We start from the raw sequence: 144,179 nt of genomic DNA, 5'->3' as shown, positions 1-144,179 counted from the left end.
TGAGAGCAAAATACATAAGCTCTTGACATGCATAGTGATTGGATTTATACATAAAATTTGGAGGTAGTCATTACAATTAAATTTCTTGAACATTCAAAAAAAAAAAAAGGATAAAGAGCCAAAATGGCAAGTCCAATTTAACAAACATAACAAATTATGTTCAACAATAAGTATGGTCACCATGCAACATACACCACCTTTTTAAAGATTTATTTATATATTTCTTTGTGTGTGCACTGCACATGCATGTATGTGTACCTGTATTTGCAGGTACATGCACCTGTGTACACCCATGCAGGCCAGAGGGATTGTCGGGTGACTCCACTATCCTATCCCCACTTATTCCTTCTCTCCCTAAACCTAGGTCTCAAATTTTTTTCTGTAATGATGTAAGCTCAAAACCATAGTCTCCTATCTCCATCCCTCTTGAAATTGAGATTGCAAGCATGCTTGGGATATCTAACTTATTACACTTGGTGCCGGGATTAGAACTTTGGTCCTCACAATTGTGCTTTTAATCACCAGGTCATCTCTCCAGTCCTACTTTTGTTTTGTTTTGTTTGTTTGTTTTGTTAGTTTGTTTGTTGAGTTAATATTTTATGTAACCCAGACTGGTATTGAACTTGTTATGTAACTAACGATGACTTTGAGCTCTTCTACCTCCCCCGGTCTGCAATTAAAGATATACACAACCTTGCCCAGTATATGTGGTGCTGGGGATCAAGCCCAGCTTTGTGCATGCTAGACAAACACTCTACCCACTGAAGCCACAGCCACAGCCCTTTATGGCTTCCTATACAGAGTGTTACTGAATGATACAGGCATGGTGGCAAACACCTGTATTCCTACCACTGGAATGGCAGATCCATGGAAAAGGCTTCATGATGGTCCATACCAGGCCAATGACAGGCTCTGTCTCAAAAACAAACAAGGTGGAGACAAATGAGAACGCTCATCGGATAAAAATAGATTAAATTGCGCTGAACAGATAGATGGCTCAGTGGTTAAGACTGCTTGCTACTCTTTCAGAGGGCCCAAGTGGCTCACTACTGCCTACAACCCCAGCTCCAGAGGATCTGACACCTTCTTTAGGCCTCCCCAGGTACCACATTGCATATGCATGTGTATATCCCCATGCATAAATAAATAATAAAATATGATTTTAAGGTGGGCAGTGCCTGAAGAAGAGCAGCACTTGATGTTGGCTTCAGGCTTGCACGTGCTCACACACACACATACACATGTGTGTGCCCATGTGTACCCCCACACACATATACATAAAAACAAAATAATGAGAAGTCACATGGAAAGACATGAACTTGAAAAAAACACTTTCTCTTATCCAGATGGTAAATGAACATAAAATTTAAAATACAGCAGAGAGTTAATCCCATCATCCATTTTCATACCCTCAGGTCAGGTACCTGCCATGGAAAGGCAAGTGTCAAGATCATTCAGGCCATCAGTCGGCTGCCACAATGATGTCACCTAGAAAACAGATCTCACATGCCAGCACAGCAGTAGTCAACTTCTCCAGTTTTTCTACCAAGTCCCAGTACACTCAGGCCTGTTGAGAACCACTCCTGGACAGTGATAGTTAGAACTAGGGTTGCCCTTTGGCTGAACAGCTTTTGATACATCCAGATTCACATCACGACTACTCGTCAGGGGCATCTTGGATGATGAGTAGCATGATCACTGATAACTTTTCTTCCTAAATCACAACCTTGGAGAAGCTTTCGTACACTCGGTGTTATGCATGGTGTGCTAAAGTACTAGCTGGGGAAACACATTTTGTATCTCAAGCCAAAAAATAAATAACTTTGAAAAACCCCAATATTGACAGCGGATTTATGGAGAAGAATAAGGTTGGCCCTGGAAATAACCCAGAAATCCACAAAGAGCAGACAGACCTACAAATCCAGCTAATGGATAGAAGTCAGTTACCAGCCAGCCAGTGTGTATTCATGGGTACTCTGGACCAGTGGACAGAACACAACACTGGGTCCCAGGCTCCACTCTGCCTAAACACCAGGTCTTAGACAAACCACATAAATTCCTTGAACTTGCACATCCTTTTTCCACAGAAATGAGAAAACATTGTGGGATGCTCCTTTTCACAGAGCCCCAAGGAAGAAAGGAAGTGGCACAAGTGAAAAGCCTTCTGTGTGGCAAAGAAGGTGAAACTAGTCCACTGATGAGTCACACATTAGTCAGGATTCCCAGTTTAAGATAAAATGATTTCTGATCATGAAAACGTGCTTCTGAATTTTACTTTTTAAACTTGTGTTTGACAAAAGCCCACCTCCACAAGCAGTCCGGATAGCCGGGCTGCTAGAAGCCTGTCTGCTGCGTGTGTGTGAACAAAATGCCACCTCCCGAGTGCCGTATCCTGGGCCTGCAGATGTGGATAACTTCGACAGGCTACCTCCATTCTTCCTCCACCTGTCTGTCCATCCTCCTCCCCGACCACAAGCATCCTATTCCAACTCACACTCACCAGAAAGAGTTTCCTGGACAAGAAAAATGCATATAAATTCATTTCTCTTCTTCCTCCTTTTTTTTTCCTCTAAGACACAATCTCATGTAGCCCAAGCTGGCCTGAAAATTGTTATGCAGCCTAAACTCCCTGGTCTTCCTGCTTCTATATTCTGAGTTCTAGGATTATAGGCAAGCACCACCATGCCTGATTCATGCAATGCTGTGGATGGAGGCCAGGGCTGTGCACATGCCAGGCAAGCTCTCTGCCAACTGAGCCACATCCCTGGACCATTAGGTACACATTTTTTAGCACCAAGCATTCTTGCTGTTTCTGTTTAGCAGTTACTACCTTCACATGTATCTTTTCCAAAGCAAAATAGTAAGGTCCCCAATCAATTTTAAGTTAGGAACAAAGAAACTTACTCTAAAATAACCATAAAACTGACCGCTAATAATTGACTTACATGAAACTCTTTAAAACTATATGTGTATCTTCCAAAATGAGAGACAGCTAATCCCTCTCTATCATAACCCTCAGGGTGGTATTTTTTTTAAGCTTAAATTCAACTGTCTGTAAACAAGACTGCAATAAGCATAATTTTTCAAATGTCTATCACAATGTACTAAACACTGAATTATGAGACCTAATACCCACGCATTCAGTTTTCAAGGGCTTTGCATACAATCAACAAAAAATTACCAGCAAGTGATTGATGTTTACTCCTCAGAATTTTATGTAATCATTTCCTAATATATTCCATAAAATGACTAGAAACATCAACTAAAATTTTATCATGAAATAAATTTTAAGGTATGGCCTGTTGAATTACAGTGACTTAGTCTTCACAAAGGGCATAACGCCCATTAAAGGCAAATTATATATTTGATAGGTTGAACTGAGTACCGAGTTTTACCTTTGTATATTAAAAATCCATTCTGAGGAATGTCAACTCTGACTCGAACCATTTGGCTTCCTAAACCCTCCTTGAAATGGCCCTACATGTGTTTTTTGTTTATTTCAAACACTTAGATATCTTGAGCAAGACTAAAAGTGTTCCTTTTAACACTGGTTTTGAAATAAGAATTTCAGATTCCTCCAGAAAACCACCGAACATAAAATGGAATGCTAAAGTTTCTGCTTTAACACTTAGTGACCTTTTACTTTGTTCAGACAGAACGTCTGTTAGAGCAGTGGTTCTCAACCTTCCTAACGCTGTGACCCTGTAACATAGTTCCTCATGTTGTGGGGACCCCAACCATAAAATTATTTTTGTTGCTACTTAGTGACTGCAATTTTGCTACAGTTATGAATCGTAATGTAAATATTTTTGGAGATAAAGGTATGTCATGGGGTGTGAGCCACTCTACAGGCTTTCTTGGAGAAGAAAGTGAGTTAAGCATTTATCACACTCTTTTCATTGTCCCCATATAGCTGCCGTCTAATCTTCCCATTCACTTTTTAAATAACATTTACAGGGAAAGAGAGGAAATATCACCATGAGTGGAATCATTACAGCAGAAACAAAACTTCAAGTGGAAACACTTGAAATAGAACAAAACAAAACTCCTTCCTCTGGAGTGCTGCTTGCTGCGCAAAACACACCTGCCTTCTAAAACGTAAGAATTACCAACAAGCTTCCTTTCTGAACAGAGCTCCACTCAAATTCAAAGTTTTGTTTCTCACACACAAAAACAATATTCACTTGACCCAATTTTCTGCTTCCACTGTGAAACAGTTATCACAGGTAATCGTGAAGAAGCAACAGTTAGATTCCTCTCCAGCAAATAAGAGAGATCAGATTTAACGTATCTGAGACTACCCAGAAAGAAAAGATAAATCTATTTCTGACATGACTAAGGACTACCATGACCAAGCCGTGATCACCGGCCTGAAATAGGCACATCTTCCCTGGTCCACGATACTCAGGCAAAAAGCTTCATCATTTCATCCACCACCAGGAATCCACGGAAGAAAACCACGGGAATTTTCTTTTTTTTTTTCCAAAAAAAAAAAAAAAACAGTTATATTCACACAACCAACCCAAAAGTCAGCAAAATTTCTGTTTCCAGTGGTGTCCAAGCAGTTGCATCCATCCTTCTGCCCCTTTATTGTTCTAAATATTGCTGGCTTCCCATTGCAGGAATCCACACAAAGTCAATGAAACCACACTCTGAGCCAAAGGGCACTTACCTGGCATTCTCTAAAAGCAGACACGTGCTTTCCTTGGTCCCCACGCAGAACTCACAGCAGCCGTTCAGCCCAGCTGGAACTGCCAGACTCTACTCAGACCGGGTGCCAAGGATGCCAGTCGCAGCACAAGCAGCTCCCTCCCGGCCAGGCTCCCCTCGCCCGCCCCCCTCTACTCCCGGGAAGTTTCAAGGGGTGGTTCTAGAAGCCTAGCAAGAGACAGGGACCTGGGAGTTGGTTTCAAAAAGGCCAGCAGCTGGAGAGGCTGCAAAGATTACCCGCGACTAACGGCGTTAGTGAGTCTTCCTTTTAAAGACGGTGAAGAGGGGGTGGGTGGTTAGCTGAAGAGCCCACGTGACCGCGAACCCGGAGCTGGAGATCTCCGGCACTCCGGCGCTGCGCCTCCACATCCACTGGATGTCCACTTCCAGCCATCTCACAGCCACCCACTAGGGACGCCCCCTCCCTGCCCAAGAGACTGACAATGGAGGACCGAGAGAATGGGCATTTCTGACCAGGTCCCCAGGGATTCTGAAGTTGACAGTGCGGGTCCACACTTGATCCTGTCTCCAGTCTTTGACCCAAGCGGATGTCATTAAACGCTTAAGTCTGACAACTATCCTTGAGAAGCGTGGACCAGGCCCTGGGTTCGGGTAATAGCATCGAAAGGGGCAGTAATAACGGAGTCATGAAGCCAGATAGGTCCCTTGCAGGGAGCGTTAGCTTGATCCCCAGAAAGGCAAAGCCACCGGCTGAAGGTGGAAGCGTGGATACTCATCTCTCAGAGTCTGACGGCGGGGGTGAGGAGAGAGAATGAAGGGGAAAAAAGTCTTGGATTAGGTCCAGGATCTCGGGTGCCTCCTGGAATTCACCTGGAGAAAAGCCCCTTACGCTTTTATAGGGCTCCTCCCACCGTGGCGGCGAGGGTCTCTGGCGCCCCCTGACGGCAGCCCTGATTCTCCCAGCTCTGAAGGTTGTCAACCTTCCCCATTCATCTGGAAGTGGTCCTACTATGCAAAGATTGCGATCATATCTTAGTCTCTGAGAAATAATTGACTGTAAGGCAGCCACTGATGGGAAAAGGTAAAAGGAAACCAAATGACCTGTAGGCTAACGAGGTGTCACATGTGTACCTAATCAGTCATCAAACCATCCACACACTGCGCGGGGGACATGTTTATGAAGGGTTTTAAAGATCTACCTTTTAATCTTTTTAATTATGTGCACGTGGGCATGAGCTCATGCGAGCAGATCCCACAGAGACTATAGGTGTAGGATTCCCTGGAGATGGAGTTATAGGAGGGTGTGAGCCCTGGGGCATGGGTGCTGACAACAGAATTAGACTTTTTTTTTTTTTTTAATGGTTTTCCAAGACAGGGTTTCTCTGTGTAACAGTCCTGGCTTTCCTGGAATTCACTTTGTAGACCAGGCTGACCTAAAACTCACTGAGATCTGCCTGCCTCTACCTCCCAAGTGCTGGGATTTAAGGGTGTGCCTCCACCACCTAGCCAGATTTAGGCTTCTTTTCAAGAGGACTATGCTATCTCAACAGCTGGGGTGTCTCTCCAGACTCAGGACAAGGTTCTTGGTGGGTGGTGGTCTAACAGAGGGAGACCAAGGGGATATTTTGAGGGAAACTTGTACAATGCCAACCTCGACTGTTTGGATGTAACCAACATGTTACACACCCACAATGTATTATTACATACGAACAACAATGTGTTCTTAATTTTAAAAATCACCTGGAATGGAACATCAGTGAAGCACTGTCAATCAAGAGCCAAGAGGCAGGTAAAGGTGGAGTGGGGATAAAGAAAGCATCTATGGAGTATGTATAGCAAGCCAGACTGCACAGCAGCTCATTTAATGTTTATACCAGTTCTGAGAGGCAGGTAATACTGGCCCCACCTTCCCGACAAGGACTGGAGGCTCACAGAGCTTACATCCACAATATGAAGCTACAAGATAAGAATGTACCCAGTGAGGTTGGAGAGGTGGCTCAGAGGTTAAGAGCACTGGCTGCTCTTTCAGAGGTCCTGAGTTCAATTCCCAGCAACCACATGGTGGCTCATGACCATCTGTAATAAGATCTTGTACCCTCTTCTGGCCTGCAGGGATACATGCAGGCAGAATTCTACGTACATAATAAATGAATAAATCTTTAAAAAAGACATAAAAAAAGAACACACCCAGTAGCAACAGTGGTTTTTATACACAGAGATCGCTTACTGGCCATTTAACTACGTGCTACTTTCGGGTGTGTGTGTTTTAACTAGATTTCCATTGCTATGATAAACACCAATACCAAAAGCAACTTAGGGAGGAAAAAGTTTATTTCAGTTTACAGTTATAGTCCATAAAGAGAGGAAGTCAAGTCAGGTCAGGAGCTGATGCAGAGGCCATGGAGGGGTGCTGCTTACAGGCTTGCTCCTTTTAGCTTGCTCCAGGATGCTTTCTTATACAACCCAGTACCACCTGTCCTACAATGGGCTGGGCCCTCCCACATCAACCTCTAGCCATGGAAATAGCCCACAGGCTTACCTACAGCCCAATTTTTTTTTTTTTTTGAGACAGAGTTTCTCTGTGTAGCTTTGGAGCCTATCCTGGCACTTGCTCTGTAGACCAGGCTGGCCTTGAACTCACAGAGATCCTCCTGCCTCTGTCTCCCTAGTGCTGGGATTAAAGGCATGTGCCACTAACGTCTGGCTACAGGCCAGTCTTATGAAGGCATTTTCCCAACAGAAGTCCCCTCTTCTCAGATGACTCTGGCTTGTGTCAAGTTGACAAAAAACTAACCAACACAATGAGAATATAAAATATCCTTCCTTTTCCTTCCTTCCTTCCTGCCTTTCATTTTTATTTTTTATTTTTTTGAGTCTTACTATGTAGCCCAAGTTGCCTCCAAATTCAAACTCGCAATTCTCTTGCCATACCTGCCTATAGAGCAAACCCTATCATTAATTATTCCAATTTTATGAATGGGATAATGGATGTTCATGAAGATTAAGTGACCTTCCTAGGATCACAAGGCTTGTGAGTGACTGAGAAGGACTTGAACATAGGGCAGAGCCTAAAGCCCTGACCTGTGTCCATTTAAACAGCATCTACAATGGATCAGAAATAAGTCGACTTGCAGGTTTATTCTAATGCCTCCTACAGACAAACGCCTTTGCAGCATCTCTTGCCCCCTGTGAAGCCAGTGTCTGCTCGGTCCCAGCAGTAGAGCTCTGGGCTCAATCATGCTTCCTTCAGATAGTGTCCTGCTCATGGGGGCAGCATGTTCTCTCTTTAAAGACCCTCAAACACCCACAGTTTGCCTTTGTTATGCCAGGCATACCATTGCAGGACATCTGAAGCAAAGACAATGAATGGAGGTGAGGAAATTGCCTTTCTGACTCACCCTGTCCACCAAGAAAGATAACCCTGCTCAGACTGCTTGAATGCACAGTAAGAGGGTGGTTACCTCAGTCTACCTGAACCAGGACCAAAATGAAGAAGGGATTCTTGTGACAGTGAATGCCAATGGTTAGACCAAAAAGCACTGTGCAACCTAGGAGTAAGAATGGTGCTTTTGTTATTTCATCCACAAGCTGCCTAGCAAAGCAGTCATGCGGTATGACAAGGAAGTGTCTACCTCTCTCTTACAATACCCTGTATCAGACACTGGATTCCTCACTAGTAAATCATCTTCAGGAATAAGGCACTGGATTGTTGTTGTTGCTGCTGCTGCTGCTGCTGCTGCTGCAAACATGGTTTCTCTGTATAGCTCTGGCTGTCCTAGAACTCACTCTGTAGATCACGCTAGCCTTGAACTCAGAGATCGGCCTGCCTCTGCCTCCCAATGGCTGGGATTAAAGGTGTGCTCCACCCCTACTCAGGTACAATACTGAATTATTAACATTTAGTAATGTTACATATGACAAGCAACATCAATTCACTAGCTTGTTTCCCTGCTGTGTTCAGTGTTAAGGAGGGACCCTGGGGCTCTACAGATGCTATACACCTGCTCTGTCACTGAGCCACACTCCCAGCACATACGCCTCCTTCTAAAGAACTGATTTGTTTTCTATCTAATAGTGCTCATGATGATTCTAGACTAGCTTGAAGCATGATGTGAGCGACATTGGAGAAAGCAAAGAATCCTATTTCAGCCCTGCAAGGAGAGCCGAAAGCAGATCCGCCACTTTCTCATCCTGCCTTTTCTCTGATGATGCCTTGCCTGCTCCACAGCTTAGGGCTGAAAGCCTGAAGAAAAGAAGACAACACTGGCTCCATTCATCCTGCCTTTACCAACCTCAGCCTACGGAATGTGCATCCCGCCTCCATACGGTGCACAGCTCACCTTTGCCATGACTGCAGGGTTCAACCTGTGTCTCTGGCACCCTCCACAATCCCACAGCACCCACTCTATCCATTCAGGCATTCAAAAAAGGCTTCAATTTAGAAGATCAGAGGAAATGGACAGAGGGAGCGTTTCTGTAAGAAATAACAAAGAGGCAAAACAGACAGACTGTTGGAAACGAGAGAAAAAGTGCTCTCTCTCTCTCTCTCTCTCTCTCTCTCTCTCTCTCTCTCTCTCTTACACACACACACACTGAAGAGGATCTCTCTCTCTCTCTCTCTCTCTCTCTCTCTCTCTCTCTCACACACACACACACACACACACACACACACACACACACACACACACACTGAAGAGGATGGGAGACCCTGAAAAATGACTACTAGGCTGGGGCCATGCTAAGGCATGTCTCTGGATTGTTGCTCTTTCTCTTCTGAGTGTAGCTGGAGGGGTCCTGGGATGTTATTCTAAAGCATCTACTCCACATTCTGTGCTTATCACCCAGACTGTTTCAAAAGGATATGAACAGGTAGAAGCCACACCTGTAGAGTTAGACCACTGCAAAGCAATGGCAGCCTAATGCAACATGCCAGGGGTCATCTCCCCAACATGTCAGGGCTCATCTCCACTGCTCAGAAATCAGACCCTGTACAATGCTAAAGGAGGAAACAGAGGTGACAAATTGGTGTTGTAAGAGACTAACCAATAAACTCGCCTAGAAAATATTAAATTACACAAAAGTAAGATTTAGTTAAAGGAGTGCTGCCTCTGCCAGGCAGTTTAGAGAAGACGACCCTGGCAGATGGTGCCTCAGGAAGATTGTAGTTCTGCCAGATGGGGTGACCCTGGTTAACAGTTTCTCTGGAAAAGCAGTTCCGGACTGTCTGGGGATAGCTACGACAATTAAACATGTTTAATTGTTCAAAATATAACTTGGTGCTAAGAAACTATAGAAGCTAATGGGGCGGGGCGTTGTTCATGGCCTGGTGCCCTTTGTGCATTAGGCAGAACTGGTGTGTGCCATTACTAAAATTTTTTTCATCATTGAAGCCCTTGGAGTGCTTCTCAGTGAGAAGACACAGTACTATTATAACAGTGTGACTTAATATTTGGGGGTTGAGCTTGAGGAGAACCCTCATGTCTTTGTGGTAATAAAAATGAAAATGATATTTATTGAACATCTTCCCAGCCTTTTCCACAGATGGGGAAACCGAGGTTCGGAGAGAAAATGCACATGTCTAAACAAACATTCCATCTCAAGTTTATCTATACACTGGCTAAACTTGTCCCTTCGTGTCTATTTGCATATGAGTTTTTTCTTATATGTGCCATAACCTGAAGCAGGTTGTCCTGTAGAACTGGGTAGTGTTGTGTGAAATTTTGTCAAGTTCTGCTCTAGACTTGACCACCTATGATATAACTATATAGCTTAACTCTTTACTGATCTATATTTGATTGGTGCCCCAGGCACCAAGGCATACCCACAATGGAGTCCTAACTTGATATATCAATGTACCCAGGCCACCAAACAAGATTCCTCTAACCTGAAGTTTAAATGACCCACCTGGGCAACCAGCTTCTGCAACCAGGTCTCTGCAAGTCACCCATGCATGGCTCAATCTTAATCTTCAATGTCTGTAAATAAGGGAGCAAAATAATTTTTGTGCAACTCCTTAAAGGTGCTTGAACTCCACCAGAGTCTCTCAAATACCTTGAGTTGCTAATGTTCTAGCCATTTGAAACCAAACAACCTGAAGAATGTAATCCTTGGCCTCGTCCCCAGCTCTGAAGCCATGTTCTCGCAGGATCCAGAAGGAAAACTAGTCCCGGGTGTGACTGTGCACACCACACTTGAGAAGGAAATGCTAAAGAGCCTCCAGAAATGGTGGCAAATTGTAAGATGCAATTTCATAAATGACTCAAAGACAATTCTGGAAATGCAGCGTCCCTGCAGCTTGTGGCTCTGAATAAAACAGTATTAATAACAGGCCAGACAGTCTAACAGTCCCCAGAATGAGGTCAGGAAGGAGAAGGGTTATAGATGGATATGGTTAAGGGGCCACGGACTCTAACAAGACTGTCTGATTCTGTAGTTCAATCTTTTTTTTTTAATTAACCATTTCCCCTACTTCTTATGTATTTAACCATTTTCAAATTTTTCACTCATTAGAGAAAAACATTAGAAATGTCTCATATTGAACCCAAAAGATAGCTTAGTGGATAAAAGCAAATTTACCATCAATAGCCTGAGGTCAGTGCCTGGAACCTACCTAGAAAGGTAAAGGAAAGTGCCAATTCCCACAACTTGTCCTCTTGACCTTCACACCTGCCTATACATGTTGACATCACACACACACACACACACACACACACACACACACACACACACACACCACTAATAATAAATAAATAAATACAAAGGAAATGACTCATATTGTCCCATACCAACAGACTGTAGAGATAAACATTGCATAAGTTGTTCTTTTTTTTAAATGCACATCTTCTGAGATTTATGAAGGGTATAAAATTACAGTTAAAAAGGATGAGTTCTGGCATTCTACAGCACAGTAGGGCAACTATAGCTATCAGCAATTCACTGTGTATTTCAAAGTAGGGAAAGAAGGTGTGGTGCTATATGTTTGTAATGGGAGCACCTGAGAGGTGGAAGGAGGAAGGTCAGGAGCTGAAGATCATATGTGAGGAACTTAAGGCCAACCTGGGCTGCATGAGACCCTGCCCCCACAAAAAGCTGAAAGACACAATTCTGAATCCCCCAACACAAAGAAATGATAACTGATGAAGAGAGTGACTGATCATTACACATTATACACACGTATTCAAATAGTACACTGTACTCCTATGGGTATATGTACAACAAATGCACATCAATTGTTTATGTGTATGCATGCTTTGCCCGAATGCATTTCTGTGCACTGTGTATGCCTGTATGTTCAGAGATCAGAAGAGGGCATCCGATCACCTGGGATTAGAGTTACAGACAGTTGTGAGCCACCATGTGGATGCTAGGAGTCAAACCTGGGTCCTCTGGAAGAGCAGTCAGTACTCTTAACCACTGAGCCATCTCTGCAGCCCCAATTATGTGTCGATTTTTAAAAGAGTAAAAGGTAACATTGCCATGTTTTAAAGAAAACAGATTTACATCTGCAGGAACATGGATGCCTGGCCTTGGATGTTGGTCCATATCCACCTCCTCCTGAGAAATTCCATTATTACGCTGACATCACTGGGGTCTCCAAAGTCTCTTACCAGGGTTACCGTGTCATAGGCTGTCAGTGTGACCCCCACCCTTCCCCTCTCCACACTCCTGCACTCTCCCACCCTCACCTCACTCTAAAATACAATTTAGGAGAGAAAATTCTTGGCAGCTTCTTCGGTTATTTTCATCTTAAAATTTCTCTGACAGCCAATGTTCCATTTTCCTTCCATAAGACACTTGTCTTTGAGGATGCTGTTTGCCTGGTGCATTTATGTCTTGAAGGGTGCCCCTTAATGCTGAAAACCATAATGCTTTAAGTGTCTGAGGCATGAGGGACTAACTATGAGGGTACTTGCTCTCACACAAGAAAGACACACCTACCATTAGCGCCCCGCCTACTTCACTCAGTCTTTGTCTTAGCGGCTTGCATTCTTGGGGCAAAATACCTGAGATCAACTGATACGAGAAGCTGAACTGGTGCATGCCTGTAGCCCCAGCACTTGGGAAGCCATGGCAGAAGGATCCTGGGCTCAAGGCCAGCGTGATCTACATGAGAGTCTAACTCTCCACTATCCTACATCCAAAGTGCTTCTTTGGTTGATGGTTTTGGAGCTCCTGGTTCATGGTTGGTTGTCCCCAATGCTTTGGGCTTATAGCAAGGAAGAGTACATGACCGATAAAGCTCGCCTCCTTATGGCAAGAAGTAAAGGAAAACAAGAGGAGAGGGTGAAGTCCCAGCAGATACATCAGGAACTTCTTCCCAGTGGCCTAATCTGCTCCCGCCAGGCCCCACCTCCTACATCCTCCACTGCCTGCTAGGGGTACCGTGGGGCTGGACTCAGAGCTTTCAATACACAGGCCATTGGAGGATATTCAAGACACAAACTATAGGAATCCTCGTGACAATCAGACTAGACAGGTACTATTTATGTCACCACCTCACAAGTGAAGAGGCCAATACTTGGAGAATATACATAGAGATCACATAGCTAGTGGGTAGCAAAGGGTTCAAACCAGACCCGTTTCATTCCAAAGCCCAGCCTCTCTGCATTGCTATTCTCCCAAGGCTTTGTACAACAAATGTGAGAAGTCAAAACTCCATGAGACCTACTCAGGGTCTGGTAGAAGTGAGAAAGAATTGGGGGAGACAGGGGACTCAGTGAGCTTTCACTGGGGTGAGAAGTCATGTGTGTGTGGTTTTTGTTCTTTGGGTTTTGGGGTTTTTGAGACAGGGTTTCACTGTGTAGCAGCCTGGCTGTCTTAGAACTCGTTCTGTAGACCTGGCTGGTCTCAAATTCACAGAGATCTGTCTGCCTCTGCCTCCCAGGTGCTGGGATTAAAGGCATATTCTACCACTGCCTGACCATGTCTGTGTTTTTAAGTTCCTATTAGAGGGAGATTTATTAAGGGATGATACTAAACGTCAGCTGAACCCAGGCCAGAGCATGCCAGCGAGAGGGCCCCCATGTGCCTTGTCTGTCCCTTCAAGCCCTATCCCGAGTCACCTTGACATCACCTTGCCCATGCCCTGAGCGGTGTAGTCGGATACACCTGTAGCCAGCTTCTAGCAGGTGTGGCTTACAGTGTCCCCTACAGAGATTCATGGTAAATTTCACGAGAATGTTACCTGAGCAGATGCAGTTTCATGATTTCCTCTGCATTCATATCTGAATCCTCCAGCTATCTTAGTTCACTTTATATTGCTATGAAAAAAATGCTGATCAAGCGCAACTTGGGGAGGAAAGGGTTCATTTCCATTTACAACTTATAGGCCATCATTGAGGGGAGTCAGGGCAGGAACCCAAGGCAGGAACCCAGAGGCAGAAACTGAAGCAGAGGGCATGGACGAATACTGTTTGTTGGCTTGTCCAACCAGCTTTCTCATACAACCCATAATGACCTACTCAGGGGTGACACCACCCCCTGTGATCTGGGCCATCCACACCAATCAGCAGTCAAGAAAATGCCTATAAACTTGTCTGCCAATATGATGAAAGTATTTTCTCAATTGAGGTTCCACTTGCCAGATGACTCTAACCTGGGTCAAGCTGACAAAAAACAAACCCGGACTCCAGGTGTGAAGCCTTGCAGCCTTCCCTGGCAGTACTTGCCAGTCTTTCTCTTCAGTATTCTAGAAGCTTCTTTCAGGGGGTCTGAAGACTGGAAGGCGCCTCCATTTGCTCTGTGGTCCAACCTCACCTTGTGATGGTGGAGAGGAGCTCTGTGGGTAGGGCAGACAACAAACAGAAGGATACCAGGGTAGACAGATCAGGATGGCCCGCCCATGCAGGAGTGGAATACTGGGCACAGGTGAGGTTTCACCTCAACCACCTCCCAGCTGTGTGCCTGGACACTTATGGCTTTAATCTTTCTCTGTAAAATGAGAAAGATACAGGAGTACACCTCACAGAAGAAATGGGGGATAGAAAATGCTTTGTTTTGTAGAACTAAGGACTGGACCTGTGACCTCACACATGCAAGCAGAGCACTCTACAGTTGAGCTCCGGTCCAGCCTGTTTCTAGATGTTCTCGTTTACATATTGCTGTGACAAAATACTGATGTAACTTGAGGAGGAAGTTTGTGTTTGTGTGTATGCGTTGTATGCACATGAGTCTGGAGGCACACATGTCTGTGCACAAGCATGCAGAGGCTAGAGCAGGATGTCTCGTGTCTTCCTCCATCACTTGAGACAAGGTTTCCCACTGAACCAGGAGCTCACTGGCTAGTCTAGGCTTGCATTCTCAGAATCTTCCTCTCCATGCTAGGATTACAGACACACACATCCATGTCCAGCTTTTTAATGTGGGTTCTGAGGTTTCAAACTCAGGTCCTTGTGCTTGCAGAGCAAGTCTTCTCACCCACCGAGCCATCTCCATGCCATACTTTTTATTGTAATACCAGGTCTTGCTAAGCTGCACAAGGCTGCTCTTGAACGTACCAACCCAGAGCACCCCAAGGCCTTCTTCTGGTTTCCACAGTCACAAGGCATGCAAGTGGTGCACAGACATACATGCAGACAAAACCCCTATGCACATAATAAAGCAATTAAGGTAAAATTAAAACCTTTTTTAGATTCCTTTTTAAAAGAAAGAGATCACTAGCTTCCTGGCACAGCTCATTTACCTCACTGTGAGCAATGGAGCTGGATTTTACCAGCATCCTCACTTCCTAGTTGTATTCTTCTTCCGTGTTTAATATCATTTACCATGCAAGACCTCAAGACCTTCAGAAACTGATTCAGGCCTCACAGTCTACAAAGGACCACTTGCTGTCATATTGACTCAGAAATCCTTAGAACCTCTGCAAGCATTACACAGCAGGCTCATGTCTCCCCCTAGTGGATGGGAAAGAATATGACTAGCTAGATTCCTTTTCTTTCCTTTTAGACAGGGTCTCACAAGGAAGCCCTGGGTAGCCTGAAACTTGCTAGGTAGACCAGGCCAGCCTTGAACTCACCTCCTAAGTGTTGCAATTAAACATGTGTTCCACCATGCCCAGTTTCAAGTAACTATTGGTTTAAATCACTTCGGGATGAGTGTGACCCGTTGAAAATTTTTAAAAATTAGTTACCTTTCCACTAATATCCAAGAGCAGTACAAAAAGAAGGCAAGGTAATTAATTAGGCAGTGTGACTTACACTCAAAACATCCTGGTAATAGCTGAGTTATGGAAGGGTTAGGCAGCTGGCTGCCTGATGACTAAGCAAGCCTTCAGGGCCAGGAATCTCAAAGCCCAGGCAGAGAGCTTTAACACTGGAGGCTGCCCAGGGAGGAAATCTGAAACACTGTAGGCCTAGAGGGCCCTACCACTAGAGGGCACCACTTGTCACTGCTTCTACCTGCCTACTGCCACTGCAGTTGGCAAACACTGGAGGAAAGGAAAGATACAAGAGACTGACCTTTAAAGAGGGTCTCTTTGCTTGCCCGCCATTTCTATGGAGGTAGAGCAAACGAACCCACATTCAGCCTATAAAATATATAACAGTAGGTATAAATATATACCATTTTCAGTTGTAGGTATAGAAAATGTTAAGTCAGGGAATCAACACAAGGAGAATAGAAAGCGAAAGAAAGGCCAACATCTCATTTAGCAACTAGGATGAGGAACCTCTAAATGTGACTACTCCAGAAGCTCATGGTTATCATAAAAATCTGCCCTCCCATCTTTGGCTTGCTGCCTCTGGTATAACCTGATCTGTCCTCATAGCAGCTCATCCAAGAGGGCTATGAATGTGACCATCAAAGGTCACATGCTCAATTAGTGGGGGATGTCCTTCTATATATGTTTCTCTTATTCTCTTATAAAACACTGTTGGCCAATGAGGCAGGAAGATAGGTAGGACAAGGAGACGAGGAGAATTCTGGGAAAGGTAGGCAGAGGAAGACTGAGACACAGACAACATGTGGAAACCGGGAGAATAGGATGCCCCAGGCATTCTCGGTAGGATAAGGTCATGTAGAAATACATAGATTAATAGATATGGGTTAATAATTAAGACAGAGCTAGCCATTAAGAAGCCCTAGACACTGGCCAACAGTTTATAATTAATATAGCATCTGTGTGTTCATTTGGGGCCGAGAAGGGCAGCAGGACAAGAAACCGCCAGCAACACTCAACAGGAAAAACTGAACTCTTTCTTGTGTCTTTGAGGGTGAGGACAGCTTTCCCAGCAGCTCTCCTGGAAAACTTTTATGACTCAGACAAAACTGCCGCAGGCTAAGGGAAGAGGATAGCTTGTCTGACCAGCTCAGAGCACAGGACCACAAAGCAGTGTGGGACTCTAAACAAATGGAACACGGCAGGGAGAAAGGGAGTGGCTGCTGAGAAAGAAACCAAGAGTGTCACTATGGTTAGAATAACTTCCTTGAGGTCCAAGCAGGACTGTCCCTTCAGGCTGCATTTGAAGCTAGGCGTGGTGGCACCAGCCGGTAATCCTATCTGGGCTACCTAACAGAGTTCCAAACCAGCCCATGTTACTGAAAGGGGTAAACTAAACTAAAAGGCCTCACTTCTAGGAATGAAGGGATCAGACGCTCCTCAGCCCCTGCTTTAGCAGCCATGACAGGCTACAGAAAAGTCACATAGGCCTCTGACACAAGGAAACTCCAGATCCTCTGGCCTCCCAGAGCCTAGGGACAAAACTGAACACAAAGAAACTCCAGACCACCACCACCCCCAGCCTCCTAGGTACTTGGTTCCTGGGAACTGTTCAACCACAAAAGAAACTCCAGGGGAGACCAAAACCTCCCCTATAGTCTCCAGGATACAGTTCTAAAAACTATTGGTATCTATGTACAACAGGCCACCTGCAAGTAACAAGACAAAGCCATAGAAGCCACAGAATGTTCCCTCTCAGCACTGACCAATGAGAATACCTGGTACACAAGTACTTCATGCCAAAAGATAACTCAGAAATTTCTTGATTGTTCCCCAAATGTCAACCAATCAGAAACCAACCAGTACCTACTGATGTAATCCTGTAACTTTTGTCTTTAAAACCTAGCAGCAGACAGGAAACTTCACCCCCTCTGGAGGCTGCTGCATCAGCTGGCTAGACGGGGTCCCTCCAGAGGTATAGGATAAACAATTTAATAAACTTCATGCATTTGCATCCATGGTCTGTCTCCCTGGTCTCTGTGGGGATCCTTGTGACTGGGGCACAACAGTTACGTAAGTGAGACTCTGTCACACAAATAAGTCCCCCAAAACTGAGAGTTGTGTCTCACACATGCCTATGAGCCCAGAACTTAAGATGTGGTAACAGGAAGATTCATTCAAGGCTGCCAGGTATGTTCCAGACATGGTGGCACATGCCTTTAATCCCAGCACTTGAAGGCAGAGACAAGAGGATTTCTGCAAGTTCTAGGCCAGCCTTGAAAGGTTCAGGCATTATGCTGGCCTGCCCCTATTACCTGGTGGAATCCACTCAGGCAATACCCTGGTCAGCCCAAGGTTCCATGGGAAAGAAGTCTGCACGCAGGTGCAGAGGACCCCTTTAAAAGATAGGCCCCTGCACCTTTATGCTCTCTGCCCCTTTACTCTCTCTCTCTCTCTCTCTCTCTCTCTCTCTCTCTCTCTGTCTCTCTCTCTCTCTCTCTCTCTCTCTCTCTCTCTCTCTCTCTCTCTCTCTCTCTCTCTGTGTGCTCCCCCGTCTCTCTGTTCCCCGCTCTGTCTCTCTATGGCGACCGGCCATGGCGGTCAGCCATTACCCTGTTCCTCTTCTTAGTCTACCCATTCTACCGGCCCTTATAATAAACTTATAGTCAATATGTCTGTCTCAATATTTCTCTTTTCTTCTTTTTAAACAAAAGAATAACAAGCCTGGTCTACAGGGTGAGTCCCAGGGAGGTCAGGGCAGTTTAGTAAGACCCTGTCTCAAAAGGCGGGGGTGGGGGGTGGGGGGTGGGGGGTGGGGAGACATTCAAGGATAGCCTTGGGCTACAGAATGAGTTCTAGGCCATCTCTAGCTACAAGAGATCCTGTCTCAAATAGCAGAAACAACAAGGTGCTGGAGAGATGACTCAGAGGCTAAGAGCAGATACTGCTTTTGCAGAGGACCTGAGTTTGATTCTCCGCACCCACATCAGGCAGCTCACAAGTGCCTGTAACTCCAGCTTCAGGGGGTCTGGGGATCAGACAACCTCTTCTGGCCCCCAAGGGCACCTACATGCATATGTACATACCCCCCCACAGACATACCCCCCCCACACACACACATAACTAAGAATGAAAACAGAGGCTGAAGAGATGGCTCAGCAGTTAAGAGAGCTTACTGCTCTTTCGGAAGACCCAGATTTGGTCCCTAGCATCCACATAGTAGCACACAACCACCTATCACTCCAGTTCCAGGGCATCCAGTGCCCTCTTCTGACTTCCTCTGGTGCTGCAATCATATCATGCAAATACATAAACTCAGACACATGCATATACACACATAGAGTAAATAAATGTTTTAAGGTAAATTCACACATACACACATACAATAACTGGTGAACTAGAGGCAGGTAGATGGATCTCTGTGAGTTTGAGGCCAGCTGGTCTACCTAGTCAATTCCAGGCCAGCCCAGACTACATAATGAGATCCTGTCTCAAAAACCAAACAAACAAACAAAAACCCACCTGCATTTGAACGAAGCATAATAAAGGATGGGAGTAATCTGACTGCTGTGTGTGTGTGTGTGTGCAGCTGGAAGCTGCTCCAGAGGATCCACTAAAAGTTCAAGACAATAAAGAGCAGAGAGTTAATATACACTTATGAAAAGCCTATTACAAAAGGTAAAATGGTGACCATGGTTTTTCTCACTTGAGAGATTCCAGGGAACTTCAACACCTAATGTCTTCATGTGCCTCAGCAGTGCCCAACACAGCAAGTACCTCTATATCTTTTCATCTTGACCATGAGCTTAAAAGCCCTTAGTAGAAAGCTGGATAGTGGTGGTGCACACCTTTAATCCCAGTACTCAGGAGCCAGAGGCAGGCGGATTTCATTGAGTTTGAGACCAGACTGGTCTACAGAAGGGTTCCAGGACAGCCAGGGATACACAGAGAAACCCTGTCTTGAAAAATAACAAACAAAAAAGTCCATAGTAGATACAAAAAAATGGCATATTCATATCAAATTTTCATCAACAGCACATACAAACTACTTAATTCAATCTGTCTGACTCACATCCTATTCTGATTTTCCTGGTCATTCTCTTGCAAATTCCTCATACACCCTTCCCTGAAAAATGAAGTCCTTTCTTTCCATATTAGATTTTTGCTCATGGCTCTCTAAAACCATGTCTACCAACAGTCATGTTTAGAAGGCATAAGGATGCTAAATTACAGAGAAGGGATACTAACTTGCAGGTTGATTTCAAAATAATCACAGAAACTCATCAGTTTAGGGGGGTTGGTAAATAATACTAATTAAAATTATGTTAAAATGCTGGAGGGGCCAATGGCTGGCTACCAGAATTTATCTCTCAGAACCCACACAATGGAGGGAGAGAAATGACTTCAGCAGTTATCTATCCTCTGACCTCCACATCCTCTGGAGCACTTACCTATTGGCCTGTTAATCTTTCTGCTTGTTTGTGGTTTGTTTTGGTTTTGTTTTGTTCTTGTTTTTAGAGACAGGGTTTCTCTGTGTAGCCTTGGCTGTCCTTGAACTCACTCTGTAGACCACACTGGCCTCAAACTCAGAGATCTACCTGCCTCTGCCTCCCAAGTGCTGGTATTAAAGGCCTGCACCACCATGCCCATCTAGCCTATTTATCTTTAAAAAGAAAAAAGAAGGTCTGGTGAGATGGCTAAGCAGTTGTAACTACTGGCTGCTCTTACAGAGTACTAGGGTTCAGTTCCCAGCACCCACAAAGCAGTTGACAGTTGCTTGTAAGTCCAGGTCGTGGTGATTCAGCACCTTCTTCTGGCCTTCACAGGCACCAGGCACACACATGGTACACATACAAACATACAGACACTCACATATACACAGATAATATAAAATTTTTTAAAGACTTTATTTATTTATTATGTATACAACATTCTGCTTCCATGCATATCTGCACACCAGAAGAGGGCACCAGATCTCATAACGAATGGCTGTGAGCCACCATGTGGTTGCTGGGAATTGAACTCAGGACCTCTGGAAGAGCAGTCAGTGCTCTTAACCTCTGAGCCATCTCTCCAGCCCTATAAATATTTTTTAAAAAGAAAGGAGATGGGCATGGTGGCACAGTCTCTAATACCTTAATACTTGAAATGCAAGCAATCTCTGAGTTTGAAGCCAGCTTCGTCTACATGGTGAGTTCCTGGCCAGCCAGGGCTACATAGTTAGACCCTGGCTCAAAAATCAACAACGGGGGGCGGGGGGGAATTATGAAAAAAGAAACTAGAGGATAACTAATTTACGTGAGAAACTGTGAAAGTACTAAAGCTATGCATTTTAACTCTACAAAGTTGAGTCCAGGTGTAGCTTTAGGGTAAGCTTGCACGCGGAGCATGCGCAGAACTATTGCCAGAACTGCAAAGTTCTGGAAATCCTCCCAGATCGTCGCATTTAGAGCCGGACCCCAATTTTACTGAACCGGTGAGAGACAGTAGGATGTCGCCCCAGCAGCCACCAGCTAGCTTGGGAACAGGCAGCAAAGTCACCCACCTGCCGCTGCAGAGATCAACACACCTCCCAAAGTGTAACTCTGCCCCGCTCCAACCCCGCCCTGATACCACCCCGGCACCTTGATTAGCGTCAGGCCCTCAGCTATGCGCACAAGCGCAGCATGGCCAGCACCAGTACAGGCCTGCTTAATTCAACTGTTGAGAGCTGTAGGACTTCAAGTTTGGTAGCATCCCAAAAGCAAATTCTGGGCAGGAAGGTGCCCCAGGCCGAGGTGGCAACTTCGGTATTCTGAACCAGCAGGCAGGGACTTTGGGTCCCTCCTTGTGGAAGGGAACACTTAAAGAGTTGAAGGCCAGAGTAAGGTGATGGAGGAGAATTTGGGTGATCCCTGAAGCCTCATGACTCCTGCTTTGGCAGCCAAAGAACAGAGCTGAAGTAGAATACATCTTGGGGCTCTGCCCTCTAGCTCAGGTGCTTCTAGTACCATAAACTCCAGTGAGTACAGAAAATGTTTTGTCAGAGTGATTGAAGCTACCCACAACCCCGTCATTAAAACTCAGAGATCCAGGCCACATTTATTGTCTAATTATGAGATAATGTTCAGATTCTAAGTAGCTCCAGCCCTTGACCAGGGTTCCCAAGCTGTTCAGTGGCAGGTGTTCAGCAAGAACCAAACACAACCCATTGAGTTTCTCAACCGTGTTTATCTCCCTACCTTTTTGAAGGAGATCTATTTCCTCAAACCTATGTTGTCTGCCTCTCTGCTTCTGGCCCTAGAGCCACTAGTTTTTACAGTTGGGAAAATTCAGCTTTCTAGTTGACATCTCCCTGTCCATCCCCAAAGGGGAACTGAACCGATGGATCTGGTAGCCATGCTTAGGCTATGGTTGGTCATTTGGATAATATGCACTAGGTACAATTATGAACGACGTCATCATAAAGTCTAACAAATGCGTTTTCATGGAATGTGTACATACATATGTTGCATATGTACGTGTAGAATTGTGGGCCCGTAAATCATATACATGTTCAATTTTAGTTGCATGCTAAATAATGGCTTCAAAATGTCCAATCACTAAAGCTGACTATATGAAGTTCCAAGGCAGAAGACGATTGAGGTTGTTAATCAACTGGCCTTAGATAAGGTAATCAGCCCTAGGGATGTGGTTCATTAGTAGAGCCCTTGCCTAGTATGTATGAGGGCCCTAGGTTTGATTCCCCTGCACTGTAAATACAAGAAGTTAAAAGTAAAAATTGTAGCATAATTCTGGATTGTATACGTGGTCCCAATGTAATGACAAGGGCTCTGATAATGAGAAATTGGAGAAGCACATAAGAGAACCAGAGAAATAGTAGCATAACAAAAGGTGGGTTTTAAAATGAAAGAAGGAGCTAGTCATGGGAGTATTGCAAACTATTTAGGAAAATAAAGAAATACAGGTTAGTAGTTAGTCACCTATAACAATCTAACTTATAGTCATGTTAGGTATGTTTCCAAGGTCATACTGAGATATATACTTTAGGTAGATAGGCTGTCTTCAGACACTTCAAAGACCTACAGAATATGGTATTTAAAATGTTTTAATAACATGAGGCTTTTCACGACAATGAGACATGACCTGGCAGCAACAATCTACTTCAGAGAAGATGATGGGTATTGAAGAACCTCCATGTGAAGTTTGCTTTCTTTGTGGTAAAAGTTAGCCACTGGTCAACAAATTGCCCTTTCCTCAACTGCTGTCCAAATTGGAGAAGCAGGACACAAAAGAAAGTGACTGCCAAACTTTGTTAAGACAAGGTGGGACAGTCCTTCAAAATTCCTCCTTCACAGAAAAGTCTGTCAGATATTCTAGGCCTGTAGGCTTAAAATGGAGGTCCCAACATTAGAGAAGAATTTTGGGTAACTGTCCAGGCAGCTGTTTCTGTCATTTCTATAGTTTTATAAGTTGTTTGCTCTGATCTTCCTGTTTAATCAGATAATATTATATCCTTCCCCCAGGTCTCTGATGGAGTTGAAGACTAGATAGTTATAGATTTCCTTAGTTGTAACAGAAGGTAAATTAAGTACAAAACTTTGGACTCACCAAAATAAGATAAATAATGGAGTATTTTCTTGGAATCTGCCAAGTACAAATAAACTGGATATTATAAATCCTTCCTTGATAATTGTTCTTATTGAATATAGAATTTCTATGTTAGAATTAAAACCTTTTTCCTTTTTATTTAGACAAAAAGGAGGAAACATAGCGGAATATTACTTTACACCCCGGGAAATATGTTACTGTGATTGGTTTAATAAAGAGATCAATGGCCCAATAGTTAGTCAGGATTTCCAGGCACAGAGAATGCTGGGAAGAAGAAGGGCAGAGAAGCCAGCCAGACATGGAATGACTCAATCACACAAAATGGAATAGAGGTAAAAGCCACCTGGTAGAATGTAGATTAATTAAAATATGGGTTAATTTAAGCTATAAAAGCTAGTTAAAAACAAGCCTAAGCTATCAGCAAAGCTTTCATAATTAAGAAGTCTCTGTGTGGTTATTTGGGAGCTGGCTGGTGGGACAGAAAATGTCTGATTACATGGTAGCACATGTCTTTAATCCCAGTGCTCAGGAGGCAGAGGCAGGAAGATCTCTGTGAGTTTGAAGTCACCCTGGTTTACATAGCAAATTTCAGACCAGCCAGGGCTACATCACACTCTCCATAACTCCAGTGTCAGAGAATCTGATGTCTTCTGACCTCCCCAGGCACTGCACACACATACATACATACATGCAGGCAAAACACTCATCAAAGTACAAATAAATCTTAAAAATAATAAAAATGAAGGAAGACCATGAGCCAAGACTATGAGGAAGCTAGGCATAGTGGTACAGTATGTAATCCCAGCACTCAGGATGTATGATCATGGGTGAGCATGAATTTGAGGCCAATCTGAGCTACTTAGCATGTTCCTGTCTCAAGGGGAAAAAATTTTTAAGCCACCTCTAGAAATTAAAAAGGCTGTGAGTGTGAAACCAGCCTGGGCTACAGAATAAGACCCTTTCTCAAAACACAAATGTAAACCAGTGAAGTAACTATTAAGTGGAAAATGGGCCTACACTGGGGAAATTATTAAACACTAGGACAATAAATACAATAGTCTATTTACAAGAATTCTCTTACCCCTCAACCTGTCATATCTGAAATCCATATGCCCAGTTAAGAAAATAAGATAAGACTCAATTAAAAGAATATAACATCGTCTGCTTTTCTAAGGAGGGGTGTTTATCCAATAAATCATTCATTCAAGACATGGGCTGTTGACTAGGATTATAAATTTTTCAGCTAAGAATATCTTTATGATTCATATCCTGCCGAAAATAAAGTCAGTGAAAATAGATAAGTATCATATATCACCACTGACAATAAAGACTGAGCCAGAAATAAAGGTCATCAGAAAGTAAAGGTAAATACCAAACACAGGAGAGAAGAGATTTTAAGTGAAACTTTCCCAAGTGCATTTTATTCACAATAAATATTCCAGATGCTGTAGGAACAGCTGTAACATAAGTTCTTGACAGCAAGTAGAGGAGGAACTTGCTCACTTGTCCTGTCTGGTCTCACAGTGCGAAGTTGCCTTTGATCTGTTGGAGATTTCATAAACTTGGATGACAAGCTTCAGTTGATTAATGGCTTCCTTGTCTGCTGTCTTCATGTTAAATCCCAGCATCTTCATAATGGTTTCTCGAAAGTCTGCAAGCTATAAAGAACCACCAAGAAAATCAATATGTCATTGCCATGAATCACCACTCATTGTGTACAATGAAACTGGTACAGACTGAAATTTAATTTTATGAAACATTTCTTCAATGCAAGACATCTACAGAGCGGGGAGTGGGTTGGGGGGAGGTTAGAGGGTCTTGCTGTGCAGCTAAGCTAGCCTTGAATCTGCCTTCTCCCTCTCCGTCTGCCACATGCTGCAATTACAGTCAGGCTTCACACCATGCCTGGGTGGCGTGGTATTAGCAAGTTAGAAAAATCCATTCTATTGCAAGAATTCTTTAAAATTTCCTGTGCACTTTTATCTCCTTTTCTCATTTTGTACTTTTGTACATTAAACCCAATTTTATTACTACTTATATTTCATTCATAATGTAATTACCTTTTTACATTCATTTATTTATTTGTGCATGCATTTTTCAGAAGTCAGTTCTCCTTCTTCTACCATGTGGGTCCAAGGGATTGAACTCAGATCATCAGGGTTGGCAGCAAGCACCCTTACCCAGTGAGCCATCTCACCAGCTAACTTTTTGTATTTGTTGTGTTACTCAACCTAGCCTTAAAACTCCTGGGTTCAAATGACCTGTGTGCCTCAGTCTCTGAACTGGAGACTCTTAGCATGTGCCACTGGGAGTGACAAACTGCCTTTGGGGCTTCTGATTGCTTAATGATGATAGCAGTCCTCAGTGCACATCTCTCCATCCATCCTCCAAAGGGCAAAGAAATCAACAAGGACAGCAAATAGAAAACACCCACAAAGCCAACTGAAGGAAAATCACAGCTTTCCTTTTGCATGGGAGGGGGACATGAATTTCCCGAGGCAGCAGAGGCAGCTCCAGAGGGCAATGGATTTGATATGGTGTGGTACACAGACACCCTTAATCCCCAGACACAATACTGACAACAAGCCTGAGAGACCTCAGGGAGCAGGACACTAGGCAGTGGGAAATGAAAAGAAAGAGGCTTGGAAGCCTATGAGACCAGAAATGGCAGTTCTAGAAGGCAAGGGCTCTAAGGGAAACTGCAGGGTGTTTGCAAAGGAGAGGTGGATGGAAGAAAAGAGGAACAATGGGCCCAAGGGAGTACACAAAAAAGCGAGTATTGCAGAAGGAGACATCACATAATCCCTCCAGCTTCAAATAAAAGACTTCAAGAAACCACTTGCACCTGTAACACCAGCTGGAGTTCAAGGCCTGACTGGGCTACAGAAGGAGTTCAAGCCCAGCTCAGGCAACTGAATGAGACCCTGCCTCAAAAGGAAGAGTTTAACAGGCTGGGTTTAGAGCTTAGTGGCAGTGTGCTTTTCTAGCATCTGCAAGGCCCTGCATCAGTATCAGTACCAGAAGGAAAGAAGGAAGGGAGGAAGGGAGGGAGAGAAGGAAGGAAGGAAGGGAGAGAGAGAAGGAAGGAAGGAAGGAAGGAAGGAAGGAAGGAAGGAAGGAAGGAAGGAAGGAAGGAAAATTAAAACCTTGCTTTCACAACAGAAGAGGGCAGTGTTCAGCTAAAATAATCATATATTCTAGTAGCAACCTGGTAAGTGCTCTAAAGCAGAAATATGGAAAGACTGGGGCAAATACAAGGATTTTAATGTGAATAGGGAGCTGGAGAGACTACTCAGTGTTAAGAGCACGTATCATTCTTCCAGAGGACCAGAGTTCAAGTCCCAGCATACATGCCAGGTGACTACCAACCATCTACGACTGATCAGTGACTCTGGCCTCTGAAAACACTCCATATACACAGCACATGCTCACACAGACATGCTCGTGATTAAGAATAAAGTAAGCTTTAAAAAATACAGTGAAAAAATAAATGACAAGTTATATGGAATAACCTTAGGACAAAAATGGAAAGACAGTATCGTCTAACTTGTTCAGGCGATAAAATGCACTCCAATACACACACACACACACACACACACACACACACACACACACACACACAAGTACACACAAGCATACATGAATACATACATGTGCACACATGCACACACAAACTCATGTGTGTATGCACGTGCACACACATACATATACACACACCAACACAGCCATAAGATACAGGAGCCATGTTTGGATACAGCACTTTGACAGAAATGAAATTATCAATTAAACAAGAATTTGCAGACATGGGGAGGACCTTTTAAGTCTCAAATGTATTCAGAATAGAATTGACTAATGACTAGGACCAAGGTCATATGACCAAGGAAGATCTGATTGCTAAAATCAAGCAATAGCAGCAGGAAATCACCTCAGAAATGAAAAGTGAAGCCGTGTGCCAGAGGAGAAGACATGTGACTGAAATACAAAAGGGATGCAGAAGAGCGAAAGCAAGCTAGAACAGGGACAGGCAGAAAAGTAGGAAATGGGAAAGAGAAAATGCTCACACAACTTTCTGTCAGTGCAACTTATAATAGTGGTTTGATTTCTAAGCAACTAATATGCAAATATGACTCATAGATTAGAAATTGCCCCCAAACTATCCACCAGACCCTGGGTTCGATCCCCAGTGCCACAGAATTATATATATGTTTATATATATATATATATGTTATATATATATGTATATATATATATATATATGTTTACTGAAGCCCCCAGGGAAAAGTCACACCTGTGTTTTATGCAAGGATGATTAACTTTTCCCATCATATGAACATTATACAAGAATGCTGAACTGTTTAGCACCTAGTGATTGTGGAGACTCAGGATATTGCAGCAGGTCCAGAGCCATATTATCCTGAGCTATCTCATCCTCTTGGATGCCATTTGCTGCCCACCTGTGTGTGTGACTGGACATCCTTGTGGCTACTAGGGAGGTTCTTCTAGGATGTACAAATAGGCTCCTAGTTTCCACTAACACAAAGGCAGCTAAGAATATCCTCAGACAGAACCTGAGACCTAAAGCAGGGTTTCCCACGTCACTGTACAACGCGCCTACATGAAACATGTATGAGTGTATTTTAAAGGGTGGACTGGAGAGATGGCTCAGTGGGCATAGTGCTCTTGCAGAGGACCCACACTTCGTTTCAAGCATCCACATGGAAGCTTACAGCAACCCGTGACTCCAGTTTCAGGGGAGCTGACACCTTCTTCTGGCCTCCTCAGGCACCAGGCACACATGTGGTATGCAGACATATGTGCACACAAAACACCCAATAAATAAAAAGTAAATAAATAGGGAGGCTGAAGAGATGGACCAGTGGTTAAGAGCACTGTCTGTCTGCTCTTCCAGAGGACACAGATTCTTTTCCCAACATCCAGAACTGTCTGGAGCTCCAGTTCCAGAGGATCCAGTACTTGCTTCTGGCCTCCAAAGACAACAGGTACATATAGAGTGCACATACATACATTTAGGCAAACACACACACACACACACACACACACACACACACACACACCCCCACCATATATATATATATATATATATATATATATATATATATATATATTAAAAATAAGAAAATAAAATATAATTTTTAAATGTCTTGTCTGGCTAGTGGCACACACCTTTAATTCCAGCTCTCAGGAGGCAGAGGCAGGAGGATCTCTGTGAGTTCAAGGCCAGTCTGGTCTACAGAGAGTTTCAGGACAGCCAGAGCTACACAGAGAAACCAGATCTGGAAAAACAAACCAAAAAACCAAAACCAAACAAAAAATCTTACATATTTCAACCATCCTAGTTAGTTAGAGGTTGTGTGTACACAAACTGAAGCTAAAATAAGCATATATCCTGCCCCTAGCCTTGTTGAGTTCACAGGTGATCGATTGCACTTGACTGAACCTGACCGAGAAGTACTTCTCTTGGGGTTATCGCTCCTGTTACAGAACCGAAATATAAAACTACATGTTTCTCAGTGGCTATGTTTCCTTTCACATGGGAAACAACTGGTGCTAGGGAAACAGACAGGCTGTCACACAGACACCAAGAAGAGAAGGTGTTAGGTGCTCATCGTGGTGTCTAGAGACACATCTGCCCTTGGAAGAGCCTCAGCAGTTCAAACTGTCTCTGATGCCATTGGCCAAATATCCCTTTTTATCAAAGTCAGCTGACATCTAAGTTGAGGTGAGTGTTGATCACATCAATGAAATTAGTTAAAAACATAGTTGTGAGAGACCTCTTGCTCTCGTCCTGAGACCCCCTTCAGTGTGCTCCTGGTGGTGGAGTGCTCAGGAGGGCCCCGGGCTGGCATCTGGTAGACCCTCTCCTTCTCTGATCTCGCTGCCTGCTCCGCAGAGTCTGATGGGGTTTTCAAGTTGTCTGCTTTGGCAGCTGTCCTCTCGTTCACAGTTTCAACTTTTGTTACAGATTGCCTGAGCCTCTCAATTGTCTTGTCCTGTGTGAAGATAAAAGGGAACGGGAAGGAAAGAGAAAAATGTGCTTAGATCTGGAAATAACAGACTAGATAACTCAACTTTGTTTTGAGGCAGGGTCTCAAGATGTAGCCCTGGTTGGCCTGGAATTTGGTAAGTAGACCAGGCTAGCCTTGAATTTGCAGAGATCTGCCTGCCTCTACCTCCCTAGTGCTGGGATTAAAGGCTTGTGATACCATTCCTGGCTTGCATGCCAAAAAAACAAACAAAAAACAAAATAAAAAAAAACTTCATAAAAATACATGGGAAGCCTATCTTACCAGTTTCTGAATTTAGAGACTATTTTTTCACTTTAATAGTCATTAATAATAACCTACCTTGTCTTAGACATTTTATATACTGGATACATGAAATTTAAAGGGGCTTAACACATACTCTAAGTCCTTAATGATATTATACTCTATGTTAACCAAATATCAAAACAGAAAATAACTGGTTCTGCAGCAGAGAAATATCCTTGATAAACTGCACAGCAGACGATCAATTATTTAATGCATATTTGACTTCAGATACAACTAATTCTTGAAACAGTATAAAAGCCACATGGCCCCAAAATAGCCAAGAAATTAATTAAAAATAAAATAATCCATTAATCCAATAAGGTAAAAAGCTGAGTGTACACACTGTGACTCCAACAATTCACAGGCTGAGGCTGGAAGATCAGAGTTCGAGACCAGCCCAAGCTATTTGGTAAGTAGCAAATTCTGAAAAATCAAGGCCAGCCTGATTTACTTACCAAGTTCTGAACAAACACCACAGTAAAACCAAAAGGTGCTGGACAGATGGCTCAGGCCTTATGAATGCTCACAGCAGACCTGGATTTGGTTTGTATAACCCACATCAGGCCATTCACAACCTCCTGTAACTCTAGTTCCAAGGGATCCAATGCCCTCTTCTGAGCTCAGTGGGCATTTGGGTGCACATAACACACAAACTCATGTAGGTGCATACACGTCAAAATACACATCAATAAAGCTTTAAAAACTAAAACAAAAAGCAAATGCTTTATATTGTGACAGTCTGAATAGTGGCTACTTTTGTGAAGTGGTGAGCTATGCATGGGTTTCAACAGGCTAACAACATTTTGTCTGGTGACTACACAGATGCCCGTTTTATTATCCTATAGCAGTGGTTGCAAACTCTCTGGGGTCCTAAGAGCATCAGAAAACAAGGTATATATGTTACAATCAATAACACTAGCAAAATCACAGTTATGTACTAACAATGAAATAATTTTATAGTCACCACAACATAAAGTGTTAAAAGGTAGAAGCATTAGGAAGATTAAGAGCCACTGAGTTAGAGGCTTCAATATCGTTTTGCATGTATACAAAATCATTGTAATTGTGTGTGTGTGGGTGTGTGTTTGTGTGTGTGTGCATGCGTGCATTCATGCATGCGTTCCTGTCTGTGTGTGTGCACATGTGTGTGTATGCACATGTCACAGACCATAAATGACCTCACAGAAATGAAGCTGTTCTAAGGAGACACTGTGTTTCTCAAACAACGATCCTCAAGAAACCTCATGCTGGAAGAAAGAAGTTACCAGCCAGAGGGGGAAACTTGTCTGCTAGGAGGAAAATTTACAAAATTCTAACAACTTGTCAGACAAATTTATGGGATGAGACTGAGGCCCAGACACTGATGGGGCAGTGGTAGAGAGGATCTCACTTTTATCAGGGACGTTCGAACTAAATGTGTGTATTTAAACTCTATCTAAACTGTGACCTCATTTCAAGACTCCAAAGATGAACTTGGGGGCATTCACTGGATCTCTGTCCTTCTTCACAATGTGACCAAACTGAATAAATCTTTTTTTTTTTTTTGCTTTCCACTATTAATTTGTCTCTTTAAGTATATATACATATATATATATATATATATATATATATATAATTTCACATATATAGGTGTCTTCCCTGCATATATGCCTATGTACCCTGTGTATGCAGTGCCTGAAGAGGTCAGCAGATGGTCAGATTGGATCCCCTGGAACTGGAGTTACAGATGGCTGTTAGCCAACGTATGGGTGCTTGGCGTCGATCCTGAGTCCTCTGGAAGAAAAGCCAGTGTTCTTAACCACTGAGCCATTTCTCCAGTCCCCTAATTTGGCTCTTTCCATTGGCTTATTGAGTGATGGAACATGCCTTGGGCCACTTAGTAAGGAACTAACAAATAAGAAGTATAAAAGTTCACTGGGAGACATGCAACTACTAGAAAGAGCCAAATCATAGGTGAATGTTGGAAAGCCCCCTCCCTTTACTTACCTTAAGGACATTTATTCTTGTCAGTTGAGTTTTCATATTTTTATTTGACAGTTTCAAATCACTAAGCTGCTTCTGGAGTCTCTGAATTTTCTCCTCCATTTTTGGGGTGGCCATCTTCGAATTCTGCTCAAAATCCAATAACATGTCTAACTGTTTGAACTTCCTGTGTTTATCTGTCTGGACAGACCGAGTCCTGTAGTTTTCCTTTGTAGATATTAACTATATTGAAATTAAGAACTGTATTTTAATATGTTCTGGGCGAGGTTTAGTACTAATAGCATAAGTAAACATCTGTCAACATAAATATGAACTAATAAAATCATCAGGAAAATCAAACATGCAAATGAAATGATGACTCAATGCTATGAAAGATATAGTTGAACAATCCATTTTTTAGTAAGTACAATGCATTAGTATAGATTCATCCATATTTCTGAGAATATTTTAAAATGTATTAAGCATTTGGATAAAGATTCACATGCAACATGATGTACAGCATAACAAGTAACAAAAACATGAACACTGCCATGCAATTGTCAAGTCAGAATAGTCAAATTGTGCATGATAAAATATACATCCCCTAGAAGTTATTTCTAAAATATCTAAAAAAAATAGTGATATTATAGATAGAAATATATATATAAAAGGAGCTTCACTTATTTCAATCATGCTAAAATATTCATAGAATGCCAAGTGGTAGTGGCACATGCCTTTAATTCCAGCAGGAGAAAGAGGTAGATGAATCTCTGAGTTCAAGGCCAGCCTGGTCTACAGAGCAAGTTCCGGGTCAGCCAGGGCTACACATACACATTTTTTCATGTATATATTTATATGTCCATAGAAGATAGTCAAGAGAAAATATTCCCATATAGTACTGTTGCTTCAGAGTCTTGGAGTTTATTGATGTTTTGCAGGAGGGTTTGTGAGACAGGTGCTCATGAATCTCTGACTGTTGCCGAGGGTGGCCTTGAACTTCTGATCCTCCAGCCTCTGCCTCCAGAGTCTTGGGAGGCCTGTACCGCCATGCTTGTTTGTATGTTACTGGAGATGGAACCCAGGACGTCCTTTAGGCTAAGCAAGCACATTATCACCTGAGCTTCCCCAGCACACGTGTTTATATCTTTATGAATTATTGACCACCTTACTGGAGTGGTCTGCTTAAGCTCAGTGGTTTTCTTGGGATTCTGAGTATCTTGGGGATTTCAGATCTGACCTTGTCTCATTATGTTTACAACAAATTATTTCTTTTAAATCTCCTCTCCTCCTTCCTGACTCCTCCTCCCCAACCCATCACCCCTCTCCCCATCCCCACTATGAGGGAAATGGAACCAAGGTTTTTAAATATGCTAAGCACAGGCTTTACTGTTGAGTTCCATCAAAAGTCCCTAGATGGCAAAGTATTCTTTTATATTTTCCTTCTCTGTTTATACAAATTGTCTTAGTTACTTTTCTATTGCTGTGAAGGGATGTCATGATCAGGGCAACTTATAAAAGACAGAACTTAGTTGGGGGATTTGCTTACAGTTTCAGAGGGTGAGTTTATGACCGCCATTCTCATTCAAATCATCACACAAGTAACACACATTTTCACCTTCATTTAAAAAAAAAAAAAAAAAAAAAAGCTTGTCTGGGCTGTCTATTTTATCTTTCTAAAGAACAATTTACAAGTTTGTTTTGACATATATGTTATATATAATGAAAACATAATAGACTACAATATAATGTCATTAGGAATTTTTATATGCACTGAGTAACAAACAAACAGAAAATGTCACCAGACTCAATTGGTTGTGATGTTCACTTTATTGCAATGGTAAGGCACCACAGCAATGTCTCTGAAAGATGTGTGCCTAAATAATTGGTTCCTGGAATGACAGAGGCAGAAAGAGGAGTGGGACAGTTATTAGTGTTTTCCTGAGCCCTTTTAAAAGGATGGTAGGACCCCAATAGACCTGAGGCTAGTTCCAGCTTTTGTTGATCCTGTGGCTTTTCTGTCCATCCACCTGGAGTTATGGGTCTTTAACGGATTGTTTGGTTTGGAGAATGACTGTTCAATGGATTGTTTGGTTTGTAGAATGAACTGATGGCAGGCTTCCAGGATACCTACATGGTTTATTTAACAATTAGAAAGGACACAAATGACATGGTCCTGTATATTCAGAAGTGGAAATTTTAAGGACTTTTGCAAAGGTTCTCATTGTGTCTCAGGCTTGCAATCTCTGGATCAAACAAAATCCAGCCAGAGCCTGGCCAGGGGCCTGCAGAGTCCTGTCTGGTGGGCCTCAAGATACTTCATCAAAGGTGGAGGGCTGTCCAGGACCCATTGTTCAGATGACGGGCTTGGCCATGCCTTCAACATGGGGACAGGAGCCTTGCTGGGGAAAAGCTTGCTGGCCTGGAGACTGGGATATCAAGCTGCAGATCTGTTAGTGCCATGACAGGTGGGAAGGGGTGGGGTTTTACCATTGTTCTTAACTGTATCCTGGTTTTCATTATTGCAAGGCTCCGTTCTTAAATGGATTTCCAATGGTTTGGTAATAAATAAAAGGTGCAGCTGGTGGGGAGAAAGGATGGTGGAAATGATGTGCTATTTGTTTTCTTAAAATTTAATCAATTGGGGCTGGAGAGATGGCTCAGAGGTTAAGAGCATAGGCTGCTCTTCCAGAGGTCCTGAGTTCAATTCCCAGCAACCACATGGTGGCTCACAACCATCCGTTATGAGATAATGGTGCCCTCTTCTGGTGTGCAGATATACATGGAAGCAGAATGTTGTATTCATAATAAATAAATGAAAAAAAATTTAATCAATTGTTTTCTTAAAATTTAACCTATTTTTAGATATAAATGATTGTTGTTCAAAAGTGGACACAGAAGGTATGCTCAAGCTTGAATGCTATGAGGCACATTTTTTTTTTACATCATTTCAGAGTGATTCTTGGCATGGTGGCACATGAGGTTAGAAAGGCAGGTAGATCTCTGTGAGTTCAAGGCTGGCCTGGTCTCCCTATCAAGTTACATAGTGAAACCTTGTCTCAAAAGGCAAAAACAAATGTTATTTCAGAATGATGGAGTGTTTTTCTTACATTCATGTATGTGTACCATGGACATGCCTGGTACTTGAGGTCAGAATAAGGCACTGAATCCCCTAGAACTGGAGTTCCAGATGGTGTGAGCCACAATGTGGGCTCTGGGAACCAAAGCCAGGTCCTCTGTAAAAACAAGTGTTAGCTGGACAGTGGTGGCGCACGCCTTTAATCCCAGCACTCGGGAGGCAGAGGCAGAGGCAGATGGATCTCTGTGAGTTCGAGACCACCCTGGTCTGCAAGAGCTAGTTCCAGGACAGTCTCAAAAGCCACAGAGAAATCCTGTCTCAAAAAACAAAAAACAAAAAACAAAAAAACCCATAAGTACACTAAACTGTTGAGGCATCTCTTCAGCCTCAATGACAGAGGTTCTTTTGTTTTTTTTTTCCTAAAAAAACAAACAAACAAAAGAAAGAAAAACTACTCAAAAAAAAAATACTGACTGGTCTCAGCACTTGGGAGGTCAGCCAAGGCCACATGATAAGATTCTGATGTCCAGCAAGTCAGAGGAAACAACACAAACACATACTGGTAGATGAGCAGGCTGGAAGACCAGCTTAGTCTTTGGTGAGTGTGTAAGTGAGATTGCACTTCCAGCCACATCATTCTAGAAGAGTGTGGTGTAGGTTAGGACACGGCACATAATTCTGCGAAGAGGTGCCAAAATGGAAGCACAAAGTCCTGGAAATAAATTGTAGCCATTCCTGTCCTTTTGGTTTGCCTCTTCCCTCATGGAATCAGGAAGAAGAGGTCGATGGCTTACACAAGAATGACTGAGGAATGTTATCAATGACTCCTCACAGATCATGGCATCATGGCATCTGTCACAATACCTTGAATTCCACCACTAGAATTTAAAAGAGCCACTCCTTTAAATACATTTCCTGTTCATCCCATTTAAAAGTGAACTAAGGGGGCTGGAGAGATGGCTCAGTGGTTAAGAGCACTGACTGCTCTTTAAAGGACCTGGGTTCAATTCCCAGCACCCACATGACAGCTCACAATTGTCTGCAATTCCAGTTCCAGGGGACCTGACATCCATGGCAGAACACCAATGCACATAAAATAAAAATAAATTAATTTAAAGAAACTGCAATTTAAAAAATAAAAATAGCCGGGCGTTGGTGGCGCACACCTTTAATCCCAGCACTCTGGAGGCAGAGGCAGGCGGATCTCTGTGAGTTCGAGGCCAGCCTGGTCTCCAGAGGGAGTGCCAGGATAGGCTCCAAAGCTACACAGAGAAACTCTGTCTCAAAAAAACAAAAAATAAAAAATAAAAATAAAGTGAATTAAGATATGTATCAGCCAGAGGAGTTGGTACATGTCTCTTATTTCAGCTAGACTATGGAGACAGAGGCAGAGGAACCATAAATTTAAGGTTAGTCTTGACTACACTGAGAGTTTTAGTCTAGCCTGGACTACATTATATTGTTAAACTAAACCCTGTCCAAAAAACAACCTATTAAAAATAAGAGTCATATTAACAAGTGCCATCATAATACTTATCAAATATATGCACAATAGACAAAAGGAGATAAAGAAAGATGAGAGGCTTCTTTTTTCCTCAAGAAAAGTGTAAGCCAGATGTGGCGCACAGCTGTGATCCTAGACTTGGGAGGCTGAGGTGGGGATGCTGCAAGTTTGAGTACATCCAGGAATACACAGTAAGATGCTAACACACACACACACACACACACACACACACACACACCCCAAAAATAGAAAGATATAAATAGCATAAGCAGGGCTGGAGAGATGGCTCAGCGGTTAAGAGCACTGACTGTTCTTCCAGAGGTCCTGAGTTCAATTCCCAGCAACCACATGGTGGCTCATAACTACCTTGAATGAGATCTGGTGCCCTCTGCTGGCATGCAGGCAGAAGACTGTATACATAATAAATAAATAAAATCTTTAAAAAAAATAGCATAAGAAGCTTTAGTCATGTTAAAGCTATTGATAAAGTAAAACAAAATGTGACCATTCCCAAAGAACCTCATAACCCTCAGGAAACTCCTACTTTCTTCCTGCCCATGTCTAAAAGAATGGAGTTGACAGCAGCCTGTCCTTCCAGATGCTGCAAGGGCCTTTTCTGTCCCGTATAACTTGCTTCAGTATGAGGAGACCTTTCAGCAGCTTCTTCATAAAGGAGGTACAACTGCTCCAGTTTCTTTGTGAGTGTCTGAATTTCCTGCTGCAGGGCTTCAGTTTTCTGCAAGACACAACATTAAATAAACATTCCCAGTGCTCCATGTTCCCCCATGCCATTCCCAACCACATACAAGTTCCATTTCTACAGACACCCAGGTGACACTGAATTACTGGAAAGATGAGTAAATTTGACATGTACTTTTTTGTGGTGTGTATGGGTGTTTTGCCTACATGTAAGTATGTGCATCACACATGTCCAGTGTCCAAGGAGACCAGAGTGGTATCAGATCTCTTGGAACTGGAGTTACAGATGGTTGTGAGCCACCATTGGGTGCTAGGAATTGAACCTAGGTCCTCTGCTAGAGCAGCAAGTACTCCTAGTCTCTGAGTCCTCTCTACACCACCGGTTGTTTGGATTTTTGAGACAGATTCTTATTCTTGTCAACCAGGACAAAATGGAACTCACAGCATTTCTCCTGCCTCAGTGTTCCACATACTAGTATTACAGTTCTAGATCATACATCTGGATATATTTATTGTTTTAAGAAATAAGTAGAAAAACATTGATATACAAAGATAAGATGTATTCATAGTGAGAAATAAAGTTGCATAATGATTTTGTTGCTGTTCTTTGTGACAGGGTCTTGCTATGTAGCCCAGGCTGCCCTGGAACTCACAATATTACCCTCAGTCTCTCAAAACCTGGGATTATAGGCATATGATGTCATGGCCAGCTAATACAGTACTATTAAGTTAATATGTATTGATCTTAGGCTAAACTACTCTAAACATTTATCATCGATTAACTCATTTAATTTTTCCAACCATACTGAAAGTAGGAATGACAGCTCTTCACTTCAATTCACAAATGAAACTAAAACACAGGGAAGATAAGTAACCTGCCCAAGAACACACCGCTGGCAGATGGTGGAGCTTGGGGTCATAGCAGGGCTCTGTGCCCTAACCAAGCTCTAGTGTCTCCAATACAGTTAAGAACAGCTTGTTCTCTTTTTCCACCTAGTAATAAAAATGCAATCAAAATTACAATGACGAGCTGGAGAAATGGCTCAGCACCCAACACCCAGGTCAGGTGTGGGAGGCACAGAGAGGTCCCTGTGCTCACAGATGAGCACTAGGGGAACCAGGAATGTTAAACTCACGGGGTTGTCTCTTCAAAGGGAGGGATGTAGAACCTGTTTTCAGCCCAGAAGCCTGGAGAGGATATGATTAATAGCCTGGTGACCTCTGTGTTATCTATGTAGCCAAGATGACCATACTGGATCCACCCCCAGACCTTTATCATGAGTTTGTCAATCTATAGAACCCATCTTTATGAAAAATGTCACATGTACTCTACAAAGATTTTTGATGGAGTCATTTCTTAAGGTTTATTGTGCACAAGGGATTGAGTTACTTATCACCGGGAAAGTTTTCCTCCAAACTGTGCCGTGCTTAAATATGCTTAAAATAAACTGCTCGGGCCGGGCGTTGGTGGCACACGCCTTTAATCCCAGCACTCTGGAGGCAGAGGCAGGTGGATCTCTGTGAGTTCGAGACCAGCCTGGTCTACAAGAGCTAGTTCCAGGACAGCCTCCAAAACCACAGAGAAACCCTGTCTCGAAAAACCAAAAAATAAAAAATAAAAAAATAAAAAATAAAAAATAAATAAACTGCTTGGGGTCAGACTCTCAGCCAACACTTGCAACCAAGTCATGTTGAACTGAACTACCTTCTTGCTTCCTGAGGATCATAACTCTGCTGGCTGGTGGTTGCAATGAAACCAAAGATCTTACTAATTGGCTAATATCAAAATCTACATATTAAACTAATAAAACTTGGGGAAAGTAAGAGATGGCTCAGATGGTAAAGTGTTTGCAGTACCAGCATGAGGACCCAAGTTTGAATACTCACCACTCATAAAAAGCTTGGTGCACATCTGTAATTCAAGTGGGTTGGGGGAGGGGGAGCAGATCCCTAGAGCCCACTGGCCAGCCAGAGTGGTCAAATCAATGAGCTTCAGTGAACACACCCAGGGTCAACCTCTGACTTCCACAAGCATCGACACACATATGCATGCATATCCTCATGCATAGGTACACACACACACATACACACACACACACACACACACACACACACACACACACACGAATTAAATTGGAAAGAGTAATCTTTTTGACAGTATACTTACAGATTTCCACAACTGTTCATTTGCACCTATCTCCTGGATCCTCTCTTTCACTGCCTCCTCTGTGGCTAGTATAGGGCCAATGCTGTCACTCAATAGAGTAGCCAACTGACCAAGGAAATCCTGGTGACGGGATTGCTCAGTGGTTTCCCAGCTGCAGGAATATGGGGGTCTGTTGAACCCAGATATTAGTTTTTCTTTGTGGATCAAATCTTGTTGACATTTACCACCAATGTTTTGCCCATCAATTGGTCCTTCAGAGTAAACAATGTCTCTCTCAAAGATGGAGGCTTCACCTTTGTCCTAAATGTACCAACACAGGGTTAAAATTCTCATCTGAAACATATATGGACATATCTTTGTCCCTTCCTATGAACTATGAATATAGTAACAATACAAAACCTTAGCGGAAAATACCCTTCATTATAAACATTAAGAGTCATGAGTTTAGCTGGGTGGTGGTAGCACACACCTTTAATTCCAGCTCTTGAGAGGCAGGTGGATCTTTCTGAGTTTGAGGCAGCCAGCCAGGTCTGCAGAGTGAGTTCCAGGACAGCCAGGTCTATTCCACAGAAAAAGCCTGTCTTGAAAAACAAAAACAAAACAAAACAAAACAAAACAAAAAGCCGTGAGTTTGAAGCTAGCCTAGTTAGTCTATATAAAAAAGTTCCAGGAAAACCAGGGCTACAAAAAGAAAAACTGCCTTGGAAAACAAAAAAAAGAGAGAGAGAAAAAAAAAAGAAACATTAGAATCACATAAGAAACAAGGCATAGATTTAAAAGGAGGGATGATAACAGCAAAAAGTAGGAACTGAAACAGCCAGCCCAAAGGCCTTGTTGATAAGGGCAAACTCCACAGTGTATTCCAGCTCAAGCTGCAGAATGAATTTAAAAGTTTTCATCTTATTTTATTAGTTTTGATTATTTTATTTATCATTATGAGAGAGGTGGCATATACCATGGTACTCATATGAAATACCATAGCTCAGCCTTCCCTAGTGCTGGGATTACAGATGCATGCCACCACGACAAAAGAAAATCTTCATTTGTAACTCCTAATGAAATAACTGATTTGGGCAAGGGTCACCAATGAATACTGACGCCATTATGTAAAGAGCTATCAAGGGAGCCGGGTGTTGGTGGTGCACGCCTTTAATCCCAGCACTTGGGAGGCAGAGGCAGAGGATCTGTGAGTTCGAGACCAGCCTGGTCTACAAGAGCGAGTGCCAGGATAGACTCCAAAGCCACAGAGAAACCCTGTCTCGAAAAAATAAAAAACAAACAAACATAAAAAGAGTTATCAAGGGAACAGATGTTTTCATGACCGTTATACTCGAGTGGAGCTGAAAGTATAACTCAGTGGTAGAGTGCTTGCCTAGCATTCTAGAGTCCTAAATTCAATCTCTAATACTGCAAGAAAAAAAAGTCATGCTTATCAATTATAACAATCTTAATAATGTAAATGAAAGAAGTCATAGCTCTTCCTCCTAGACTCCTAGTATTATAATTATGACAAGAAAGAAAGATAACCCTGAGGTGTTTTTTGTTGTTGTTGTTGTTGTTGTTAAAAAATATTCCTTGTTGTATGCATATGGTGTGTGTGTGAGTGCAAACAGCATGCCATGGTGCAAGTATAGAGGCCTTGCTTCTTTCCTTCCACCATTGAGGCTGAGGATTGGACAACAGTTTTTCATTAAGAGATTTTACCAGCTGAGCCATGCCTCCAGCCCTGCTAAGCTCTTCCCATGGGAGAAGCCCACCAGCTGAGTCAGCAAGTTCAGTTGTGGGGGTTTTTGTTGTCTTTAGGTGAAGTTGAGGGACAGGGAAAGCAACATCAAGAATGGAAGTAACGATGAGTTTGTATCACTAAAACCCTGGAGGGAAAAGAGCAGGGAAGAAAAGCCAGAACTTTGTGGGTTCCAATTCTTGGAGGGTTCTTTTGTTTTGTTTTGTTTTTTATTTTTAATTTTTTTCAGAAATGAGAGCTCTGTAACAAAAGCTCAAAGGGAGGAAAGTCGCAAACCCAATTACTTGAGATGCAAATAAAAATTGGAATTATTTTGAAAGTAGTTGCTAAATGTGTGTGTGGCACACTGAAGGGACCAGCTCCCCATTTGGGCAGCCATGACAGTAACCTTGCCTTGGTCACTTAGGGGTCAGACGCCTGCTTCATGACAAGGAACCAATCAGAAGTTAGCTGGTGGCGCTATACTTTACGACCCTGGGTGTACTTTAGGACAAGCACACAGCAATGACATAGCAACCACCCTAGGAGGGCCTATGGGTCATAACAACCAGTTGACCAATCAACACAGGGCAAGCCCTCCAGGCCTGGAGGCACACCAATCGTGAGCCTGTGCGTACCCCTAGACACTCCCCTTACGCTGCCCTACAAGATCTCTCGGGAGGCCCTAGGAGTTGTCTTTTGCAAGCCATCTGCTGAAAGGTTCAGGTATTATGCTGGCCTGCCCCTGTTACCTGGTGGAATCCACTCAGGCAATACCCTGGTCAGCCCAAGGTTCCATGGGAAAGAAGTCGGCACGCAGGTGCAGAGGACCCCTTTAAAAGATAGGCCCCTGCCCCTTTACGCTCTCTCTCTCTGTTCCTCTGTCTCTCTGTTCCCGTTTTCTATCCCCCACCTATGCTCTCGCTCTGCTCTGTCTCTCTATGGCGACCGGCCATGGTGGTCAGCCATTTACCCCTGTAATGGCTTACCTCTTAGTCTCCCCATTCTGCCAGGCCTTATAATAAACTTATAGTCAATATGTCTGTCTCAGCAATTTCTCTTTTCTTCTTTTTAAACAAAACAATAACATTAAGCAGCCTTAAGACATCTTTGTCCCTACTTCCCTAACCTGCCACGCCCAATTCTCCAACTTTTATAATAAACAACAGCCTGGATTGTAAGAACAAAACACCTGGATGACCCTAACCCCGTCCCCTAACAACCGGGCACTCACTCACCCGCCATGCCTTGCGACCTCTGAGGGGCAAAGCCCCACTGCGCATATGCAACCTTCCCTTTAAAAGGTCCTGCCACCCACCCCTCGCTCTCTTCCTTTCAGCTCCTCTTGGGTTGGCTGACTACCCATCCCCCCTTTCCCCTCTTCTGGTAAATAAACTCCACGTGGGTTGTTTATCCGTTGTTCCTTTCTTTATATAGCAGCTGCAGCTTAAACAAAAGAATAACATCCGCCATGGCGAGTGGGTGAAAGACCCGAGCTAACATGGGGTTAGCTCATTAAAAAACAAACAAACAATAAAGCCTCATGCAGTTTGCAGCAAGCTCTCGAATCCACCTGGTGATTGGGGTGACCGTGGTCGTGGCCTGGGACCCAGGATACCTGAGTTTTCCGGGGGTCTAACAACACAAACTGATGATCCAACAACACCCTGGCTTGTGGTAGTGAAAGGCCCAGGCCCTCACCCAGCCCCCTGCTTTGGCAGCCATGACAGTCTGCAGAAAAGACCCAGCAAGACATAGGCTCCTGACTCAGCAACGTGTGCTGAGCCCCCAACCTTGCCTGACCTTGCCCTTATCACTAGGAAGCCAGATACCCTCCATGTGGCAAGGAACCAATCAGAAGTTAGCTGGACAGCTCTGGATGGGCTTTACTGGTAATAGTGGAATGCAGGGCTTAGCAACTGCCCTGGGAGGGCCTCTAGGTACAGCAACCTTTCTGCAGCTGCAGCTGACCCTCAGGACAAGTTGCCCAAGCCTGGAGGTGCACCAATCCTGAGATTGTTGCTATGCAACTAGCAGACCCCCTCCCCCAGACACTCCCCTTGCTCTACCCCAATATATGCCCTGCTGCTCGAGGTCCTCCTGCTCCACCCGCTGTGTCAGACGGATGGGGGGACCAAGTTAACTCCAGTTAACTTGTTAATTAAAAAGACTCTGCTTTTGCATTGGATCTGATCTCTTGGTGGCTTTGGGAGTTCAGAGTCTGGGCACAACAGTACCTGTGCCTGGTCCTCTACATCCAGAGACACAAAGACCAGTGTGTTCAGCCAATAATAAGAAATGGTCAGTTCTGGAATCTCACTTCCTCATCATCCCTACCTTCCCCCACTGCCCCAGTTGTTTCTTGGCTCCCTTCCTCCCCTCCAAATCTTTCTCTGTAACCTCACCTTCCAGTCCTTAGTGTAGTCCCTCCCCCACTGACTTATGGTCTATCATGCTTCTTTGGGTTTTTCATTCACAAGAGAACTGGCACCCACCCAACACTTCCCCTTCTTTCCTGGGGGAACAGTCAAAACTCACCCTCACCTTCACAGGGAAAATATCCAAGGAATTTTCTGGTTCTTTCAGATTCATACAGGGAGAGAATCTGCCGGAGCAGGGCCACCTTTTCTCCAGGTCTGCCTTCCGCCCTGACTTCTCTCTTTCCACCAGATGTTCTCTGCATAGGACACCACCAAATGGTCAACAATGCAATGAAACCAGCTGGACCAGTTTTCAATATGATGACTAAACCATATGCGCACCCACGTGTGTGTGTGTGTGTGTGCTTGAGACAAGGTTTCTCTGTGTAACAGATGTCCCCTTTTCCCAAATTATACCCTTTTATCAAATAGGAGAAAAAAAAAAAACCTAACCAGAACACCCAATCTGATCAGGAACATGGGTTTGTATATGACTTGAAAACATGTGGCAAACAGTGTGTTGGAAAACAGACCAGGAAATCCCTACCTTAGGCGGTTCTCTAGGTCTATAACTCTCTCAGTTAGGTCCCAGCTGCCTCTTCCAAGATTCTGAGAATTTGTGTTTTTCAAAACCTTAATTTTCATCAGAGAAGCAATGAGGTCCTGAAGGTTCTTGATGTCATCTCTCAGGGACATTATCTGTAGCGACTGCTGGGCATTACTTTCTTTGTAACTCTGTAACTCAGTCTTCATTTCTTGCAATGAAGTTTCTTTTATTAAAAGTTTGCTTTGAAGATTTCTCAGCTAGTGAGAAGGGGAAAGGAAGTATTAAAATAACTTCCTGCTTTTAAACATTGGTGATGTTAAGTTACTGTGAATATAAATTACATATAACTAGAGAATAAAATGAAGCCTTTCAAACCTACTCCTTAACAGTGTATCTTAAGGTTTAAAAACCCTTTAAGACAAAATACAATGGCACAGCATTTTGAAATAAATAGTTTATTAACATTAAAACTGCACGAGTCTTTACACTTTTGTAACTACTAAGTACAGGAATAATAGATTGGGGAATTTCCAGAAAGGAGCAATGATTTAGCCTTAGATGTCTTGCTTTCTGGTGTGTGGCTCACTAACCCTGTCTTGTTTCCTGATCTTACTTATGCTGGTGGGAAAATAGAGGGGGAGAATACATAGGAAGAGCAAAGACTAAAAAGACATGTGTCTTTAATCCCAGCCCTCAGAAAGCAGAGGCAGGCCAGTCTTTGTGAGTTCAAGGCCAGCCTGTTCTACATAGTGAGTTCCACAACAGCCAGGACTATGTAGAGAAACTCTGTCTCAAAATAAATAAAAACAAACAAACAAATAAAATGGCTAGCTGTATTTTAAGACAGATAAAACAGAGAGATTGCTTGGTAGTTAAAAGCACTAATTGTACTTCCAGAAGACCCAGATTCAATTCTTAGCATCCAGATGCTGTCTCACGCCATCTTTAGCCCCAGTTAGGGAATTGAGACTCTCTTTCTGGCCTCTATGGGCACCAGGTATACATGTGGTGCACAAACAGGCATGTAGACAAACACATACACATGAAGTAATAAAATTTGAAAATATTTTTAAAAGACAGATAAAGGGAAGAAGAGATCACAACGTTATAAAGAGAAACAAGGGAGATGGCTTGCTGGAGGAAAAGCAAATTCAAGAACAGCAGAGATCAGTGAAGGAGAGCAGTGGGTGGGGGTGGCTCACACCAGCAGGAAGGTCACCAGTGTTCAAGGCCAGCCTGTCTACATACACAGTGAAAGCCTGTCTAAAATCATAATCGTAATCATGATAATAATAACCTGATGGGGGATGTCCTTCTGTATACATGTTCCTGTTATTGGTTGATGAATAAAATACTGTTTGGCCAATAAAGGCAGGAAGATAGGTGGGACTAGGAGACGAGGAGAATTCTGGGAAAGGTAGCAGAGAGAGACACCATGTAGCCAAGGAAGGAGTAACAGGTCTAGACCATTCTCCAGTAAGATAAGACCACATGGAAATATTTAGATTAATAGAAATGGGTTTATATTTATGACAGAGCTAGCCAATAAGAAGCCCTAGCTATTGACCAACAGTTTATAAATTAATATATGTCTCTGTGTGCTTATTTGGGGCTGAAGCGGCAGTGGGACCTGGCGGAACAGAAAACTCCAGCAACAGTAACCAGTAGGTTGTGGTGGCTCACATCAGAAGGAAAGACTGAAGTGTTCAAGGCCAGCCAGGTCTACCTAGTGAAAACCTGTCAATAATAAATAATAATAATAATAATAATAATAATGCAAACAGACAATAAATAGGGCTACAGTGACAGATATAAGCCTGTGCTCAGGTTCCAAATGTTCAATGATATTGACTCATCAGCCACGAGATCTCGGGGTTGAAATCCAGCTGTGTCTAGTTAGTTTTTCCAAACATTTATTTTGCACTTGACTACACTGTTTCAAGGGTCTACATGCTGGAATGACTCTGCCTGCCTGTTTTCAGGGCTCTTCCTCTAACGTACAGCAGCCTTATAGCATGGCACATGCTGTCCTCCAAGGCCTAAGAAGCTCAGCCCACCAGAGCCCAGAACCACAGGCAACCCGGAGGACTGCCACAACACAGGCTGACTACTCACACATCCCTCCTCTCTCCCAGGACAGGAAGGAGATCCACCAGCCAAACCCAGTCAGTGTTCCAGCCCACTTCCTGTAGGCAAGCATGTGAGAAAGAGATCAATGTCATTTCGTTTTCTATTTATTTTCCACATCTACACCTCAGGGCTCCCAGACACCCTGTCACATCTGGATCTGCTTCCTGCTGTATTTGCAGAGACTGGTAATGTGTACTTCATAGTTCCTTGGTGTTTCTCTTCAATAGTTGCTTGGCTGTAGGGGACAAGTTCTATCCTGAGCTACAGAAGTTCTGAGTGAGTGTGCATTGTTTGACAAGAGCCTGCCATGCCAAGGACCAAAGAATCAGACCCATCCCAGGTTCCTCTCCTCCAAGTAGGAGTGTTTATGAACAATTGATCAGTGTGTTGAAAACTAGCAACTGCAGCTTCATCCTTCTGCACATCTACTGCCCGAGAGGCTGCTCCACTACAAAAACCTCCTAAGGGGACCAGCTAAGTCCTCCCCCAATGAGGGCCCATTAGAGCAGGCACAGCCACCTGATCCCAGCTGTTCTGTATGTATGTCTGTGTGTCTGTCACACCTTCATTCCCTCACCACTCCTAGTTGCCGACCCAATTTCATGGGGTTAGAAATGCTTGACCCAACCAACATCTCTGGGTTCTCTAGGAAATAAAGTGCATGCCTCATTTAAGATCAACAGTGCATGCCTATGCAGTCTGTGAAACTTCATGTCTAGGCAGAGCCAGCGTTTGTAGAAGAGCTAGAAGAATGTGCATCCCCTCCAGTCAGTCTGTGGTGGGGTTTCTTATTGCCAGCATGAATGACATTGAACATGGCCTTGCATCCCTTGTGTAGAACACCGGGTTTATGGGGATAATGGGAAAGCAAGTTCTAGATCAACAAGGATTTCACTAGAGTTCCAGGAGAAATCCACCGACATCCTAGATAGTACAGCTAAAAAAGGAGACATGAGGAGGAGAGCGGGTGGCTTTCAGAGACCCAGATGCATTCCTTGCTGCATTCAGCAACTGCAGTGGGCAATTGTGATGAGGTCTTCCTTGGGACAGTCCTGAGGGGCTGACAGCATGAGGATGGGGACACCTAGAACTGTTTCATGGTTAGAGACAGACAGGACATGGCCCACAGGCCTGCCATAGTCTCCTCTTGTTATTCGGCCTTGCCCTCAGTATTATTCAGGAAGTCTTCCTTCTTCCACACAGGGTAAAAGCACCATCTAGTCTTGCAGAAGAGCCAGGTTTGGTTTTCAGCACCCAGCACCACACGACGGCTGCAACCCCAGTTCCAAAGGATCTGACATCCTCTTTTGGCCATATATACACGCAGACAAACACCCATACATATAAAATAAAGAAAAATCTTTAAAACACGTTGAATTTGTATCCAACTTACAATATTCAGTGTTATATGTTACCAGTGACTTCTTAACTCATTACCACTGCAGCCCATCTGTGCAAGAGATTTTTTTCTCAATACTATCTTCCCTAAACTAGTCCACACAATCACCAACTCAACAGGCTCATATTTAGTCCCTTCTATATCTGGCCTCACTCAAATATAGAACTCTTGCACCTGTTTCTTCACTATAGGACAGAAGCACATTGCAATTATTTTTGCAATGTTATACAAAGAGATAAGGTTAATTATAACAAAAAATTGAAAGGCATGCCATGAAAAGGAAAACTGCCTTAGCAAGACAATTGGGTCCCTGTGGGACTAAATGGTAGGTTGCTGAGGAAGGCAAAGATGACTCACGCTGAGGTTCAGGTATCTTGTTGGAATCGTTAAACTTCCTTTTATAACATTAACATATGGATACCATATAATAATAACTGTCAATAAATTTTTATTTGGAGGCAAGGTCTCATTAGGCTATCCAGGCTGATCTTAAACTCAGCATCTTATTTACTCAGCCTCCTGAGTTCTGACTCTATAGGAGGGTGCAGCCATGAGTGGCTTGAATTTTTTTCTTTTTAAAATTGTATTTATTTGTGTGGGGGGTGGGATGGGGCTGGGAGGAACATGCCATGGAACATAAGCAGAGGTCAGAGGTCAACCTGCAGGAGTTGGTTCTCTCTTTCCACCATGCATGTCCTGGGGATTAAACTCAGGTACAACCTGAGTTTGGCAACTGGCACCTTTACCAGGTAAACCATTTCTCTGGCTCTGGCTTTGAATTTTTATTAAATTAGAAAATGCCAATAGGAGTTATGGAATACTTCTGGAGGGCGTAGTTGGAGATCAAACTCAGAGACTTGCATATTGCTAGGCACACTCTTTACTACTGAATTTATCCGTAGTCCCTATGTTGACCAGGCTAGCCTCTGACATAATCCTCCTTATGAAACCTCCTGAGCACTGGCTTACAGATGTACATTACCTCACCTGGCTGGAATACTTTTTATCATATATGGTATCTAAAACAAAAGAACCCTTTAGATGTTTGTATGTCCACAGAGGGTAGTTTCAGAAAACAATACTTTGAAAGCCAGGCATAGTAGTATAATGAGCCAAGCACTGTGGCACATGGCTGTAGTCTGAGCTACTTGGGAACCTAAAGCAGGGAATCAATTGGACTCATAAGTTCAAGGCTAGTCAGGACCCTGTAGTGAGACACCATCTCAAAACAACCAACCAAGGAAAATCTTTGAAATTCTTGAAAATAGTTTACATATTTTCTTTAAAGTACCTGAAACCTTTCTTGGCAGTTTGCTTTAAAAGCTTTTTAAGGGTCAGAAAGATGACTCAGCAGATAAAGGCATTTGCTCTCAAGCTCTACAACGAAGAAACATCCCTAGGACCCACGTGGCAGAAGGAGAGAACAAACTCTCTCAGCACTCAGGAACTTGAGGATTGCAAGTTCAAGGCCAGCTTGAGCTACATAATGAGAATCTATCTTAAACAATAATCATAAACTTCTATATTTATAGAATACAGTCCAGTCAAAATAGAGTGTTTGCCTTACATACACTAGTGGGTGAATACACACACACACCAAACTTACTAGTAGTTGCATCCAAGTCCAACCTATAGAACTGCAAACTTTTCAAGCGATATTATTAAGTCATACTGTAGAGAAGAATGATGCTACGTTCTCACCAGCTCCCTGTTACTGCAGTATGTGCACTTGGGTGGAGAGTAGTCCTGGATCCTGAAGGCAGGTCTTTACAAATGTTCCTTCGTGAAAGCATTCCTTCCTCCTCTCCTCATCGCTCTGCCCTCTTCTCCTCTCCTCTCCTCTCCTCTCTCTCTCTCTCTCTCTCTCTCTCTCTCTCTCTCATCATCTCAAGCCTGTCTTTGCTTTACTTACTTCATTCAGATCAAGAGCAAATGAGGACTCTATCCCGTGCTATAGGAAATCTGATCTCTTGGGAGCCCTTCCTCCTCCTAGCGCTGTATTACGCGTGACAAATAGGGTATATTTTCTTAAGTCTGACTTGCTCTGATGTCTTGACAGCCCATTTGCTGTGTTATTAATTATAATGGTTAATATGAAAAACTTACGTGCCGATTAGCTTTTTTTTTTTTCCCCCGTCAACTTGACAAGAACTAGGGTCACATGGGAAAAGGAAACCTCAACTGAGAAAAATGCCTCCATTAGATTAGGCAAGTGTGGAGGGCATTTTCTTGATGAATAATTGATGTAGGAGAGGGCACAGCTCACTGGGGGCAGTGTCACTGTGGAAGAAAGCAGGCTGAACATGCTGTGCAGAGCAAGTCAGTAAGCTGCAGTCCTCCATTGTCTCTGTTTCAGTCCTTGCCTTCAGATTCCTGCCTTGACTTCCTTTTATGATCTGTAACATGAAATAAAGCCTTTCCTCCCCAAATTGCTTTTGGTCATGATGTTTGTCACAGCAATAGAAAACAAATTAGAGCCAGGCCTGGTGGCACACGCCTTTAATTCCAGCACTCAGGAGGCAGAGTCATCAGATCTCTGAGAGTTCGAGGCCAGCCTGGTCTAAAAGGGGAATAAATTAGGACAATATATATGCTGTTTTTCTTGGGTTTGGGGTGTGTGTGTGTGTGTGTGTGTGTGTGTGTGTGTGTGTGGTGGGCTATGCTTAGTGTGTGTGTTGCAGAGGTCAGAGGTGAATGTCAGCTGTCTTTCTCACCTCAATTGCTCTTCACTTGATGTTTTAAAACTTTATTGTTGCTATTGTTACTTTTGTGTGTGTGTGTGTGTGTGTGTGTGTGTGTGTGTGTGTGTGTGTGTGTGTGTGCTTGTATATGTGCACACGCCATGACACATGCATATGCCGAAGTCAGAGGGCCATTCTGTGAAGTTTGTCCTCTCCACCTTTACATGGTATTGTGATTTGAGTGAGAAATGTCCCCTAAGGCTCACATATCTGAGTACTTGGTCCCCCCATTAGTGGTGCAGTTTGGAGAGGTTTATGGAACCTTTAGGTGGTACAGCCTTGCTGGAGGAAGTACGTCACTAGGAGCAGGATTTGAAACCCTATAGCTTCACCCCACTTCCCCTTTGACACCTGCTTCCCATACACTGTTGAGATGTAACAGCTTTCTGATCCTGCCACAATGCCTTTCCTATCGCTATGTACATCTAATCCTCTGAAACTGCAAACCAAAATAAATTCTTAAGTTGTGTTTGGTCCTGGCATTTTATCACAGCAACAAAAAAGTAACTAATATACATGGATTCTAGAGACCAAACTTAAGTGGTCAGACTGGCATTTTTAGGTGCCTCTACTGGCTAAGCATCCTCACTGGCCCTTCCATGTTAATGGAGTTTTTGTTTTGTTTTGGTTTTGGTTTTTTGGTTTATCGAGACAGGGTTTCTCTGTGCTTTGGAGACTGTCCTGGAACTAGCTCTTGTAGACCAGGCTGGTCTCGAACTCACAGAGATCCACCTGCCTCTGCATCCCGAGTGCTGAGATTAAAGGTGTGCGCCACCAACTCCCAGCTCCATCTTAATGTTTTAAACCAGGTCTCTCACTAAACCTGGATCTCACAGGTTTAGCTAGAAACCTAAGGGTGCCCCTGTCTCTGCCTCTTGGCATGGAGATTACGGGTGCACGCCACACAACCTGTCATTAAAAAAATATTCTATTTATTTATTTATTATCTATTTATTTATTTATGAGTCTGCTATCTGCATGTATGACTTTATGCCAGAAGAGGGCATCAGATTCCACTATAGGTGGTTGTGAGCCACCATGTGGGTGCTGGGAATTGAACTCAAGACCTCTGAAGGAGCAGCCAGTACTCAACCACTGAGCCATCTCTCCTGTCCCAGCACCTGACTTTTTAAAGGGGTTCTAAGGATCCAAACTCAGTTTTTCACACTTGCACGGCAAATACTTGACCATTTAAGCCATCTTCCCAATCCCCAGGCTTGTTTTTGTTTTTTGAGACAAGATCTCATGTAACCCAGGCTGTCCTTAAATTCAATTGTCCTTCTTCAGCCTCTTAATAATGGGGTTATAAGTATTACCATCCCACATAGAGGCAAATATACTTTTAAAATGTAAAATATAAAATAAAGAGAAATACAAAATACACATATAAACATGTACACATATAAATAAATACACACACAGTCGGGCATTGGTGGCACATGCCTTTAATCCCAGCACTTGGGAGGCTGAGGCAAGTGGATCTCTGTGAGTTCGAGACCAGCCTGGTCTACAAGAGCTAGTTCCAGGACAGCCTCTAAAGCCACTGAGAAATCCTGTCTCAAAAAAAAAATAATAATAATAATAATAATAAATAAATAAATAAATAAACACACACTTTTTTTTTTTTTTTTGGTGGGGCTGGGTATCAAATCTAGGCCTTGTACAGGGAAGGCAAGCATTCTACCAGCTGATATACAACCCCAGCCCCTCATATCTATATTTGTATCTTCTTAAGTGAAATTTGGAATGAAGCTATTGGCAGATGAGAGAGCAAAGAAGAACTTTACTAAGAGTAAAGTTTAGTAACTTTACTAAGAGTCTTGGCAGAAAAGGAATAAATGGAGTGCATCGGAAGTTAGTATATTGAAGTTGTAATCCCAAATACCTCATGTTGTGGAATATTATTTTAGCTAAGCAAAGATGTGCTACAATTGTTTATGCTGCAAAATATTACTTTAACTGTGCAAAGGGGTGCTACATTTGTTTGTACTGCATTAGTTTAATTATGTAAAGATGCGTTACATTTACTTCACCTTGCCTGCCAAAGGCACCTGATTGGTCTAATAAAGAGCTGAATGGCCAATAGTAAGGGAGGAGAGAGATAGGTGGACTGGCAGGCAGAGAGAGTAAGTAGGAGCAGAAATCTAGGCTCAAGAGAGAAGAACAAAGAGAATGAGGGAGAAGGAGAGGGACACACCTGGGACCAGAAGTCAGACAGCCAGACATGAGAAGCAGGAAAGTAGGGCATCAGAAAGAAATAAAGAAAAAGAGGAAGAAAGAAAGAGAGAAAGGGAAGAGAAAGAAAGGACAGAAGGAAAAGAGAGAGAGAAAGGTAAAAAGCCTTGAGGCAAAACTAAATGAAGAGAAACAGGATAAATTAAGTTATAAGAGCTAGTGGGACAAGCATAAGATAAGGCTGTAACAAATAAGTCTCCATGTCATGATTTGGGACCTGACTGGTGGCCCAAAAGAAAGTATCTTATACTTCATAATGTGACCATATTTCTAACTTAAGTAATTAAGTTAAAATTTAGCTGGGTGTGGTGGCACAAGCCTTGAATTCCAAGATGCAGAAGCAGGAGGATCTCTGTGTGTTTGAGGCCAACCTGGTCTTCAGAGTGAGTTCCAGGACAGCCAAGGCTATTACATGAAGAAACCTCTCTTGAAAAAAAAAAAAAAAAGCAAACAACAGCAACAAAAAAAAACCAAACAAACAATAAAGGAAACAAACAATAGATTTTTGTTTATCAAGGTAGTCCCTAATCCAGTATGTCTGATGTCCTTCTTTAAAAAAGGTATTATAATAGTTGGGAGGCATGTGGTGGTCAGAAGAAAGCTTGTAGAGTATTTTTTCTTTTCTTCCATTATGTGGGTCTCAGGAATTGAACTAAGGTCATGAGGACTGGAGGCAAGTGCTTTACCCAGTGAACCACCTCACCAGTTCCTTATAAGTGGAGCATACTTGGGGCTGGAGAAAGGACTGTACAGTTAAGACCCCTTACTGCTTTTGGAGAAAACTGGTGTTCGGTTCCCAGCACCCGTATCAGATACCTCACAGTCACCTGTAACTTCAGCCCCAAGAGACCTGTTACCCTCTCCTGACCCTTAGAGGCACCTGTATACATGAATATACAGGTATTCACAGATATATACAAAGATAAACACACATAAATATAAATAAAACTAATCTTTAGAAATGGAAGAGGTAGAGAAATGGGGCTTGAACACAGATGCTGGGGGAGACACCAGGATAAGATCACCATCTACAACCCAAGAGGAAACATCTCGGGAGAAACAAACTCACTGGCACCTTGTCTCATACTTCTAGCCTCTGTGACCACTAGAAAACACTATAGTTTAAGCACTGAAGCCTGATGCCTCGCTATAGTAACTGTAGGAAGCAAGTGAGGCCACAGAGAGATCTCTCTGCTCACCCAACTGGTGGCCCCTGTTTGAAGCATTCTGAGGATTCTACTTGATGGTAACCACAGAGAGGTGGAACAGAAGAAACAGTATAGATCCCTTCACAATGACAAAGACCGGTGAGCTGCCAGCCATGGTTGCTAGAAGGCAGTCTCAGTCAACAGACCCTGAGGATAGTCAGACTCAATTAAAGCATTTCCACAAACACTCCCCAGTCTTCATCACAGGAGTAAAAGTCAAGGCAGTTCCTAAAAATGCAATTCATGCGTTGTCACTCAGATTTTTACCAAGTACTAAATAAAGCTAGTAGATATTTGCCACTTGGGGGGGGGTACTAAAAATAAGAACTCATTGCTTCCACTAAAAATATTTAGGACAGAAAGTGTACCTCAGTGTAGAATATTGTCCTGCATGTGCAAAAAGCCCCAGGTTAGAGCCTCAGCTGTTTCTCTCTCTCTCTCTCTCTCTCTCTCTCTCTCTCTCTCTCTCTCTCTCTATCTCTCTATCTCTATCTCTATCTCTCTTACACACACACACACACACACAAGACAGAGAGAGATGCTTACACATATTTATTAATATTATTATGCCACAAATTTCTATTTACTTTAAATTTTTATTTTATGTCTATGGGTGTTTTGTCTGAATGCATAACTATGCACCTCATGTGTGTCTGGTGCCTGCCTGGTGTCTTGTCCAGAAGTGGGGGTCAGATCCCCTGGGACTGGGGTTACAGATAGCTGAGAGCCACCGTGTGGTGTTGGGAATCAAACCCAGGTCCTCTGGAAGAGCAGTCAATACTCTTAACTTCTGAGCCATCTCTCTAGGCCCTATGTGATAAGTTTGGAACATGGTAGTCCACAAGCAGTATGCTTCATTCCAAAGTTGGCTGTCAGTTCAAAGGCCCTGAATGAGGCACCTTCTTCTGTAGGGGTGGCAAAGGCAGAATGAATCTAAACTGTGTTCTGCAGTGATGAAGGAGTTCAATGTAGAGGGGAAGGAACAAAGCTGGTTTAAGAAAATGCCTTGTGCCATTAGCAGAAATTCCTCTCCTAAACATTCACAGAAGATGTAATTCCCCAGTTTTGTTTTCGGAAGCCATATACCTCAGCTAAAAGAGTCTTGTTTTTCACCAACAAGCCGGCAAGGTCAGGATGGACTGGGTCAGCTCTCTTTTTGTCGTATATGATTGGGTTCCTGGTAGGAAACACTTCAAGAGGTGGATCAAAACAGGCCTATAAAGAGAAATGGCCAGTTAATTAACCAAGTATGTGCCCTGTGGATCAAAACACACAAACCTTCGAGCCCACACAAACTCTTAGACTAAGTAGCAGCAAACGGGCCTCTACTTTAAGATACTTATTCTGAAGTATTGTCCTAACCAACTCAACAGCTTCCTGGAAAAATGGCAACTATCATGACCTGGAGAGATGCTTTACATTCTTCTGAACTTAACACTCACTTGTCAGTCACTTAATGCTCACCTGTAAATCACTTAATACTCACCCGTAGATAATTTAATACTCACCTATCAATCTTACTACCAGCACAAGCAAATGCAGCCTGTCTGAATTGTGTGGCGTGATCTCTGAGAGTGCAGGAATCAAGAAAACACATTAAAAACCCTGGAGACGTTTCCATATGTATATACTAATGCTATAGAGGGCTGGAGAGATGGCTCAGTGGTTAAGAGGGCTTGATGCACAAGCTTGAAGTCAGGAGTTCAGAGTCCTGCACCCGTGTAACAAATCATGGTCCTGAATACACCTGTAGCCTGCACTGGGCAGGCGGGGGTGAAGACGGGAGGATTTCTGAGGCTTGCTGTATGCCAGGCTAGACAAACAAAAAACAAAAAACAGAAAAAAAAAACCCACAAGCTCCAAGTTCAGGAAGTGGCCCTGCCTCAAAGGAACAGAGTAGAGGATAATGAAGGATACCCAACATTCTTTTCTGACCTCCAGGGCATGTGCAGATGCACACATATGTGTACATACACCACACATACATACACACAAATACTGCTGCAAAAATTTAAAAAATAGTTTCTGGAGAGATGTCTCAACAGTTTAGAACACTTGTGACTCTTGCAGAAGACCTAGGTTCAATTCCTAGCACCGACATGGTGACTCACAACCTTCTGGAACTCCTGTTCCAGGGGATCTAATACCCTTTTCTGGCCTCCAAGGGTACCAGGAATACATGTGGTGCAAATAAACACATGAAAGCAAAATATTTATGTAGAGGGGATATTTTTCTATGGCTTCGCCTGGTCCACTGGATCGTTTCTCTCCACCCACTGGGTTCTGGAAGCCACTTACGAAATAACAACTCTGAGGCTTAATATCAGTTACAATTCTTTGGCCAATGGCCTCTTACTGGCTACTCTCTCTTAAAATATTAACCCATTTCTATTAATCTGTGTATCACCATGTTGTTGTAGCTTACCAGTGATGCCCTTGCCTCTTGCTTCCCTGGCAGCTACAGGGCATCTCCTTAACCCTATCTTCCTTCTCTATCTTTGTTTGGAATCCCCTCCTAGGTATATTCTGCCCGACCATTGCCTGTAACAGCTTTATTCATTACCCAATAAAGCAACACATATACACAGCCTACTGAAGAACACCCTATGTCATATTCATGTACATAGAATATATCTAAAGAGAAAAAGGAGAAAGAAGTAGTTCCTAGGGGCTAGAGAGATATTAAAGGTATGCTGCTCTGCCAGAGGATCCAAATTCAGTTCCTAGTACCCAAGTTGGGTGGTTCACAACCAACTGTAATTCTACCCAAGAAATCTGACTTCCTCTTCTGACCTCTGAGGGCACCTATACTCATGTGCAGGCACGCACACACACACACACACACACACACACACACACACACACACACACACTAAATATTTTTTCCTTTTTTAAAAAAAAAAGTAGTTTTGCCTGGGCAGTGGTGGTGCACACCTTTAATCCCAGCACTTGGGAGGCAGAGGCAGGTAGATCTCTCTGAATTTGAAGCCAGCCTGGTCTACAGTTAGGGCTACACAGAGAAACACTGTCTCAAAAAACAAACAAACAAAAAAAGTAGTTTCTAAAGAGGAAAGGTAAGGAAAAAATGTAGTTAATGGTAAACCAGGCATAGTGGCATGCACCTGTTATCCTAGCATTCAGGAGGTGGAGGTAGAAGGATGACAGATGTTCAAGGTCATCCTCATCTCTGTGTTGAGTTTGAGACAGCCTAGACATAAGACAGATAATTATAAACAGCCATCAAAGTGATTTCTCAGAAACTGGGAAACAGCAGAATTGTATCTTTAATGTACTAAGAAAAATGTACCATCTTTCATCCATTCCAAGAAGCACAAATTTTAATATTTTTCTTTTTTTTCTTTTGGTGTGTGTGTGTGTGTGTGTGTGTGTGTGTGTGTGTGTGTTACCTTAGATGCTGTCCACCTTGTTTCTTGAGATGTATCTCACTGGCTTTTGGCTCATCCAGTAGGGATCTGTCTGTGGGTGCCTCTATAGTGCTGGGATTATAGGCACTTTTGGCTGTGCCTATGGGTTTCATGTGGATGCCAGAAACTGATCTGTTTACCATATAAGAAGTTTACCAAGTGAACTATCTCTCCAGTCACACACATTTTCTTATCTTGGCAGTTGGGGTGGCATCTTAAAGTGAAGACAGTTCATATTGTTCATACTTAGCTGGAAACATACTTTCAAATTTACAATAGTGCATAAAATAATAGTGTTTCCTAAAAATTAATGAAATAGTGGAAATGTCATCTAGTATATCATACTGAATTCAATTATGTTTTGGTATTTGTTTATTTGTTTGTTTAACTATACGGCCCAAGCTGGACTCAAACTGTAACCCTCCTGTCTCCCAAGTACTTGGATTACACGCCCAGTTTATGTTTTAAGATTAAGAACAGATGCAGGCGGTGGTGTCCAGTCTATAATGCCAGCACTCATGAGTCAGAGACAGGTGAATCTCTGAGTTTGAGGCCAGCCTGGCTTATGTAGAGAGTTCAAGGACAGCCAGGGCTACACAGAGAAACCCTGTCTCAAAAACAAAAAACAAAACCAAACAAACAAAAAAAAGAATAGAATAAAGATATTTTATACAAACAACCATTGAGTTTACTACAATGTGTCCTTACTTTAAAAAGCTTCTGCTGAGCATGTGTCTTTACTTCTAGCACTCAGGAGGCAGAGGCAGGCAGATCTCTGAGTTCAAGGCCAGCCTGGTCTAACAAGCAAGTCCCAGGACAGCCAAAAACAGCTAAGGCTACATAGAGAAACCCTGCCAAAAAAGAAAAGAAAAAGAACTCAAAAAACTTCTAAAGATGAAAGAAAACAAACTTACCAAGTGTGAAATACAAATAAATAAATAAATACAAAAATAAATAAATAAGTAGGGAGAAGACAGCCTATATTCTATGGCTAGTGCCTATAATCCTATCACATGGAAGGATTACTGTGGAGTCTAAAGTCAACCACAGAATGTTACCAAAAAAGTGGGAAGTACAAAAAGAAAAGGAAAATAACAATAAATGGTGTGAGTGCTCAATTGTAATATATGAGGTAGAAAATAAAGATACTGGACAGAAAACACACCCTAAGACAGACATTGTGGATCCCCCTAGGAAGGGGAAAAGACAAAGCCTTCTGAGTAAATTTGGAGCATGGGGGATGTGGGTGTAGGGGAGAGAGAGAGGGGGAAGGGAAGTGGGGGGAAGTCTATAGCTCAATAAAAATTAAAAAAATAAAAACTCAAATGACTAATAAAGATTTTAGTTAACTATGCTAAGTGTATATATGTTAATATCATAAATGTCTATTTGACAATTTATTTATAATGTGTTTTGCTCAAATCCACCCCAATAGTAAAAGCTTTACAGCTGTGAAAAATATCATGTATGACTTCTAAGCTAATAAAAAAAGGGGAAAGACATGCAAAAAAATAAACATACACACAAAAACAAGCAATCAAATTTTGTCATACTAAAAGGAGGTGGAACAAATACACTATATGTAATTAGATATAAGAAATGTGGCCAAACATTTTTTTAAACAGTCTCATTTCTCTCTGGCTTGTTGTATCATTTTTTTTCTAATACAGTTCTATGTATCAAAGTCAGGGCTCTGTTCATATTAGGCAAGCACTCTACCAACTGAGCTACTCTAAATAACAACATTAAGAAAGGTTCTTCTCTTCTTCCTCACCATCCTCTTATTTCCGTCAGGAATACAACAGATGATGGATGACACCAGTGCAGCAGGAGAGCCCCAAGGACCCAGAGGACCCTGGGGCCCAGGCTTAGGAGACCTTGGCAACTTCCCTTGTTAGATTGGAGGATTCAGCAGTGGTCTTAGGGTCTGTGGTTGTGGTTGAGGCCATGGCCATGGTCAAGGCTGCAGAGCTCGTGGAGGCAAAGCAGAGGACAAGAAGTGGATCCCTGTTACCAAGCTGGGCCACCTGGTCAAGGACATGAAGATCAAGTCCCTGGAGGAGATTGACTTGTTCTCCCTGCCCATTAAGGAATTGGATGTTAATCAAATTTTTCCTGGGAGCATCCCTAAAGGATGTAAGTTTATACCTGTGCAGAAGCAGGCATGGACTGACCAGAGGACCACGTTCAAGACTTTTGTTGCTACTGGGGACTGCAATGGTCATGTTGTTATCCTTGGTGTTAACTGTTCCAAGGAGGTAGCCCCTGCCACCTGTAGTAAAAGGGTTTACTACATACATATAGATGGTTGGGGGAGGGCCAGACATTTTCTTCAGCAGTGTAACTACTGATAAGGTGCCCATGCATCTGTTAACAAACCTAATGAAATTCATTGGATCACACACAGAAAATATATAAAAGTAGAAAGGTGAGGGAGACATGAGAGGGTAAGGGGGGCATGAATATGAGATACATATGTACATGTATGCAATGTTATAATAAAACCTATTATTACATATAATTTATACATATTATAAAATAGTCTTGGAAGTTGAGAACACTTGGGCAGTTGTAGCACACGCCTTTAGTCCCAGAACTCAGGAGGCAGAGGCAGGGGGAGCTCTGTGAGTTAGAGGCCAGTCTGGTCTACAGAGCAGATGCCAGGACTGTTACACTGAGAAACCCTATCTTGATAAACCACACACACACACACACACACACACACACACACACAGTTGAGAACAGCTAACGTCAAGTAGGAATTTAATGGATAAATAATTTATGGTTTTATCCTTTGGAATCAAGCACTAACTGATGGAAGCCATTTAAAATTATACATATATCAGAAACAGATTCCTCACCAAACAAAATAATCAAGTCACAGAAGAATAAAAACAGCTAGGCTTGGTGGTGCATGCCTATAACACTAGCATTTGGGAGACTGGGGCAAGAGACCAGGAATTCAAAGTTATCCTCTGGTAGGCTATTGTGCAGTTTGAGGGCAGTCTTCACCATCACACAAGACTATAATCCCAGGACTTGGGAAGTGGAGGCAGGAGGATCAGAGCTTCAAGGTCACCCTCAGATAAATGGCAAGTTTGAGACCTGGGCTACATGATACCCTAGCTCAAAAAAATTCTAAGTGTGATATGTTATTTGTAGTGGAACTGACACAACAATTATATGCATGGACTACATTTGTAAGATAAAAGTGAGGACCTGAGTTCAAATCCCCAGAACCCACACAAAGCCAGAGGTGGTAGCAGAAGCCTGTACTTCCAGTGCTCCTATGGGAAAATGGGAGGCAGAGACAGGGGAATGCAGGAGGCTTAAGGCACCAGGCCTGGGGGTGTAGCAGGACTGGACAAAAAATAAAAGCCCATTGTCACAGATAAGATGTAAAACAGAGACTGACACCCAAGGGTGTTCTCTGACTTCATAAAAGCACCATAGTAGGTATGTTTACACACACACACACACACACACACACACACACACACACACACACACACACACACGCATACACACACATGCAGAAATAAAAAGAATTCCAGCTGGCTGTGGTGGCATGCACTATAATCCCAGCATTCCTGGAGGCAGAGACAGGAAGATAGCCACAAGTATGAGGCCAGTCTGGTTTACATTGAGAGTTTTATAGGCTAGCCTGGGCTATATCAGTAGGTCACTGCCTTAGAAGGAAAAGAAGTTAAAAGTGGGATTAGTGAGCAACTCAGTGGTGGGGCCCTTCCCCTGGTCTGTGTGAGGTTCCAAGTTTCATTCCCAGAACTGAGGGAAATTTTTAATGTGCAGACATGGCACACAGATCACTGGTAAAGCATTTGACTGGATTCAACTATAGGTTCAGTCCCTAGTGACTCCAAAACCTTAACTATCTATAAGAAATCTATGAGATGACGAAAAGCAATTTTATAGTGCTGTATTATAGTTAAAACCCAAACCAGATCTGAAGTATATTTGCTCCCAAAGATGATGTCCTTTTTCCTTTTATTTTACTTTTGAGACAGAAGCCCACAATTGCCCAGGATGGCCACATATTTGTGGGCTCCAGTGGCCCTCCTGGTGACTCAGCCTCCCAAGTAGCTGGGATGACAAGTACACACCACTATGCTTAGCAGTATGTTGTTTGAAATCTGGGTCTCAAAGTCAGGCATTTTGTGTTATGATTTCATAGTTAAACAAAATTAACTGAAAACAAGATTACAATCACTTTATTAATATGAACTTTATACTGTTTATACCGATTATAAAATACTGAAAATGGCAAAGTCTTGTTTGTTTGTTTTAAGACAAGGTCTTGTGTAACCCAGGCTGACTTCAAACTTACTACATAGCTGAAACTAACTTTGAATTTTTGAGTCTATTGCCTCCATTCCTAAGTGCTAGGATTACAGGCATGGGTACCACACCTGAGGGTCTAAACCCAGGGCTGTCTGCATTCTAGGCAAGCATTCTATCAATTGAGCTGTATCTCCAACCACACCAAGGACTTTTTAAATTCCCAGACATATTCCGGAGCATTGAGATAATCGAAAATAATTCAACTACTAAAGATTAGAGAACAGGGATGGGCAGTGGTGGCACACCTGTAAGTTTGAGTCCAGCCTGGGCTACAGAGGGAGTTTCAGGACTGGCTCCATAACTACTGAGAAACCCTTTTTCAAAAAAAAAAAAAAAAAAAAAAAAGACTGGGGGCTAAAGAGATGGCCCAGAGGTTAAGAGCACTGGCTGCTGGCTAATCTTCCAGAGGTACTGAGTTCAATTCCCAGCAACCACATGGTGGCTCATAACCATCTGTAATGAGATCTGGAGCCCTCTTCTGGCGAGTAGGCATACATGCAGAAAGAACATCATACATACATACATACATACATACATACATACATAAATCTTAAAAAATAAATAAGATAAAGACCGGGTAGACCTTTCTAGTGCTCTTAAAAATGTCAATGGATAGGTTATGTGCTCTGAGAAGATATTCAAATTCCAGAAAAATTCCCATTAAGGTCATGAAACTGGCCTGGAAACCCAGCTGTACTATAGTGCACTAGACAGATAGAATTGGACACAGAATCGGTCCATCTTGGGTTAGTTCTAAATCACTGTGGCTGCTCCTGGGGGGGGGGTCCCTAATGTACAAAATAATGATCAGAGATCCTGCCTCTGCAGGTCTTTCATGTTGACTGGGAGTAATGGGCAGTAGCAAATTGAACTACAAAAAAGGCAAACCCAAAACCTAGTGGATGTTTCATTTTTTCTTGTTCTGGAGTAACACTGAGGAGTCAGCAGGGGGAGGGTGCACCAGGAGGCTCAGCAGGTAAAGTCACTTGCTGCTAAGCCTGAAGACCCAAGTCTGTCCCTGGGACCCCCATGGTGGAGGGAGAGAACTGACTCTCACAGGTTGTCCTCTGACCGCCACACATACACAATAGATATAATTTTAAAAGTGTAAGTGGGAGAGGCCTGGCATGACGGCCTGCCTGTAATTCTAGCACTAGGGAAACAGGCAGGAGGATCGGTGTAAGTGTGAGGATTACCTGACTACTTAGTGTCATGTCCGTCCTATATACAGTCTCAAAAATATCAGAGCTAGGTATGGTGGCTCACACCTACAGTTCTAGCACTTTAGAGGCTGATGCAGGAGGAGACAAATGTGAGGCTAGCCTGGGCTATTTAGTGAGACCACATCTCCAAAAACAGAAATGGGTTGTAGTTTTAAACTTTTTATTTTTTTGAACATTGGTTTGCATGTGTATGATCCAGTGTTTGCCCCAGCTTGCATGTGGTGGTCGGAGGACAACTTTCACTCTCCTTCCACAAGGTGGAAGGAATCAAATGCAGATCACCTTTACCTGCTGAACTCTATCAACAGACCCCTGAATTTATCTTTTGTATCATTTACTAGCAAATGCTAACTGCACCAGCAAATGGACAGCCAGGAGTCAACTTCCCTTCTCTTAGGCTAGCTTTCAACAGTACCCAAATGATATTTTACTTCCTTTTGAAAATGGGACAAAATAGCTGAGTACAACTCACCACTGGGACATTTTCTTGAGCTGACAGATGTGACAGGTGCCCGGCTTCTGACGGCTTCACCTCACAGGCCTCTTGGGTTTGGCTATTAGCAAGCCTCCCTTGATCTGAGTGATTTAAAGACTGGAGTGGCCTTGACATGCTGGAAAGCATGTTACAGATCCACTAATGGTGACCCACGTGCTGCCAAGGGATGTTTCTGTATAGCACTCAGGAAGAGGTGATGGGACCTGTCCAAAGACAACAGCAAAGACTAAAAAAGTTTCCAGTAGCATCTCAGTGCTTAGTCAGGCCTCAGGAGGAGCTGCCTGCTGAACTTGTTTCTTGAAGACAACATGGACCTAGTTTTTAAAGAGAGTGTAGAATACTTAAGTGTCAAATAGTGTCATTTGAACACACACACACACACACACACACACACACACACACACACACACACACCCCACACCACAAGTTGTCCTCTGACCACCACAGGTACATATGGTAAGTACACATGTACACACATTTAATTATTTTCTTTTAAGTGGAATCTGAGTTCTGTCTAAGATTATCTAAGGTTACAGCTTACTCTCTACTTTTTGAAAACCCCACCCTCATACTCTGTGTGTCTTTCTTACACATAATATATAGCTTGCTACGATTCACTCATTAGAAAGAACAAAGCATATTTTTATTTTTATTTTACCATATCACACCTGAGATCAAGAGGAAATCTCAAATCCAAGATCAGTTCCCAGGAGACACCCCAGTGTGTGGGTGTCCTGAGCAATTTGCCAGTAGAATGTTTGCATGTCACGGAAACCGTTGCTAGGGGATCGCATCACAGATGAGCAGGGAAGCAGGGACCCTCTCAGAGAGGCAGTTAGACTGTGGTTATTGTCCTAACTAAGGAAGTAAAAGCACAAAGTCTTTTTCACCAAGTCTTAAGTAACAAAACAAAATAAACAAGCAAACAAAAAACAATGCTTAAGAAAGTGATCCCACCAAAGTGACCAAGCACTCCATCAAATGTGAGCATCCTATTTGGAGGCTTTTGTGAAGTTCTTGAATAGATCAAATAGTGGTTACACTCTGTGTGTGTGTGTGTGTGTGTGTGTGTGTGTGTGTGTGTGTTATGTGTGTACATATATGGTATATGAATATATGTTATATATTGTTATATGTATTATATATAACATCTAATCCCTAAGAGGATAGAAAATTATAATTCCATCTACTATTTCTAAGGAAAAGATGATTTATCTCAAAACTGGAATTTTTATTCTAGGCAAATAATTTCACAGCAAAGGAAGTTTGTCCCTGGCATATGTATATTCTTGATGCCAAAATAGCAGAAAATACACTTCAAATATCAAAGAATACTGATAGCCTGATCTCCTTCCAAGTTCTGAGTCAAGGGTAGAGCCTGGGCATAAATATTTTTGAAGCTATAAGGCCATTGGAATGTAAATTTAGGGCTGAAAATGGCTGCCCATTGACTTTATTTGTGTACAATAAAAATTAAGCAGAGCTTGGTGTGCCTTTAGTCCCAGCACTTGGGAGGCAGAAGCAGGTGGATCTCTGAGTTTGAGGACAGCCTGATCTACAGAGTGAGTTCCAGGACAGCCAGAGATACTAAAAAAAATAATAATAAGCAGAAAGATATTAAGATGCACAAGAATAAAAAAAGCACAAGAATGAGAGTGATAGATAATTAATCAAGGAAAAACAAAATTTTCCTCTATAAAATTCTTAAAATGACACCCTCTGAGGTTTGGTTTTAGCTCAGCGGTAGAAGGGCTTCCAAGGAGTTGAGAGACTCTGTGCTTTCACTGTTGATAAAACCTGACTGCATCCAGAGACCCTGGCTTTCCTGCCTGTTTATTCTTTAAATTGGCAGAGAAAAAGAATCTGCCCTGCAATACTAGATGACATCATCCTGCCAGCATGGATCTGTAACATGCCTGTAATCCTAATAGTAGGAGGTAGAGTCAGGAAGATTATAAGTTGTAGCACTTCAAGGCCAGCCTGAACTACTTAAGACCTTCTCAAACAAACAAACAAAAAACAAAACAAAGAAATATGCAAGTGGCTGGGCCTTGGTGACGAATGCCTTTAATCCCAGCACTTGGGAGGCAGAGGCAGGCGGATCTCTGTGAGTTTGAGGCCAGACTAATTTCCAGAGCGAGTGCCAGGATAGGCTCCAAAGCTACACAGAGAAACCCTGTCTCAAAAAAAAAAAAAAAAGAAAGAAAAAGAAAAAAAGAAAAGAAATAGGCAAGTGGTATATACCTACACAGGAAGATTGGGAATTTGAGGCCAACCTAGACTACACAGTGAGATCGTGTCTCAAAAGACCCATAAGCAATAACAAAAAAACATGGAACATGTGTTATCTGTCTTCACATGTATAGCCACTAATTCTTTATTCTGATTAAGATGTTTTTATACCATCTCTTTCTGTGTAAATATTACTGTAGGATAAATTCTTAGAGCTAGAAAATCAAAGTAATTAGACATTTAGATTCTTTCATTAACAGAATCTATTTAGCCTAGACCAGTCTTGTATCTCCAGTGCTGATTTGATAAGAACATACCATCCCAACCTGGTACAATAAAAAAGTTATATATAATATAATGTGAAATATATATATATATATATATATTATATATATATATATATATGGGTCTCACTTATGTAGCTCTGGCTGGCCTAGAACTCACTATGTAGATCAGTCTGACCTTCAACTCACAGAGATCCTCCTGCCTCTGCCTCCCAGCTGCTGGGATAAAAGGCATGTGCCGCCAAGCCATATTTAAATTTTTGATAGATATTATGTAATTAAAAGTGGAGCCTGGACAAAAATGATATACAGTCGTGACTAATTCTACATATGGATGTAATGTAAAACAGCCCCGGATTTCAGGCAAAAGTTACAAACAAATCCACACACACTAGGGCAGAAAAAAAAATCAAGTTTAGTAAAAGCTCTGCCCTGGCACTGGGAACCTAGCCGCTGGTAGAAGCTCTTGCATAGCATTCAAAACCCTGGGTTAATAATTCCCAGAGCAGAAAGGGCAAGTGCAAGGGCATGCCCTGCCATTGGTTGAAACATGCCACTTTAACAATGGTTGATAATTCAATAGCCATGTGGTAAAGTTCTTAGGATTTCTCTTTAGGATGTGTAGGGAAAACTGAGACAGGATACGAGTGTGGGGGAAAGAGTTCAGCCTAGTTTCAGCACCTTTGGTACCAATTCAACAACTTTGGTACCTTCACACTACCAGGCTCCGAAGGATAACTCATTTCTGCACCCGGGCCAACGGGAGGAGTGTCGGCCAGTAAGCATCTGTCATCTAGCTGATGGACCGTGTGGTCTCTGTCCCAATACTGAGGATCACTCATCCTGACTCAGGCTGCCTCCACATTGCCTGGACCCCAATGCTCCAGAGCTCTGACGCCCTTTCAGCTACCGGGTTCAACCTGCCTCTGAGTTCAGTCCTGAGAGGGCAGCAGGTTCAACCGAGACTTTTAACTCAGTGATAGCGAACTTGTCTTGATATTGTCTATGCCAGGGCTGTGGATTGATCCTCCAAACTGTTGCTGGATTGGAAGAGTCAGACCCTAGACCCTGACAATCCAATAAACTGGGTCGGCCACCATCGCTTTTTTTTTTTTTTTTTTTTTTTTTCCTTTTGGTTTTTCGAGACAGGGTTTCTCTGTATTGCTTTGGAGCCTGTACTGGCACTCGCTCTATAGACCAGGCTGGTCACAAACTCATAGAGATCTGTCTGCCTCTGCCTCTGCCTACCGAGTGCTGGAATTAAAGGCGTGTGCCACCATTCTTAATAAGCCAACTAAACAAGTAATGGTAAAATACAGAAAAAGGAGATGCATTCAATAGAGCCACATTGGGAAGAGGGACAAAGAAAGTTTTATCTTCTGGGTTCTAATATGAAAGTACGGTTTAAGTAGAGGGTCAGACTGTTTTTTTCCTTCTGGTTTTTCGCGACAGGGTTTTCTCTGTGTAGCGTTGGAGCCTGTCCTGGGACTCACTCTGTAGACCAGGCTGGCCTCGAACTCACAGAGATCCTCCTGCCTCTGCCTCCCGAATGCTGGGATTAAAGGCGTGCACTACCACCACCCAACAAAGAGTGAGACTCTTACAGAACTGAACAGTCAAGATCAAGGTTGAGGCCCCATCCATCACTATCCAGGCTTCATCCTTGCGAGGTGATCTGTGTGAAATTTCTTTCCCGGAAACAAGTTTCTACTCTGGCTGACACCACGCCTCTTCTCCCAACATGAGATTCCAGGGGCAAATTCAATTCCCTGGGGTGCTTTTGTTTCTGGGCCGGAGGGTTAAGGGGAGGGACACAATTGCCTCATTCCTGCTAAGAGGGTTACAGAGAGGCAAAGTTACCCCAGCTGCTCCACCACACTCTGGGCTGTGACAAAGGAGAAAGCCGCTTCACCGGCTCCAGGTCCAGCACCCTCAACTCGCCCAAGGCCCGGAGAAGCAAGGACGATGCAAAAATCACGCCGCGAGACACGGCAGCGTACGACTTTTGTCACAGCAACCAAGCAAACTGTCCTGAGCCAGGGGAACTTGCTCAGACAGGCCCATTCTGCTCCGGCTCCGGCCAGGCCCCGCCCCAGCGCCCCGCCCCCTAGATCTGATCTCTGATTGGCTGAAAGCGAGGCGGGAAGCTCCCGGCCCAACAGAGGCGGGTTCTGCACAGGCTCTCCCTACAGCCAGTCACAACTGCCAGCCAGTCCCTGGCGACACTCTTGTTGCTGCCTGGGCTCTCCGGCTCCCGCAGACTCTCCCGGACCTCCGCTGTCAGCGGGCCACCGCGTCATTCCGGGTCGCCTGCGCACCTTCGCGTCTGGGAGCGAGGCGCACGCGCAGTGGCTGCATTTCCCCGGGAGGCTCCTCTGAGCACGTGGGTTGTGCTGTCCGGCGCGCGCGCGGAGGGACTGGAACCTGATTTTTGCTGGTGTTCATCGTGGGCGGCAGACTAGTAAAGGCCATGGCGCCGGCGGAAATCCTGAACGGGAAGGTGGTCTCCGCGTAAGCACCTGACAACTGCTGATAGGGGCGGTGGGCTCAGGGCAGGGCGTGCGGGTCTCCATGCACCCTGGTTCTGCAGTAGAGATGCTTGTGGCACAATCACATGGGTTGGGTGGGAAGGAAGGACATCGACATGGCTTCTAGAATCTGAAGGTCAATTTTCTGAAGCCAGAGAAAAATCCCCGGCCCAGCGTGTGATTTCAATCGGCTGCCTGGTGGCTGCACGCCTGTGTTTTGGCGGCAAGTCCAGGCCTAACCTTGCTCTCAAAAGTGTGACTGCTGGCATCTTTCTGCCCAGACATGGGCTGCTTGGAGAGTCAGAACTCGGAAACCCAGCATAGCCGCTTGCCTTGCTATTTGGTGGTGATTCGATTGTGGCAAGACTTGGTTGGTTGGTGACAGGGGGTCTCTTTCTAAATTTGTTTCGTTTTCCGACACAGGTTCTCTCCACAGAGTCCTGGCTGTCCGAGCTCACTATGTAGACCAGGCTGGCCTTGAATTCATAGAGATCAACCTACCTCTGCCTACCCAGTGCTGGGATTAAATGCTTGTGCTACCACACTCGGCCTAGAGGGTCTCTTCCAATCTGTGGCGTTCCTCACTACACTCGTGTCTGCCTTTTCTTTTCTCTACCTCCCCATAACTCGCCTTCCAAGGTGCGGTACTTGTAAGGCAAGCTCTACACACTGAGTTACAACCCCAGCCCCCTCATGCTCCACGTTTTTTGTCCTGGCACTAAGTTATTTTTTAGTTTGGCTCCTTTTGCTGACTTTGTTCCCCATTACATTTGACCTCACCTGTTCTGGCGCTGCAGATTTGAATGAATGCTGAACTAGTGACAATGTTTGCCAAACGTACTCCCACAAAGTAACTCCCTTTTGCTCTTTTGGGAGAGAGGGTTGGGAATTGAGCCCATTAGTATTAGTAACCACTGCACTAGGCATTTCTTGCTTTTTGTTTAGGAATGAATGTTGGGGAATAAGAGAGTGGAGGGGAGAGAGAAAGGTGTATTTTGTGACCTTATTGAAGGTTGCTCTTAGGACATTAGGTATCACTGGTTATTTAGTAACTGCTGTGGCTAACAGTAATTGTTCAATAAACCCTTGGCTAAGTCACTAGAGACTGATAGTGAAACCCACCCCAGGGCAAAGTGATCCTTTACTGGAGGTTGGGAAGGTGAACCCAGAGGAGAAATATAAATTAGATAGTGAATCTTGCACAAGGTCAAGGAAGAACCCCACATTTTTGAACTAGAAATCTAATATACATATCTGATATATGTACATACTTTTCCTTTCTTTTTTCTTTTTCTTTTTCTTTCTTTTTTTTTTTTTTTTGAGAAAGGGGTTCTGTGTGTAACAGCCGTAGTTGTCCTAGTACTAGCTCTGTAGACCAGGCTGGCCCCAACTCAGAGATCTGCCTGCCTCCTGAGTGCTGGGACTAAAGGCATGTGCCACCACAGCCCAGCTTTACTTTCTCTTTCTTTTTTTTTTTTTTCTCTTGTTTTTTGTTTTGTTTTGTTTTTTGAGACAGGGTTTCTCTGTGCAGCAGCTTTGGCTGTCATGGAGCTCACAGAGATCTGCCTCCTGAATGCTGGGACTAAAGGTGTGCACCACCACCACACAGTTTCCTTTTTTCTTTTTGGTTTTTCGAGACAGGGTTTCTCTGTGTAGCTTTGGAGCCTGTCCTGGCACTCGCTCCGAAGACCAGGCTGGCCTCAAACTCACAGAGATCCACCTGCCTCTGCCTCCCGAGTGCTGGGATTAAAGGCGAGCGCCACCAACACCCGGCTGTCTTTATTATTTTTAAAGACAGGGTCTTATGTAATAGCCCAGGCTTCCCTCAATCTCAAATGTAGCTGAGCCTGGTCTTGAACTTCTGATTCATTGAATCTTCCAAGTGCTAGGATTATAGGTCTGTACCACTACATCAGCCTTTTTTTTTTCTTTCTTAAAATAAACCATACTAGGTGGTGGTGGCACACGCCTTTAGTCCCAGCACTCCAGAGGCAGAGGTAGGCAGATCTCAGTGAGTTCCAGGCCAGCCTGGTCTACAAAGTGAGTTAGTTCCAGGACAGCCAGGACAGCACAGAAACTCTATCTTGAAAAACCATAAAACAAATGAATAAATACAAATAAACCTTAATGTGGGGACCAAAGAGGTGGCTCGGGGTTGGGAGCACTTGTTCTTCCAGAGAACTCAGCTTAGTTCTTAGCATCCTGGTCAGACTACTCACAACTACTGCCTGTAACTCCTGCTCCAGGTATGGCATACACTTATACACACATGTACATAAATAGTAATAATTTACTATTTCAATATGTATATTTGATGTTGGCTTCATGCAGTATGCACACAAGTAACAAATGTATATGTTTGCCAAAGCGAAGTAAATGCATGAGTGGGCGTCTCACGTGGTTACCTCATTTACATGACTTGCTAAAATGACCTTACTCGACACAAAACTGGATACAGTATCCTTTGATTACCCACAGTCCTCAGGTTCTGCCCTGGGGCTCCAGACTTCTTATCTCCTACTTTGTATTCCTTGGAATGCATCTGGTTTGTACCCCAACCCTGTTTTAGTCTCTAGCTGTCTGCATGGATTTAGATCCACTGTGAGACTGTACAGCATTTTTCTTGCAATGTCAGGGTGGTTTCCCTAAGCGTAACACCCTCTATCTAGTTCTGTCCATGCTGTGACAAGATCTCTTAAGTATGGATAATATTCCACAGTATGTCTACAGTCTCTTTATCCCTTTGTTGGGGATGTGCTATTGCGTTCAGTGGGAGAGTGCTTGTCTGGCCTGATGTCCTAAAGCAGCCTTCAAAAGGTCACAAACAATTTAGATTTGTTCCCATATTTTGACTGTTGTAAATAATGCTACAGTTATCATGAGTGTGCAGACTTTTTTTTTGTGGAAAGGAAGTTTATTGGGTGAAGGGAGGGGAGTGAGGAGAAAGAGGAGAGGCAGAGAGACAGAAAGAGACAGAAATGTGAGACTTCTTTATAAGGTTATAATTTGATTTTCTTTGGTTACACATTCAGGAAAGGTGTTGTTAGTTCTGGTAATTTTATTTTGGTTTTGTTTGTTTGTTTGTATCTGTTTTGTTTTTTGGCACAGGGTTTCTCTGTAGCTTTGGAGCCTGTCCTAGAACTTTCTCTGTAGACCAGGCTGGCCTCAAAATCACAGAGATCCTCCTGCCTCTGCTTCCTGAGGGCTGGGATTAAAGGTGTGTGCCACCACCACCTGGCTCTATTTTGTTTTTAATTTTTAAAATTTGATTTGAAGGTGTGGGGGGGGGGTTGGCCTCAGTGATTAAGAGCACTGACTGTTCTTCCAGAGGACCTGGGTTCAATTCCTAACACCCACCCACATGGCAGCTCACAACTGTCTTGTAACTCCAGTTCCAGGTAATCCAGCACTTTCACACAGACATACATGCAGGTAAAACGTCAATGCATATACAATACAATTAAAAAAATAAATAAATAAAAGCTGAATTGACGGTGACAACTGGAGTGTGTAGGCCTGGGCCCCAGGAGCCACCAATGCCACAAAAGGACATATCTGACTTTTTAAAGGCAACTTCATAATGCTTTCTTTAGTGATCATATGAATTCATGTTTCCACCAACATTGCACCAGAATTCCCTTTTATCTGCGCCTCACTCTTTGTCTTCCCCCCACCCTCCCATCCCTCCATTGAGGGATGTATGAAGGAATCAAAGGGGTTGTCAGGCTTATGATGTGAAAATTGTTAATTGCTGAACTGTCTCTTTGGCCTTGCCTTTTTAATAATCTATATCCTAGTGGATATGAAGTACTAGCTCATTGGTTTTAATTTGCATTTCTCTTGGAAGTGGTACTGAGGGGTGTGTGTGTGTGTGCGCGCGTGCGCGCGTGCCTGTTAGCTAGTTTTGTATCTTTTCAACATATACCTACTGAAGGACATTGTTTCTGCTTATGAATATGTATATATACTCACACCTTTTACTATGCTCTTTTCTTGAAGTGTTCCTATTAGAAAGCTTGTGAAGAGCTGGGCAATGGTGGTGCGTGCCATTAATCCCCATACTTGGGAGACAGAGGCAGGGGGGTCTCTGAGTTCAAGGCCAGCCCGGTCTATAGAGTGAGTTCCAGGATAGCCAAAACTACAGAGAAACCCTGTCTCAAAACAAACAAATAAAAAATTGTGGAGAGATAATTTAGGTTTTCATCTTGGCAGGTAACTGGGAATGGGTGGTATGGGTATGTTTTGATTATGGAGAGGAAATTAAATAGTTATAAACTCCATTAAAAAAATAGCTGGAGAGATGGCTCAGTGGTTAAGAACAATGGCTGCTCTTCCAGAAGACATAGGTTCAGTTCCAGGCATCCACATGGAAGCTCATAACCATCTGTAACTCCAGTTCTAGGGGATCTGATAACCTCCCAAACACCCATATACAAAAAAAAATAATAAGGAGCCAGGTGTTGGTGGCGCACGCCTTTAATCCTAGAGTTTGGGAGGCAGAGGCAGATGGATGTCTGAGAGTTCCAGGCCAGCCTGGTCTACAGAGTGAGTTCTAGGACAGCCAAAGCTACACAGTGGAAACAGAGGGGTGGGAGGATAGAATAGAGGGCAACTCCTATAGTAACAGTGTATATATATATATATATGTGTGTGTGTGTGTGTGTGTGTGTGTGTGTGTGTGTCTGTGTGTGATCAGTTTAGATGGGTGTTGTGTTGCCATTATTCCTTGGTTATTTTTGCCAATTACCTCAAAGGGTAAAGGCTCTTGCCACTGAGACTGAGAACCCCAGTTTAATATCTAAGATCCACATGAAGGAAGGAGAGAACTGATCCCTGCAAATTGTCTGAATTACACACACACACACACACACACACACACACACACACACACACTTTTGTTATCCTCTGAATTCCACTCTGAATTCCATATACACACACACTTTTGTTGTCCTCTGAATCACACACACACACACACACACACACACACACACACACACACACACACACACTTTTGTTATCCTCTGAATTCCATATACACACACACTTTTGTTGTCCTCTGAATCACACACACACACACACACACACACACACACACACACATTTTTAATGATATGACCTGGCATGGTGGATTAAGTCTGTAATTCCAGCACTTAAGATGTGGAGGCAGGAGAATCAGAACTCCAGGGCCATCCTCCATCGTACAGTGAATTCATAGCCAGCCTAGCCAGGTAAGACCCTGCTGCAGGAAAAATAAAGTATATACAAAAGTTCACTGTCATCATCACAGGCTTGTGTGTCAATGAATTTCACATAGCTGAATGTGCCTGTAAAGTTAGATCAAGAAATGGTACTGGGCCACAAGGCCTGAGCCCAATAACCTTGACCCGGGGGGCTAAGAGAGAATGATGCCATCTTTGAGACCTTGTGGTACAAGCTTGCAATCCTAGCTACTTACAAAGCTGAGGCTGGGATATGATGAATGCACAGTTTCCTGGATTACAGAATGAGTTGAAGACCACCTTGAGCAACTTGGTGAGGCACTGTCCCAAATTAAAAAAAAAAAAAAAAAAGTGAAAGAGAGCTGAACACTGAACATACCAAGCTGGTCTCAAACTCTCAGGCATCTGCCTGCCTCTGCACCCCAAGTATTGGAGTTAATTATGTAGACTACCATGCCTGGCTGTTCCAGGTATTTGTGTGTGTGTCTTCTGGTAGAACACTCTACCAAAAGGGACCAGGGACTAGGATATAAAAGATCAGAATTTAGCTGGCTAACTTGTTACATTGTTGCACTGAAGAGTAACCTGTTCTTATCAATACAGTTCAACTGAGATGGCTCTGTGGTTAACCTTACTGCTTACAGAGGACCAGGTTTAAGACTAAAGCTCCATTGTGCTTACAAACAACTTTTTTCTTCTTTCTTTTTAAGACAAGATCTTGGGTTGGAGAGATGGCTCAGAGGTTAAGAGCACTGACTGCTCTTCCAGAGGTCCTAAGTTCAATTCCCAGCAACCACAAGGTGGCTCACAACCATCCGTTATGAGATCTGGTGCCCTCTTCTGGTGTGCAACTATACATGGAAACAGAATGTTGTATACATAATAAATAAATAAAATATTAAAAAAAAGACAAGATCTTATATATTCAGGCTGGCCTTGAGCTTACTATGAAATAAGTAAACTTTGGATCCCTGATCCTGCCTTCCATCTCTGGAATGCTGGTAATTGTAAATTTTTATTTTTGTTTGGTGGGTGCTGGGATTCAAGCCTAAGATCTTGTTAGGCAAGTGTTCTGCTATTGAATGACATCAGGCAAGCCTCAGTTTTCTTATTGAATTTATAATTGTGTGTGAGAGAGAATGCTAAAATACTTGGTATAGTTCCCCCATAGAGACCAGGGGACTGCTCTGTAGAGTTGGTTTTTCCCTCCCCTGGGGATTCCAGGTATCAAACTCAGGTCCTCAGGCTTGCCCAGCAAGAGCTTTCACCCATTCATCCACCTCACTGTCACACTAAAGTGTATTCCTTTGGTGGCTGTTTGTCACTTTGACCTTCCTGGAGAGCTTGTCTCTGGGAACAGGTTTGCCTGTTGACACTTCTCAGAGAACAAAAATTCTAGTAGCAGAGATGGACTGCTTGGCTCATTCATTTCAACGCCTGCATGCTTTGGCAAGAGCTGTGGGAATCCTGAACCAGAGGTGTTCTGACAGCTTGGGCAGTCTGAACTGTACATAGAGGCTCTTAGTGGTTAAGTTGCTCCCACTTTTCCTTTTGCTGAGCCAAAGACATCTCCCACCCTCACCCCACCCCTGGTATTAGACACTAAATCTAAGGGCCTAATACTTACCCCTGAACTATGATCTCCTTAATTTTCTTTTTTACTTTTTATTTTGAGATGCTTTCCATTAAAATTGCCCAGGCTGGCTAGCTTTGAACTCATTCTGTAGCCCTTGGCAAGGCTCAATCTCAATATCCTTCTGCTTCAGAATTACAGCACTGTACTAGACTCAGCCTTTTTTTTGTTTGTTTTTGTTTTTGTTTTTTGCGGGAAGGTCTTACTGTATACCCAGTACTATCCTGGAACTTGTGTTGGGGGGTGAGGCCTGGGGATAGAGAGAGACAGTGTGTCCTCTTGGGGTTTTTACTTTCTTACTCAGTGATATCTGTGTGCTTTCTCTATACCAGGATATCTTCAAAGCCCAGTACTTAAATAGTGAATAAAATAAAATAGCCCAAATCTCTCCCCTCCGAGTTTTTTGATGGTTCCATGGACATGATAAATTAGATGTCAGGTGATAAGAGGTGTAAGGGAGAACCAGGGCAGGGAGGAGAGTTCTGCTCTCACAAGGGATTTCTGTGGTATGGGTTCAATGTTAATAAGAATGAAGGTCATATTCTTTATCAAAGTGGCTTGGACTTGGGCTGTGAGCCTATCAGTGTTATGGGAAGAAGGCTCTGAACCAAAATAACCCCGTGCCTTGGACCTTTGACCTCACTAGCTAGTAAATAACCACCTTGGGTCAGCACGGATGGTTCCTGGCAAACTGAGTGCTCCTCTTGAGCGAGTGACAAAGGCTAACTTTGGAGGTGATATTTCTCCCATGCATAGAGTGAGCACTATAAAAGGGCATGGTACAGAGATGGTGTGCCAGGGTCAGAACCACCCTGCTTTGTTTCTTAGCTGAGAGCATCATTCCCCCAGGGGTCTGTTCTGCTTTCCGTGTTCTGTTTGGCTTTCCCTTTTGTTTGCTTGTAATTAAACCTGCACCCTCTGTTAGGGGCACTTCCTTTAACTAGTTTCTCTTTCCAAAAAGACTTCTTAAACTGGGCATGGTGATACGGTCTTGTAAGCCCCGCACTTGGCAGGTAGATGTAGGACCGGAAGTTCAGTGTCATCTTCATCTACAGGGTGGGTTTAAAGCTAGCCTGGGCTATATGAGACACTCTTCAAAAACAAATCCCCCCCCCCCAGAAAGCTGTTTCTGAGTATGTGTCTTTTTAAATAATCTTTTGTTTTAAGTTAAAAAACATTGAAGTGTAGATAAGGAATAAGCAGAGTGAATGTAAATTTATTAAGAAAAAGTGAGCTCCCAAAAGGATGGAAGGGGTTACAGAGGAGGATATCTGGAATCAAACCTTCCTACCCCGTAGGCCAAGCTCCTTTCTCTCCTTGGTGAGTTCTTTGCCACATCTGGGTAGAGAAATACCACTTTGCATTCCTGCTGTCTCGAGAGTCTCAGAATATAGAGGAACATTCGTGTAAAGGATTTTACTGGAGCTGTCGGAAACTAACCTGAGCTGCCTGGCAAGTACCAGGATAAGAGGGTCTTTCATTTGGGTTTTGGAGTTGAATACTAGTCCCTGTTTAAGCAAGCAGCCTAGGACCCAAACTTGCCAAGCATGGTGGTGCACACCTTTAATCCCAGCACTCTGGAGTCAGAGGCAGGTGGATCTCTGTGAATTCTAGGCCAGCCTGGTCCTCAGAGCAAGTTTTTTTAAGATTCATTTTGTTTCTAATTGTGAGTTTGTCTGCCCCTCTGTATATGTATGTGTACATGTGCACCACTGCCCATGGAAGTCAAAAAAGGGCCACAGATCCTCTGGAGTTACAGGAGTCTGCGAGCCATCAGGTGTGGTTGCTAGAGACCAAACATGCTGAGCCATCTCTCCGCCCTCAGCCCTTTCCCTAAGGTTTTTCTTTCATCTTCTCTAAAGCAGAAGCGTGGGTCTTTGTAGGGCTTTTTTGGTGTGCTGGCTCCTGCCCTCTTTTCCTCTTCAAGCAGGTATGTTTTAGACTTCCATGTTCCCCCACTGTGGATGATTTCCAGGCTTACAGGGCACTTGTAGCCATTGCTTGTTGCCATGACAAGCTCTGACAGGCAGATCTACGGTTAGGTAATGGTAGATAGAGAGACTAAATCTGGTGTGAGACCTATGCTGGAAGACCCAAGACATGTCTTTTCCTTGTTGGCACACAGTCGGTCACAGCTTCTTAGTTCTTTGTATGCTGAGCCATCCATCTTGTCTCCTAACTCTGTCTTAAAACAAAACAGTGGCTTAATAAGCCAAGAGTTTTGTTCAACTTGCAGAATTGTTTTTAAAAATTGGATTACATTGCCACACACTCATGTTTGAGATTATATTTAAAAATCTGGATGTCTGACTCTTTGAAAGATATGGAGAGTTTAGCAATGTTGTATTCTGTATTCTTGTAGTACTGGGCATTGAAACTAGGGCTGTGTGTGCCAGCCAACAGCCTGGCCACTGAACTACATTCCCAGCTCATGGTCTGTATGCCTAAGGGCAGGAGCTTGTTGGATCCGAGTAGGTGTTGATCTGCTCCTTCCTGGAATAGGGTAGCAGGAGTCAAGACTTCATTGTTCAGGAATCTTACCAGGATTCTGATGGTGTTTATCTTTGTTACCCTTCTCTAATGAATTTATAACCTACCTATGTATTTATTTGTTTATTTATTTTGAGGTTGGGTCTTTGCTTCCATGTGAGTTCTAGTGATTGAACTTGGGTTGTCAACCTTGGCAGCAAGCTCTTTTATCCACTGAGCTATCTCACTAGCCTAGGATTAGGCTCTTATTCTATAGCCCACACTAACCTAGACTTTATAGCAGTCCTCCTGCCTCAGCTTTCTGAGTGTTAGGATTATAGGCATAAGCCACCACTGCTGGTTTTTAATTTGCCATTTAAAACATTTTATTTTAATTTATTAAGATGTTTTTAGTGAGGCAGTGGACTAAGAACCCTAGCTGCTCTTCCAGAGGACCAGGTGAGGTTCCTAGTTCACAGTAGCTTATGACCATCTATACCTCCAGTTCCAGGGATACGGCCCTATTCTGTCCTCTGCAGGTACCAGACAGACACGTTGCACATACTTACATTCAGGCAAAACACCCATGTACATAAATAAAATCTATAAATCTTTTAAAAGTTAAAATTTTTATTATATTTACTTTGTGTGTGTGTGGCTGCTATTACATTTATTTTTATTTGGTGGAGGCTGGAGGGAAGGAGCTTTGTGTTGTGCTACAGTCTGTGTTTGGAGGTCAGAGGACAACTTGTAGGGAGCCATTTCTCTTCTACCATGTGGGTCCCAGAGATTGAAACTCAGGTCATCTGGCTAGTCAGTAGTGACTTAACCCACTGACCCTTCTCTTCATCCTCATAGCCTACTATGTTTTGTTTTGTTTTGATACAGGGTCTCTCTGTTGTGTAGCTCCAGCTATCCTGGGATTCTATGTAGACCAGGCTGGCCTTGAACTCATAGAGATACACTTCCCTCCTGAGAGTCCTGGGATTAAAGGCATGCACTACCACATCCATATAGTCTACTTTTTAAATAATACATTTTTGAAGCCTCTCAACCCAATATATTTGTTGCACCTCTGACTTCTACCCACTAGATGCCAGTATCATCTTAAAATGTCACTGTGTCTGTGTTTTCACTTCTTGCATCATAGCCACTTGACTGTGATTATTTTACTGGTGTCCATTGGTCAGAACCAAAGAGACGTGAGTGGTACACCGTGGCTTTTGGGTTTCCTTGCACACTTCAGTACTGATGCTCCTACATAGAGACTGACAGGATGTTTTTCCTTTGATTGTGGGTTGTTGATGGAGAATGCCATGAATCTGGCATGAGTAGTTCTATTTGGGGACCAGAGTATTTCCGTTGCTCCTTTTGGCCTCACTTTGCTCTGGGGAAAGCATGGAAGATCTAGCCCAAGGGCAGTGGGGAGCCATGGGAGGCTCCTTAAAAGATCATAAGGATTATGAAGTTGTTCTGCTACAGCACTTGAAGTTTCTGGAAATTACGGTCTATTAAAAATTGAAGGACTTACTGCCGTTTGATTTCCTATAGCTTCATAAAGACAGGAGAGGTGTTATGCTTGTGTTTTGTCTCTGATCCCTTTTTGTAGCTCCTCAGCATCCATTGTTCCAGCTGAAGCAGACTCTTAGCTTTCCTCTTTTTCTTTATTTTAGGGTTCTTAGTAGCCAACCCAGAAAGAAAAAACAGAGTACTGTTTCTTCTTCAAAGCAATAGAAATAGATATGGCTTATTAAGAAAAAGAAGGGGGGGGGCAGTGATGTATTCCAGGCTGGTCTTGAAATCAGAGATTTGCCTACTTCTGCCTCCCTAATACTGGGATTAAGGGTATCTGCCACCGTGCCTGGCTAAGTATTTTTTTTAAGGCCTAGATTCCTGTGCTTCATTGGCTAGTCATCTTAAGTGAGTTCCAAGCCAGTCAAGGGCTTAAAACGACATCCAAGGTTGTCCTCCAACGTCCTCACGTGTGTATATTCTGCATATACTTGCAAATACCTACATGAAATCACATTAATGGAACATACATTCATGAAAGAGAGAGCTGCCTGTTAGGAAAAGTTTAGGAGTCAGTGTAACTAGTTTCCAGCTGAACCCTGCTTTCCCCTTAAAAAGGAAACTTCAAGCATAGGTTATTTTAAATGGTAGCATAGAACTCTGGAACATTCTGTTCATGGTCTTGTCCTACTGAGCAAAGCCAGTGTTTTCCAGTTTACCACCTATGGCACTGAGTTCCCAAGGCTTTGCTGCCTGCTGAGTATTTTTGTTTTTATTTCTCCCCAGACTTCCAACTTTAGGTCTCAAACGCCCACTTACTTTAGAAGATTGGTAAATAGATGGACTGTGTCAGTATGAAATCGGCTCTGGGCTTAGACTACCTCTGTTAGTTGTTTTTCCATTACCGGGGGTCTGCATGTAGCTGTGAAATTTTCTATGTGCTTGGTGCAGATGTATGTGTAGAATCCTATCATTTGTTTAAATTAACCTGTCAGCAGAGATGTAATCCAATCTTGTCTGGATTTCTGCAGTGGCAGTGGTTTCTTTCTAGTACCTTGGATTGTAACACCACCAGTCAGTTTCCAATTCAGCAACCAGAGCAAGCTTCTACCAGTGGACGACTGACCATGTGACCAGCCCTGGGATCCCCTCCTGTCACATCAGAATAAAATAGTCTCTTATGCTTGCCCCTGTTCCCAGTTCCCAGGTGGCTGTCGGTTGCTTACTCCGGGGTCTTGGCACTTGCTCATCTTTTTGTCAGTTGACTCAAGGAAAGTCACTGGCCTGTTGTGAGCCTTGTGTTTCATTTGTGAGTAGCACACAGAGAGCCTTTCCTGCCTTCCTACTTGACAAGGGGGTAATCTCTCAAGTGTCCATTTGTTCCACTATGGTTTCTTTTCTTCTTTTTTTCATGCTCCCTCCCTTTGAGCCATTGTTATGTTTTGGTGGTAATTGTACAGCATAGATTCTGCTTGGGTTGGGATAAGATTCTGCTTGCCTACCACATGCCCCTCTGCCCTCCTACTCCACTTTTTGTTTTTGAGACACATTCTCATGTAGCCTAGGCTAGACTCAAGCTCACCATGCAGCCAAGGATAACCTCAAACTTCTAACCCTCTTGCTGCTGGGATTAAAGGCATGTGCACCAAGTCCAGCTTTCACAATAGAGCGCTGGACACCAGGCACTTTGTGTTCCTTCACTTTGTGTCCTCTGCCCTAAAGTGCTTTGTACTGACAGAGGTTAGAGGGAAGGGAGCTGGAAGAAGAGGCAAGCCTGGGAACTTGGTACCTCCTCAGCTGCCAGACACCGTACTGCACCCTACCCTGTGATTGACAGGGAGCAGCAAAGACTGGGACTGCTAGGAAGTGAGAGCTCGGCAGCTGCGTGATGGCCTGTTCTTGTTTCACGGGAGAGCTGTGTTCATGATCTGGGTCAAATCTGGTTTAAATAAATAAATAAAACAAAACAAAACAAAACGGCGCGTTCCAAGACAGCTGTTACATAGAGAAACCCTGTCTTGGAAAAACAAAAGCAAAACATAAAAAAAGCCCAAATAAACCAAAAAACTATGGTCTATTTTTTTTTTGAACTATATTCTTGTGTTTGTAATGCTTTGGAAAAAAAATAAGGTCACTAAATAGAAATAAAATTTGGAAATTTTGAGTAAAACTTAGTGATCCCCCCCCCCCCCCCCCCGACAAACTTTGCTGTCTACTGGTTTACCTGATACTTCTGTGTAGCTCAAGTACTTTGCTTCAGTCTCCCCTGCACCCAGGTTTTATTTATTTTATTTATCTCTTTATTTATTTTGTTTTTTTTTTTTTGAGACAGGGTTTCTCTGTGTAACAGCCCTGGCTTTCTTGGAACTCACTATGTAGACCAGGCTGGCCTCAAACTTAGAGATCCACCTACCTCTGCCTCTGCCTTCCGAGTGCTGAGATTAAAGGTGTGCACCACTATGCCCGACCATTATATAAAGGCTTAAGAACCCACTGGGGGGCTGGACAGATGGCTCAGAGGTTAAGAGCACTGACTGCTCTTCCAGAGGTCCTGAGTTCAATTCCCAGCAACCACATGGTGGCTCACAACCATCTATAATGAGATCTGGTGTCCTCTTCTGACATGCAGGCAGAACACTGTATACATAATAAATAAATGAATCTTTAAAAAAAAAAAAAAAACACTGGGAGGCAGAGGCAGGCGGACCTCTGTGAGTTCCAGGACAGACAAGGCTACACAGAGAAACCCTGTCTCAAAAAACAAAAAGAACAGCATATAGAGAGTGGAAATGCTGACGCACAGAGCCTTCCCGAAATGTCCAAGTTTTCACTTATTCACTGTGGGATTATGCATGCTATTAGCATCCATGGATTCATTTTGTGTTTAGAGGGTGGAACCCAGGACCTCACACATGCTAGGCATGTGGTCTACCACTGCACCATGCTTCCACCCTAAGACTTCAACATTTGTTGTTGTTGTTGCTTAATTGTGTGTACACACGAGAGTGAGGCAGGATCAAATCCAATCCTCCTCCTCCCCACAGCTGGCGTTACAGACAGTTGTGAGCTGCCTGATGTGGGTGCTCAGAATCCAATTTGGGTCTTACCTCTTAACTACTGAGCTACCTCTTTAGTCCCCAACTGAGGTATTGCGAATCAGCTCTTCCTTTTCTTACCTCTTGTTTTGATCTCTGTCAGTAGTGGTTAGAGAACAATCCAGTGGTATACCAGATAACACCCATCAGTGAAGGAGACTTTAATTTCAAAGAGATGGAGCCAGTGGTCTGTCTCACTTATGCCCATGAAGGAGGTGGTAACTCACACCTTTTCTTTCCCTCTAGGCAAATAAGGGATCGACTGAAGAGCCAGGTTACTCAGATGAAGGGGCAAGTCCCTGGCTTCACACCTGGCCTGGCCATCCTGCAGGTAATGTAACATCATCCTATTCCCTTACCCAGCCTCTCCCCTGTTGTGAACCTCAAGCACACCATGGTTTCTCATTGAGAGCTCCCTTCTGCAACCCAGCTTCCGGATGCTGGTTTATCCTGCTCTTTGCCAGTGTGGGTACCCTTTCTCTTTTTGTTTTGCTTTGAAGGAGGGCCTTGTGTAGCCCAGGCTGGCATCAGAGTTGCTATATAGGCAATGTGGGCCAAAATGATCTTGAAGTCTTAATCTTCCTGCATGCTGAGCTGCAATATTTGTCCTGCCCCTTAGGTCTTCTCAGGGCTCTTTTACTCTTAAAATTTAACGATCTCAAGGGACTTAGCTGCTAATAGTTACTGTATTGGAAATAAAATTCTGGGGTTTTTTGGTGTGTATAGTACATTAACTCTTTTGTTAAGACTTTTTTAGACTGGGTCTCACTGTGTAGCTCTGCTGACCTGAAATTCCCTAAGTTGATCAGGCTTCTAACTCAATGAGCTCTATAGGCCTGCCTCACTTCTTTTGTGCGGGCATTAGAGGTGTGCACCCACCGTGCCCTGCCCTAAAGGATTTGTTTTTAATTACCTGCATAAGTATGTACCCTTGTGTAGGTATGTGCGGATGTGAGTGAGAGTACCTCTGTAGTCCAGGAGGAAGTGTCAGGTCCCCTGGAGCGGGACTTAGTGATGGTTGGGAGGTTCCAACGTGGGTGCTGAGAGCCATGTTCTGTTCCTCTGTAAGAGCAGCGAGTGTGGGACTGGAGGGATGGTTCAGTGGTTAAGAGCACTGACCGCACTGGCTATTGGTGGTGCACACCTTTAATCCCAGCACTCGGGAGGCAGAGGCAGGTGGATCTCTGTGAGTTCGAGACCAGCCTGGTCTACAAGAGCTAGTTCCAGAACAGCCTCCAAAGCTACAGAGAAACCCTGTCTGGGAAAAAAAAAAAAAAAAAAAAAAGAGCACTGACCACTCTTCCAGAGGACTTGGGTTCAATTCCCAGCACCCACATAGCAGCTAACAAACTGCCTGTAACTCCAAGATCTGACACCTTCACATAGACATGCATGCAGGCAAAACACCCATACACATAAGATAAAAATTAAAAAAAAAAAAAGAGCAGCAAATGCTCATGACCATTGAACCAGCCCCCCAAATTAAGTGTTAAATATAATGGCTAATAGGAAACTCTTGATATGTTAGCATAAATAGGCCTTGCTTTGTTTCCCAGGCTGACATTGAACTTCAAATCCTCTTCATACCAACTGTCTTAGTTAGGGTTTCTATTGCTGTGATAGAACATCATGACCTGGGAAGGAAAGAGTTTATTTCAGATTACAGTTTTACATCACCATCAGCATCAAAGGAAGGACTAGAACTGATACAGAGTTCACGGAGGAGTGCTGCTTATGGAGTTGCTCCCCAAGGCTTACTCAGCCTTCTTTCTTATACATCCCCAACCACCTACCCATAGGGTTACACCATCCACCATGAGCTGGGCCCTCCCACACCAGTCACTAATTCAGAAAATAAGCCACAAGCTTACCCACCAAGCAGCCCAGTGGGGCCATTTTCTTAGTTGAAGTTACTTCTTCCCAAATGACTCTAGCTTGTGTCAAGTTGACATACAACTAGCCAGCACACCAAGAGTCGAGAAAATTTTATTTTTGTTTTTTAGTGTTTTTCATTTGTTTTTGAGACAGGATTTAGCACTTTAACTTGCCTGGACTATGTGGCTGTGTTGGCCTTGGCCTTGTGGCCATCCTCTTGCCTCATCCTCTGGAGTGCTGGGATTGCAAATGTGTAGCACCATGCCCAGCTCACTTGCTCATTTTTAGAAAGTGTTTGCAAAATACGCAAGCCTGAGTAATCATTGTTTGTCAGTTCTTTCAAGAAAAGTTGGGGAAATGCATCTGGTTCATCTGGCAAGGCAAAGTAGCACAAACACTTTGCCTGTTAATAGCCACTGAGCTTTCTTCACAGACAGCAGGAGTGCTTTGGGGACTTCCTGATTCTTTACATAGAATTCTGAAAAGACTCCCAGGTTGAGGTTTAATAACATCAATAGTTGGTATTGCTTGTCAAGAGCATTCCTCGGTGAAACTGCCATCTATTTTTTCCTGAGAGACCATGGCTGGGTAGGAGACATGGAAAAGTAGTTGGGTTGGTGTCCTTGGCTTGATTTGTGCTGCCACCAGCAGACTTACCCACTGTTACTTTTACACCACCAGTACAAAAATCAACACACACACACAAAGGCAAATGGCATCATACTATGTAAAGGTTGTCAGGATTTAAAAGGAAATTGCTTGTAACAAACCTTGACAAAGAGGATCACAAAGGGACAATTGTTATGTGTGACTGTTTCATAACTGTGTCATCAAAGTCTCCACCAATATACCCCAGCCTTCCACAAAACCACAACCTTCTACAGAAAACATTTCTTTCTGCAATGCAAGACTATCTACCCAGCAACTAACTGCCAGTCTAACTGTGGTCTGATGTTACCATCCAGGTTGCCCTACCTATGTTGCCCAAGCTTACCTAGAATTCCTGTCCCAGCCTCCATAGTGTTACAGTTATACAGGTATACAACACCAGACATGGCTGCCAACCTTGTTATGGGTCCTTGTAGCCAAGGGCAGTTGTTTCAGAACAACTTAAAGGGCTCTGATTTTACATTTAACGGTCGTGTCTTCTCTCGCCTCCCTGAATTCAGCATGGCAGGTGTATCTCCACTGCAGTATTCGTTTCTCTTTGGAGAATTGTTCTCCATTTGGTATTTAGATTGATGAGGGCTTTTGTTCTTGTTTTATTTTCTCATACAATACACCCCTACCAGCCCCTTCCCACCCCCATCCACTTCTTCATTTTCCTTCAGAGAAGAGCAGGTCTCGAAGGGATGTCAGCCAAACACACAGCGTAACAAGATGCTATAAGACTAGGTACAAACTCTCATGGCAAGGCTGGAAAGAGGAAAGAGGGTCCCACAAGTAGGAAAAAGAATCAGAGACAGCCCCCACTCCCACTGTTAGGAATCCCACCAGAACACCAAGCTACACAACCGTGACATATATGCAGAGGACCTAGACAGACCCATGCCGGCTCTGTGATTGCCACTTCTGTCTCTTTGAGCCCCTATGAGACCTGCTTAGTTGATTCTGTGGGTCATGTTCTCCTGGTGTCAACTCCTCTAGCTCCTACAATTCTTCCTCCGCCTTTTCCATGGGGTTCCCTGAGCTCCAAGGGGAGGGACCTGATGGAGATTTCCAATTTGGGCTCTCTCTTCCTAATGTTTGACTGTGGATCCCTGGATTAATGATTTTGTCTTATTTAAATCAGAAACAATCTTGTTTTACATGTCAATCCCAGTTCCCTCTGGAGGGAACTGCCCCTGTCCCCCACCATCTCCCTCCCATCACCTTTCTGCTCTCCAGGGAGGGTGAGGCTTTCCTTGGGGGATCTTCAAAGTCTGTCTCTAGATTAATGAATTTTATGAAGACACCTTCATAAACACCTAGACTGTTCTTTTAGGTACCTTCATTTTTTAAGAAAGATTATCATTTTTATTCCTTTTAATGTTACCCCACCCTCCACACACACTTTCAGTCAGGTCTCACTAAGTTGACCAGGATCAACTTTAAGTTAGATTGGTCGCCCTGCTTCTACCTCGAAAGCGCTGTTACAAGCATGTATCATCACATTTGTACGTTGACATACACATTAATGTAGCTCAGTGTAATCTCTCTTTCTTGATCGCTTGCTTATATTCATTCTTTCATATTTTCAGACAGAGTCTTACTATGTACCTCTAGCTAGACTGCAACTGACGATGTAGTAGTATAGGCTGGCCTTGAACTCAGGGTAGCCTCATGTCTCCCTATCAAGGGCTGGAATTGTAGTCATATGCTCATCTTTTCCATCCTTTTCTTTCCTTAATCAGCCTACAGCTTCATGAGAGAATACTGCCAAACTCCAGTTTCTCTCTGTCCAGTTTTCTCGCTGATCTCAAGAGTCATCCCACAGGGAGGCAACCATTTGCTCGAGCAGATGTGCAGATGGAGGTCTGAAGGATTGATTGATTCGGGTGGAAGAAACAGCTTTCCTTTGAAACCTCCTTCAGAATCACCATCATCCATGCCTCACATCCTCTGAGTGTCTGCACATACAGCATTTAATTCTTTGCTCAGCCTCTGCCCCTTATAAATCAAGAATTTCTGATTGAGTGGTAGTTAAATGCCGCCTCCCCGGACCCACACTGCTATTTATCTATACAGCCTGAGCAGAGCAGAAATACATGTACAAAAGGCTGTGGTTCTGCCTGGTGTGCTCCGTGCTGTGGAGGCTTTTCCCTGCCTCAAATAACTAAGAACCAAGATCCGTGTAGTGGGTGTATACCTGGTACATTTGGGGACTGGTTACTTCTCAGCTTATTCTTAATTGTTTGCTGTGGGAAGAAATAAATGTCAGAGGCAAGAATTGTGGTGGTGGGTTGGAGGTGTAGCTCAGTGGTAGAGCACTTGCCCAGCATGTGCCAAGCCTTGGGTTTATCCTCAGCACTGCAGAAGAGAGAGACGGGGAGAAAGAAAGAAAATAATTCTGTAAATCATTGGCCTAAGCTACCTTACTGGGTCCAGCAGTTCAATGACAGGTCAAAATGGAGTCAGTCATGAAAATGTTCAGTGCCGCTGAGCTGTTTATCTAACCTGAAAGCAAACTGCCAAATCACCTAGACTGGCCAGTTTCAGTTGTAACCTGACGTTGCCCAATCTTTTCTGTGGTTCTGACTCCCTGCCCCTCACCTTCCAGAGAAAGTGACTTTGAAATGGTGCTTGGACTTTTTTCCTTTTTTTCCTGCTTTCCTTAACCTTTTTGGTCTACAAAACCAGCCTCTGCTTTATGAAGTGAAGTGTGCTTGATTGTAGAATTGCAAAGAAAACAATCTCTATAAATTGTTGTGGTTTCTTCCTTTTTTCTTTCCTTCCTTCCTACTTCAGTGTGTGTTTTGTTTTGAAAGGGTCTTGTTTGTCTCAGACTGGATAGACTTGAACTTCCAGTCCTTCTATTTCTACCTCCCCAGTGCTGAGATTACAACTGCATGCCACAGTACCCAGCTTGACTTTTGCTAGCCAAACCTTTTCTTAGCAATGATGTTCGAGTTTGTTGACTTTATGAGTGTCTACTGTAGTCTAAGTAATTTCTGCTGCATATGTCTTTTAGCAATGAAACAATGGTGTGAATGCCCCAGGCTGGCTTGCTCTTTGGCTACATAAAATGTTGCCATTGCCCCCCCCCCCTTTTAACATCTTCCTACACACTCCTGCCAGAGGTTTAAAGTCATCTCTATTCAAAGCCTATATGGTTCACACCTATGATCCCAGCATGGTCAGAGGACTAGGAGTTCAAGGCCAACCTGTTCCCTGAGAGACCCTGTCTCCAAAACAAAATCTCATTCCCATAGGGCTATTGTCCTGTGGAATCTGCTTTTTGGATCTTGGATTCTGTTCCCTGCTTTAGATCCCTGTCCTTCCCACTCTGGGTCACCCTCATGACTGGTTGCTGGTTTCCTGTTTCTAGTCTAAACATCTTTATCCTTTTTTTTTTTTTTTTTTTTTTTTTTTAAGTGTATGAATGAGCTTACATGTATGGCTTTGTACCACGTGCATACCTGGTACCTATGTAGGCCAGAAGAGACCACTGAATCCCTTGGAGTTTACAGATGATTGTGAGCTGCTGTTTGTGTACTGGGATACAAACCCAGGTCCCAGCAAGTGTTCTCAAGCCACCCCTCCAGCAGGAAGCCCTGATAAAATACAAATCTCATCATAACCTAATTGACTCTCTTTACTGATGAGATGGCAGTATTGCATAGATAGGTGTTTATTGTGATTCAAGGGTTCTCCATATATCTGTGACTGTACTAATTGTTGTATTGCCCCTATACAGTAAAAGCTGTCCTGATAGTAATCAATGCCCCAAACATCTTGGGGGCTTGCCCAAAGCCAGTCAGAAAGGATGAGCTTGGGACCCCAACCAAGCACTGGTTCCAAAATCTGCTTGTTTTTCTCACTTATCACCATACAAATCAACCCTGCTTAAGAAAGTAAGAAAATAGTTTATTCTGAGCCCATTACAAGTGACCGTGAAGGGTCAGGAAATATGGATTCAAATGATCATTCCAGGGATCCAAATGAACTTTTATAGGCACAAAGAAAGCCATCACTGACACATTTACAAAATACACAGATGGGCGATCAGGTGGGTAGGCTACACCAAGGCAATCTATTGAAATACTAGCTTTGTCATTCTTAGTTTTTGGGTTAATAGAAGCTAAATATGTCAAGCTTAGACCTTTCTAGAAGTCACGAGGTGGTCAGATGCGAGGTGAACAATAGATAACACTGTAAAGGTAGCCACAGATCACTTCTGCTCTTAATGCAAAGGTCTCTTCACACAATGTCCTCCTTAGCCCTGCAGCAATCTGCAGGACCTGAAGCTCATTAGCATTCTCTTAAAGGACATCCATGTAGCCAGGGTGCACAGCTGTCATTCAGTCCAGACTCAAAACAAACAGCAGGATGTTCATGGACTGGTCCGAGTATAGACTTGTTGGATTTCCTTCCTTCCTTCCTTCCTTCCTTCCTTCCTTCCTTCCTCTCAAACTTAATTCACTTTCTGGTATAAAAACCCTATGTAGTAGCCACAGCTGAGCCTGGGATCCTCTAAACAGAGACTCTGGTGTGCATTTTCATAGGATGGTCAGTGAATTTCTGATAGGGAGACTTGGTAAACACTCTCTTTCCTGAAGTTTGGGGTCAGGTAGCTATAGGTCTTGGAGATGGCTTTAGAGGTGGCCTTGGTGAAGTTGTCCAGGTGACAATGCAGCCCCTGGCTGATGTGTAGTAATCAATACTGCTATCAGGGCAGCTTCTTGGGTATAGGAATGGAAATCATGCCATTGCCTCCCTCTAAGGATAGGGATGAGACACACCAGCACACAGCCACAGTGGCCTGTCACCTTGCATGGGACTGAGTGGGGCTTGCCAATCTTGTTTCCACAGAGGGACAATGGAAAGCTTGGCCAAGATGATGTATGGCTCCTTGTATGGCAGCAGTTTCCTCCTTGGAACACTTAACACCAAGACCAACATAAGCATTGTAGCCCAAGGTCTTTAGAAAAATGTCATCCTTTTTGCTTGTGAGCCTAGCCTTTAACAGCTGAGCCATTTCTCCAGCCCTACAATGTCATCCTTTAGGGATGTTCCCAAGAAAATGCCAATGATCAGATTCCTTGATAGGCAGGGAGGATAGATAAATCCCACCCAGGGACTTGATCTTCATGCCCTTGACCAGGTGGCCCAGCTTGGTGAGGGTATCTACTCCTTGTCTTCCATTTTACCTCCATGAACCTCTGGGGCCTCACCTGGTCCCTAAGATGGCCTAGACCTCCCAAGCCTGGATCCCCAGTCCTCCTTTTGTACCTGTATCATCTGCAGTTTGGTATATTCCTTTGGAAGAAGCTGCTGGTTTGGGAGGTATTTGCTCTTTGAGACCAGGTTTCATGTAGCAGAAGCTGACATTGAACCTGCTGTGTAGCCAGGACTGGCCTTGGACTCTGCAGCTACCTCAAAAATGCCAGGATTACAACTGTGTACCCAGTGGTGTAGTGGTGCATGCTTTTAATCCCAGTACTAGAGGAGGCAGAGACAGGCAGATATCTGAGTTCAAGGCCAACCTGGTTTACATAAACAAGTTCTTGGCCAGCCAGGATTATACAGTGAGACCCTATCTTAAAGAAAAAAGAAGAAACAAACCCTAGCATACATGCTGTCTGGCCCATTATAAAAAAACATTTGAAAAGGAGCTGAATCAGGGTTTATAATCCCAGTTTTTGGGAGGCAGAGGCAGGAGGATCAGAGCCAGACTTGGCTACATAAAAGATTCTAGTACAGTTTGGGCTACATGAAACCCAGCTTGATCTCAAACTCATCAATCTCTCTCTTGCTTTAGCCTCCTAAGTGCTAGGATGCTACCATACCTAACTTACTTTTGTCTTGTTGGGTTTTTCTGATGGTGTGATACACAACCCCTTTGCAGGAAGGGGTTAGCTAGCACTCAGGATAGAATGCTTAAAGTAACATTCTTAATAAATCATATTGGGATTAAGATGTGTTCTGGGGAACCAGTCTACCACCCACCCACTTGACTGCCAGTCAAGAATTTAATGTTCTTTAAACATTCTTGCATCTAGTCTATCATTGGTTATATAACCAGTTCCTCTGTGAGAGGCTTAGAGCTTGGGGATGTACCGTAAGCTCAGTGCTTGTCTAGCATCTAGAATGCCAGAGGCAGGACTGAAAAACAAAGCTAAACCTCTAAGATTCAGGTTCCCCTATAGGGCTCTGCTAGTTCTTTTGAAGTTAAAATTAGTCAGCAAAGCTGAGAACCAAACAGATTTGGGACAATCAGAGCTGGGAATCTGGTCATATTCCTGAGATCCCAGGGCAGCATCAGACTATCCACATGGAAAGTTCTGGAAATGCTGTTATGAAGGCCAGGCTCCATCAGCCTGGGACTCGTGCTGAGGACTTTACTTAACCACTGCTTTGCCCTCTAAGTGTGGAGAGAGGCAAAACTTACTGGAAAGAAATGTTGACCACCAGAACAAGGGAAAATATTGCAGTAAAGAACTGCAAGAATGGTCAGGATGAAAAACCGATACAGTATAGTGGGGTCAGGGTTCAAAAGTACAACAGCTCCCACACTGACTGCTGTGAGGTGGGTACTGGTTTGCCCTCTTCCCTGGTCCTGTTCTGTATAAGCTAGCTGAGTGTTCTGTCTTAACTGCTTTCACTGCAGTGTGGCTGAATGTGAGCTTTTTCCACTGCTCCCGAGCGTAGGAGGTGGGTAGACGATGCCTTTGGGAACTTCTGCCTCATAATTTCTCAGTTTCAATTACCTGTCCTGTTCTAAGTCATCCTGCATTTCTAGTAGCCTGTAACACTCCTGCCCTGTTTACAGTGCAGGTATGGTACAGTAGCAGGTGCATACAAAAATTTATTTATTATGTATACAGTGCTCTGCCTGCATGTATGCCTGCAGGCCAGAAGAGGGCACCAGATCTCATTACAGATGGTTTTGAGCTACCATGTGGTTGCTGGGAATTGAACTCAGGACCTCTGGAAGAGCAGCCAGTGCTCTTAGCCCCCATCCACTTTCTTTTAAAGATGAGTTATCATTATTGTGCAGGCTGGCCATTGTCTGATGGGTTAAAGCAACTCTTTTGCTTCAGCCTCTTGAGTAGCTTGAAACTACAGGTCCACATCACTTCTTCCAGCTTAACGTGTTTTTCCTTTTGACTTTGTCCATGGAATTGATGAGCCCAGTTAGAGGGTACAGAATCAAGCCACTTGTATTAGCCCCCAGCCTCCTTTGTCTTCCATAAAAGTTCTCTTCATCAAAAGTGCCACGGCTCAAACATTGGTTTTATTTTAATATTCATTTTGTCTTCATTTAACACTAAAATTTCAAAAGTTTCTCTGTACACTTTGCCTCTTCCTAACTGTCTGATTTGCATGTATTTATTATTCCAGGTTGGCGACAGAGATGATTCCAATCTTTATATAAATATGAAGCTGAAAGCTGCTGAAGAGGTAAAGCCGGAACACTCCCTGCCCCGGCACGTTCTGTTGGTTACCCGTCCCCACAAAGTTTCCTGCCACCAGCAGACCCTAATTTAACTGCTGAGCAGGGCAGAATTGGGTGACCTGACACAGCTGGTTCTCCCCTAAGTGCTTCTCATCGGTTTTCTTCCCGGAGAGCCCCAGATGAGTGGATGTGAAATGATGTTGAGTGCCATGGTGACGAGCGGATGGTAGGATGGGATGATTTTTCCCCACACACAGGGCGAAATGATGTCTGGCACTCCTTAGTCTTAGTCATAGTCCTTCAGAGAAACAGGCCAGGTCTCTGGCTCTCTTACCTGTTTCTTTTCTTTTTCTTTTGTTTGTTTTTTTTGAGACGGGGTTTCTCTGTGTAGCTTTGGAGCCGGTCCTGGAACTCGCTCTATAGACCAGGGTGGCCTCCAAGTCACAGAGATCCGACTGCCTCTGCCTCCCAAGTGCTGGATTTAAAAGCCTGTGCCACCATCGCCCAGCTTGTTTACCTGTTTCTTGTGGTTTTTTTTTTTTTTTGCTTTGTTTTTTCTCTGCAGATTGGGATCAAAGCCACTCACATTAAATTACCAAGAACCTCCACTGAGTCTGAGGTAAGTATATGAATGAGCACAGTGAGGTGCCTCCCCATCTGCTTCTTTAGTGGAATTTCAGGGGCTGAGATACACTTTGCAGATGGAAGATCTCCAGGTACTTCTTCCCCACCCACACTTCCCCCTTTTAACATCTATGAGGTAAACAAATTAACTGTGACACTTGTTTTAGGTGTTAAAGTATGTCATCTCCTTGAACGAGGACTCCACTGTGCATGGCTTCATAGTGCAGCTGCCTTTGGATTCAGAGAATCCCATTAACACTGAAGCCGTCATCAACGCTATCACACCCGACAAGGATGTGGATGGGTAAGTGCTACCCATGGGTTTATTTACTACGCCTCTGGAGACACCATTTGTTTCTAAAGAACAGAGCCTGCCTTCTTCCTTATTTTGACAACTTGGTTTTAGGTTGACTAGCATCAGCGCTGGGAAACTTGCCAGAGGTGATCTGAATGACTGCTTCATTCCGTGCACACCCAAAGGATGCTTGGAACTCATCAAAGAGACAGGTAAAAATGAGCAAAGCCAGCAACAGGAGGGCACCATTTCCTAAGAGCTTCTAGATACATGACAATATAGAGTACATATAAGGAAATGGACTTAGTTGACCAAAAAAGAAAAAAAAAAGCTGAGGAAAATGCTCAATTTTCTCCCCAGCTCTGTGGAGTATGCACGCTGTTGTTTAACAGCTAAGGAAACAGGCTTAGATCTAGTGTACTAGCAAAAACATCTGTAATCCCAGTACTTGGAAGGAGGATCATGAGTTTGAGGCCTCCCTGGATACATGAGAACGTCTCTCAAAACCAAGGGCTAAAAGTTCATTCCCTGCAGTGAAAGCAAAAATGAGCAAACAGACAAAAGGCCAGAGAGAGCTTTGTCCAAGAGATAACAGAAGCAAGATTTGAAAGCAGGGTTACGTGCATTCAAAGCAAGTGATTTTGTGTGGGGGTGAGGTGGGGTGGGAACCCCACGGCAGCAGGAATTCACAGAGTGCAGAAGTGTTAAGTTCCCGCCCATGGAGCCAGCACCAAGTCCCTTGCTACTGTAGACAGATGGCCGGAACAGATCTTGTGAACAGTCGCCCCGCATTACTGTATTACATAGCTAGTACCTTCATGTTTTCATTTCATCATGAATACTTTTTGCAGAGTTTATTTTTTGCAAAGAAACGAGTCCTGTGAGAAGGAAGTAGGTTAGAAGTTTCACGTGAGGCGTTTGGCCCGTGTTAGTAACGAAAGCCATCTGCCGTTGGTCAGCAAAGGTCAACCTTGGCCCGGCTCTGACGGTTCAGACCTACAATTTATATTCTTCAGTATGCTTAGCCAATTTATTACAGCTTTATAGAAATTCATCGCATGGGCTACATACAGCAGCTGTGGCTTCCTAGTGTCTCACAAGTAGGTTCAGATCATTGCCGAATCCTCATTGGTACAGTAAGGTGTGATTGACTGATTTGCAGTGGTGAGGATGAAACCCAGGGCTCTAGCATGCTAGTCAGCTATTCTACCGTGGAGCCACACCTCCAACCCACCAGTGTTCTTGTTAGTCATTGCAAACTGAGAGGACTTCAGTTCTAGTGTGGATAGACATGAAGTTAACATTGTCTAAGCGCTGCTGGTCTTTCGGTGAAATTGACTATTTTGTGAGAAGTGTGGTTTAAATCTCAAGCTGCCTCAAGCTTGAGTGTTCATAGCTTTTCAGCCTTCATGAGATAGGATGGCCAGGTGGAGTGTTCCAGAATTCTCTCCTTCCTTCTGTGTGGGAAGCTCATTTTCAGGCCCCTCCTAGTACCACCAGCAAAAACCCCCACCCCCACCCTGAGCGTTCCCATAGTCATGGACTGCATCTCACAGGTCAGAGGGTGGGGTGGAGCATTCATCACTCACCTCTGGGACAGCCAGTATCAGTGCTAAAAAGCTCATTAGCAGGTTGGACCTGGTAATGCATAAGGCAGAGCCATGAGTTCAAGGCCTGTCTGAGCTATAGAGAGAATGTTCAGGGCCAAACCAGGCAACTGAGAGTGTCTCAAAATAAAAACAAACCTCGGAGTAGAGTTCAGTAGAAGAGCCCATGCCTAGCATGTACAAAGCCTTCTTGGGTTTGGTCCCCAGCACTGGGGTGGGAGTGGGAGCTGCCGATGCATCGTCAGAAGCATAAGTGCTGAGTCAGCAAAGATGCTTTCCAGTCACTTACAGTTCCCGTTATCACTTCCCTGCAAATAACCCTGTGCTTCCGGCCCTAAGCCAGACAAATTTTGGATGAGAAACTGTATGAACAAACTCACCAAATTTGGAAAGCCTCACTGATACTAATCTAATCTCTGCCTTTGCTCTGACCCTGTTCCATATACCATAGTTTTCAAGATTATTTTGCCCGTGGAGTTTAATCTGATAACTACTTCCATATGGCTGATAGCTGTGCGTCGAGGTTTCTTTTCTGAGTGTAGGATTTCCTCCCACTCCCTTATGACTCAATGAACAGATCTTGGCCGAAGCTGATCTCCAAGCCTCACTGCAGGAAGGACAGTGTACAAGTCCCAGAGTGTGGCTAGAACTGAGAATGTGATCGCCAAGGGAGCATCTTAGGAAGATTTCTGTCTGATGCAAATAATCTACTCTGTGCACTTAGGCTCTGTGTCCCATTCGGGTGGCGTGTGAAGCTGGGCAGATGCTTCTCCATCTCTGATGTGTGCTGGTTTCTCTTGCAGGGGTGCAGATTGCCGGAAGGCACGCTGTGGTGGTTGGGCGAAGTAAAATAGTTGGTGCCCCCATGCATGACCTGCTCCTGTGGAACAATGCCACAGTGACAACCTGCCACTCCAAGACTGCCGATCTGGACAAGGAGGTAGGGGATCCAGAGTGTCGTAGGCATCCAACATGGATGGGTACATTATCTCACTTAACCCAGGCAACCATGTGCTGTGCTCCTTGTCTCGTTTTATAAGAGGGAGGAACAAATTCAAATCACAAACTTGCCCACATTTTTCTTGTTGTTTTTTGTTTTTTGAGGCAGGGTTTCTCTGTGGTTTTGGAGGCTGTCCTGGAACTAGCTCTTATAGACCAGGCTGATCTCGAACTCACAGAGATCCTCCTGCCTCTGCCTCCCGAATGCTGGGATTAAAGGCGTGCACCACCACATTTATCCAGCTCATTCTGACCGTATACTCTCTACACCAGTCAGCCCCTTGGCAGACAGGGTTTAGAAGTATTATGTGGGGAGTAATGCCCGACAGTGGAATTATGTCATGTACAGATCTCTCAGGCATGGTGTTGTTGGCCGTGGGAATGAAGATGCTCTGGAAGCACATGCGACCGGTGGGCATCTTCCGCTGTTTGTTCTTTGTTGCTTTATTGTTGTTGTTAGGCTGGGTTGAACCCCCTATAGTAGAGCAGTATTTTACCACTGAGTTACATCATTAGCTCCAGCAGCTTGACACTATATTCCTGATCCAAGAATGTTCGCACAGCCGAGTCCTTGTTGGCAGTGTAGTTTTTTATGTGGGCAGAGGACAAGATAGAGGCCTGGCACGCGTCTTTAATGTTCTTAAACTGCTCTGTGGTTATGGAGGTAGTACTCCCATTCCATAAAAGAGGGTGCAGTCTCCAGGGTTACATCCCCAGGAATGTTGTCCTGAGTCTGGCTCCAGACCTGTGCTCACCCAGCCCCCACAAGTTCTCATTGCCTTTCCCAGTAGGGAAAATAACTAGTGAAAGGGGGCTTCTGGGGTTACAGGACTGAGCATGGCATGGGACTGAGCAGGACTGAGCAGAAACTCTGGGGTTTACATTTGAGGCCTTCTCCAGTGTCCTGAAAGTGTTGTTGATAACTAAAAGTTTAATACCACAGCTCAGGATTTTCCTTCCCACTTCTGTGTGTGTGTGTGTGTGTGTGTGTGTGTGTGTGTGTGTGTGTGTGTGTGTGTGTGATTACTTCATCTCTGAAGTCTTGATCACCTCCCCTAGGTAAATAAAGGAGACATTCTGGTGGTTGCAACAGGACAGCCTGAGATGGTGAAAGGGGAATGGATCAAGGCCGGGGCTGTCGTCATAGACTGTGGAATCAACTACATTCCAGGTGAGTAGTTGTCACTTCTGAGCTGTCCTGCCTGGTGTCAAAGGTATGGTTCCCCACTGTTCTATACTAATCCTCAGTTGACTTAGTCCAGAGAGTGTGGAAGAGGAGGCTGGTGTGTTGCTGCTTACTTGTTTGTCTGTTTATCTATCTGTCTGTCTGTCTGTTTATTTATTTAAGATACCATCTCCTCCTATAGCCAAACCTGGCCTTGAATTCATGGTTGTCCTGTGCCTGAACCCTGAATTCTGGGACTATAGGTGTGCTCACCTGGCTTCTAGTCTACCTTCATATAACCATCATCCTTTATTTTAACAGAGGCAATAGATAGACTTAAATAATATACTATAATAGTATTCCCTTCTCGATGATCCTGCTTTCCCTGGTTTCAGTGACTCATGGTCAACTGTAATCCAAAATTATTAAGTGGAGAAGTACTGCTAAACAGTCAATGAGGTTGTTTGTTTTTAAGACAGGGCCTTACTTTGTAGTCTTGGCTGGCCTGGAACTCACTATATAGACTAGGCTGGTCCAGAACTCCCAGAGATCTGCCTGTCTCTGCCTCCAGGGTGCTAGGATTAAAGGCATGAATCACCACAGCATTCATTAACCTCAACAGTCAATGAATTTTATTTTATTTATTTATTATTATTATTATTATTTTGTTGATTTCTCTGTGTAGCCCTGGCTGGAACTCACTATGTAGACAAGGCTGGCCTCTAACTCACAGAGATCCACCTACCTCTGTTTCCCAAGTGCTGAGATTAAAGGTGTGTGCCACTACCACCCAGCTAGTTAATGAATTTTAAATGGTTTGCCATCCTGAGAGGCTTGATGAAATCATGTGCCACCCTTCTCTGTCCTACTTCTTCTAACTTGGGACAGGAACCATGCCTGTGTCACCTGTGTCCATGTTAACTAACTACACTGCTTGCTTGTTAGTCCCTTGGTGACTCCCTCTTATCAGATTTGAACTTCCATCATTAAATTCCGTGGCAACTGCTTTTACTCACTGAACCATCTCCTTTGCATCTCCTGTCTGTGTGGCAAGTTGTTCTTTCAAAAGAAATTTCCAAGAACAGTACAGGAATACCTATACACACACACACACACACACACACACACACACACACACACACACACACACATGCTTGCGTGCTTGATGAAAGGAACAGTTACTAACTCAGTAACTACTGTGCATTGAGCACTATGGAAGGCCTTGGGTTCTGTGAATGACTACGACTCAGTTGTGGAGTCCACTTATGTGTTCGTTTGTTCATTCATTCATTCATTCATTCATTCATTCATTCTGTAGTTGTGGGAATCAAACCCAGGGCCTTGCACATGCTAGTCAAGTGTTCTTCCATTGAACTATACCAGCAATCACCTTTCTCTGTATTTGGGATTTAAATAGCTTCTTCAATTCCTCTCCTCCGTGTCAGTTCTTCCTAAGCCATATTTGATTTCCTGTCACCCAGGGATGATCTTGGACTTCTGAAAATCCTTCTCTCCCTGCTCTGATCACACAGAACTCGGCATTTCTTGTGTGCCTTGTGTTCTTCTGGCCCCACAGTCAAGTAGGAAAGTGACCTCTACTTGTCCTGCATCCTGCCTTCTCACGCTAGCACTCAGATCTTTTGAGTTGTTGAGGCTGAGTTGCAGCAAGGATAATTTTTTTTTTCTTCCTTCCCATCTGAAGTTTAAAATGCAGACACTGAGCTGCCAGGAGCATTAGTCACTGTCAAATTTTCACCGTTTCTAACCTCCCTCCTACTCGGCCTCCTTTTAAGACAGTAGCTCATAATTGATCACTCATTTTCTGGGTGTGATTGTCTAACGGGTGCAGAAGAAGTTGCTCTCCTGATCTCCCCACTGTGAATACTTGAAATGTGACATCTAAGCTCAGTCTGCATACATCCCTGCATCTCTGGATCATAAACTACTATGGGCATTTTTTAAAAAAAAGAGTGGGTGGTGGTGGTGCAAGCCTTTAATCCCAGCATTCGGTGGCGGAGACAGGCGGATCTCTGAGTTTGAGGCCAGCCTGGTCTACAGAGTGATTTCCAGGACAACCAGGCCTACACAAAGAAACCCTGTCTCGAACCCGGACCCCCAAAAAGATGAGACATGAGATAGAAAAGGAAACCTGAGCTGGGGGTGCTGCTCAGTGGTAATTTGCCTAGCTGTGCTACATTCTGGATTATTCAGTCTTTGTTGCTTCAGGAAGAGAGAGATGTTTATATATTTACTTTTTAGAGATTTAGAGATCTAGAATTCTGTTATATATCTGAAACTTTGATTTCTAAACACTGATTTCCCATGTAAATGGTGAAATAGCATAGGTGGCCATCAGTGTTTTCACTAGTCCTGGGCATATGGGCACATAAATATTAGTAAGGCCAGACTGTGTAGTTCCCTGAGAATGTTAAAATCACTGGGTTATAGGTCAGAGATAGGTTTCAAAACCTAAAGACTGTTCTTGCAATATCTTCATTTGATGAAGCAATCTAGTCCACCCCGGCCAATTCTTGCTTCCTATTTTTCAAATTGCTTGAGAATTGAATCTCAGTGGTAGAACAAGAGTTTGGCAAGCACAAGAATCTGAGTTTTAGCTTATTAAAAAAAAAAAAAAAAAGAATTATTTGCATGATCCACTCAAGGATAAAAGGTGAAAATCACAAATTAATGAATTAATGCGTATATTTTTTTAGTTTTTTTTTTTTTAATTTTGATTTGCAGGGTTGGGGAATCAAACTCAGGACTTTGCACATGCAGGGCAAATGCAGTTCTCCAAATGAGGCACGTCTCCAGTCACTTCAAAAGAATATTTTTTAGGAATCCAGGGGAGTGAGGAAAGTATTGGTCAGAACTTGTGAATGTGTCTTTCCTGCTTAGCTTGCTGGTAAAGGTGATTTGAGAAGCGCTAATTTTACAAGGGACAGATTCCCTACCATGCCCAGATATAGTCTTCACTCACCCTGTGTAACAGCTCTGTCCTGGCCTCTATAGTTAGAGGTCTCCAAAATAAATGTCAGGATCAAACTCCATTAAATTCTACGCTTGGAACTTTCCATTGAAAGAGAGAGTCTAGGGCTAGGGATAGATAACCTAAGCGCCTGTAAATGGTCACTTTCCCACTGATCACACAATATCTGTGACACTCTTGTCCCTTCATCAACAGATAATTAAGTCAGCCCTCATAGTGTTTGGTGGTGCATACATGCTGTGGGGCATGTGTGGAAGTCAGGGGAAACCTTTCAGGAATTGGCTCTTGCCTTCGCCTTGGTGAGGTAGTTTTATTTCTGCCATTCTGTATTCCACAGACTAGTTGGCCCACTAGTTTCTTGTCTACCTGGATATTGGAATGACAGGGACATGGCTTTTGCATGGTTTCTGGGGCTCTGACTCAGGTTGTGTCACTCCATGGCCCTGCTTCTGCTCTCTGAACCATCCTTCCCCACCTACTTAGCATTTTGAATGGCTTTGAGGACTACGAGGAGAATCTCGCTTGCCTTAGCATGCTGCTTTAGCCTCTCTAGTAACCTAAAACATTGTGAGCAGGTGTGTTAGGCCTGTGCATTTTTGAACCTCAGGTAAACACGGAGCCTCCAAGGGCAGAGGGCAATCAGTGAAAGGAGTTCTTAGTTTGGGTTTTGTTTTGTTTTTGGCTACATCTAAAAACTTGGCCATAGAGTCACTTCTCAAAGAGAAGTGGCAATGAGGCTAAGATTCTACTGGACCCTCCCTGGGGTTACTGAAGTGTCTAGGCCTATCCCCTGGCAGAGCCCGGAAGTGTACCAGAGCAAAGTGTAGGATGTTCTTTGTGTGAGTGAGCAGAGTGTAGGATGTTCTTTGTGTGAGTGAGCAATGGTGCATCACCCAGCTTGTTCCCTTGAATAGCTATTCTTTGCTGGTGAGATTTGTAGTTCTGGCCCTTTTAAGGGAAGCGCAATTATATTCTTTGCCTTTGAGCAAGCATTTAAGTAACTGCTGTCTTTGGAACTGGATGTTGAATTGTTCCTCCAGCTCCTGCCTGGAGCTCACTAAATGCTGACAGTTGCTGTAGAAACCGTATCTGGCATCTGTGACATAGTTGGAGCTTTGTATACCTAAAAAAAAAAAAAAATCTTTGTAGGCCTTGGCAAATTAACATTTTGAAAGGTCGACAGTTTTAAGAATAAAAAATTACATTTTATTTATCACCAGAGACTACAAAAGGATTCTCTGGGATCTGAAAAAAAAAAAAAACTTCTTTAAAAAGAATTTATTTTTATTTATTTTTAAATTATTTTCATTTTCATTTCTTGCCATTTACACATCTTATGAGTTCTTTCGGGTAATATTTTCTCCCCAGAAGATGGGGAACACCTGCCATCTATCTCACATTTTGCTGGGGATAGAATCCCAATGTTCTACCACTGAACTGCACCCTAGCCCTGTCCAGTGGCTTAATTAAAGTAGACATTTGAGCCTCACAGGACTAATGTATTCTTACATTGTACATAGACCTTTTGTGGGGGTGGGGGGACACACCAAACTGACATAATTAGCCATTAAAGTTGGAGATTAACACCATTATTGTGACTCTGACACTTTGCTTTTTCTTCCCCTCCTCTTCTGAACCAGATGATACAAAACCAAATGGAAGGAAAGTTGTGGGTGATGTGGCGTATGATCAAGCCAAGGAGAGGGCGAGCTTTATCACGCCTGTCCCCGGAGGTGTGGGACCCATGACCGTGGCAATGCTGATGCAGGTACGGTGAAGAAAAGGTCTCATTGTCCTGAAGACCTTTCTACCTAAAGGTCAGAAGTTAGGCACAGAGGGGGTCTGCTGAAGGAAAGCGTGTGAGAGAACAAGGAGATGCTTTCTGTCCCATCAGGAGAGGGAACGGTACCCTTCTTACATACACCTTTGGAATTTAGAACTGACGCAGGAGCATACTGACTGCCTGGCCACCTGCTGATGTGGGTCAGACAAACGCCCAGAGCATGGTGCCTCCTCACCCCTAGTTGAAGTTTTTCACAAGGGTGATCATGAATGGGCTTTGCTGGGGACTGAACTGTAATGGCCTGGGGCTTGGGACTGATTGTGGAGTTAAACTGTTTTTTGTTTTGTTTTGTTTTGTTTTTGTTTTTTTCCATTTCTGTCACTTGGCCCAGAGCACAGTAGAGAGCGCACAGCGTTTCTTGAAGAAATTTAAGCCAGGAAAGTGGACAATTCAGTACAACAAGCTGAGCCTCCAGACACCTGTTCCAAGGTGAGAATGAAATGCTCTTGGTTAAAACTTTGTGGCTGGTGAGGAGGGTGTAACCGCTAAGTTCTGTGGTCCATGGGTGCGTCTGCTGACTGCAGTAGAAGGATAGGGTGGAGGAGGATGTTACTAGTGGTGTTTGTGAAATGCAGTAACTAAAGATTGACACCCATCCTTGTGTTTCTAAAGTGACATTGATATATCACGATCTTGCAAACCAAAGCCCATCTGTAACCTGGCCCGAGAAATTGGGCTGCTCACAGAAGAGGTGGAACCATATGGGGACACAAAGGCCAAAGTCTTGCTGTCCACACTGAAACGCCTGAAGCACCAGCCTGATGGGAAATACGTGGTAGTGGCTGGGTATGTATGTCCTTTGCCGGCACATCTTCTACATGCCGTACATGCCGCCTGTCCATTATCACCAGTGGTGGCATTTGTCCTCAGTACACATGTTTGGAAGAGCTGTTAGCTCAGTCTTATGTTGGTGGTGGTTTTGTTTTTTGTTTTTGTTTTGTTGTCCCCCCGTCCGTCCATCCGTCCCCGTCCCATCCCTTCCCGTCCCCCCATCCCCCATCCCCCCCGTCCCCCCGTCCCCCCGTCCGTTCCCCCCCCCCGCCCCCACCTCCCCGAGACAGGGCTTCTCTGTGTAACAGCCCTGGTTGTCCTAGAACTCTCTGTAGACCAGGCTGGCCTCTCACTCAGAGATCTGCCTCCCCAGTGCTGATATTAAAGGTGTGTACTACTGCTGCCCAGACCTGTTGTTTTAAGGTTTTAGTTCTTTAAGCTATGAGTGTGTGTGTGTGTGTGTGAGAGAGAGAGAAAGAGAGAGACAGAGAATGAGAGAAAGTGGGTGCCCACAGACTCCTAGAGAAGCAATTCCAAGGGATCTGATGGCCTCGTCTAGCTTCTTAGGGCACTAGGCATGTATGCGGTACACTTTCATGCATGCAGACTAAATACTCATATACATAAATAAGAATAAATAAATACATTTTTTAAAGGGGGGGAGGGCTAGAGAGATGGCTCAGTGATTAAGAGCTTTCACAGAGAACCTGGGTTTAGTTCCCATCACCCATATGGCTGCTCACAGAACTGTCGGTAACTCCAGGCTGAGGAATCTGATCCATTCTTCTGGCTTCCACAGGCACTGCAAACGTGATGCACAGACATGGGTGCAAAAAACACCCATACACATAAAATAAAAATGAAAGTAAAGTTTTACAAAAAGAACTTAAAAATCATGGGATAACAGGGTCGTATCAGTTATATTTTATGTCTTATAGTAAATAGAGCCAAAATTCTTTTAAATTGTACTGTCCTGTGCATACATGATATCTGCATGTAGGGTTGGCTGCTTATGTGGAAGTTGAAGGACAGTGTTGTGGGGTTGGCAGATTTCATTCCACCTTTACATGGGTTCCGGATGGAACTCAGGGTAAGGCTTTGAATGTGGTGGGGCCGTATGGTACACCCCGTTTTTTTATTTTTTTAAGTTTTTGAAAATCACAACTAAAACTCTTAGAAAAAGATCTCTCAGGGTTTGGTTTGTTTTTTTTTTTTAACTTTTTTTGTCTATATGTTGTGTGTGAATGTGTGTGCAAGTGCCTGTAGAGGTCAGAAGAGCATGTAGGATTCTCCTGGGGCTAAGTTACAGAGGGCTGCAAGCCTAGGTGTCTTGTTAGGTACATGGGCTCTGGGACCCAAACTCTTGAAGAGCAGCAAGTGCCCTTAACCACTGAGCCATGTCTCTGACCCCTTGTTCTTATTATTTAGGAATTATCTCTAGAGTGTTCAGTGATTTGAGTGACATTAATTCTATGACCTTTTGTTCTCTTCTTGAAGAATAACTCCAACACCTCTGGGAGAAGGGAAAAGTACAACCACAATTGGGCTGGTGCAAGCCCTTGGAGCCCACCTGAATCAGAATGTTTTTGCGTGTGTCCGACAGCCTTCTCAGGGCCCCACCTTTGGAATAAAAGGTACTTGTGGCCAGAGGGACCTTCCTCCCCTGCCTTTCTCTTAGTCCTCCCAGACTGACTTTACCCATGGGTTCTTACAGGGACTTCAACTGGAATATTTGCTTCAGACATTTGTATCGTGATGCCTTTGAGGAAGGTTTTCTCCGATACCCCAAAACTTAGGACTTTTGCTACACACAGGGATCCTTGGGGATGTGTAAAATGGAATTCTAAGGGGTTTTGTTTGACCCTAATATCCACTCTACTGTCACAATAACAAAAAAGGAAATCATGGCTGCTGATCCAGGCTTCCACTGAAACAGACCAGCCCCACAGAATAAGAAAGGTCTGCCACCATCTAGTGTATGCTTTGTACTAGGTATTGCACTAAGCACTTTGTGTATACGTCATTCTCTCTTCCCATATGCTTCACCGCTTTATGATAGCAACAGTGAGACTTTATTAGTAACTTGGTTAGCAGCACCATTTTCCATTTATTTATTTATTTATTTAGTGTGTATGTGTGTTTGTGCCACAGCCTATGTGTGGAGATCAGAGGACAACCTGCTTAATCTGTTCTCTCCTTTCACCACAATGGATCTTAGGGATCAAATTCTGGTTGTCAGGATTGGCAGCAAGCACCTTTATCTTCACTTAGCTGTCGCACCAGCCCCTAAAGCTATGGGATCACATAGCAGATATCTGCATACCAGATATTTACATTACGATTCATAACAGTAGCAGAATTACAGTTGTGAAGTAACAATGAAATAATTTTATGGTTGGGGTCACCACAACACAAAGAATTGTATTAAGGGGTTGCAACATTAGGAAGGTTGAGAACCACTAGAGCTCAGACCACAGCAACTCTTGCCTTGAGTTCTAAGCCACACCACACAAGACTTGATTAGGTGACAATCACCTAATAGATTGGTTACCATATTTAACCTCCTAATTTTGGTCACTGTGGTTTATAATGATCTCTTTTATTTTCTTCTCTTTTCCAGGTTATTTATTAATTTTATTTATCATTTATTTTGCATGCATTGGTTGAGATTAAATTCAGGGCATCACACATGCAAGGCAAACACTGCCACCGAGCTGCACACTCAAACTTGTTTCTGTTTCTGTTTTAGCTTTCTTTGTGCATACTCTTTGTAGTGGTGCTATGCTACATAAGGACACTGACACAAATCCGCAGTGCATACCCCAACACCCCCCCTTTTCTCATTTCTTCCCCCTCCCATTACTCCTCTTTGTTTTCCTAGACAGTTTTTGCTTCTACTTTCAAAACATACTCTTTTAATTGAAACTATTTTTGCTAATTATAATATGTTCTTAGAGGTGGCTTTTTCATTTGCTAGATGACAAGGTATCATGTTCTGCTTGTTCAGGTAATTAATGCAAATGTTCTCAGCAGGCACAGCTCTTCCCTCCTGCCAGGTTTGACTTGTTTGTTAGCTTCATTTTGTCTTTGAGACTAGGTCTTTCCAGGTAGTTGGGGCTGGTCCAGAACTCACTGTGTAACCCAGGCTGACTAACTACTTTGACATCTTTCTGCCTCCTGAGTGCTGGAATTATGTGTATGAGTCCACTGTGCCCTGCCATTGAGCATATAACAATCCCCTTTTGACTCCAGGAGCCTTTTCCCTTCTTCTGATTGGACAACCTAGTGTTCTCATTTCCTCTTAATGAATTTTCTCCTTACATAGTCTCCTCCTCCTCACAAAAATCAAATCAGTTCTTTACACTGACATTTATCTTACCTGATCTTATGGAACCCTGAACATCTTGACAGACCTTTTTTTTTTTTTTTTAAGATTTTATTTATTTATTTTGTATACAGTCTTCTGCCTGCACGACAGCAGAGGGTACCAAATCTCATTCAAGGTGGTTGTGAGCCACCATGTGATTGCAGGGAATTGAACTCTGGAAGAACAGTCATTGCTCTTAACCACTGAGCCATCTCTTCGGCCCTTGACAGGCCTTTTGTTAACTACACAGACCAGCAGAACTCAAGCAGTTCAGCTGTTTTCTAATATATATCTTCTATTCTAGAAGAGCTGGTGTCTCTGTGTTAGGTGTGTACCTTCAGGATTCCTTTTTTGGAAGCTAGAGTAGCTTTGTATGAGTAGGAAATTAAACAGGCTTGCCTTTATGTAACTGTCATCTGGGTTTTTTAATATGTTAGGAATCACAGGGAACCTATTTCTAAAGATAATAAGTAGGTATGTATGTGTGTGTTCAGGGTTTTGTCATTTGCACTCACATTTCAATTGAGAGGCTGTTCAGCGTGAACATGATCAAGTGTTTTAATGCACCGAAGAAAATTAGAAAACACCTGCTCACGTCTGTCCAAATGACTAGACAGTAAACAAACAGTATGCTTAGTAGTTATGAAAATGGGTTTGCTGGTCTTTGGATTCCAAATCAAGGAGGGAGTTAACCTGAGTTCACCCTTGGTCTGTCCCCTAGGTGGCGCTGCAGGAGGCGGCTATTCCCAGGTCATTCCTATGGAAGAGGTAAAGCAGTCCAGGGCTTGACTCAGCCTTGTGATAGACTTGTAACAATAGCTTGGTCTTGGGGGTCTGCCTTTCTCGGTGGGGTTAATCATTTTGAGCAAGTGAACACATGCTGTGTGGACTTTAAGGAACACCAGAGTCCTTGAGACACAAGAATGATGTAGGGACCCAGAGGGGAGCAGCTGTCCCTGCTCCTAGCTGTGCAGCTTCTGTTGACCTCAGTAGTGAGGTGTGTGCTCTGTTCTCTGGATGCTTTTATGGAGAACTTCTTTGGTAAGAGTTGTTTCAAGGGACAGATAGCCAGGCATTTTTTCTTTAAAATAAATAAATTTCCAGTGTTCGATGTGTAGCTCAGGTTGGCCTTGAACGGGCGATAGTCCTCCCTCAGCCTCCCAAGTGCTGGGGTGAAAGGCATGAGATGAGCCACCATGCTTAGTTTCGGGCATTTTCTTTTCAATAGAGAAGCCCACTCCTGAGCCTGTCCACTAGCTGTGCCCAGCCAGCACCTACTGCTGTTACTGCAGCTTAAGTTGGTTGTGGGGGGAGGCAGGGTCCGCTGGAGACTGATATGGCTTCTGCTCTTCTATAGTTTAATCTCCACCTCACTGGTGACATCCACGCCATCACTGCAGCTAATAATCTCGTGGCTGCTGCCATCGATACTCAGATATTTCATGAGCTGACCCAGACAGAAAAGGTAAGATGCAGAGGGTATGTGTGTGGGGGGGTACCTGAATTAGTGTTGGTCCCTTGAGGGCTGGGGTAGGTGACATGAGAGTGGGTCCCTCCTCATCTAAAGGTCTTTTCCTTCCTTTCTCTAAGGCTCTCTTTAATCGCTTGGTACCTTCAAAAGGAAATGGAGTAAGAAAATTCTGTGATATCCAGATCCGAAGGTTACGGGTAAGCTGAGATTGTGAGAAACTGATAAAGACAACAGAGATTAATGGTAGGGGTTTTCTTTATAAATTGTAAGTCCTCGATCCTATAGTAAATAGAGCACTGACAATCTGCCCTCAGTTAACAACAAGAAAAAAAAAAAATGATGTTTTTCAATGGGGAAAGAGTGTGGATGCCATCATGGAGATGTGGGGCTTCTAGAATTTGAATTCCTGCTCTCCCCAGCCCTGAGATCTTGAGCAAACTCTTTGGGGGCTGCTTCTCGGTTTAATAATGCTTGCCCAAGAGAGAGAAAGGACTTTGGGAGAATTAGTGAATGCTGTGCTTTATTTGAATTTCTTTAACATGTAGCCATTTTATTTTTTTATTAATTTATTTATTATGAATACAGTGTTCTGCATGTTGCCTACATGCCAAAAGAGAGCACCAGATCTCATTATAGATGGCTGTGAGCCATCATGTGGTTGCTGGGAATTGAACTCAGGTCCTCTGCAAGAGCAGCCAGTGCTCTTACTTAACCTCTGAGCCCCACATATAGCCATTTAAAAAAAAAAATACTTATTTGTGTATTAAATGTGGGCATGTGTGGGTCATAGCATCATGTAGAGGTCAGGGGACAACTTCTAGGATTCAGTTCTCCTCGTTTGTTGGGGTAGGGTCACTCATTTCTGCTGCTAAGGCAGAGTATGACTCTCCCATCTCGATGTAGGAGTGTTGGGTTAGAGGTGTGCACCACCACATCTGGCTTTACTTGGGTTTGAGGAATTGAACCCAAGGTTCATTTGAGGTCATTGGGCTTTCAAAGCATGTACACTTATGTCCTGAATAATCTACCCAATTCTATATCATCAATAAGCACTTGTTTTATTTCATAACCCAGAAATTCCATTCTTTGATTTTTTAACAAGAAAAATGAAAATTGGTCTGTACACAAAACCCTCTACATGAATGTTTTAATGACTCTATTAATAATCTCCCAAAAGTGAGAAAAATCTTCAGTGTTCTTCAATGGTTGGCTAGTTAAAAAAAATTGAAGGGCATCTGTGCTATAAAAAGACATGGGCTGCTGAAGTGCACAACAATTTGGTTGACTCTCAAAGGCATTATGTTGAATAAAAGAAGCCAGTATCAAAAGTCATAGGCTGTGCCTCTGTTTATGTGGCATCTTCAGTGAGATCCAACTGTAGTAATGGATGTCATACCGCTGGATGCCAAGGATCAAGGATCATGGGAAGGAAGGGATAACTGTAAAGGAATAATATGGAGATACTCATATGTAACTGTGTGTGTGTATGTGTGAGAGAGAGAAAGAGAGAGAGAGAGAGAGAGAGAGAGAGAGAGAGAGAGAGAGAGAGAGAGAGATGGGTCTTACTGTATAGTGCTAGCTGTCCTGGAACTCATTCTGTAGACTAGGCTGGCCACGGACTCAGCGATCTGCCTGCCTCTGCCTCCCAAGCGCCATACCCTGATACATAGTGTTTTCATGGTCTGCCCAGAGTGCTCTGAAGAGAGAAGGCTCTTTTTTGGCTCACAGTTGGCAATTACAGTCCATCATGGTGGGAAAGTCACAGCTGGGGAGCATAAGCCAGCTGGTCACGTAGTATTCTCCTTGAGAAGCTGAGAAGGATGTGGATATTCTCCTGGCTCATAATGCAGGGTTATAACTCAAAGCATGTCACCAACCGTGGGTGGGTGGGTCTTCCCAGCTCCATTAACCTAATCCTGATAATTCCCCGTGCCATCTCCGGTGAGTCTAGACCTCATCAAATTGACAGGTGAGATTGACCATCTCCTCCTATAGCCAGTTGTTAGGCTAACTGAGGAGTTTTGGGTGTCTTTGAACAATACCAAGTTCTAGGCTCGTGGGGCATCTGGCAAGCAATTTCAGGGATATACCTGAAGTTTTCATGTTCTCATATTTAAGAAAGGAACCATGCCCCACAGCCTTAATCACAGCCCTCAGGAGGCAGAAGCAGGTGGATCTCTGTGTCAGAGGCCAGCCCGGTCTACAGAGTGAGTTCTGGGACAGCCAGGGCTACACAGGGAAACCCTGTGTCAAAAAACCAAAATAATAATAATGAAAAAGAAGGAAAGAACAATGGGCAGAGTAGTCTCTCTGGGACTCACTGACTCATGACTGCCATTTGAGAAGAGGGCAATTTTATGAGCAATTTCCATTTTGAGAAGTGACCTGTGTAGACACTGTAAATAAATTTTAAAAGTACCTAAATTCTGTAAGGAAGAAATTTAAAAAGCCCCTTTTTGTGCCTTTTTAGAACAGTAAGAAGTCAGCAAAAGTATTGAGCCATATAAAAATGTATAAAAGTTTTAATTGATTTTTTTTTTATTGATTGCTGCTCATTTTTGCCTTTCCTAAAATTTGACTTCATTGGGTTTCTCAATAGTCTGATTTTTAAAGCTTTTCACGTTGCTTTTCATTTCAATATATTTGATGGATCCAGAAATGCACCGATACTTCTCCATTGGGGCTGGGTTTTTTTGTTGTTGTTGTTTTGTTTTGCGGCAGTGTTGAGGCAAGTCTCTCTGGAGCGGGAGTTTCAGAGGCAGGCACACCACGTGGAGATCGGAAAGACCCTCCAGACTTAGCCAAAGGGTTGCAATTTTCCCTTACGATTTAAGATGCTGCCGTTCCAAGGGAGTGCCACAGACTGGATTCGTGGTCCTCATTTCCTAGTGGAGACCCTATCTCAAGATAAATGCTTCTTTGTTTTGACTTTTTGTTTTGGGGTTTTTTTTTGTTTGTTTGTTTCGTTTTGTCTTTTATAAGGGAGAAAGTATTTATTTTAGCTCACATTTCATTACGGTCCATCGTAGTGGGGAAGCAAGGCAGCGGGCGCTGAAAGCAACTGGTGACATTACATCTGTAATCAGGAAACTGAGGGATGAAGAAATGAAAGCTCTCACCTTGGTTTAGCTTGGTTTTGTTGAGACAGGGTCTAGCTACACAGCCCCAGCTGTCTTACAACATGCTGTGTAGACAAGACTTCCTCAGACTCAGAGATCTGCCTCTCTCTGCCTCCTGAGTGCTGTCTCTTGTCTCATTTTATGTTTTATTTTCCTTTTTTTTTCCCTCAGAGGTTAGGCATTGAAAAGACTGACCCCACCACACTGACGGATGACGAGATAATCAGATTTGTAAGACTGGAAATTGATCCAGAAACCATAACGTGGCAGAGAGGTATGTACCCTGCACAGGCTGCCAGCCTCCTGCGCTATGGTAACCCCACCTCCCACGCCCCCAGGATGCTCCTGGGTTTGGATGCTGTCCAGTGACTACACAGGTCACTTACTTTGCTTGCCGGCCTTAGCCGCTACGTAAATGTCCCTTTGTGGGACTGGTTGAATGTCTTGCTGACTGTTCAGTGTTGATTGAAACGAGGGTTTCAGGGAAGTTTGTGCATAAACCAAAAATAACGTTTTTTAAGTTTCAGTTTTATGCAGAACGTTTTAGTGTCATGAAGTGGGAGAATGATGTCTAATCACTTGAATCATGTGTTCTTTATTGTCAGAACTCTTCTGGCACCAGTGACTTGAGTTTTCATCAGTCTCTTCGGCCTGCTCATCATTTCTTGTTTTATTAACTCCTCTTGTAACACTCGTCAGCCTTCAGCTTTTTAGATGCTTGCCTGACTTCAACATCATATGTTGTTTTTCTCTGTGTACGATTAGCGGGGCTTGGGATTTTATTTTCTACCCATCTCCTTACTGTAGAGAAGAAAGTTTCATCTAGTCATGCAGTATGCACCATCAGGGAACTTACCAATTTCTTTCTTGTTTTTATTGGCACAGTAACTGTTAATGCCCTGTTGACTTTGAGTTTTGGGTGTTTGTTTTGATCATGTGGCTTGGCTGGTCTTGAATCCTCTTTGTAGCTAAGGTTGACTTTAAACTAGCCCTCCTGCATCCATGTCCCTGCTGAGATTACAGGTGTGGACCCTCCTGGCCTAATGGCATTTTTAAAATGACATTCTTCAATTTTTTTTTTTTAATTTTTATGTGTATGAGTGTTTTGCCTTCATCTATGTCTATGCACCACGTGTATGTACTGTCTACAGAGACCAGAAGAGGGCATCAGATGCCCTGGAACTGAAGTTAACAGTTGTGAGCTGCCATGCCTGTTCTGGAACCCTGGAAGAGCAACCAGTGCTCTTAACCTCTCAGCCATCTCTATAGCCCCAAAATGACATTCTTAATAGGAAAAACTACTGGCATTTCTACTCTTGCCTCAATAGCTTTAAGGATATGTTGCAACATTTTAAATTTCTTAAATATATTTATTTATCATATGTCGGGATATTTTGCCTGCATGCATATATGAGCACCATGTCCATGCCTGGTGCCCAAGGATACTGCGAGAAAGCATCAGTTCCCCTGGAACCATAGTTACTATGGATGCTTGTGAGCTGCCATGTGGATGCTAGGAACTCAACCCCAGTCTTCTACAAGAGCAATAAGTGCTCTAAACCACTGGGCCGTCTCTCCAGACCCCACAGCAGTATTTTTAGAAGGAAACAAGCTCACCATATGTTATGAGGATTTAATAAACTGTTTAATCATTTACTTTAGCGTGTGGGGGGAGTGTTATTGCTTTGTAGACAGTCTTACTATGTAGCCCACACTGGCCTTGAACTGATTCTCAGCCTCTCAGGTGCTAGGATTACAGGCATGAGGCACCACACCTGACTACTTTTCTTTTCCTGGTGTTTATTGGTTTGTTACAAAAGAAGCAATTAGGGAAGAGGCAGCTGGATATGTACAAAAGATCCATATACCTCATTTTCTCCTCCTCCTGCTGCTGCTACTGCTGGTGGTGGTGGTTTTTATAGGTCTTCACCCCCAACCCTCAATCTACAGGGCTGAAAGTTCCATCCCTCCCAGCGATTGTCCTTGCTGGTCACCATACCCCTCCTGAGGTTCTCTGTCCCTTTAACATTCTAAGGGCTCTAAGGAACCTTGTGCCACGAACCATGGCAAAGATGAGATATGTTAATTTGGATCCCAAACCTAGGAAAATCAAATGTAGGAGCAAACAGTGAACAGGAGCTAGTCCTGGGAAGTGAGGTTTGGATTGGTTGGTGATTGACCTTTCCAAGTTACCTGAGGTTATACAATTGGGTATATATTCTGTCATCACAAGAGAATGTACTAAGGAGAGGCCAGACCTGTGACTTGGAGTGTTTCACAGGCATTTGCACTTGGTCTGAGTTGATGGCCCTTGTGTGGGTATATGGCCAGTGAATCATACCATAGAACAATACATACCTTAGCCTTTCAAAAACTGGGTTGCTCTGGTTTCTTTTGTTTGTTTTGTTTTTTTCTGCTAATATAGAATGTGCTTTGAAATGGAGTCCAGATTTTATAATTGTTTGAATTCCTTAGAAGGAATGAAGTCAACCACTCCACATTCCTTTGCTTTAAGAGCCATCCTTCCTTGTGTTTTGTTTCCTGTAATGCACATACTACAAAATAAATAAAAGCTTCTTTTAAAAGCTTAAAAAAAAGAAAAAAAGAGCCATCCTTCTACATTTCTGGTGTGTGGCTGTGGCTTTGCTTCCTACACTATGTTTTAGCTTGTTGTCCATTTTGAAATCAAGTATTAATAGATCATCATTGGGTTAGATTTGTTTTAAAACTGTTGCTAAGCTGGCAGTGATGGCGTACACCTTTAATCCCAGCACTCAGGAGGCCGAGGTAGGTGGATCTCTGAGCTTGAGGCCAGACTGGTTTACAGAGTGAATTCCAAGACAGCCAGGGCTACATAATACAGAGGCCGTGTCTCAAAAACAACAACAACAACACACACACACACACACACACACACACACACACACACACTCTGCTGCTCCCTTTAGCTTTATGGTCTCTACGTCTTTGTGGAATTATTTATTTAACTTTGATAGCCCAGAAAGGCCTTAAATTTGAGATTGTCTTGCCACAGCCTTCAGAGTATTGGCATTACAGGCATGTGCTATCTTCCCTAGTTTTGTGTTTCTTCTTTTTTTCTTTCTTTCTTCCTTTTTTTTTGGAGGTGGGTGGGGGAGCAATCTAGGGTTAATGCTAGACTGCACTACCATTGCACTGGGTCTCCATTCCTTAATTTCCGTACCTTTTCCTAACCATTCCTTGCCCTCCCTTTCCACTATAGTGCTGGACACCAATGATAGATTCCTGAGGAAGATCACTATTGGACAGTCTCCAACAGAGAAAGGCCACACACGCACGGTAACTGTTTGCTCATCTCCAGTAATTGCTTCGTGGGAATTAGCTTTTGCAGCTTCCAACCTCCTCCATCCCCTCCTTTGCGACCACACCAGCAGGTGTTGTTCTGCCTTCTCCCTTTTAAAATGGAAGTGAGTGGGTGTGGCACCGTGCGCTCCTGACAGCCTTTGCAGTAAATCCATGTGTCACCTGTGTGGTTTTCCCCCAGCACTCTTTCCTGAAGGTGGAGAAGTCTTGCATGTAAATTAGTTAAAATTGCTCCTCTTCTGTGGTCGTTTGGCTTTTTCTATCTTCAGTATAAGAGTAACTGTATTGTTCCTTTTATGTTAGGGAAACTGTAGCCAATATGTAGCCAACTGTATCCAAGGTGCTTTCACCGGGATAAAATAATAGCTTATTGGTTGTGCTACAATTTGGGGGTGGAGGGAGTAGTGGGAGTCCAGGAAGTCTCAAATTTATTATAGCTGAGAATGACTTTGAACTCTGATCCTCCAGTCTTCACCTCCCAAGTTCTGGGATTACAGGCTTGTACTACCACCTTTTTATGAGGTGCTGGAGATCAAACCCAGGGCTTTTGTGCATGCTAGGCAAGTTCTCTTCCCCAGTGCTACAACCCCTACAACACTGATTTTTAAAGAATGATTACTCAAGGCATCTGAACAATTAGAAATTTTGACTGTTTGGGAAGTGATTTAGATATCTCTATTCCATCCTGGTTAACTTCTGTTTTGACACAGAGGGTCTGTCTGCCTTTGTCTCTTTGTCTGCCCACAGGCTCAGTTTGATATCTCTGTGGCCAGTGAAATTATGGCTGTTCTGGCCCTCACTACTTCTCTGAAAGATATGATAGAGAGAGTGGGCAAAATGGTGGTGGCATCCAGTAAGAAAGGCGAACCCATCACTGTTGATGATCTGGTAAGTGCCAGGCTTGTTAATATGGCATTCTGGGGTCTCCCAGTGATTATTTGAAACAGAATTTACACTCTTCTTAAAATGTGATTAACTCATTGAGTTTACTCATTATAAAAATTATGAAATTTACATAGTTTTAAAAATTTCCTCATAGAGAGTAATGGTATTGGGACTGGGCTCTTGTAAATGCTGGGTGGTGTGAACGATGCCTTCATCCTTCTAGAGTCTTCCTGAGCAAGCTACCACTAGAGTTTGTGTGGTATGATGTCACCCTCGGTGCCTTCCCATGATACTTGGCTTGGAAGGACTTATTGACCAGTTTGGCTGATTCTCTTCTGGTTGGGTCTTCTGCTGTTTTGTTTTATTGTTTGTTCGGGTTTTGGGTGGGTGTTTTGTTTTTTGTTGTTACTTTTTCTTTAGACAGGGTCTCTCTATGTATCTCTTGACTGTCCTGGAACTCAGTGTAGACTAGGCTGGCCTTGCACTCACAGAAATCCTCCTGTCTCTGCTTCCCAAGTGCTGAGATGAAAGGTGTGTGCCACTATGCCCAGCTTTCTATGTACATGATATAAAATTTGAAATAAAAATTCTTAAAGAGGGCTGGAGAGATGGCTCAGAGGTTAAGAGCACTGACTGCTCTTCCAGAGGTCCTGAGTTCAATTCCCAGCAACCACATGGTGGCTAACAACCATCTGTTATGAGATCTGGTGCCCTCTTCTGGTGTGCAGATATACATGGAAGCAGAATGTTGTATACATAATAAATAAATAAAATCTTAAAAAAAAAAAAAATTCTTAAAGAAAATCTTTTTTTCCAGACAAGGTCTCAACCTGACCCAAGCTTGCTTGGAACTCATCATGTAGCCCAGACCATTCTCCAACAGATAGCAATCCTCCTAGGTTAGCCCTCTACCATAACATTGTTTTTGTTGCTACTTCATAACTGTAATTTTGCTATCATAAATATTTTTGGAGATAGATGTATGCCAAAGGAATCACGACCCTCGGGTTGAGAACTGCTGGATTATAAGCATGAGCCAACACACCGGCTTTAGATCAAAAATGTAAAGGCCTGTTTATATCAACACACACCAGTATAGCCAGTGTTTTGGCAGATGAGTTTATAAAAGGGAGAAAAATATTAACTTTGTTCTCACGGTTATAATGTGTTTTAACACCCAAACTTTAAATTTAGAAACACATTAATGTTGGATATAAATGAGAACCACTGCTTGATTTTTCCTTTGCCATTGGTTTGCTCAGGGATGATTGAATCCCTTTAAAAAGGGAGCTGGATTTAGGAATTGGAATTAGGCTTCTGGCTAGTATTTTTGCTTCAGCTTTGAGAAACATACATTGAGTTCGATTCACACCTATTTCTGCTCAGATACCAAAGTTATAAATAACTCATTGCTGTCGGAACTAACATATCTACAGTGGTCTAAATGGATTCCCACGTCAGCCAGCCGCAGGGCTTGATTAAGGCACTTGTTTCCAGCGCCACATGCATTTGAGAAATTGTACTTGAAGGCCATTTTCATTCTGCTTCCTCTCCCTGCCAAGATAACCGGTGGCTTCCTAGTACAGCCCGGAAAAATAAGCACTAAAGATGAATGGCTGAGATTAGGTGTAAGCGCTAATTGCTCCAAGATGGTTAAAATGAATGAGAAGCCCCGGAGTGCTGCGTTTTGCTTTCAAGAGATTGGACTTCTGGCACGGGTTGAGGATTCATGGGCTTGTCTTGCAGGGCGTGAGTGGAGCAGTGGCGGTGCTGTTGAAGGATGCAATCAAACCCAATCTCATGCAGACCTTAGAGGTGAGCTGGGTAACTCTGGGGTCCAGAATTCACTTCCTCTGTTCAGAGCCAAGAGACTAGAAAGCAGTTTCCTTGCAGAACCAGACACCTTTCTGAAAGATTTTTAAACGTTTGTTTGTTGTGGGGGTGTTTTGTGTACCATAGCATGCACATGGAAGTAAGGGGCCGGCTTTGAGGGGAGGATAGCTGTGTGGAGGCAGTCCTCTCCTGGCATTTGTACTTGGGCTCCTGGATTTGAACTCAGGTCTCCAGGCTTGTGAGGCAATCAATCACCTTTACCCAGTGAGGCATCTTGCGTCCATCTCTTTCCTTTCTTTTTTATAGTTGTGGGGAGGGGTCTAAAATGATATAAAGGAAATGGCTTTGGACTGGAGGTGTGTGTCAGTGGCAGAGCATTTACCTGATATGACTAAGAGGCCCTGAGTTTGGTTTCCAGCACTGCCCCAGAAAAAGTGTATAGCAGGCTTTATTCAGTCACCAGTCCCCAATCATAACACAGAGACTTATAATTCATTTTGACTGAACAGCCTTAGCTTAGGCTTGTTTCTAGCTAGCTCTTTTTTAAACTTAAATTAACCCATTTCTATTAATCTATGTGTTTCCCTGAGGCTTGTTTACCTCATCTATATACTGTTCATCCTGCTTTCCTGGCTGGCTGGCTGGGCCCCTGCTGGCTGGGCTCCGGTTGGCTGGGCTCTGGCTACCTTGGCTGGCTCACCTTTTCTCTCTGCCTGCCAGCCCCATCTATCCCTCCTTTGCCTAACTATTGGCCATTTGGTTTTTTATTAAACCAATCAGGTGTAGGCAAGGTGAAACAGCAACACATCTTTACATAGTTGAACAAACACTCTATTCCACAACAAAGGGGTGGCTTGGCGTTTCGTCTCCTGGAAGTCTTTTCTCAAATTCCAGCTAAATCCTAATGTGACACCACTGTGAAGCCAAGTTGGCATTTGCTCATGGTGTCATGGTTTCCACAGGGCACACCGGTGTTTGTCCACGCTGGGCCCTTTGCCAACATTGCACATGGGAATTCCTCCATCATTGCAGACCGGATTGCACTCAAGCTTGTTGGCCCTGAGGGCTTCGTAGGTGAGTCCTGTGCATCCTTTGTGGATGGACTTGTGTTTCACTTAAAGTCACAGCGGTGGTGGTAATTTCACACTTGCTCATCTTCCTTGTAGTGACTGAAGCGGGATTCGGAGCAGACATAGGAATGGAAAAGTTCTTCAACATCAAGTGCCGATATTCTGGGCTCCAGCCACACGTGGTGGTTCTCGTTGCCACTGTCAGAGCTCTTAAAATGCATGGCGGCGGCCCCACGGTGAGGACCAAGGACTGAGAGAGTGGTTATCAGGAATGTTCTACAGGCTTAGGGGAAATTGCATGACTCATCCCAGGGTTGGCATTCTATTGCTCTTATTTATTCTCTTGATGGATAGAGAGCCAGAGCCAGGGATGTCCAGATAACTCACGTACAGGCCACCTCGCTCTCAGGGACGGATTCCCTTGCAGCATCTTAAGGGGGCCCAAACTGGTTTTGTCACCTACCTAACCTACCTATCTAAATCCCTTCAAGGGCTTGTGCTTGGCCTTACCGACAGAAAACTCCATGTCAACCTGTTCTTTATAAATCTGCATCTCATTTTCCTTCTTGATATCGACACTGGCAGCCAGCCAGAAAACGCTGCAGAAGCAGAAGTCAGCTATGAGCAGCAGTTCTTGCTGACAGGGCGCTGAGAGCCTTCAGTGAGCTGGTGGGGCTTCCTGAGGCAGGTAGCTCGGGACCAGTGGCTAGTAGAGGCCATGGGTGGGCTCACTCAGGACCAGCTATGTCCTGGATTTGATGTGTTTTTCTAGGCTCCTATTGCTTAGAAACTATACTTCTTATTCTAGGATTTTCACATCTCTTCTTCATTTGCTTGCTTGCTTTTTGAGGCAGGGTCTCACACTGTAGTCTGGTGGTCCTAGAACTCCCTCTGAAGACCAGGCTGGCCTCAAACTTACAGAGACCCTCCTGCCTCTGCCTCCCGAGTGCTGGGAGTATATGTAGCAACACACCTGGCTTCACATCTTCTCTTCGGACTAAAATGTCAAGCTGGTTATACTGCTCAGCAGTCGTTGTTGTATGAAGTTCCTGTTCTTTTTTGGACATAGGTATTGTAACTTAGGGAACAAGATCTTGAATCTGTTTCTTGGTGCAGTGACACCCATTTGTCCTAATAGAGCATGTGTGTGTTTTCAGGATGAGGATACACTGAGGATTGAATCCAGAGCTTTGCACGTGCCTGACAGTGTTTGATTACCAGGCTTCTTTGTATACTTATAAATTGCTGAAGGCCTAAAAACGCTCTTATTTATATGAGTTATAGCTATTAATATTTAATATATTTGAAATTAGAGCTGAGTTGCACAGTAGCAAAAATAGCTTTTTTAAAGGAAAAGCAACTATATTTTCCGAAATGAAATATAGGCACTATTTTCCCCTCTCTTCTGTGTCTGGTTCAATAGAGACATTAGATTGATTGATTCTCTTCTATACATGACCTTGTGATGTCTCAGGACAGGTAACCTTTGGAGAGATCATTGTCCACTCAATGAGAGAGTGAAGGCTCCATCAGGGAAATCATTTTGGCCTTGGGTCCTCCCTGGGAGGTTAGGTCCCAACTGCTCTGTGAAAGCACTTTGCTAACTCACACAGCCTCTCAACCCATGGTCTAGTGCTCCTGAGATATGAAAGACTCCCCAACCTCTCTGTCAGGAATGCTAGATAGGCTGTCTGCAGATTCTAGCCAGCATTCCCATCTCTCACACACTCCAGTCACCATCCTCACACCATAGCATGACCACCTTGCCTATGGCCAGTGGTAGCTGGGAATAAAGCCCCACGAAGCCTTAAATGTACTAAAAATATTGAGGATTTTTGAAGGGAGGGGTGGATTAGTTTTCCATTTTGTAACTGGCTTATGCAGTTCTTAAGTATGAGCTTTGTAGGTGACATTATGTTGCAATGTCCAAAGGTTGGATGGGCCTGGGCCCCCACCCTGGCTGTCCTGAGGGGAGGCTTTTTGCCTGTACAGTTCTGTCCAGGAGCCAGACCTGCGGGAAGCTATGCAGAAGGTCACTGCTTCCTGTTAATATTGCACGTGGCCTCTCTAGGATCAGAGCACCATAGACTGGACACACAGACCTCAATTCTTCCTGAAGAGTAGGAGACCCAGCTAGAGGCTTTTTAATCACTGTTGCCTACAGTGCCAAGTGCATCAGCCCTGAGCCCTTTGTAAGTGCTGTGCAGCATGGCTGACCCAGCTTCTAGATCAGGAGCCAGGCCCAGGCTGACACAGTGAGCTAACTCCTGACACAGTGAGCTAACTGCTTTAGAGTTCATGTACCTCTTACAGGCCCTCCCTTGTCACCCTCTCCCCCCTTTTTTCCCTCTTGAGAGAAGGTCACATATATAGCCCAACCACTATGTTGATGAGGACGAGAAGTGATTCTCCTGCCTTCATTTTCCAAGTACTAGGGATTGCAGGCACACACTGGCTGTTGCTTCTCTCTTATTTGTTGTTCAGTCATCCTGGGTCAACCCACACCCACCCCTCCTGCCGAGTGGTGAGCTGCAGTTGCTCTTCACAGACCTGACATTAGGCATCCATAGTGACCTTTGCAGGACTGGAGGCTGTCTTTCCACTGGTGTGTGCTTTATTCAGTGTGATCACTGTCCTGCCACAAGCATATTCTTGTCCACCGTGCGTGGCCTTCATCCATAGTCCCTCCTCATCTCAATTCACAAAGGACCACCCATCCTCCCTCCCAGCAGTCATCGTTCTGTGCTTTATGGTCTCACGCTCCAAGTCCTTCGGGCAGGAAACAGCTTCATTCTCTGAAGCGTGCAGCCGCTTGCCTGTCACAGTGGAAGCCACCTGACTTTGTCTCCTTTCTTCCAGGTCACTGCTGGACTGCCCCTTCCCGAGGCTTACACCAAAGAGGTAACTACAGTTATTTCTGATCCTGGTCCTAGGAAATCACACCTCAAATCAGCATGTCTTAATCTGGCCATGGAAAACAAAGCAGGAGTCACTCTGACCCTGGGCTGTTCCTTGGGGTTGCGGGTGGGGATGACAAAGAAACAAAACAAAACAAAACTGTGGTGTATTGGAAATCATATTAAAGAAGTAGCTGTGAATAGAATTGGCAGGAAACCATTGTCCTAGACCGGTGACTGGTTCTCACAGTTTTACTCCCAGGGAACATTTGGCTGTATCTGGAAGCTTCTTGTTGCTGTTTGTTAGAGATAGGGTCTTGTTATATAGGCCAGGCTGGCCTTAAACTCCAGCCGCATAAGTGTTGATATTAGAGACATGCACCCAGCTAGAGAGAATATAACTACGAAGTTGTTACTGGCATCTGATGTATAGAAGCCAGGGATTGTGGTTAACAGCCCAGAGTGTAGGGCGCCCCTACCTGCTGAACCCCATGCCCCAATAATCAAAATGACAATAGTGCCAGAGTTAAGCCATGCCCTAGACTACACTTTTCTTTCCTTCATTGTCTTTCCTGCACTGAATAAGTCCTAAATGCCATTTAAATCAAGCAAGGAGAGACCTCTACAAACCCAAACCTGAGTTATAGAGCCACTAAATGCCCTGGTTGATTTTGCAGGCACATCTTCTGTAATCTGATTGGTCTATTGGGCAGGAACTCAAAGAACAGTTCTAAGCTCTTTTTTTTGTTGTTGTTGTTTCCATATTGATATCATTTACCATCAAAGAAACATCCCCAAGGCCACTGTGAGTGGTTCCATGGATAAGATGCAGGGTCAGCCGCTGTTACTGTTAATTCAGTTTCTCTGTCCTTTGGAGGCTTTTACATTTCCAGGCAGTACAGGGTCAGTTGTACAGTCCCCAGATGAAGTTTGCAAAACTGACTAAGAAAAAAGATGGTTGGTGCCTTGAATCTGCCTGTCTTCTGAGCTGTGATTTGCCTTTTATGGTCATCTGTGTGACTCACGCGTAGGAGGGGAATTCACAGTTCTGGCCCTCATGCCACCCCACAGCCTTTCCTGTATCTAATTGCAGTGACTGCCCCTAACTGGCCCAGCTGGTGTCTTTTTTATTTAAGAGATTCAACTTGTTTAGAACTGTTCTCAGTTGGTCTTGTGTATGAATTGTTTTTTATGTGGCTAAAGGTAAAAACAGAGTGCTCTTTAGACCATCAGATAACCCTGATGTCAGATTACAATTAAAGGGGGTAAAGGGGAGTTGGGGGGGAGGGGGGCCTTTAGTCTTCCTACTTTTCCTGCTTCTTTAGGTATCTAAAACCAAGAAATAGAGAGAGGGGATGGGAGAAGAGGAGGCAGGGGAATCTCCAGTTGGGATGTAAAATAAATAAATACATTTAATTAAAAAAACAAGAAGTAATATTGCTAGGTTTTCCTAGTGATCTAGCATGTTTTTATGAAGACAATCACATCTTATTTATTTGCTTATTTATTTGTTGCTTTTTCTTGGTTTTACTTTATAGCTCTGACTAACCTGGAATTCAGTTTGCAAGCAGGCTGCCTTGAACCCACAGATATATGCTGGGATTAAAGGTGTATGCTGTTACACCTGGGCATATGTTTTATTTTTTCTAATATTTTGAGGTTACAGTTATTTTACTGTGGCTCCATCCTGGGTCAGACCCAGGATCTCACATAGGCTGTTCTGCAGTCTTCCCCCTTAGTGCATTTTAAAGGGTTTGCCCTTACCTTACAAAAATGAAGTTAGGCACTATAAGGATGTAAAAAAAAAATTGGGGCAAGAGAGATGGCTCAGGAGTCAAGAGCACTGACCTGGATTCAATTCCCAGCACCCACACAGCAGCTCACAACTGTGTGTAACTCCAGGATCCAACACTCTCACACAAGACAGACAGGCAGGCAAAACACCAATGCACATAAAAATTAATACATTTTTTAAAAAGTAAAATAAAGAACTATTGACCCCACCCCCATCCCGCCTCAAAAAATTAGCTGGATGGTGGTGGCACAGTCCTTTAATCCCAGCATTCAAGAGGCAGAGGCAGGAGGATCTCTTGGAGCTTAAGGATAGTCTGGTTTACAGATCAAGTTCCAGGACTGTAACACAGAGAAACCCTGTCTCCTTGGGAAAAGAGAAAAAAAAATGTAAGAACGTTGAAATTCCTTTAACAGTTGGTACGTATTCTTGTGACTGGGGAAGTAGCTTAGTTGGTAGTGTGGTTGCCAAGCCAACACAAAGCTTTGGATTTAATCCCTGCTACTGCACAAGGCTGGGCATACCATTGCACTCCTACAATCCCAGCACTTGCTAAGTGGAAGTAGGAGAGTAATCAGAGATTCAATGTCATCCTTGACTATATAGCAAGTTTGAGGCAAACCTGGGCAACATGAGACCCCTAAATCCATCTATCTATATATAGATAGTTTTAAATTGTTGGGATACAACTGGTAGAAGACGAGAACTGACCCCTGAAAGTTGGCCTTTGACCTCCAAACTCATACCATGGCACAGGCAAGGGGACACACACGCACACGCACACGCACACACACACACACAAATGTAATTTGGTGCCAGTGGGGAGGGGCAGGGGGTGATTGGCTGGACTTGATGGCACATGCCTTTAATCCCAGTATTTGGGAGGCAGAAGAAGGCAGATCTCTGTGAGATCAAGTCCAGCCTAGTCTACATAGTAAGTTCAAGTTCCAGGCCAGCTGGGGATGTATAGTGAGACCCTGTTTCAAAATACAAGAGAAAAAAGTTTTTAAGAGAGTTGATTAAGCTCTCTGTAACTTTGCCTACTACAGTGTACCTTAGGCAGGCTCCATGGGTATTGGTTTTCATAATATATGGACATTTATTGAGTGTGTGTGTGTGTGTGTGTGTGTGTATGTGTGTGTGTGTGTTCAGCCTCCTTGGCCAAATCTCTTATTGAAGAATATAATGTTTACAATTTTTTTAATGCTTTAAGCAATGATGCAGCAAACTTATTTAAAGGTATATTTCAAGCCAAGAACAGTAGCGCACTTCTGTAATCTCCACATTCAAGAGGATGACGCAGGAGGATCACAAGAGTTCATGAAATGTTATAAGATTTTGTCAATAAATAAGTAAATAAGGGGCCGGAGCAGTGGCTCAGTAGTTAAGATCATTGGCTCCTCCTCAAGAGGACTTGGGTTTAATTCCAGGTACCCACATAGTGGGTCACAACCATGTTTAAATCCAGTCCCAGAGATGATCCTCTGGCTTCCAGGGACACTGCATACATATGGTGCACAGACTTGCAAGCAAAACTCCCATACACACAAAGTAATAAAATAAAATTTTTGAAGGATTAAATAAATAATATTTCCACAAGTTTCTTTCATTACTTCCCCTTAGGTTTTAGATGTTATAGTATGTTGGGAAACGGGGATATGGGAATACATCAGTACACCACCCAGAACAACTCTCTTATTTTTAAGATTAATTTATTTTAGGTATAGGAATGTTTTCCCTGCTTCTGTATCTTTTGGTCCTCCTTAGCTTCATGTCCTCAAGTGCTAGGATCATGGCCATGTGCCAGGACAGCTGGTTCCTGTGGTGCTGAGGGTCAAACCTAGGGCTTCATACATGCTAGGCAAGCACTCTGCTCGTTGAACTGTAGCCTCAAACATATAATGTTTTATGTGGTTCCATAATGTTTATGTCGTTGTTTATTTGTCTTTGATCGGTCTGTTTTTTTTTTTGTTTTTGTTTTTTTTTTTTTTTTTTTTTTTACATGTGTGTGGGAGTGCTTACATGTATTTATGTGCACTGCATTCGTGTCTAGCTCCCCCGGAATTGGAGTTACAGGTGGTTGTTAGGACCCTCTGCAAGAACAGCCAGTGCTCTTAACTGCTGAACCATCAGACCCAGCCCTGGTTTTTCTTTTATCTGCTTACTTTAATCATGTGTCTCTGTGCATGCATGGGGAGAGGGAGCACTGAGGAGACCAGAAAAGGGTGTTCCTTAAAGCTGGACTTATAGGCTGTTATGAGCCTGACTGAGATGCTGGATCCAAACTTACTTCCTGTGGATGCACAGGAAGTGTAGTACTCTTTATTTTTGTGGGGTTTTGTTTGTTTTGAGATAGGGTTTCTCTGTGTAGCCCTGGCTGTCCTGGAAGTCTGTAGAACAGGCTGCCCTCGGGCTCAGAGATCTGCCTGCCTCTGCCTCCTGAGTGCTGGGATTAAATGCGTGGACCACCACCCCTGGCTAGTAGTAGTAGTCTAAACCACTGGGCTATCTATCTGTCCAGTCCAGTACTTAGGTTTTCCAAATAGCATTTGCCTTATTTTATTAGCCTTGGGAAGGCTCAAAGTTGAATTCATTGAGTCCTCTGAAACTTCACTGACAGGACGGTATTTATGGCCATCGGGTATTAAATGCCTTTAGGGTCGAGCCCTGTGCTGGGTGGGCCATCTTATGAGAAGAGTCGCATTGTTCTGTTGTACTACAGGAGTTAATCTGATGTGTCAACACACAAGTTATACAAGTGTCATTTAAGTAGAGGTATCAAACTCATCTTCAACAAAGAGGACATTACTATGTTGCATAATGATACCTGATACCCCAGCTGTCATATTTTCAAGGTGCAGGGAGACGGCAGCACAGCTTCCCTCCAGTGCTAGAGACAGGAGTGATTCTCCTTCCTCCTGGCTCTCCTTTGCCACACCTCCATGCCCTCACACTTTCATTGTTTATTTTTATTTTATCTATTCATTTGAGATGAGGATTCACTGGTTACCCAGGCTGATCTCAACTTCTCTCTCCTCCAGCCTCTGCCTCCTGAGTGCTGGGATTACAGGTGTGCCCTGCGATTCCCCTGGGGACAGTTTCTGTCTTCAAAAGAAGCAACAGCTGTCTTCATGTCTGCTTGCTTCGACCTTAATGGACCTTTTATATTGTTTTACAGAACCTGGACCTGGTTGAAAAGGGCTTCAGTAACTTGAGGAAACAAATAGAAAATGCTAGGATGTTTGGAGTGCCCGTGGTCGTGGCCATGAATGCATTCAAGTACGTGTGAAATATAGAGAAAGGAGGAGCGTGGAAAATGCCAGAAAACACCAAGTAGTACAATGCCGCTTCTGGCTTCATTTTGTTCATCGCTTACTGCTGTTGGTTATGGCTTGTGGTTTAGCCTGTGATGTGACAGGCACCATATGTGTCACAGCAGACTTGCTACCTCACCACTGAGGTCCGGAAATCATAATTGCTCCCGAGGGCCCTCTTCTCTGCTGAGCAATGGGGAGAACAGACAAGCTTGACAAGAAATGTTCTTTTTGGTCGTTCCAAGGCCTTTTGTCCTAACAGAAGAGCATTGCCCGCAGCATGTCTTTATTTCACTGCGTCAGGTGGGATGTTATGTTGAGAGAGTGGAACGTATTGAGCTAGAAGTGTTCATGCAAGAGCTGTGTGGGTTGCTTGGCACTTTAACACTGTTTAGGGTTTCAAAATAATGCCCTCGCTGCAGCGCAATGGGAAGAAGCAATTTGTAAAGCTGGTATTTACTGATTCCCAGTGGCGCCCTGGGAATGTTCCAGATACTCCACATGTATTGCTGTCTAACCCTCATGATATCCCGGGGCAGCCCCACTTTGATTCTTTCCAGTGTTTCCTTGTGGGAGCCAAATAAATACAGATGAAATAGCTGGCCAGAAGTCCCCCCCAGCCCATTGGCTATAGAGCTGATCTTGAGAGGAGTCTGGATTGAGTAATGTCCGTTTTCCAGGCGGCAAGTTGTGTGGGGTTTAATAGCATATGCAAAATCTACTCTCCCTTCCCCACCACCTCCTATTCTTTAACATGAAGCCCTCCTATACAGGACAGATACAGACGCTGAGCTGGACCTCATCGCCCGCCTCTCCAGAGAACACGGGGCTTTTGATGCTGTCAAATGCACCCACTGGGCAGAAGGGGGGCGGGGAGCCTTAGCCCTGGCTCAGGCCGTCCAGAGAGCATCACAGGCCCCCAGCAACTTCCGGCTCCTCTATGACCTCAAGGTGGGTTACTTGCTTATGTAAACAGAACCAAAACAGAAAATTGAGTGTGTGTGAAAATACCTCAGTGTGGAACCTGTGTGTAGTTAGCTGCATCTACCTGTTGGTCTGATTCCCTTGTGGGTAAGTCACCCCAACCACAGCCTGGACTCTCGCAGATGATTGGCTTGTTTGCAAAGAGTAATACCTGGAGAGCTTAGCTCACACCCTGGCTTTTTGAAGTTTACAATATAGATAGATAGATAGATAGATAGATAGATAGATAGATAGATAGATAGATAGATATGCCCTTTTGTGGGCGGAGCCAAGTACGTAACTCATTGCATTGCAGGCTTTCACCATGGCCTGGGCCATGTAGTAACAAAGCAGCTATATCTGGCTCTGGAAATTTTTCTGACCAGTTCTCAGTAATAGAGCAAAAAAAAGTGTTCCCAAGCCCACTTCCTGGTGTAGTGTCACCCCAAGTTCAGAGAAGCCTTCCGAGCCCAAACCAAAGCTCCTCCACAGGCTTCTTTGTCCTGTTCTCCATCACTGGGTCAAGGTAATGTTGCAGTTACCTTGAAGAATGCTGTTCCTAGGGTTGTATGTCAGGGTGTGATTAGGTGTTAGTCTGTCAATAGTAATTAGAAACTTGGTTGGGAACTTGGTGTGCTTCATTCTGCTTGTATTCTTCACACTACTTTTGCTTGGTTTTTCAAAGATGATCAGAGACTTTGGAGTGGAGCCTGGATTAGATGGCTCAGTCAGTAAAGTGTCTGCCATGAGGACCCAAGTTCGGGTCCCCAGCACCATGTAAAAGCCAGATGTGGAAGTGCATGTCTGCAACCCCAGTGCTGGAGACGTGTGTATCTCTAGATTTTTCAGCTGGTGTAGCCCAATCAATGAGAGACCCTGACCAAAAATAAGGGGACACACACACACACACACACACACACACACACACACACACACACACACTGGAAAGAAGAAACCATTATTCTTGAGTTTTAACTTAAAACATTTCTGTCTTTTCTCTTTGCACTGTGCAGATGTAATACATGGAGAGTTAATTAGTATTCTCCTGTTGAGCTTTGGTTGTGTAAATGGGGCTGAAAATCTGTTCGAACAATCACCGTTCTAGAAAAAGCCATAAACATAAATGCACACAAACGAAAAGCATTTATAGGGCCCTTCTCCAAGCTGCTGTCCACGGTGCCTGAGTCAGGAACCCTAGATCTGGAGTGAGAGAACAGGAGCTTCATACCCTTTTCTTGTGGGAGCTCGCTCCTCTCTGTGCTGGCAAACAGGAGGCTGCCACTTTTTGTATTCAGCATCTGTGCATCTTAAATCACCCCTCAACCAAGTGTTTTTGCTTCTGAAGTTCTAAATGTGCCTTGGCATTTAACAAGCTCCAATTAGAAGATGCATATGAGCGTCATCCACAGCTTTCAAACACCGCTACTGAGAGCGCACTTTTCAGGGCCGTTTTAGAAAGCGCCCTGGGAAGTGGTCACTATTCAGTAAAAAGTAAAGTCTGTGTTTTTATAGGTAGATTGTTGCTCTTTTTAAAATCTGCCTGGTATATTCATTTAGCCTTAGTTGCCAAGGAGGAGAGAACCCCGTAAGTGTAGTGTTGATGTGTGTGTACAAATCTACATATCTATATGCATATAGAGACAGTGACTTTGTATCTGTGAGATATTTTCCACTTAATCAAATCTGGAACTTTGTATAAAAATGGTTCTGGACTGGCAAGGTAGCTCAGTGTGTAAAGGCATTTGTGTCCCCCTGAGTTCCCTCCTCAGAACCCACATTGTTGAAGGACATAACTGACTCCCATAAGTTGTCCTTTGGTTCCCACACAGGAGCAATGGGAAATACATGCCCATATGCTAAACACATACAATAAATAAAGAAGGGTCTTAAGTATAAGAAAATGTTTCTAACCCAGGCCTGGAGATGTAGCTTAGGGGTAGAGTGTTTGCCTAGAACAGTTGCTCTCAACCTGTGCATTGTGACTCCTTTGGGGACTGAATGACCCTTTAAGAGGGATCACTTAAAACCATCAGAAAAAAACATATATTTATATTAATATTAATAACAATAGCAAAATTACAATTATGAGGTAGCAATGAAAATAATTTTATGGTCGGGGGTCACTACTATAACATGAGAAACTGTATTAAAGGGTTGCAGCATTAGGAAGGTTGAGAGCCACTGGTCTAGAAGATACAAGACACTAGGTTTTATCCTCATTACCTCCAATAATCAAATTAGCTAAATGTTTGTGACAAAAAGCAATCTCAAGTTATTTGCATGCCTGCAGTATATAAATTGCAATTTGTATTCCCTTTGGGGACACTGACCTGTAATGTCCTTACTAAGAATCCTCATGTGTGTGCAGTCACAGTTCCCTTCTCTATTGTATATCAGTTCCCAGTTGAGGATAAAATCAGGACCATTGCACAGATGGTCTGGAATGTCCTTGTTAAGAACCCTCACATGTGTCCCGTCACAGTCCCCTTCTCTCTTGTACATCAATGTGTGTCCAGTCAAGCCGCCTTCTCTTTTGTGTATCAGCTCTCCATTGAGGATAAAATCAGGATCATCGCACAGAAGATCTATGGGGCAGATGACATCGAGTTGCTCCCCGAAGCACAGAAGAAAGCAGAAGTCTACACAAAGCAGGTAGGTGTTCGGAGTCTAAACCCTGAGCTTTCTTTCCCAGCCTTGTGACCTCCTACACTCCACTCCTCCAGATAGCAGCCTCCTCTCCCAAAATACTGGTCTTGGCTGAAAAGTTCCAGCCCTGAATTCTGTGTTTACCTGTAAGTAGGTGAACATCTAGGAAAGCCAGGAGGAAATATGGAATGTTTTGATGAGATGCTGAGGTACTGCTGTAGTGCTCTCATCTCTGCTCCAGAAACTGTGTTTTATTGCTTATAAGGATGGAAGTCAAATCATCATTTGTAGACTATAGTTAAGTGCTTTCCTCCATCCCTTACAGGAATTCTTTTTTGTTTTGATCTATGATAACTAAGCGGAAGAGTGATAGGTAGAGGTGAGTATGCAGGGGGCTAGCTATCTTAAAGTCTCATGACAGTATCCAGACGTTCTTCATTGCATAATCAGTATTTCTCATGACAGTATCCAGACGTTCTTCATTGCTTAGTCAGTGTTTCCTTTGTCACCGCCCTATTATTCCCTTTTTCCCCCCAGGGTTTCGGGAATCTACCTATCTGCATGGCCAAAACACACCTGTCTTTGTCTCACAACCCAGAGCAAAAAGGTGCACCTACTGGCTTCATTCTGCCCATCCGTGACATCCGTGCCAGCGTTGGTGCTGGTTTTCTGTACCCTTTAGTTGGAACGGTAAGTGGAACCTGTTACAGTGCCTCTCCTCTGAAATGTGTCACTTAGGGTGTCAGAAGTGCCAGCTTGCCATAGTCTAGCAGAAAGTTGTAATTAGGCCTATCCATGTTAGGCCTGGCCTTGATAAGGACCATGTAGTACCCATTCAAGTATAACACTGCACCCACCTCTATTGAATAAAATTGTTTCCCAGGGGCAGTTTGCTCTTGTTTGAACCCAGAACGGGTCTAATTGGGCTCAGATGATGCCAATATCCAGTCTGCTCTCTGTGTACATGATTTCAGCATCCACTGATTCAATTGTCTGTGGATTGACAATAGTAGTTGGGTGTGGTGGCACATACCTGTAATCCCAGCACTTGAGATGATGTCTGTTGCAAGTTTGAGGCCAACCTGGTCTACATAGTAGGTTGTAGTTCATCCAGGGCTACGTGGTGAGACCCTTGAAGAGCCAGTACCCACTGGATGTCTTACTTGCTGCTACTCTTTGAGTAGTCCATAATCCATGTGCCTTTCTCTCATTTTAGCATCTCCTTTTCCTTTTAATCTTCTTGCTTAGGCCTATTTTAAAATATCCTTCATAAAATCTCTAACTCAGCTTTCAAAGCAAAATTGCTAGAGGAAAAAAGGTATCTGTATTGAGTGGATATAGATTTCTTATCAGTTTTTAAATAGTGTTGTGTAACAGCTGTTTATCTAGCTTTTAAATTGTGTTTGGTGTTAAAGGTTGTCTAGAGGTGATTCAGTATACACAAGGGAGCATGCAAAGGTTATGTGCCATATTAGACCATCTTAAAAAGGACTGAGTATCCAGGTTTGGAGATCCATGGCATTACAGAAAGCAACCCCCATGGGGAGAAGCAGTTCTGTTCACTGAGCGTGTTGTGCAAATTAACCCAGTCCTCCCTGCAGCTCCAATGACAGAGGCTCTCCCATCCAGTGTCTCAGACAGACTTAGAGCTCCTCTACGTATGTGTGGTTATTTTGCCTGCAGGTATGTCTGTGCATCATTTGTGTGTGTGCCTGATGCCCAAGAAGGTCAGTATGTTGGATCCCTTGGAACTGGAGTTACACACAGTTATGAGCCATCATGTGGGTGCTAGGAATTGAACCTAGGTACTCTGAAAGAGCAGCCAATGCTCTTACCCACAGAGCCTCCTCTCCTTCCCATTAGTGCTTATTCTTGAAATTCTGGTAGCTTACTGTCCTTGAAATCAATTAAATACCAATAGATAAAGCTAGGAGTGGTGTTAAACTGTTGTAATCCCAGCACTTGGAAGGTGGAAGCAGGAGAGTCAAGGTTTCACTGTAGCCTAGACTGGCACCAAACTTGCTATCCTCCTGCTTCAAGGGCTAGCATTGCAGATACATGCCAACATGTCTGGCTGCCTTAAATTTCTTTTAAGCAAAAGTTTATTATGGGGCTGGAGAAATGGCTCAGAGGAGCAATGGCTGCTCTTCCAGATGTCCCGAGTTCAATTCCCAGCAACTACATAGTGGCTCACAACCATCCGTTATGAGATCTGGTTCCCTCTTCTAGTGTGCAGATATACATGGAAGCAGAATGTCGTATACATAATAAATAAATAAATAAATAAATAAATAAATAAATAAATATTTTAAAGAAGTTTATTAAAGAAAATGATATATTATAAATTTAAAAGTGAACATTAAGAGAAAGAAGGAAGCCAGGTGGTAATGGTGCATGCCGTTCTTTAATCGAAGCACTTGGAAGGCAGAGGCAGGCAGATGTCTCTGAGTTTGAGGCTAGTCTAGTCTACAGAGCTAGGACACACAGAGAAACCCTGTCTGCAAGGGGGTAGGGGAGGGGGAGGGGGAGAATAAAAAAGGGACACTATTATGCACATTCCAAAGTAGGCAGGTTTTTTTCAAGAAAATCACCTTAATGATTCTTAATGATTGTATTCTAATACTTCCTAGTGTCTGGGTGTAACTCAATAGCTGAGCAATTGCCTAGCGTGCCCAAGGGCCTGGGTTCAATCCCAGCACAGCATAAAACAACAACCAAATCCAAACCACCTTAGCAACACCTGATTGCTATAGGAATTTCAGCAGCGTTCAGAGAGTGTGTGCATCCATGCATGCATGTGTGGTATGTGTGTGGGGTGAGCGTTCTCACTTTTGTGCATGTTGGGGGTATGCAAGCATTTGTGCATGCTTGTGGGGGGTGTGTGTGGTGCTTCAGGGTGACTGGCATTTCAGAGTTTTGCATCTAGGTTTACATGTAAGTGTGCATGCCATTGCTTGTTTTGTTTGTTTGTTTTTCTGATTATCAGTGACCAGTGTTTACAGGGGCAGATCTTCCTCTGAAAAAGACTAAAAGTACTGAAAATTCTAGCCATTACTGCTCTAGGAGCCATCTCTAGAATTTTCTGCCAGCACACACATGCATGTCTGGGCTGGTGTCGTCCATCCTTTGCCTTTCTAATGCCGTCTCCTGGGTTGTTCTGGGTCTGAAGACGGTATCTGTCCTTTTCCCCCCTTGTCCCCACACCCACCCCTTTCTTCTTACAGAATGCATTGACAGAAGCCAGTTGTCGGGTCCCTATTGCTTACCTTGGAGACTGATTGGTGCTCAGATGTCAGCATTAGGTTTTCCTCGAATATTGATGTTTTGTGTTACAGAAAATGACTCATCTAGTTTATGACATTTTTATGGTGAAGTTTTAGAACTGTATATTCATTATACAAGCAGTATGACGGGGAAAAAAAAAAAAAAACACATTTTCAGTTACAAGCCATACGAATTTGTAGAAAAGAAGCAAGCACAAATATAGTGTCGAAGGTTCCAAGTTTAGCTTTAGAAAGCATGAGGATCTGTAAGAATAGAGGCCCTAAAGCCATCCAGGCTATATACAGAAATGAAATGTCTTGGCCCAAGTTAAAAGATGTGGCTCGTGATGTCATGTCACTGCAATGACAGAAATCACATGGCCTTCTATGCGAGATTCGCTGAAAGAACATTGCAAAACAGACACCTCCTTTTGGCTGCTTTGTTTAGCTGTCTTGAGAGATGGTTTTGCTAGGCAGTCCTGGTTTGTATAGAACTCACTGTGTACCCCAGACCAGTCTGAAACTTTTGACAATCAATCCTACTTCAGCCTCCCCAGTGCTGGGATTATAGGGTGTCCCACCTTCCTGTGGTCTTGTGAAGCATGTTGCTCACTGCCTCAGCCATGGGCTGCTCAGCTTCTCCAGCCCCTGCCAGTGCAGGTTAGGGACCGAACCATGCTTCCCCTGCCACTTCAGCTACAACTGTCCTGCGCAAGAGCAGAGTGAGACTGGCCTTTGGCTTGCAGAGGGACATGAGGGTTTCTAGTTGTTGATACCAGGATCAATGACTGGGTTTTTAGTATGTAACAAGAAGAGCACCCCTTGGTTGATAACTTAAAAGGTGTGTCCAGTTCTGTGGCTGCTGCAAGGCACAAAGGGGAAGGTAAATCATTAAGTAGCCTGTGTCACGGTAATCTGTGCTGTTCAAAGGATGACTTCTGCCCTGTGAGTCCTGGGGATCAAATCAGGTCATCAGCTGGCAGCAAGCACATCACCCACTGAGCCATCTTGCTGGCCCCTTAAGTTCATTTGTACTGCTGTTTTACCTTTCAGATGAGCACAATGCCTGGACTCCCTACCCGGCCCTGTTTTTATGATATTGATTTGGACCCTGAAACTGAACAAGTGATTGGATTGTTTTAAACAGGTGAGCTATTACTGGGCAAGCGTTTTCTTGTTTGCTTTTATTTTAAAATTACATTTATTTATTTGTTTACTTCATGGGAGCAGGGAGGGATGTGTGCATATTGAATATTGGGGTCAGAGGGGTCAGTATTCTTCCACCATGTGGATCCTGGGTTTTCAGGTTTGGTAGCAAGTGCCTTTACCAGTTGAACTGTCTCTCCTGCCCTGCAAAAAAAAAAAAAAAAAAAAAAAAAAAAAAAAAAAAAAAAAAATTGTTTTTCACTTTGAGATTATTCATGAATTCTAAGGCCCAAACCAAGTCTACAAACACTCAAATTCTAGCGATTTCCAAATATTTCTTTCCATATTATTTCACTGAGAGAAGGTAGTCAGGAAAGAGAATTAACAATAATCAATGGATGAACTATTCATATCTCAATCTGGAAGAATCCTAGTCACCATGGAGACCTGTAGGGGATGTTAATGTCCCTCTGAAGGTCCCCCAGGAGGCTTGGGGTTCAAAGTAGGGGCAGGAGCAGCCCCAGATCCATCTGTATACCTTGAAAAGACAGGTGCCAGGCAGTGGTGGCTCACACCTTTAATCTCAGTACTCAGGAGGCAGAGACAGGAGGATCTCTAAATTCAAGGTGAGCCTGGTCTACAGAGTGAGTTCCAGGACAGCCAGGGCTACACAGAGAAACCCTGTCTTGATAAAAGGAAAAAGAAAGAAAGAAAGAAAGAAAGAAAGAAAGAAAGAAAGAAAGAAAGAAAGGAGAAAAAAGAAAGACAGAAGGCAAGCATTGGGCTGGGGTGTGTAGCTGATGGCAGAGCCATTGCTAAGCCTGTGTGAGAGCCATGTTCCGTCTCCAGGAAAGCACACACATACACTCACAGAGACATTAGTCAGGTAGTCATCCAGAAAGCAGAGAAGGAAGCAGAACCACTTCTGGAGTTCTTGGGCCATATGTTAACAGGGCCCCAGGTACTCACCTGAGTGACACATTCAGTTCAGATCTCAAAAATGTCAAGCAGGAAAATTGTCCCTCTCCAAGGGATTAAAAAACAGCCTGCCTGTGAAAGAATGAGCTGTGGAATGCCTGTCTGGTGCAGCCAGGGCCACAGAATGGGAGAACAGAATGCCTGTCTTATCAGCAATAAGGAGCTTTTAGGTGGCAGAAGAATGTCCCCAGGTATGTGAGGGGAAGATAAGTTTTCATCCTGTATTTACCCCTGGCCAAATCCGCCAAGGTATTTTCAGACAGGCAGAGGGTTGCCACCCCCACTTCTGCTAGGAAGTTATTTAACAATGTAGTATATATACTCCAGCAAAATGAGGAACTGAACCAGGGAAGGGAAAGATGTGCGTGTTAGGGAACTGGATTTGGACAGTAGTGACGGAGGTTCTCACAAGGGCACAAGACACAACTGTGGGTTTCAGCTCTAGTTCAAAACATGGGGGAAGGCTGCAAAGAGCTGGGAGACGGGGGTTACAAGGTAATAGAAAAGCAAGCTGGCTTCCTGCCGTGTCAATGGTCTTCATTCTGGCCGTGGTAAGGAGTGTGAGTTTGGTCTAAGGAAGCACTTGCTGCCGAGGGCAAATGTGCTATGGGACTTGTCCTAGCTGCTTGCTCGATCTGGCATGGTGTTCACACAACCATCATGCTATGGGTTGATTTTCAAGTTCATATATGGAAAGACCCTAGAATACTCACCCAGAGGAAAGGGTATAAGTGTGAACAATTTTGGAGATACAACTAGAGAATGATGAAATGTGGAAGAAAAGATGAAAACCCGGTACTTAGAGAAAACCATTCATTCATTCATTCATTCATTCATTCATTCATTCATCTTGCTTTTGTTTCCAGATCTTCTGTCTCCAAGAGGCTACTTTGTCTGGCCAAGTGTCTGTTCAGACCCACAGAGGAAGTGTGCAAAAAGAAGTCCAAGAAGTCAGTCCCTGCCCCAAAGAGCTTCAGAAATAGTGGGAGTTTCCGTGAAGCTTTTCACAGCCTTAATTCACACCATCATGTATAAATTAACATAAATCATATCTATTTACTTAGTGAAAGTCCACACAATAAATGGAATAATTTTGCAACCTTGGTGTTGAAACATAAATTGTGACATTGATAGAATGGGCCAGACAGTGGTGGCGCATGCCTTTAATCCCAGCACTCAGGAGGCAGAGGCAGGAGGATCTCCGTGAATTCAAGGCCAGCCTGGTTTACAGAGTGAGAGTTCCAGGACAGCCAGGGCTACACAGAAAACCTATCTCTAGTGTAATGGCTGTCTTCTATGCAGTTGTCCCCCACATGGGGGTGAGGGACAACTGCAGGAGGCACTGTGTGATCTGTTGTTTGGGGCCGGGTGTGCTGGTTTGTGTATTTATCTCTGTGAGAACATAACTCAGGAGAACTGAAAGGGTGGGGGTGGGAGTAGGGTATGGATGGAGACTTCCCTATTTTATACTTTCCTAGTCTGACTAAGTTCCCCGAGGAAGCTGCTGCTGCTTTTTGTTATTGGTGTGTGTGTGTGTGTACAGACATATAGATGGATGGATAGATAGATATATGTTGTGTTTTGGGGGGGTGTGTACAGATAGATAGACAGATCAATTTTTTAAGTTAGTATACAAAATAACAGATTTCTATATGGAACACACACACACACATACATACATACACTTTATTTGAGTTTCTATGTGGGTTTTGTTTGTTGTTTGTTTTCACAACAGGGTTTCTCTGTGTAACGGTCCTGGCTTTGCAGACCAGGCTGGCCTCAAACTCACAAATACCTGCTTGCCTTACCTCTGCCTCCCAAGTACTGGGATTAAAGGCGTGCGCCACCAATGCCCCCAGCCCTATGGGGGTTTTATATACACTTAATTTGTGTTGGTTCTCCCCCACCCCTCATCTTTTCCCTCCAGTATTCCCCTTCCACCTTGCTCTGTTGTCATCCCTACCCCTCTCTTGTGGACCCCTTTCTAGTTTCCTGATCTTTGCTCCTACTTACTCCTACCTAGATATACACGTTTAACAGTTAGAGGCTAGAATCTTCATCCAACAGAGCATACGATACATCACTTAATGTAATGATCCATTCTCATGATTTCATACTTCTTCATGGCTGGATAAAATTCTGTTTTATGTATTTACCACATTTTAATTATTATCTGATGATAGACGTCTGTGCTGATTGCTCAAGGACAACAACACCAGCATTAGGTAGGCCGTTTCTGCTCCACTGGCTTAGCAAATGTTTGCTAGACTGCTGAGAAGTACCTGGGCTCTACCTTTCCATACAGACTGTCTTGTGAGTTTTTGTCCATTTGAAGTTTCTGGCATGTTCTTGCTTCTCTTGTCTTCTATTTTCCCTCTCTTCCTGCATTGGCTCCTTCCAGATGCTGCATCCCCCTGGTGCCAAAGCTACACATTGCTGATGTGGACAGAGCTCTGTTTTCTGTTTCTGTCTTTGCTTTTATACTTAACTCCATGGGTTCACATCAGTGTTGTGATACAGTTTTGTGATCTGAAGAAACAATGGCGGCACTTTGGGAGGTGAATGGCAAAGGAGTCATGAGCATAGTACTCCCCTCTGGCCTTTATTGCCTCACCCACTTCTCTGTCCCCTCACCCACCTCTCTGTCCCCTCATCCATCTCTGCCCCCTCACCCACTTTATGGAAACAAAAGTGCTGTTGCTGCTTCCTCACAGGTAGTTCTGAAGTCAAGCAAACACGTCATGTAAGGCACTGTGTGCCGTTCCTGGCACATTGCTGCCCTTGACGAAGCATCTTTCTAGTAGGCTTCAAAATAGTCTATAGAGTATCATCCAGGATGGGATTTGCTAGGAATCCATTTGGAAACACAAAGGAAGCAGTCTTATGAGACACAGTGACTTAGAGACCGTCTTAAAAGATGCAGGCTTCCTCCATACTGCCAAACTTTGGGGAAGCTGATCCTCAGCACTAGAAAGAATAATGTACAAATGAATATTGTGAAGGGAGAGATTTCATTTTCATATATGTGGGTGCCTATAGAAGCTAAAAGAGGGTGTTGGATCCGCTGAGGCTGGAGTTTATAGGTGCTTGTGAGCTTCCTGGTGGACGCTGAGAACCTAACTTGGGTCCTGCAAGAGTAATCAGTACTTTAGCCACTGAGGAGCTCTTCAGCCCCTAAAGTTTGTTTTTTGTTTTTTCGAGGCAGGCTATATCTCCGACTGGCCTGGAAGTCACTATAAAGACCAGGCTGGCTTTGAACTTACAGAGATCCTCCTGCCTCTGCCTCCCAGAATGATAGGATTTAAAGACATGGAATTTTAGTTTATTTTTTAAATTATGTGTATGTATCAGTGTGGGAGAACGTACATTAGATCCTCTGGAACTGGAGTTATTGGTATTTGTGAGCTGCCTACACAATGGGAGTTGGATCCTAACTCCAGTCTATGTAATATAGCAGGAAACACTAACTGCTAAATCATCTCTCCAGCCCTATGGTTTTTACTATTACAAATAATGGAGCGTAGGACTTCAGGTGTAGCTCATTGGGGGAGTGCTTGCCTGGCATGTGTAAGGCCTTGGGTTTGATCAACAAAGCCACAAGCAAAGAAATAACATAAAGTTAAGTAGAAATCAGTAGAAAACCTGGGAAATTCTCATGTGTCTTTGCGACTTGTGTGCCAGCATCCACACGACTAACCCCTGCCAGTGAAACTCTCAACTTCATGACAAGAGCTGACACCTGCATGGAAATGTATACACGTATTGTAACCACTTGGGCTCCTATCTCATTTTATAGAAAGGAATTTCAGGGTTCCAGTGTTGGTTTCTGCTGTCACCTTACTCCAGAGACTCTGCTGTCTGCTACCTCTCAGCAGTTCCTAGAAGGCAGTTCCTACCAAGCTGTACAAAGTAGAAAACTGGGTCCGTTCTGCGTGCCTCCAGAAGGAAGAGGTAACTGAGGTGTATGGAGTTTAAAGGAGAGATGAGGGCATGGTGGCTGCTGAGCAGTCTTGATAGGCAAGGATTTTATGCGGCTGATTCATGGATCTTTGCTCAAAGTTGCCACAAGTACAAGCTGGCAGAGGCTATTTCCATAATGGAAGAAGGCATGAGGTATCTGCAGCCACATGTATAAAATACATCAGTGCATGAGGGACCTGTCAGTGTCACCAGCACAAGTCCTATCCCTTCACCACAGGACTGGCTGTCCCTCCAGAACCATTGATCCCCAGGCTTCTGGCCCTCCCGTCTCCATGTTGGTACGATTTCCAACAAGCAGATTGTGCCTCCTGATTGCACCTCGGATGCTGTATGCTGAGGATGTATATACACATAATTGCACCTCAGATGCTGTACACTGAAGGTGTATACACATAATTTAAGAGTGACATCGGTACGTGTGTGCTGCCAAGTAAGGCACTTGGGTTTGTCTTGACTCCCTGCAGCTGTCATGGTATGGTGCTCACAAATAGATCAAACCACCTGGGACCTGGAGCCACAGGTTCATTAGATGGTGTGCCAAAGGAAGATGCTGTGGAAGGCCTATTCTGAGAAAAGGCTCAAGAACATAAGAATTGTTAACAAGGAGTTGAGACCATTTTGGCAACTACAAGCTTGGACTGTGTGGATGGGGACCAGAAGGGAAGAGATGGTATAATCAATTCAGTGCTGTTCAGATGCATATGTAGGCTATTTTATTGGCACACTGTATCTGTGACATTAATAAGATTAGCTGTAAGGAGGATAGCTCCTCGTCAGATTGCAGAGGTATTTATAGCTTGTTTCCTAATTATATAATTCAAATGGAGTAGTAGGCAATAATACAGTAATAGCTTCAACAGTATTGTCACTTAAATGTGTTTAGGAATGACAGGTTTCTTTTCTTTCATGTATGAGGTACAGGGTGCATTGTTCAAACATCTGGCATCAAGTTCTAGCCATACCCCCAAAGAAAAGCCACAAACACGTTTTATTTATAGTAATAGTCTCTCCTGGGTATGTGTGTGCATAAGAGAGAGAGAGAGAGAGAGATGCCAGGTAAGTTATTGATCATATAAATCATATTTTCCCTTAGAATAGAAGATATTAGAATAGAAGATAAACCCACCTCTTAGACTGTGCTCAGCTCCTTTTTAAGAACAAAGCAAGTAGGAGAGCTCCAAGTTTCTAAGATTCTCTTAATTGCTGGTGTTTCAGCCTGCATCTCTCATTTCCCAATGCTTTTTCTTTTCTTTCTTTTAAGTGGGTCTTGCTATGTAGCCCGGCTAGGGACATGCCACCCTCCTGCTTCAACTACTCAAGTCCTGGGATTGCACAACCACACCTGGCTCCGTGTGCTTTCTGATAACACAGCCATGCTACCCCATCCTCATCTGAATCAGCCTTCTCTTTCTTCTTTCCCTGAAGTGACTGCCTGCTCCCAGATCTGCAGGATTTGGTGAACCTTTCGTTATAGCACCTCTGCTGCTTGAGTGGCATATTTCTTCCAGCTTATTTCAAGTTCAAAACAGCCAGGGACAGGGCTAACATATGGCCTACATGGGAATAAAAAGACCATTTTCACTCGTCTATGTTTGCTGGGTGAACAAGGCTAAATCAAGTTCATTTTGTTTTTTGAGACAAGGTCTCATGTAGCCTAGACTGGCCTTAGACTCCTTATGTAGCCAAGGATGGCTTTGAAAGTCTCATCCTACCGTCTCTCCCTCCTAAGTGCCGAGATCACAAGCATATGATTTACCATGTCCAAATCCAGACTTTGTGCGCTCCAGGAAAATGCTATACCAACTGAACGACATCTTCAGCTCCCTCAGTCAATTGTGTGTGTGTGGGGGGGGGGTGCTCATGTGCTTGTGCGAATGTTCTCCTGTACCTGTAGAGGCCAAAAGAGGGTGTATGATCCCCTGGAGCTGAAGTTAAAGGCAGTTGGGGGTGACCTGAAATATGCTGGGAATTGAACTCTGGTCCTCTGCCAGTCAGGAAGACCTCTTAACCTCTGAGCATCCCTGCAGTTCCCTCCTTCAAACTCTTACTTACAGCTTGACTGTATCTGGGTTTCCTATTTTGACGGTTCTTATCACTAATTTTTAATCTACAAACTTAACTTAGATCATATCAGTTTTGTGTTCCAAGGGTTTATTCCTTATCAAGTCTTGGTGGAGTAAGTCTAGACTTACTTAGGGAGGGAAACTATATTCCTAGAAAAACCATCCCCAAGTGGTCGTCTGAGATTAACCCTCCCAGACATCTTGGTCCACTCACGAAAGGGGAATGGGGTCTTGTGCTTCCACAATGCTGGGGCTCCTGAGCTCTGTGCTAGGAAAAGCCTTGGAGGAGGCTGAGGTGTCATTTACAGGACCTTAGCTGAAGCTCTCAAAAACACCCCGAGCCACTGGTCCTGAGCTGTGGAAGCCACACCTTGTGTGCACAGAAATGTATGTGTGCCATTCTCCACCCCATGTGACACCTTCCTGCTCCAGAGTGTGTGCTGTTATGCCAACATCCTTTGCTCCGAATGGAGCTGGAATGGTGAGCACCCTTTATCTCTGTTCAGGCTTGAGAGGAACAGGTGAGCAGTCCCCAGGGCATGCTAAAGGAAGCAGTAATCCACTCGAGCTTCCGATGTGAGATGTTAGATGGGCCATATTCTATGCGCTCCTCACCTGTGCTCGGTCAACATAGATGACCACATCTCTCCAGCAGATCTCAGTTTGGCCTCTGCAGCTCTGGGGTCTTGTTTGACACAGTTGTTTTCGTTTCTGTTTCTGACCATATAGATAACTTTCTCTCTAGCCAGGTGTGGCTCCAGAGGCAGAGGTGGGTGGAACTCGTAGGTTGGGTGCCATCCTGGTATGCTTAGTGAGTTCCAGGTCCTGTCTCAAAATATTTTTTTCCAGATGACCCCTTATGACTCTGTACGGTTGCGAATCTTACTTTTTAATTTTATTTTTAGTTTATGGGGGGAGAACAGGCATGTGCACGTGAATGTTTTTGCCCACCGAAGCAAAATGTCCCTGTAGAGTTGGTTACAGGTGTCTGTGAGCCGCCTGGTGTGGGTACTGGGGATCGAACTTGAATGCCCTGGAAGAGGAAATACGCGCTGCTCACAGCTGAGCCATCTTTACCAACCCCATCAATCTTTCTTTGAAGACATGCTGTCTACCTTGTCTTTAATGTTCGAGGGAAATTTAAGGGGGGGAAGCACCTTATAATTTCAAACAGGGATTTTGTGGCTGTGCGTCTCAGGAAATGAGGGGCCCTCTACCTTCTTATCCTCGTGGTCCTCCTGCTCTGCCTTACTGGCCCCTCTACCCAGACCCTGATGTCATTATGCAGCGGGGATGCGTACTGGGCGGGAGCACTAAGGTCTCTCCCCGGCGGCAGGGCAGTCTGCTGGCAGGTGGGTGGCTGAGTTAGCCCCGCCCCCGGGCCTAGCCCCGCCCCGCTGCCCCGCTCGCATTGGCGGGACCAGCTGTCTCTCTCCGCACTGGGGAGGGGGCGCGCGGCTGCGGTCCCTCTGCAGAGGGCTGCGCGCTCCGCGGCCTCCGGAGCTCCTCGTTTTTTGGGCCCGTGAGCCCCGACCTCGGGAGCGGGGCTGAGCAGAGACCGTGACGTTCTGGGTAAGTGGAGGCAGGACCAGAGGCTTTGGGCGAGGATCGGGGGCACTGAGCCCCTAGTGGGAAGGTGACGGCAGCAGACCCGGGGTCCGGGTCACCAGACACGAGAGGCGCGGACTGCAAGGTCGCTGGTCCTCAGGCGTCTCCAGGTGGGTGACCCTGGGCAGTTCTGCCTCCGCTCGCTTCGCACGCGGTGCAGCTGGCGCCTTGGCACCGGTTACCTAGCCCTTTTCCTTCTTCTGGGCTTTTTGGGGAACTGTGATTTTCGGCTCCAGTCTATGATAATTCTGCAGATAGCTTGAAGCTGCGGGCTATCTGTTCCACGCCCCCGGTATTTTCCTTTCTGAGCACTTTATGCTGAGCCCTGTCTCCTACCACAGGAGCGTCAAGCCTGGATAGAGTCCTTCCTCCAGGAGGAAGCTTCGCGGTTCGTGTCTGGTGCTGGGAAAGGCTGCTTGCTCTGCTTGGATAGTGATTGCTCTTTGCTGCTCAAGATGGGAAGGGGGTTGTGGTTGTTTTCTGTGGCCTTAGACATGAGATTCTGCCAGCGAAGGACAGCAGGAATGGGATGTTAAGGTTTCCAAGGTGATCGAGCTCCTCTCGAAGGTAAAGGTGAATCATTTGCAGTCTTAACAGTCTGCAAAGTTTTAACGCCTGCTGCCTGCATCCTTTCCCTGCCTCGGATACACTTGTTGGGGTGTTGATTTCTACATTCGAAGAAGCCTCTTGTGCAAACACTGGGCCATTCAGGTCAGTTTCAGATACTTTCCGGAATATGATTGCATTTGAATATTTCTTCTATCGATAGCTTAGAAGGAATGCTCACTCAGGCTTGGGGACCTTAACACTGGGTTCTAGTGCTTATAAAGGGTGTGTGAGGAGAGACTGTAAATGGTGTGGGTTCCGTCATTATTCTAGAATTTTGTGTTTCTGTGTAGAAACATGAAACGTGCAATACCTACCTTTAAAAAAAAAAAAAAACTCCTTATATCTTAAAATGATTTTTCAGGGTTCCAATCCTACAGAGAATTAGAAGCTGATATGAATGCACCCAAATGAAAGCACAGTACAGAATTTCCATGCAAGCAGAATAATTTGCCTAACTTAGGATGTCTACCAACTAAAATCCATTCCATTCTGTAGATCGTTATTTTTTGGTGGTACTGGGGATCAAATCTCAGACCTTGTGGCTAGGCCAACGGTCTATCCCTGAGCTATATACCCAGACCCACAGCTTAGCTTTGCATATTCTTTTCTCTTGAGACAGGGTCTCAGGTAACCAGTGCTGGCTTCAAATACACTATATGGCTGTGGATGACCTTGATTGGTTCTCCTGCCTCCACCTCCCACATGCTGGTGTTGCCTGGTGCACCACCAAAACCAGCCTCAAATGGAAGTCAGATCACGAGCTTCAGAAGCAGGTGGGCTTCAGAAGCAGGCACCTCAGGTTAAACCTGAGCACTAAGGCTGACTAGCTTTAATCTTAGGCAGGCTGCTTAACTGCAGATGGAGATCTCACCACCTCCTCACTCTGGGATACTGTGGTGCAGGTTAGAGATGCATGAGAAAGTGCTTAGCGCCGCCTCATACCCAGGAGTTGCACAACCAGTGTTGGCTATTACCTCACTAACCTCCAGCTGTGTGCAGTTATAGTGGGAAAGTGTGAGTAGCAGACACTTCGGTGAAAATGTCAAAGTTACACAACAACTTTAAGATGGAAGAACGACAGTCTGAGCAATGCTGGGTTTTTCTGAGAGTCTGTATGGAAAGTAGCACCTCCTTGATGGAATGTACAATTTTAGAACGGAAACCGTATGCTACAATAGAAAGAACACCAGAGAGTCAAAATTTGTACTTCTGACTCTGGCTAGGACCTCATCTAGCCTAAGGCTTTCTGCAAGCCCATTACCCACTGGGGAGCTCAATTTCGTCATTGGGCTGGACTTGATTAATCTTGAGTCATCTCCCAGGTCCTTAGCAATGCCATAGTTCTTCACTGAAGGTGATGAGAAAGGAGTCCCGCTGCCCTATCACTTGCAGTCTGTTGTTTTGTTGTTGTTGCTTGTTAAACTTTTTATGTGGGGCTATAAAATTCATGGAGAAGTCAACTAAGGACCAGGGCACTCTTGCAGAGTGACCACAAACAAAGTTTTAACAAAAATAATAGAACAAAATGGGTTCAC

At 43.7% G+C, this 144,179-nt stretch overlaps 3 protein-coding genes across 7 annotated transcripts in view; 1 reads left to right on the top strand and 2 right to left on the bottom strand.

Moving 5' to 3' along the window:
* Positions 1-5,556, bottom strand: part of Esr2 (estrogen receptor 2) — a 102,768-nt gene extending 97,212 nt beyond the window's left edge. For 2 of the 5 annotated variants that reach the window (XM_027418281.2, XM_027418282.2), the window contains exon 1: positions 4,673-5,550. The gene's annotated coding sequence lies outside the window, so the exon portion shown is untranslated. Of the gene's footprint in view, positions 1-4,672 lie in introns of all 5 variants that reach the window. The other 3 variants (XM_035445105.1, XM_027418280.2, XM_027418283.2) reach the window with 3 other exon arrangements.
* A 19,359-nt stretch (positions 5,557-24,915) lies between these two features.
* Positions 24,916-67,740, bottom strand: LOC100767748 (coiled-coil domain-containing protein 170-like). Its single transcript, XM_035445896.1, has 11 exons — positions 67,180-67,740; positions 63,728-63,917; positions 63,036-63,262; positions 54,643-54,771; positions 43,844-44,100; positions 43,421-43,553; positions 39,154-39,453; positions 36,832-37,023; positions 31,732-31,935; positions 29,209-29,427; positions 24,916-25,074 (listed from the first exon to the last, which is right to left on the bottom strand). Exons 3-11 carry the CDS (start codon positions 63,183-63,185, stop codon positions 24,916-24,918), a joined length of 1,743 nt encoding a protein of 580 aa, XP_035301787.1. The 5' UTR covers positions 63,186-63,262; positions 63,728-63,917; positions 67,180-67,740.
* A 65-nt stretch (positions 67,741-67,805) lies between these two features.
* Mthfd1 (methylenetetrahydrofolate dehydrogenase, cyclohydrolase and formyltetrahydrofolate synthetase 1) lies at positions 67,806-135,482 on the top strand. Its single transcript, XM_027418284.2, has 28 exons — positions 67,806-68,086; positions 82,278-82,362; positions 91,950-92,009; positions 92,570-92,623; positions 92,796-92,932; positions 93,035-93,135; positions 95,334-95,470; positions 96,589-96,700; positions 101,324-101,451; positions 101,858-101,955; positions 102,139-102,312; positions 103,795-103,931; positions 106,386-106,432; positions 107,022-107,129; positions 107,255-107,332; positions 110,426-110,528; positions 113,496-113,572; positions 114,344-114,484; positions 116,228-116,296; positions 117,277-117,388; positions 117,481-117,620; positions 120,244-120,285; positions 125,252-125,352; positions 126,161-126,338; positions 128,895-129,002; positions 129,534-129,686; positions 133,313-133,406; positions 135,250-135,482. The coding sequence occupies exons 1-27, from the start codon at positions 68,046-68,048 to the stop codon at positions 133,400-133,402; spliced, it is 2,811 nt and encodes a 936-aa protein (XP_027274085.1). The 5' UTR covers positions 67,806-68,045; the 3' UTR covers positions 133,403-133,406; positions 135,250-135,482.
* Positions 135,483-144,179: the final 8,697 nt, after the last annotated feature.

This window comes from Cricetulus griseus, chromosome 5, assembly GCF_003668045.3.
Source record: "Cricetulus griseus strain 17A/GY chromosome 5, alternate assembly CriGri-PICRH-1.0, whole genome shotgun sequence".
Classification (NCBI taxonomy): Eukaryota; Metazoa; Chordata; class Mammalia; order Rodentia; family Cricetidae; genus Cricetulus; species Cricetulus griseus.
The sequence above is the reverse complement of the archived record's forward strand: the minus strand, read 5'-3'. Positions and strand labels throughout refer to the sequence as shown.

Excerpts from the sequence above, each read along its gene's own strand:
- LOC100767748 (XM_035445896.1), bottom strand. The coding sequence starts at position 63,185 with ATGCTTTCCAGCATGTCAAGGCCACTCCAGTCTTTAAATCACTCAGAT. Across the intron at positions 37,024-39,153 it reads ATGAACAGTTGTGGAAATCT|AAAACTGAAGCCCTGCAGCA; the intron begins GTAAGTATACTG and ends TGTGTCTTGCAG. Across the intron at positions 31,936-36,831 it reads TAGACATGGGCAGGAAGAAA|GAAAACTACAGGACTCGGTC; the intron begins GTAGGAGTTTCC and ends ATATCTACAAAG.
- Mthfd1 (XM_027418284.2), top strand. The coding sequence starts at position 68,046 with ATGGCGCCGGCGGAAATCCTGAACGGGAAGGTGGTCTCCGC. Across the intron at positions 92,010-92,569 it reads AGCTGAAAGCTGCTGAAGAG|ATTGGGATCAAAGCCACTCA; the intron begins GTAAAGCCGGAA and ends TTTTCTCTGCAG. Across the intron at positions 107,130-107,254 it reads AGCTGACCCAGACAGAAAAG|GCTCTCTTTAATCGCTTGGT; the intron begins GTAAGATGCAGA and ends CCTTTCTCTAAG.